This window comes from Sarcophilus harrisii, chromosome X (assembly GCF_902635505.1).
Source record: "Sarcophilus harrisii chromosome X, mSarHar1.11, whole genome shotgun sequence".
Classification (NCBI taxonomy): Eukaryota; Metazoa; Chordata; class Mammalia; order Dasyuromorphia; family Dasyuridae; genus Sarcophilus; species Sarcophilus harrisii.
Window position 1 is genome coordinate 72,462,018 of NC_045432.1, and position 117,516 is coordinate 72,579,533.

The following is a 117,516-nucleotide window of genomic DNA, read 5'->3' on the forward strand; positions in this document are numbered from 1 at the left end:
CTGAGTTCTACTGAGGTGAGTGCCATTCCATACAGTCTCCATTTACTTGGTTGCAGTCATTGGATATGTTATTTGTTGGATTCTGTAGTTTCACTCAACATCACCTCTTCTATGTCTTTCCAGGTTTATCTGAATTCTTCCCTTTAAGGGGCAGAGGAACCTGGTGGATCTCTTTAAGGTATTCACTCAATATGGAAGATGGCCGATTCAAAGGGAAGGAACAATTTTGTAATGTTCCTGGTACAATGGCAAAGTGTTCTAGAACCACTGCAGAACTTAGCTCTAATGATACATCAGAAGCATCCTTTTGTATTCAGCAACTGCCCCTGAAACACTCCTACTTTGGAAACATCCACTGTTCTTTGGACCCCGTAAAGGACCTCCTGAAGGAGCTTTTGTCCTGAGACAAGCCAGGCCAGCAAACATGCTCCCCCACACTATCGACTCTCCACTCTCCCATACACCCCCGCCCAAGGCTCAATAATTAGAATCTCTAAAAATTCTGTGAGCTAGGAAGCCTGCAGGCTACCCATTAAGGACTGAAGATCACAATATGGGCCCACCTAATACATGACTCAAAGGAATGGATCTCCCTGGGAGGCAGAATGTCTTGTTCCTATTTTATGGGTAGACCCTAGAGATGGACCACATGCTTGGAGACCAGTTATTGATTGGTGTCTGCTCCAAGGAGAAAAGTATTAAGTACATTTTAGGCCAAAAGAGGCTAGGATCATTTTTGCTCTTCCCCCAGAGTCCATCTAGTATGATGTTTTTTACATATAGCCTTAATAAATGATGGTTGAATGAATAAAGTGGGTCTCCTTGCTTATCTTGTTGTAACTAGGAATAATAAGTGGTTTTTGGATAAGAGACTACTTCTTTTTTTTTTTTTTTGCTGCAAAATTTCTGAACTATAATCTTTTTTTTTTTTTAATTTAATAGCCTTTTATTTACAGGATATATGCATGGGTAACTTTAAAGCATTAACAATTGCCAAACCTCTTGTTCCAATTTTTCACCTCTTACCCCACCACCCCCTCCCCTAGATGGCAGGATGACCAGTAGATGTTAAATATATTAAAATATAAATTAGATACACAATAAGTATACATGACCAAAACGTTATTTTGCTGTACAAAAAGAATCAGACTCTGAAATAGTGTACAATTAGCTTGTGAAGGAAATCCAAAATGCAGGTGTGCATAAATATAGGGGTTGGGAATTCAATGTAATGGTTTTTAGTCATCTCCCAGAGTTCTTTTTCTGGGCATAGCTGGTTCAGTTCATTACTGCTCCATTGGAAATGATTGTTGATCTCGTTGCTGAGGATGGCCTGGTCCATCAGAACTGGTCATCATATAGTATTGTTGTTGAAGTATATAATGATCTCCTGGTCCTGCTCATTTCACTCAGCATCAGTTCGTGTAAGTCTCTCCAGGCCTTTCTGAAATCATCCTGTTGGTCATTTCTTACAGAACAGTAATATTCCATAATATTCATATACCACAATTTATTCAGCCATTCTCCAACTGATGGACATCCATTCAGTTTCCAGTTTCTAGCCACTACAAAAAGGGCTGCCACAAACATTCGTGCACATACAGGTCCCTTTCCCTTCTTTATAATCTCTTTGGGATATAATCCCAGTAGTAACACTGCTGGATCAAAGGGTATGCACAGTTTGATAACTTTTTGAGCATAGTTCCAAACTACTCTCCAAAATGGTTGGATTCGTTCACAACTCCACCAACAATGCATCAATGTCCCAGTTTTCCCGCATCCCCTCCAACAATCATCATTATTTTTTCCTGTCATCTTAGCCAATCTGACAGGTGTGTAGTGGTATCTTAGAGTTGTCTTAATTTGCATTTCTCCGATTAGTAATGACTTGGAGCATCTTTTCATATGACTAGAAATAGTTTCAATTTCTTCATCTGAGAATTGTCTGTTCATATCCTTTGACCATTTTTCAATTGGAGAATGGCTTGATTTTTTATAAATTAGAGTTAATTCTCTATATATTTTGGAAATAAGGCCTTTATCAGAACCTTTGACTGTAAAAATATTTTCCAAGTTTATTGCTTCCCTTCTAATCTTGTCTGCATTAGTTTTGTTTGTACAAAAACTTTTCAGTTTGGTATAATCGAAATTTTCTATTTTGTGATCAGTAATGATCTCTAGTTCTTCTTTGGTCATAAAGACCTTCCCCTTCCACAGGTCTGAGAGGTAAATTATCCTGTGTTCCTCTAATTTATTAATAATTTCATTCTTTATGCCTAGGTCATGAACCCATTTTGACCTTATCTTGGTGTACGGTGTTAAGTATGGACTACTTCTTACAAAATGTTTTGAATGGAATAAGTTGGTGACCAAACCTCATCTACATCATGTAACAATCTCTATAGGTCAGGAAGTAGGAGTCTTAACTCAACGTACAAAGGAGAAAATGGGCTTAGAGATGCAATGTAACTTGTTCAAGATTACATAATTGGTAGAGGCAAGTTTGGAACCGGGTTCTTCCAGAATCCAAACCCAGCAAAACATGCTGCCTCTAAGAGAGAGCCATTTCTTTACCTCATAAAGACTCGGGAGCTTCCAGCAGCTCAGTTAAAATGCAAGTATTTCTGGGAAGGAGAATGCCTTTATTTGCTAACAGACTAGTAGAGAAATTAGACATTGGCTATATGGGGAAGGAAGGTAACAAAGATCAGTGGGAGACCAGGAATAGTGAAAAGAATATGGTACTGAAGTCTTAGGACCAAGCTGCTGTCACTTTCTAGCTTGTGACCAAGAGCACCTCAGTTTCCTCATCTGTCAAATGGCAATGGTATTATCTTCCCTATCTCAGGGGGCTTTTGTTAAGATCTGATGAGGGAAGAAAACTCTAATGGCCCCCACAGATGTAAGTTTATGTTACTATCATAAATATGCAATTGTGTCCAGATCTATACGTGGACAACCAAACGATGGGGGGAGAGAAGGTCCTCAAAATTTTAGCAAAGATCCAAAGTTATAATGACCGCTTCTACCTAATTCTCTAGTCCCTGAGATGCTTTTGCAAAACCCTTCTCTAATAATTGGATTATTTTCTGAGCTTTCCAATTGCTCCTTTAGTGACAGAATAGTTACAGCCTGTAATTGAGAACAAGCAAGCTATGTCTGAATTGTAGGATTCATTTCAGGTTGACCTGAACCTGTCATTCAATCCTGTGCCCTGGTTGGCAAGAACACATGCTCAGCTGCTAGATGTCCAGGTAAAAACTGAATTTCCATAAGAAAGAGGCTCAACAGCTCCTTTTCTCTTTCCTTGCTTTTTTTCTTTACAACTTTGATTAAATGATCAGAAAGAGAAGGTTATAAAAGGAATTAATTTTTTCAACTTTCAGAAGATTTTCTAAAAAGAATACCATAAATAAAACACTGAGCAATTCAGCACTGACTTTTGACTTTTTTTTCTTTTTAAGCTTTGAAAGAGTATGGCCTGCCATTGTGCAGTGCGGTGGTCCGGGCTGGTTGCTTCTGTTGGATGGTTACGTATCACAACATGGATGGTCTACACCTAGCAGGGCATTTCACCTGGCAGATTACAGACTGCCTCCCCCACATACTTTTTCTGAATTTAAGAAGTTAGTTTTAGGATTCCAGCCTGCTAGAAAGACTAGCTACTTTGCAAGGTATTTATCTGGTAGAAGGGCAGGGAATTATTTCCATGTCAGCAGATGTCATTTGAAAGACTGGGCTATGGCCAGGGAGATGAAACTAAACAATACTAAGAAGGAGAAGTAGCCTTGGGAAAGCTATGTCCGTGTCCTGTTGGCACATGGATAATCGATAGCAAATTGCTTGCCATCTCGAAGAGTTGGGAGAGGAGGAAGAGAATTTGGAATTCAAACTCTAAAAAACAAATGTGAAAATTTGTTTTTATATGTAATTGAGAAAAAAAGAAATTAAAAAAAATTGAAGTGATCATCTCACACACACAAGAAATATTCATGTCAGGATATTCATTGCAGATACTTAAATGTCAAATCATTATGGGAGTGAAGATAGAGACTGGGGAAAGAGGCTGAAGGTTCAATAAGATTGACAAGGAGAACAAAGGTCAGAAAACTCAGCTCCCCAAGAACCATTGATTAGATTCGCTTCTTCCAATACTTTCTTCCATCCCACCACCTGCTAGAATAGCTTTCAGGCCCATAAACTCCTCAGACATGAAGCCTCTGCTGATATTAATAGGCCCCTCCTCCCTATTTCCCCATCCCTTCTGAATTCCCCTGCTAGATGCCATTTGAGACAGATGCAGCTAGAGATCCATCCCTGACCTTTAGCTGCCAGCCGCTGAACAGCTGAACAGCTGGATAGCCCATCTTTTAAAAATAAAACCTGTCCCCTAGCATGAAATGATGACACCCCCTTCAAATGAAAGGGATGCTCTTCCAGATCCCCTCACCCAGTCGATACACTCTGCAATAGCCTGTCACCCACGACTGGCCCCTACCTCTTCTCACCTGCGCCACCTAATGGGATTTTTCTGGGTTCTTTCTGATGAAAGCACAGCAAGCCTACAAACCCAAGGAAAGACAAGGATTTATTGCAGCCGTTTTATTCTATAATAATGTTTTCAGAAATTTTGCCCAGCAGCTTCAATCCCTTCTTTCAATGGGCACAGACAGATAGCCAGGCATGAAATGCAGAACCCAGGGAGAGCTTGGGACAGAAGATTCCAGTGGCACGAAGGAATCCGGCAGCTTAATGCCTTCGACCTGAACGGTGGCTTAAAAAACTATTTGGTGCATTCTGAATTTCAAGGTATCTCCCTCCCTCCCGCCCTTCCAACCCCATATTAGAGAAGGCCGCCGTTTGAGACAGGCATTTATGTGGAACCAGACAGTACATCTTTCTATAGATCAGTTCTTTCTCTGGAAGTAGATAACATCTTCTTTCCCAAATCCTTTGTAGTAACCCTAACCCTAACCCTAACCCTAAATTCGCACTTAGTCATTCACAATTGCTCTTTGGACAAGACTGTTCTTATTATATACAATGTTCTCTTGGCTCTTTTGGTTTTACTCTGCATTATTTCAGGCAAGTCTTATTCTAAAATCAACCTGCTCATTTCTTAGAGCACAATAGCAGTTCAGCACAATCATATACCACAACCGGCTTAGCCACTCCCCAATTGCCGGGTATCCCTTCCACTTCTGGTTCTTTGCCACCACAAAAGAGCTGCTATAAATCATTTTAGAACATATACGTTATTTTTCCTTTTCCCTGATAACTTTAGGAAACAGACCTAAAGTGGTATTGCTAGCTCAAAGCTTACACACGGTTTTAGAACTCTTTGGGCATATTTCCTGATAGCTCTCCAGTGGATTTTCTTAATGTGAACATCCCTTGATGCTATTATCTGTCCTGTTCAGACCACACAGGGAGTGCTGCTATTGTTCAGTCATTTTTCAATCGTGTCTGACTCTTTGGGACTCCATTTGGGGTTTTCTCGGAAAAGATACTAAAGTGGTTTACCATTTGTTGTCCGGCTCATTTTACAGATAAGGAAACTGAGGCAAACAGGATAAGGTGACTTGCCCAGGATCAACAGCTATTAAGTGTCTGAGGCCAGATTTGAACTCTGAACTGAGGTCTTCCTGACTCTGCGCAGAGCTTTATCCATATAGGTGTACTATGTTCAATTCTGGAGCCAGAGTTTAAGAAGGACATGGATAAGCTGGCCCCATGGAGAGTGGCCCCAGGAGAGCAATCAGGATGGAGAAAGGCCTTTAGTCCATGCCATTGGATGGGGACCATAAAGGAAACAGAGGGGTTAACTCTGAGGAAGAGTCAAGTACGTCCCCAACTCTGTGAGTGTATTCTTTCTTTTTCAACCAGTTCAGGTGAGAGCGATGTTCAGATGTCAGTAACTGCCCCCTCCACCCTTTCTTCCTTGGGAATAAAGGTGATATAAAACTGAAAGATTATCAATAAAAATACATTTAAATAACAAGAGATTTGTGGTTTCTTCTTTCTAAGTAGATGGCCATCTATTGGGGAATGGCTAAGCAAATTATTGTACATTACTGAGATGCAATATTACTGCCTGTGAGAAACAATGAACATGATCAAAACACAAAAGCTACCAAGGCTTGCTGCATTTCTGGAAATGATCACATGTGATGATGTTTGTCAGCTATAAAATAACAAAGACATTAAAAGAATTTTTTAAATTAATGCAAAAAGAAAGGGAACAAGCATTTATATATAGCACCTACCATGTATCAGGCACATTACAAATATTGTCTCATTTGATACAACAACTGTGGGAGATAGTTGTCATAATCCCCATTTTACAATCGAGGAAACTGAGGCAAACAGAGGTTATATGACTTGACGACGGTCACACAGCTTACTAGCTAGGATGAATTTGAACTTACTTACTAGGATGAATTTAAACTCAGGTCTTCCTGACTCTGTGCCATGTACTCTATGCACTATAGTAACTAGTTGCCTCAAAGAACAAGGATAGAAGGGGTGGCCACAGAAAAGGGACTCATCTCTTTTGGAACAGGATTCTAACTGTCTTCCATGATTTCTTCTTATCATCTTGTCCCCACTACGTGTGCACTTCCTTTTTTCTAAATTAAATTTTACTTTACTTTCAGCTCTCCATTCTCTTCCTCCCACTTTCTACCCCCACCACATCACACACCCCCCAAAATAAAACTAACAAAATAAAAAAAAAACCACCATAAACAAGTTTAGTCAAACAAAGCTAATCCTTTTACTGGCCATGTCCAGTTTTTAAAAAATACTCTCAGTCTATACCAGGTAGCCATCACTTCTCTCTCAGAAGTTGGGTCTAAGCATTTACTTGTAGGGCTATCTGGGGTGTCCCTGTCTTGTTGTAAGCTCTCAGCTGATATATATATGATTCTTTAATGTTCTCTGGCCATCCCTGGTCCTCTAGCTTGCATCCTATCCCAATACCTCCTTAAATCAGAAAGATATCTCTGAAAATGCAACGCAAAAGACAGGTGGGTGTAGGTGGGTGTTGTGTGTGCGCGCTTACATAACCAAGAGCTTTCTATAGCTCCCTCTGAAGTAAAAGTATGGGACTGCACAGAATGTTGGTTAATTTGTCTTCACTTCAATTTGGTCGGTGCCACTGTATACCTCAAAGTGTGGCTGAAAGTATGTCTATTAGTTGTATAATTGTCGTCCAGGTGGTCCACCGGCAATGTGAAAAGGAAGCACTATCAAACTCAAATTCTGTAATTGCTGTTTTGAAATAAATATAAATAGATCATAATCAGTACCTGATGATATGACTCATATCTTGCTCATTGGATGCCTCTTTTATTCTGAAATTTAAGCACTCTAATTATTTATCTAATCTATTTAGAAAGCGTCATGGCTTAATGAAAGATTCCTAAGTAACATTCATCCTTTCTCGGATTCTGAAATTTGGGGTGGAAAAGTACTTGTCAACTTGTACCTCAATATTTCCTGCCTATGGCATCATCAGCAAAACACTAAAGGATTTTTTTTTGTTTTTTGTTTTTAATACAAGATTCTCTTTTTATTCTGAGAACAGGCTGTAATTGTGTTCCAAGACCCAGGCTGCCTAATTACATTTGAGGACAAACTTCTTGGTTGTGGTGACCTGGGAAACAAACAATGTGGGGAGTTTATAAGTGAACAACTGATTTTAAACTCTTATGAAAATTTGTCTTTTGGAAGGAAAGGAACTAAATGGATTAAAATGGTCATAGCAGAAACATTTCTAACAGCACAAAATGGGAAAGAGAGGCAGCTAGGTGAGCAGTGGACAGACCCTAAAGTCAGGAAGACCTGAGTTCAAATTAGCTTCAAACACTTACTGTGTGACTCTAAGCAAGTCATTTAATCCTGATTGCCTTTAAAAACAAAAAGAGGGCATAACAAAATGAACAAAAGGCCTAAGCAAAGGGTATTATGTGGCCATAATGGATCGCTGTGTGGCACAGGACAGGTGGTCATCGTGAGTCCTCTCATCCTCAATGCAGATTGCAATTTATGTATGTCTGCTAATCCTGAGAAATCTGCATCACTGTCCTCTCTGAAATCAGGAGTCCTTTAAGACCTGGGGTCTCATGGGTCTATGGATTGATTTCAGAACATCTGGGAGCTTGGATGGAGAAAAATACGTCTTTATTTTCACTCGCCTCTGATTGAGAGTTAACATTTTCAAATACAAATTTTAAAAAATATTCTGAGAAAGGGTCTATTGCTTTCACCAGACTGCCAAAAAAAAGTTCCTAATCCTCACCATAAATCCTCTCCAGGAGGTACTGGAACTTTGAGAACTGGGAATAGAAAAAAAAATTCAAGATATTATGGGAAGACTTGCATGAAATGAGGCAGTGAAGAAAGCAGATCTTGAAGAACAAGACCCACTAAGAACTGTGCCTATGTGGCTGGCAAGGAGCCAGGGGGGACCGGTTTCTGCCCTAGGAATCAGGAAGCTTGGCTTCCCAGCTCTGTGCTCACGGGATAGCCCTCCTCATAGCAGTTACACCTGGAGTGCCTGGCACAGAATAGAAAGGGTGAAGAAATGGTTGATTGATTGAGTCCTGCCTCTGTGTTTCCGGGCAAAAGCCTTCATCTCCCTGAGCCTCAGTTTCCACATCTATAAAATGGAGATCATGATACCAATAGTGGTAGGGTTGTTGGGAAGATCAAAGTTGATAATGTGTGGGTGTTAGGGATTCCCACCCAAAGTATAAGTTATTGGCAAAAACGAGAAGTTTCGGTAGCTAAGAAGGTCTATTGCCTGAAGGCAAGCATCCAACTTGATCTTAGGGCTAGAGGAAGAGTCTGGGGGCAGCGCGGGGATTGTCATCAAGTCCAGAAGTCAGAGTATTTAACTACGAAGACTTCTGTCCCCAGTGGGGTCGGCAGGCAGGCTGGCAGGCAACCAGCAAGAAGCATTTTTTTTAAAGTCATTGCTAGGAGCCAGGCAAGGATACAAAGAAAGGCAAAAGTAGTCCCTTCCTGGGAGGAGCTCACGTTCTAATGGGGGAGGCCACACCCAAGTAACCAGGCACATGGCAAATAGCCACGCGCTAAACTGAGGGAATATCAGAGGAAGGGAAACTGGGAAAACTTTCTTGCAAAAGGTAGGAGTTTAGCTGGGGCTTCTAGGAAGCCGCAAGAGCCAGGAGACAAAGGTGAGGAGTGTGAGCAGCCCAGACCCCCATTGGGATCGGCCAGGGAAAAGGCAAAGCGCATCTCATGGGAGATGGAGGATCATATTCAATGTACAGCAAGGTGGCCGACGCAGCAGAATCATCAAGTCAGTGGGAGAGAATTAGGGGTAAGAAGACTAGAAAGGTAGGAAGGGAGCAGGTCTGAAAGGCTTTTCTATTTCATTCCAAGGTAATAGGGAGCCACTAGAAATGATCGAGTTGAGCCCAGACTGGCTAAGCTTTAGGAACTCACTTTGGGAGCCGAGGGGAGGACGAGTAGAATTGGAAAGCAGCTTGAGGTGAGGAGCCCACCTCCAAGCTCCTGCGGCAGTTTGGGGGTGAGGAGCTGAAGATAAAAGGTCTGCCCCAGGGCGATGGCCCAGGAAGCAGGGAGCCCGTGTAGGAGCAGGAGAAAGGTTGAGAAGGTTGAAATTACCATCACAACGACCTTGACAATAGCCCGGATAATTCGGATGGGTGGAGAGTGAGGAGGTGGAGGTAACCCTGAGGTTGGGAGCCTGGGTTATTAATAGTCTCAGAGTCCCGAAGATGGGAGTTAAAGTTCTACCTCAGACATTTACTAGCTGTCTGACCCCTAGGCCAGTCACTTAAACTCTTGCCAGGAAAGGAAGAATAATAATAGCACTTACCTCAAGGGATCATGGTAAGGATAAAATGAGATAAGGTATGCTTTGCAAATACCCTTTGATCCAGCAACACCCCTACTAGGTCTTTATCCCTGAGAGCATAACAAAGGGAAAAGGACTCACGTGTAAGAAAATGTTTATTGGTGGCAAAGAACTGGGAAACAGAGATGTCCATTGATTGAGGTAGGTGAATGCCATGGAATGCTAATGATGAGTAGGGAGATTTCAGAAAAACCCGGAAAGATTTATGTGAATTGATGCTGAGTAAAATGGGAAGAACCAGGAGAACACTGCACACAGGAACCGATTTGGGAATTCGGATCAGCGGGATGGCCAAGTGCAACGTCAGAGGACTGTTTTCCCATAAAAGGGAATTCAGAGTATGGCATGAGACAGCAATCTGTCCCCCACTTATATTTTGTTCTCTTGCTCTGGGTCATGGAGGAAATTCATTCTGTTTGACTCTGACGGATCTGAAATAAGGATTTTGTTTTGCTTTCATTTCCAGTTAGAGAGGGGAAAGAGAAATGGCAGATTTTTGCTATGGAAAAAAAGTTATTTTTTTTTAAAGTCTGAATGGACATTGAAGTTTATTTTTTTCATTTTATTTTTCTTGCTTTTCTGCAACATGGCTAATATCGAATATCTCGCATGACTTCGTGTGTATAATAGCTAAATCGCTAGCCTTCCCAAAGGGCTAGGGGAGGGGCTCGGGCTCGGGAATTCGGAACTCTCTCCCTATATTAGGCTGGATCTCCTGGGACTTGAATTACTAGTTGTTTAACTTAAAAAAAAAAAAAATAAGAAACAACCCCCAGATCTTATAGACAAGTTAAGATTTTACATATGCTAATAACTGAGTCTCTGTCCTCCATAAATATGACAGGACAACTCATTGAGGCTTTTAAAGGCTTTTGTTTTTCCAATAGTAGGGATGGACGAGGGTCCCATTTTTGCCTTTTGTCCCTCAAACCAAAAGTACGCACGTATGGGCTGGAGCCTTCCAGAGGGCGGGGACTGGGGGCTTTCAATCTTGTTTCTGGACCCTCTCTGTATCCCCCCCACCCAGTCCCCCAGTGCTTAGCACAGTACCCGGCACATAACAAAGGAGTGTTTCCTTTCCTTTCCCTGGCCTTCTCTTCCCTTCCTCTCAATCCCCTTTTTTCCTCCCCTCTCCATCCATTCTCTTCCCCTCCCTTCCCTGACACCGCCCCCCCCACCCCCCACCCCGGGCAGGCCCGCCACCTGCCGCAGCAGCGTCGCTCTCCGCCCCCACCTCCCCCTAATCCAGCTGTCGGATCTCCTGGCCCACGTGGCTCCCCGGACTTGCCGCAGCCGCCGCCGCAGCAGCCACTGCAGCCACCACCGCAGCCCCAGCCGGGGGGAAAGGGGGGGGAAGGCCCCCGGGCGGCGGGGAGGCGGGGGAGAGGGAGGAGTCCCGGGGGAGGTGGGGAGGCCGGCGGGCACGCCGGCGGCCTCTTGGCAGCGGGCCGTCGGCCGGGCCACGAGTGGCCTGGCATCTCTGCCCTCGGCTCCGGGCCTGGGGCACGCGGGAAGGTGGCACTTCCGGGCAGGACCGGCTCCCAAACTCGCCGCCCGGTCCGTGTCGGGCAGCCCGGGGCGGGTGGGGCCCGAGCCGCGAACCGGCCAATCAGAGCAGGAGGCAGAGGCTTGAGGGGGCGGGGCGGATCGCGCTCTCCTCCGCAGCCAGCCGGCTTTGGAGCATCCCCGCCGCGCGCCCAAGTCCTCCCGAGGCTATGCCGGCATCCGGCCCAGTCCGCTCCGCCCCAGCCCCGGGATCTAGACCCATGTGGCCCCAAACCCTTTAAACTGGAAGGACCCTCAGAGGTGGTCCCAGAGACAGCGCACCTCGCTTTCCCCAGGAGGAAAAAGTGCAGGAAGTGCGGCCCCCGGCCCAGAACCCAGCCCCAGCCCCAGCTGCGGGGACCGGCTTTCCAGCCGTGCTCCTTTCTCACCGCCAGCTGCTGCTCTCAGCGAGCTGTGTCCCTTCCGAAGCGACCTGATCGCTTCTTCTCATGCAAGTCCCACTCCGTGTCTGTCCTAGGGATCCACCCTGCCCACGCGTCTGGGAAGGCCTTTCTGTGTAGCAAGCACCAGGAGTAAAACTCCCGCGCCCAAGGAGCTGCCATTCTCATATCTAGGTAACACACAGAGGGGAGTGGGAGCCAGGGAAGGCAGAGGCCGGGAGTTCGCGGTACAGGAGTCAAGAGATCTTGTTACCAAAACAAGAAGGTGGGCCACAGGACCCGAGTCATGGGGGGCAAACAGCAACGCTGGCTGGCTGGCATGTGGGGGCAAAGCGTGGTCTGCTTCGGGAGTGGGCTGAGTGGGCGTTCTCCCAGGCACCCGTCACCTACACAGCCGGGGGGCCGGGGGGGAGGCCCAAATACTATCTGCACGAATGCGATGGCTCGAAGCAATACAGAAAAACATTTATCCAGCACTCACTAGAGCAACCAGGGGCATGGAAGATCAGGCCTAGGGTCGGGAAAACCAGAGTTCAAATGGGTCTTAGACATTACCAGATGTGTGACCCTGGGCAAGTCACATAACCCGTGTTTGCCTCAGTTCCTCATCTGTAAAGTGAACCGAAGGAGGAAATGGCAAACCACTCCAGAATCACTGCCAAGAAAACCCAAATGAGATCATGAAGAGTTGAACGTGACTGAAACAACTGAAAAACAATAAGCACCCATTAGGAAGCTAGATGGCTCAGTGGAGAGAGTGCTGGGCCTGGAGTCGGGAAGACCCGAGTTAAAACCCGACCTCACACTCTTATTAGCTTTGTGACTCTGGGTCGGTAAAGTGAGCTGGAGAAGGAAATAGCAAACCATTCCAGGAAAACCTCACATGGCCAGTACTGATGTGCTAGAGCGCCCAGGGTCACAAAGAGTTGGACGTGCAAGCACCTGTTATAAGTGTCAGGCAATGTGTTAAGAGTTTTGTAAATATTATCTCATTTGATAGACACTATTTCTAGAACGGGGGAAAGAGCCCGTAGATGGTTCTCTGCTCAGAGCTTGCAGCCCACTGGTACCTCAGGAAGAGGATCTATTGTCTGTGGGGAGCCGGGCACAGATACAAGCCGAGCATCAAGGCAACCCACTCACGTGCCTTCCTTGGGGACAAGAACTTTCTAAGTGTTCCCCTGATTTACAACTGGGTCACTGGCTGTGAAGGGAGCTCCGTAGCCTAGGAAGAGAAAGGTTAGCCCTGCCTCTGATGGCTTTTTTTTATTTCGCTCTGAGTTGGTCACACAGGAAAAACTCTTGAGCGGCTCCCTGCTAGCCAGTGAGGTCCTGGCTGGCAGACACCCCCTTCCTCCTCTTTAGGGCCGGCCAAGGATTTGATAACCACACCTGCTTGAATACTTCAAGAGATCTTCATTCAGCCATGTTAGGCTTTGATTCGGATACAAATTCTTCCATCACTTAGTATACAGTTTAGTGAACCACTATAGTAAGAAAACCAAATCATCACCGGGTAGCTAACCCCGTTTGCCCAGTCATTTCAGTGATACTCAAAAGTTCATGACTCCATTTGGGGTTTCCTTAGCAAAGGTGCTAGAACAGTTTCACGTTTCCTTCTCCAGCTCATTTTACAAATGAGGAAACGGAGGCAAACTGGGGAAAATGACTCATCCAGAGTCATACATGGAAGAAGTATCTGAGACTGGGTTTGAACTCAAGAATATGAGTCTTTCTGACTTCAGGCCCAACCCTCTAGCCACTGTGCCACTTGATGGAACATTTTACCAAGTGCTTACTATGTGCCAAGTGTAAATGACAGACAAGTTGTAATCTCTACTTTTCCAGACCTGTTTGCACTTTATCTATCGTTAATTCTATAATAGCTTTTTCAGCACCTAATATGTGCAAAGTATTATGCTCATCATCACAGTGATGAGAAGTAGAAGAATCAGTTCCCGCCCTCAGACAATTTAGGGTTTAAGAGAAGAGAGGAAAACCTGCAAATAGATATGAGTATCTTTGTTATATAAGTAATTGAAACAGCTCCAATAAAAGATGGGGGGTGGGGGGGGGAGAAGGAAATCACTTCAGCCAGGGTGCTCATGCTAGTTTAGAAAGATAGCATTCGAAGTGAAGGTACTACAGGATATGGGCACATGGTGACCAAAGGCAGGGAAACCGGAAAGCATAAGGCACAAGGCGGGGAAGACGTGGGTAATCCTGTCTAGTTACAGGACAGGGTAATCCTAGTTACAGCAGAGGATTCTCAGGAGTGAAGGGAAATAAGGTCAGTAAGGCAGATGATGCCAGATTATGGAGAGCCTAGACGTCTGGGCTAAAGGGTTTGGACTTTATCCTGCAGATAATGAGAAGGCCCAGAAGGATTTTGAACTGGAAAATAACAAGGAAAAAAGCTCTGTCTGGCAGAAGTCAGTGATCTCTTTAGCCCCGAGTGTCACCATTAAGCTAAGAAATGTTTGTCAGGCCTAATGTGTGCATAAAGGAAAAAGAAATAAAGGAGGGATAAAGGAGAAATGAAGGGAAAAACAAAGAGCAGAAGATACCTCGGAAAGGAGAGGATGGGGACGGGCTAGGCAACAATTTGGTTGAAAAAGGCCGGTCGGGGGTAGCAGACTCTAAGTTCAGCATGAGTCAACATGGTACCCTGGAAATCCCTAAAAGCCAGGTGGATCATGGGAGTCTGGTGGCTGGACTCTATCTGGCCCCTTCCAGACGAGATCATGAGAAGACTCCATGATGATGGTTGAAGGGACTGGGAAGGTCTAGCCTGGAGTAAAGAAGGTATGTGTCGGGGAGACGGGATAGAGAAGTGGGGAGGAAGGAGGCGGGCTAAAGCAGTCTCCGAATATTGGAAAATCTGCCACGTTCCTGTGGGAAAGGCTTTCCTTCTGTTTGGCCCCAGAGGCCCAAGCCGAGGCCAGTCCCCGGAGGTCCCGGGGAGGCAGATTTCAACTCCTTTCCAAGAAGGATGGTCTAGTTATTAAAACTGTCAGAAAGGGGACTCGGCTGTGCCACAAGGGAATGAGCTCGACGACTTTTGCCCCTGGAGGTGGGCAGGGTGGCAGAGGGGCAGATTTCTCGAGTCCCATCCATCCCCGAAATCCTAGAGATCGATAACCCCAAAGGAATGCCTTGAAAATGGCAGCGGGAGGGAGGTCAGCCCTGGGCTCGGGTGTGCTGGGCAGCTCCCCCCTCGCCCACGCCACCCATCGTCCTCGGAGAAAACGGTCCAGAGCAGGGCTGGCGTTCTGTCCTGCCTCCCGTGCTGGGTGGGGCATTAGGACCCAGCACCCGAGGTAGTGGAATCTCCAGCTCTCGTGTTTCTCCCTGGCTCCCTCCTCTCTTTGTCATCCTCCCAGCAGCCTAGCAGACTGCTGCTGCTGCTTGTGCTGGCTGGGCAGCTTCCCTCCTGCCTCCACCCCTCCGCTGGTTACTGCCTGGCTCGGGGCCAGCCGGGGAGCCCAAAGAGAAAGGATCCGGGAGGATCTGCCCCTCCTGTCCCAGATGGCCTCCCCCAGGACCGTGACCATCGTGGCCCTCTCCGTGGCTCTGGGACTCTTCTTTGTCTTCATGGGGACCATCAAGTTGACCCCCAGACTCAGCAAGGATGCCTACAGTGAGATGGTAAATGCGGGCGCTGGGGGGCTGAGGGGCACGCTGCTGGCGGCGGGCGGCGGGGGCACCCTATCCCTCCCGTCTCCCCGACCCATCCCCGAAATGTCACCTTCTTCCCTTCTCCCCAACAACTTTGCAGCAGCAAAAGCCGTGCAAGGGGAATGGCATTTGGGAGCTCCTCGGGAGGGCTTGGATGCTGCAGGGGGGAGGGGCCACCAACCCCTGCTCCTCCGTTCGCCGAGACTGGGATGCTCCGCTCTGGGAAGCACCTGAGCCGGGAGTCCCGGCCGGGGCCAAACAGCCCCTCTTTCCCCGAGCGGAGAGCTCCGGGAACCGCTGAGGAAACCCGGTTCCTGAGGGATGGAGCCCGAGAGTTCATCTGTGAGGGGAAGAGCCCGGCGGCAGCAGGTCCGCTCCTTCGGGGTCAGGACGGGGCCAGACGCCGGCCGGCCGGCGGAGCAAATGGGGTCAGTGGGCTCTGGCGGCCGGGGCCGGGCCCCCGGGGCCGCTTCGGGGGCTGGCGGGGCCTGTGGGAGCGCTCACCGAGCCAGCTCCCGGGGCTGGAGGCTAATTGGCAGAGCCTGCTTCTGTCTGCGCTCTGACGGCCGCCGCTGACTTTCTTTCCCCGGTGCCAGAGGCCAGGGCTCCTGCGGGCTCCGCACGGGGACCGGGCACGGGGACCGGGCACGGGGACCGGGCACGGGGGCCGGGCACGGGGGCCGGGCACGGGGGCAGGCTGGCCAGCGGCTGCCGCTCCCGGGGCTGGCGGGCTCTTCCTAAGGGAGCGCGGGGGGGGGGGGGGGGGACCCGCTAGGATTCCTGGGTGCCCCCGGGAAATGCCATGGAAGTTTCTAGGCTTTTCTGGCTTCTTCTCCCAGCACCTGCCTCTCAGTCCCCCTCTCATCCCAACTTGGGCTGACCGGCCCCCGCACGCACCTGACTGCTCCGATCGGAGCCCCAGCTCCCAGAGGGTGGGGTTGGGGGGGGGGCTGCAGCTTAGGCTAGGAACGGGGAAAGGGAGAAAAAAAGACAGAAGCAGAGATTTTTGTTTTCACCTGGGGCAAAAACAGTTGGGGGGGGGGCCGGAGCGGCAGCATCCACATTAAAGATGGCCAACTGTGGGTACGGTCCATCCCCCCTCCATCCTCCACAGCTCACAGCCCCCACTCCCTTCCCCTCTCCTGGGGCCCAGCTTCTCCAGCCAATAGGGAAGGGACAGCAGTCTCTAGACTACCAGAAGTAGGAAGCGCACCCCACCCCCAATATTAGTGCCTGAGCAAAGCCCTGGCTGCTGCCCTGCCCTAGTTCCGCCTCTGGCTGGGGGGGGCCGAAAAGAATTTCTCCCCGTCTCAGGGAGGGAAGCGGCTCTGGGGGAGCCTAGCACACGCTCCCCGGAGGACGCCCTCTCAGCCCCTGCAGACCAACGCCACTAATGAATCTGAGGGCATCCAATGACATTTTGGTCGCTGATGCCGAATCAAAGCACATCACACCTGAGCCCATCCTATCGGAGGGTCGCGCCCCAGAGCTGCCTCTGTCGTGGGGGCGAAGCAAGCGCGGGGCGGGCTAGAGAGCGGGCTCCCGGTCATCTCTAACGGTGTCTGGGGTTCGAGGCCACGGCTGGCAGGTAAAGAACTGGGGAAATTACAGGGACTTTCCTCTCTCCCAAGCCCAGTCTCTATACAAGGGACTGGCCAATAGCAAGAAGCAAAGAGGCTCATCTGGGAGGGATCTGGACGACCCTGTGCCAAAGCATTACAAACACCACCCCCCCACCCCCACCCCCTGGCCTCAGTAGTGGAGAACACAGGTATCCCCATGCCCACCACGGAGACGAGGCCGAGGATCGCCGGCCGTCGGAAGACTTGGCCACGTTATATAACTAGTAAGTGCCAGGACAGCCAGTCAGGCTGGAGACATGGCTACGATTTCATCCGCCTGGCCCCGGGGCCCTGGCCTTGCTGCCACCTCCCCTCTGGCTCTTTTGTAAATGGAAACTGCTTGTGTGAGGGCCTTGCCCACCGCCACCCAGCTCATCACTGGGACCCCGGCTTCCCCTTATGTCTCTAGAATTTCCTCTCCCTCTCAGCCCCTGAAGCACTTTGGTCCATGGGATGCCACCTAGCTTCCCTCTGAACCCTTTGAAATCTGCCTTCCCCTAAATCCAGGCGTCCCCCTGGCAGATTCTCTCTAGATTTCCTTCCCTTCTTGATCCCTAGGAGATTCATAGCTAGCACTGCCACTTGCTGCTCGTGTGGCTGAGCCACCTGGGTGCCTTAGTTTCCTCCTTTCTGCCTTATCTCAGAAGGGTCTCGTAGGGATCAACTTAGAGAGGGGACAACGAAAGCGCTTTGAAAACCGTCGGGCGCCAGACAAACAGAAGGCATCATCGTTAGGAACGTGGCCGGAAACCCTCTCCCGTTCGCTGGCTTTCCCAGGCAGGACCCTCTAGAAAATCTCAGCAGCTCAGAGCCAGAAAGGGACTTAGGGGGCCACCTAGTGCAACATGCCTTTCATTAGACAACCTTACTGGAGACCAGGACACTGGGAAGGAGGGGGAAAGTGAAATGATCTATTACTGGAAAAGGCACGCAGGCTCATTATTTCCAAATACAAACAGTAACAAGAAATAGGCTAATCAAAGCGTTGCCTAGAAGACGCTATCAGACATTTACTTCACAGGAGATAGGCACACTTTGCAGATGGCGTTTCTTGGTGATTTCAACTAAATTTCTAAAGGATCGAACGAGCTAAGACGCAGCAGCCTTTGTAACCTTTAAAGCACTCTAGAAATGCGCGCTATTAGTAATGAGAAAAACGACAGCGATGATATGTTGGTAGATGCTCGGAAAGCTTACTCTCAGGAGCAGTTTAAACACTTCCCAGGCAAACTCCTTGACGCCATTCGTTTGGCAAACAATTTCAATCTTTACGGACACCACAAAGGCAAAGCGCAACCAAAAAGCCCTCGTCTGAACTATGCCAAGTTCCTCGTCAGGTAATTCCCGATGATACTGTTGTCATTACGTACTATGACACCTTTATTGTTCTCTTTTAATTTCCAGGAGAATAAGGGTTGTGAGGAAAATCAATGTTGTGTGAATCTGGCAGCTGGCACACTAACACATTTTGGAGACTAAGTACAACTTTTAAGGGTCACGGGAAAGTAGATTTCCAAATGAAAGGGCCTCAGAAGCCACCGGATGCTTGTTTTGAAATTGAGGAAACTGAGGCCCAGAGAGAGATGAAATCGCTGCCTAAGGTCATACCTTAAGGTTCTAAGTGGCAGAGAGTGCATTGGAACTCAGGACCTTGGATTAATTTGCTTCCTCCCTGAAAATGGTTTACAAGGATCAGTTTAATGAATGGTAATCAGGTATCCTGTACCCTAGTGCCATATTCTCTACTTTGCCTACTCCTGTGTCAGAAAGGATTTCAGAATGCTTAGCCAGTACACACACACACACACACACACACACACACACACACACACACACTCTCCTCTCTCACATGCATATACATTCTCTCACAAACTCTTACTTTCTCACATACTCATATTTTCACACAACCACTCTACTCTCATCCCTCTCTCTTTCTCACCTAATTCATCTCACATCACACTCTATTCTCTCCACTTTCCACACATACTCATACTCTCCACTTTTTCATGCCCCTACACCTCATACTTTCTCAATCATTCTCTTTTTAACCATCATCTTTCTCACATACATTCATACTCTTACTTTAAAACTCATCTTTCTCAACATTCATCTCTTACATACACAGATCATCTTTCTCCACTTCATACTTTACATACACAGCCATCTTTCCACAACATTCATCCCATAACACACACTCTTTTCTCCATCATTCCTTTCCTTACACACACATTCATACTTTTTTTACATACATTCATACTCTAACACACACACTCATACTCTCACATACATTCATACTTTTTAACAAAACACTTTTCTCACAACATTCATCTTTTATATACACCTCCTTTTCCACCATTCATCTCTTACACACACACTCTCTTTTCTCACATCATTCCTCTTACATACCCCTTCATTTTCTCCCACTTTCTTTTTTTGCTTATACTCTCCATCATTCATCTTTTTTTATAACACACCCTTCTTTCTCCTTCTCTTTAAACACTCATTCCCAACTTCATCTTTCATACAACTCATTTTCACATCTCTTACATATTGCTTTCTCCAACATTCTTTTTATAACACACTCCTTCTCTAACATTCTTTTTTCTCCCATCTTTTCACATACTTTACTCTTCAACCACTCATACTTTCTCACATACATTCATACTCTTACACATATAATTTATACTTTCTCGCACACATTCATACTATTACACACACACACTCATACTTTCTCACACATTCATACTCTTACACACAATCTTTTTTAACATTCATACCTTACACACCAATTCTTTTCTCACAACTTCCTTTTCTTACACACAATTAACTCTCTCCCCTTCATTCATCTTTTATACCATTCAACCCACATTCATACTCTTTACACAACTCTTTCCCCTTCATCCCTTTACACACATATTCTTTCTCACATCTTTCACCCTTACACACATTCATATCACACCCCCATTCTACTCTTAACAACTCATACCTCAACATTTACTTTTTACACACCCATCTTTCTCCTCATTCTTCTTAATACACGCTTCTTTCTTACATTCATCTCTTAACAAAATTTCTTTTCCCTTTTTCATGCCTTACACCAACCTCCCATCTTTTCCAACATTCACTTTTTCCCACACCTCTCTTTCTCACAACATTCATCTCTTCACCTAATTCATCTTTCTCCTTCTCTCTTCACCAATTTTCCCCCATTCATCTTTATCACACCATTCATCTTTCTCCTTCAATTTCTCACAATTCATCTTTCTCCCTCATTCATCTTACACACCACCCATTCTCTTTACACACCCCTTTTTCCCCCATTCTTTTTTTTAACACCAACTCCTTTTTTTTTCCAACATTCATACTTTACACCTAATTCATCTCTCCCACATTCAACTCTTACAAACACAACCTTTATTTCTCACACATTCATACTTTTAAAAACACTCATCTTTCTCACATTTCATACTCTTACAACAATTTCTTTCCCAACATTCTCTTAACACACAACTTTATTTCTCACATACATTCATACTTTTATACACACACATTCATACTTTCTCACATTCATACTCTTACATACACAATTCATACTTTCACACATACATTCATACCCTTATACACACACACTCATACTTTCTCACATACATTCTCCACACAACTTCATCTTTTTACAACATTCATACTCTTAAACACCCTTTATACTCTCCACATTCCCTTTTAACACACTCATACTTTCTCACATACATTCATACTCTTACACACATAATTCATACTTTCTCACACACATTCATACTCTTACACACACATTCATACTTTCTCAACATTCCTTTCTTACCACAACTATACTTTCCTCCATACATTCATCCCTTTTAACACCAATTTTTACTTTCTAATTCATACTCACATACACACTTTCCATTCTTTCCCACTAATTATACCCTTTACACACCACAATTTATCTTTCCCCAACATTCTTTACCCCTTCCCCATACTTTTTTTTTATCACACACTCATACTCTCACATCATACTCTTACACACTCCTTCTTTCCACAACACATTCTTCCCTTTCTCTTTTCCAAACAACTAAAACTTTTTACTCTCCCCATTAAATTTTCAACTTTTAAATTTACACAAAATTTAATTTTCCATAATTTTAAACCTAATTTTTCCAAATTTATTAAATTTACCCTCAACCTTTTTTTCACATCATCATACCTTACACATTCCAATTTCTTTCTCACACAAATTATTTTTCCTCCCCAACAACTTAAACCCACATCCCCCCCTTTAATTATAATTTTTTATTTACAAATTTTGGGGTTTGCAAATTTAAATTTATAACCTTGGGTGAGACTTCTTAACTTTTCTAAGAAATATTTATGGGTACACAAGTATGTAAAACAGATATTCAAATCAAACATTTCCTGATAAGAGATCCTAATTGTGTATCCCCGTGGCATCATAACACCCAGTTTCAGAAACCTTCTTCACTGCGGTCACACAGCCAGCGTGTGTCAAAAGTAGGACTCTGACAGCAGATATTCCCAGGTATTCCTGACTGCAAGGCTGATCTTCATAATCCATCATGCCGCCCTCTCTTCTAGTCAGTCTACTGGCAACTTTATTTTAGTTACAATCCTTTTATTTGGAAGGCAGGGTGGGGAGATGGGAAATCAGAGCTAAGCTTGTGTGGCAGTGGATTCGTATTTGGATGGCACTTTTCTCCATTCCTGTGTCATAGTCCAGGTTTGCTACAATGGCTGCCTTCTGATTTTCCCATTCCAGAAACGTGCCTACAAGAGTTATGTCCGGGCCCTGCCGCTACTGAAGAAAATGGGTGTGACTTCCATCGCTCTGCGAAAAAGCATTGGAACCCTTGAAGTGATCTGTGGCATCATCATGACCGTGGTCCCCGGCCGTCCCAAAGATGTTGCCAATTTCTTTCTCCTCTTGTTGGTCTTGGTTGTGCTCTTCTTCCACCAGCTGGTCGGTGATCCCCTCAAGCGATACGCTCACGCCCTGGTCTTCGGGATCTTGCTCACCTGCCGCCTGCTGATTGCCCGCCAGCCTGAGGAACAGCTTATTGAGCGGAAGGCCTCCTCCAGGGCCGGTGAGGGGCAGGGTGCCCCCCACAAGAAGGTCAAGGTCAAAGTGTCATAAGGAAGCTGCCTTACATGGTGGACCTTCCAGGCAGCTCCCTCTGAGTAGCCCAGGAAGATCTCAGTGCATTCTGTTCCTTTTTGTTTCTTAATTAATTGCTTTTGTGGAAAAGGGGGACCTAAAATGCCACATAATGGTCCTCATGTTTGTGTTTCCCTATTCCCCACATTTAGCTCCTGACCTGACCATAGACCCCATCTTTTATCATTCCTCCATCTGGTTGCATGGACATGTGTGTGAGATTACTTCTCAGGTGTTTGTGTGGCAAAGATTCCAGCGAGTACCGTTTGTGGGGGAACAGTGTACATGTGGAGATGCGTGCCTGATTTACATGTGTATAGATGGGAGTGCGTGAGGACAAGGCTTTGGTCTCAGCCGAATCCTCTACAGATAATCCTCACTTTATGCGCCGGGTGCATTCTAGCAAAGGTTGAGACACGGCAAGATGGCCGCCCCCCACGTGGTGTCGGACATCATACAGCACTTTCCCCATTTGGCTGACTCTGGATTCTTTCTTCTGCCACCCGTCCTCATTCCCTAACTCCCCGATCTCCCCACGGTCCAGGAATGACTTCTCTAGCTAGAAATCCCCTGGTATTACAATTGGACCTCAGATGATTTGGTTCTTCCCTTTGGGCTTTAACATCACATTTTCCCAGCAGGGGCTTTTAAGTGATCTTGTCCCCAAATGTAATTCTGTCAGTCGGAAGTGTTGGACAATGTAAAATGAGTCGGCTTCCTCCCTCGTCCACGGTGTAAATCGGAAAGCCTAAATAGCGAGTGACTTTAGAACAAGGGGGCCTTGAGATCAACAGAAAATCTGATCCTGACATAATGGACAAATGAGAGATTTGTAGACTGAGAGCCGGAATGGATGGATGGATGTTAGCGATTCTCCATTCTAAGCCCCTTATTTGACAGATGAGGAAACTGTAAGTTCAAATGATCTGTCTAAACTCACACCACTCTCAATTAAGTGACAGAGCTGGGATCTGGCCCTGGTCCTTTGGATCCAAATTCCATTTTTCTGTTGTATCACTCTGCCCCCGTTCAGACCCTCTGAGCCCAAATGATTCCAGAGTCGCCAACGCACCCGAGCGGTCAACTTTTCTCCAGACACTATTGTCTGATCTTCCTAATCCCAAAGCTGCCTTGCTTCAAGCTTCCTCAGCCACCAATCAGGACTTTGCTTCTGCTCTGCTCTGCTCTTGTAGCTGAGCGGGCAAGAGGTGAGCCTGTTAGATGTCTGTGCACCTCAAGCCCCAGCTGTGCTATTTCCCAGCTCATCCCCAAAGTGCCCAAGCGAAGCTATAACTTCTTGCCAAACAGAAGCTCCCTTCTTACTGATTTTGCACTGAGGTTAAACTGGGTCCAGGTTTGTGACTAGGAGCGGTGTCCTGACCCATCCCTACATCTGTATCTCTCTTCACTAGAAAGGGGGAGTGTTTGAAAAAATGATGATTGAGCTGAGCAGTCCAAGGAATTGCTTCCTTTGATAGAAACTGCTGCTCTGCTGGATGTTGGCAAACCAGTTTTGTTTTCGATGGTTTGGGGGTTGTTGTGCCAGGCAAGGGGAAGAATGGGATTGTCATTTTGGAAAAAGCATCACCATTCTTGGTAAATGGCTCCTTTCCCTCTCCCCTTTTTGTCTCATTCTTTCCAAATAAACTTTTAGACATTTGAAGGAGACTGTCTGGGCTAATATTTAATTTCTGAAAGACATGGCCATCTTCAAGGATCCCAGCTCTTCTGTGACACACCTCTAAGGAGGAAGGAGAATCATTTCATATCATATGAGGTTATATAATTCCCCTTCGATTAGCTCTTCGTGCCAACTGAAAATTTCAGTCTGCCACCTTGAGGAAGTTCAACCATTACAAAAGTATTCATATCATCTAGAGATAATACCTGAAGGGCAGAACAACAACATCTAGGGGGCAGGAGTTTGTCCAGTCGGGCAGAAGGCAAAAAACCCACAAAGTACCTGCTCTTAAGGAGCTTGCATTCTAGCAGGAGAGATGACAGGTACAGATGCACACAACTACAACATATATACAAAATACTAAGAGTCAGGTGGGCCACTTCTCCCCCTCAGGGTTTTATGGGTATCCTGAGGGGCTGGGGAAACTTCTCTCCATCCATCTTGGATGAGTCCCCATATGCAACACAGTCCTGTGGTCTAACTCTCTGGAGCAAGGCCAGCTGTATCTACCCCTCGGTATTCTAGGGAGACCCTGAAAGGTTTGGGGATATCTTTGCTGCCACCGGCTCGAGCTTCCACCGGTTGTTCCCTCTCCCACACTCTCTTTGGTACCAGTGAATAGTGCTCTAGTTCCATTTACTAAAGGATATTTCATTTGAAGACACGTAATAATAAAAGTACAAACGTTTCCCTTTGTCCTTGTCTTCCAAAGAGAACGGGTTCAAACTTCGTTCAGTTCCTATTGAACGGTACCACCAAATTCATGTCCACATAGAATATGAGTTTGGGACAAGTCCTCGTTCCACATAGCACTGAGCTAGGTTCTAAAGGTCCCACTTCTCATCCAAAGTCCCTTCTTGTTCCTTGTCGGGCCACACAAAAATGGAAAGGCAGCAAAGGGCTGTGTTATGAAGAACTTTGGATGCCAAACAGAGGATTTTGTATTTGACTGCAGAAATAATGCTGAGACACTGGAGTTTGCTGAATAGAGGATCATACAGTCACTTCTGTTTGATCAAAACCACTTTGGTAGGCAAGGGGAAAAAGGACTGAAGTGGGGCAAGGATTGAGGTAGGAAGATAAATCGGGAGACAACTGCAGGAGAGGGCTTGAACTGTGGGGGCAACTGGGTGAATAGAAAGAAGGGAATAAATGAGACACGTTGTAAAAAGAGAGATGACAAGAACTGGTAATGACTGGCTACATGGAGTGAGAATGAAGAAGAAAGGGAGACACCAACATTGTAAGCTTAGACAGAGAGGGACTTCTTTTTGTTTGCTTATTTTATTTTATTTTTATTATAGCTTTTTATTTACAAGATATATGCATGAATAATTTTTTAGCATTGACAATTGCAAAACCTTTTGTTCCAACTTTTCCCCTCCTTCCCCCACCCCCTCTCCCAGATGGCAGGTTGACCAATATATGTTAGATATGTTAAAGTATAAATTAAATACAATATATGTATACATGTCCCAACAGTTATTTTGCTGTACAAAAAGAATCGGACTTTGAAATAGTGTACAATTAACCTGTGAAGGAAATCAAAAATGCAGGTGGACAAAAATAGAGGGATTGACAATTCTATGTAGTGGCTCACACACATTTCCCAGAGTTCTTTCACTGGGTGCAGCTGGTTCAGTTCATTACTGCTCTATTGGAACTGATGTGGTTCATCTCATTGTTGAAGAGGGCCACGTCCATCAGAATTGATCCTCATATAGTGTTGTTGTTGAAGTATAGAATGATCTCCTGGCCCTGCTCGTTTCACTCAGCATCAGTTCACGTAGGTCTCTCCAGGCCTTTCTGGAATCCTCCTGCTGATCATTTCTTACAGAACAATAATATTCCACAATATTCATATACCACAATTTATTCAGCCATTCTCCAGTTGATGGGCATCCACTCAGTTTCCAGTTTCTGGCCACTACAAAGAGGGCTGCTACAAACATTTTGGCACATACAGGTCCCTTTCCCTTCTTTAGTATCTCTTTGGGGTATAAGCCCAGTAGTAGCACTGCTGGATCAAAGGGTATGCACAGTTTGATAACTTTTTGAGCATAGTTCCAAATTGCAGAGGACTTCTTTAGTTTTTTCCACTCACAACCCCTTTTCATGCAAGAAATTTTTACGTGACCCCAGGTAAATAGGTATAGAAAATAGGCATACAAGACAACATTTACTGATAATAAATCAGAATTCTGTGACCCCCCACATTCAGTTACAAAATCCCCCATAGGGTTGGAAACCACAGTTTATGAAACTGGGGCTTAGATGACCAGGAGAATGGTGGTGCTCCTGGTGATAACAGAGAAGCTGGAAAAAGGGAGTGTTTGGGAGGAAATATGAGTTCTAGGAAATATGAGTTCTAGTTAGCCAACTGTGAGTCTTAGATGCTTAAGAGTTGTCCAAAAAGCAGTTGGTGACAGGGGGATGGGAACTCAGGAAAGAGATGAAGGTTGGATGCATAAATATGAGACTTGCCTCTAAAGAGATGATCAGGAAACTCATGGAAGCTGATGCCACTCAGTGAGGTAGTACAGACCAAGGGTTCTTAATTTGGGGTTTATATTGACTTAAGGAAATAAGCAATATGCATTTTCTAAGTGTTTACTATGTGCCAGGCACTGTGGGTAAATACTGGAGATACAAATATGAACAAATGCAAAGGTGGTCCCTTGCTCTCAAGTAATTTAAATTCTAGTGGGAGAAGATAATGCATAAAAGAGAGCTGAAAAGCAGGTTTGAGTGAGGGGGGAGACACCTATGTGGAGCTCTAGCGGCAAAGTTCTGCTAAAAGCACAGCCAGAGGAGAGTTAAAGCATGTCCAACCTGGGCCTCTTCCCAAAACACAGGTCCCTTGAAGGAACTCACTTTTAAGAAGGAGTGCCACCATGATAGAGAGAATGTTCCAAGTTGAGATGGTCCCTCTCAGGTACCGAGGGAAGTGCCAAGGTGGGAAGGGAAGTGAATTACAGTGGCAGAGTCCAGAGAGTTAGAAGCACTGCTAGGAGAGAAAAATGATTTGAAGAGCTAATGACCTAGCTGCTTTATGGCCCCGAGAAGCCTGCTCGTGAAGAGACTCAATGCAACTCTTTCTTCCCTGATTCCTAATCTAAATAAAGACTAAATTGGAGGCTGAGGTTCAAATTGTGCCCCCTCAGAGTTGGAAATCTGTTGAAGAGGCTGATGCCCATTCTGACACACCACCTCCTCCAGGGTTATTTCCATAACTCCCGCTCACATTAGCAGACCGGGTCCTCTACCTCTCTGTTCCTCACAAGGCCTTACTGGTGGGCTTCCCACTTATTATCAGCCAGTAGCCATAAGTAGTTTTGAGGGAAAAGGTAATTAACTGAGCTGGTAGAGCAAGAGTAGTTAGTACAAAGATCAGACCACTAAAAGTTTGGGGCCTATTCTCCCATAAACATCCACAGGATCCATGGGGAGAGTATGAATGGGCTTAGGAATCCAATAGCGATAAGGTACACACCGGAGAGAACAAATCTGGACATGGGGCGATTCGAGAGCCCTACATTTCTCCCCCTATAAAGTTCTCACGTGAACAAACTCTTAGACCTCAGAGGTGTTCCCGTGGAGTTCTCTGGCCAACTTTCCTCAGTGTCTCCTTTGCTCTTGGCATGGCTTGCAGTTCCTGATATGGCTGTTGCCATCAGCCAATGTTGCAAAGAGACACTGCTGAGATCACTCACTCTTTGGAGGTTAATAACTTCCCAAGACTGTCATTTGGTCATGGAGTCCAGGTGGGTGGGGCACAGCGAGAGGAGGGAGGGAATAGGCTCCTCCTCCTTTGCTAGGCTGTCCCCTGGTACAGATGTGAGGGGCGGCCTCCTTGGCCATTCCTGAAGCTTGCCTGGTTGGAGGGCTCTAGGCTAAATAGCAACCCCCCCCCCCAGTTCTGTCTGATTCTTTCAGCTTGTCCCAAAATATTTCCTGTGTGGCAGCAGCTGCACTGGTCCAATGATCTAAATACTTCATACTTCTTAGACTTATCAAGGTTCTGAGATTTTAAGACCTCAGAGACCATCTAATGCAGGGGTCCTCAAACTTTTAAAATAGGAGGCCAGTTCACTGTCCCTCAGATTGTTAGAGGGCCGGACTATAGCAAAAACAAAAACTTTGTTTTGTGGACCTTTAAATAAAGAAACTTCATAGCCCTGGGTGAGGGGGATTAACGTCCTCAGCTGCCGCATCTGGCCATGGGCCATAGTTTGAGGACCCCTGATTCTAATGTAACTACTGCAAAGGAGGAAACCAAGTCCCACAGCGAATTAACTCATTTAAGGTCTGAGAGGTAAGATGAGGCAGAGCCAGCATTCAAAACCAGTGCCTGATTTCAAAATGCGTCACTTTCACCCCTCCTCAGGACACTTTTTCTCTTTCTGCCAACAACTGGTCTGTATCCAAGCTCACTTTCTGATTCAGATACATCACTTTCCTATCCCCGCCCAGCCCACTCTTCCCATGTCACAAAGCTGTATTTACTGAGAGCCAGTTACTTGCAAGCTGCTGATAGAACAGATGTTTCCACATCTTAGCTCCGGCTTAGTGGATTCTCGTGCCCAGAAAGCTGAACCCCCTCTCTAATGAGGAGGCAGACTCAGCCTCCACTTCCTTTGATTTGGCTCAGTAATTATTTACACAGCACCTACTAGTATCTTCCAGGTAGGTGCTGTATTAGGCTCTGGGAATAAAAAGGCAAATACCAAATAGCCCTTAACCTAAAGGGGCTTATATTGGAATGGAGGCAAACAACCTGTACAGGGACGAATAAATACAAAATATAGAAAAATAAATATAGCACATTCGGAGGGAAGGGGCCGCAGCTGTAGCTGACAGGGGGGTGGGGAATCAAGAAAGGCTTCACATAAAGGTGATCTAGTGGCCACAAGGACCGTCTGTACATAAAGACGCAGGGGCCACACGAATATAGATGAGGTGAGCTTTAACCTAGCTCTTAGAAGAGGAAGAACCCCAAGGACAACATCTGCCCTGCCAGGATGCTTCCTAGGGGTTGGAAGGCAGTCCCCTGGAACATCTACCTTCAATTTCTGAGAGATACTGAGCTAGAATGATCTCTCTTCCTCTTTCAAATATTGGAAATGTAGGGGAGATAAGAAGTTCAGAATAAAATGATATATATTTAAGTTTCTTCCCATCAAACAACGGTTCCACAACAGACTGTTACAAATGGCGAATATGAGTAAACTAGTTTATCTAAGCAAACGAACAAATGGAAAGCGGAGAAATTCTACAGATTAGAATACAAGATTTAATGAGTTCTTTAGCTGGGAATAAGACAAAATCTCAGCTCAAATCAAGAGAATCCATCATATCCTAGAGAAGGGCCCACGTTTGGCAAGTTCTAGAATATCAAGCAAGTACAGTGACAGGATTGGGGAGGGGTCAGTTTACTGAGTCTCTCTGCCACTCTAAAGTTGGATACTATCTCCACTGTTCTCCACCAAGAACATCTCTAGAGTCAATTCACTAAGTCTCTCAAACAGATCTGCAGCACAAAAGTGGGCTTGGAGCTTTGGCCGAAGTCAGATTTCATAAAGATGACATTTAAAGAAAAATTCCATTTCATTTTATTTTCACTTCCAGACTCTCTCCCTCAACTGACCCCTTCCCCACCTCCTGAGCAAGCAAGAAATATAAAACCCATTACAAATATGTAATCATGTAAAACAAATTTCCACATTAGCCATGTTTCAAAAAGAAAAAGAAAAAAAATATGCTTCAGCTTGTACTTGGAGTCCATGTTTCATCATGAATCCTTTGGAATTGTGGACAGTCACTGTGTTGATCAGAGTAAGTCTTTTCACCACTGACAATTTTTATAATATTGCTATCCTTGTGTACGCTGTTTTCCTGATTCTGTCCAATTCTCAATAAAGGTGATATTTGGGACAGCTAGGTAGTGCAGTGGATAGAGAGCATCAGCCCTATCTGACCTCAGACACTTAACATTTCCTAGCTGTGTGACTCTGGGCAAGTCATTTAACCCCAATTACCTCAACAACAAAAAATAAAATAAAATAAATAAATAAAATAAAGGTGACATTTGAACTGAACCTTGAAGGGAATTAAGCATTTAAGGAAGAAGCCCCAGTGAGAAAGGAGTATATTCTAGGTGTGGGAGACAATGTGTACAAAGGCTGGGAAAGGGAGTTCTGTCTGTGAGGAACAGAAAAGTTAGGTTGTAGTGTGAGAAGGGGATTAATGGGTAACAAGCCTGGAGATAGGCCAAATGGAGGAGCAAATAGATTTGTTCCAGGATGTAATAGTTTATTGAGAAGAATGATAAATTTAAGGAAAATCATTTTGGCTCCCATGCAGAAGATGGATTAGAGGCAGAAGAAAGGAAGCATGGAGACTAACTGGAAAGTGATAGGAAGAGTTGTAGTATAAAGATGATATTAATTAGCATATATCCCACTTTAAGGTTGACAAAATACTATACACGTTAATTCATTCAATCTTCAGGATGACCCTGAGAATGAGGTGCTCATATTGTCCCCATTTGACTGATAGGAAAATGGGTATAAAAAAGTTAAATGACTTGTCCAGTGCCACACAACTAAGTTCCTGAAGCAGAATTTGAACTCGGACATTCCTGAGGCTCTAACTAGCAATAATCTATAGATTACTGTGTTACCTGTATGTGATAAACATTGTTTACAGAGGCCTTTGGATTTTAGTCAATCAAAAAATATTTAAGCAACTACTTTCCACCAGGCACTGTGTTGGGCACAATTACAAAGGCTGAGACGAGTTCTAGCTTCAAGAATCTCATATTTTCAAATTTTTAATTTTGACTTTCATTTCCAAATTCCTTCCCTCCTCTATTCTTTCCCCTCGCCATTGAGAAGGCAAGGATCACAATACACATTTGAAGTAATGAAGAGTTTATTTCTGCACTAGTGCTATTCCAAAAGGAAAACTAAAACCCCAGGAATATATACTTATTTCAATCTCCACTAAGTCTTTCAAGTTCTCTATGTAGAGGTGGGTGACACTTTTTCATTAGGAGTCCTTAAAACTGTGAGGATCATTGTATTGATCAGAATGACCAAATCTTTCACTGTTGATTTTTGTGGTTTTTAGTCATGTCTGATTCTGCGGCCCCATTTGGAGTTTTCTTGGCAAAGCCACTGAGTGGGTTGCCATTTCCTTCACCAGCTGATTTTCATTATGAGGAAACCGAGGCACACAGGGGTCAGTGACTTGGCTAATGCCACACAGCTAGTGTCTGAGGCCAGATCTGAACTCGGGTAGAGGAGTCTTTCTGACTCACGCCTGACATTTTATCTGCTGTGCCACTTAGCTGCCTGAACCAGGTTGTGAAATATGTTAAAAACTATACAGAGGTGTCTGTATTTTTATCTTGGAGATAACAGGAGCAGGTGACAAGAAAACCTGCGCTTAGGGGAGATGTGTGCAGTGTGCAGGACTGACTGGTATATCAAGAGTTGAGGCAGGCCACTGATTAGGATTCATGATCTGGGCAAGAGGCAAAAGAGGGTTTGAACTAAGGTAGTGGCTCTGGGAATGGAGACAAGGGGATGGATGTTAGTCGTGTTGGAAGTTTGAAATGGCACGATTTGGCAATTTATCAGATATGGGCGAGGGAGGGAGAGGAGTCCAGGCGAATACTGAGATCATCAGCCTGGGAGGCTGGCAGGATGGTGATGCCCTGAACAGAAACAGAATCTTGGAAGAGGGTGGATTTGGGTGAGTTGGTGGAGATGATGAGTTGTGCTTTAGATATTCTGACTTTGAGGTGTTTCCCCAAGATCCAGTCTGAGGTATCCAACAGCCAATTTGTGCTGGATTTGCAGATCTATGTAGAAAGGATTGAACCCACGAGAACTCAATGGGGTTACAGAGAGTTGGTAATGCTCAGGGGAGAAGCTTAGGGGAATAGCACAATTAGGGAGCAAAGAAGCCTGAGAAGGGGAGCCATAGGAGAAACAGAGGGTGATGAATGACGTCAAAGGCTGCAGAGGGGTCTGGAAGGATGAAGATTGAAAAACCCCCACTAGACTTGACAGTTAAGAGATCATTGTTAACTTGGAAGGAGCAGTTTCAGTTGAGTGATGACGTCGGAAGACTGACTGCAGAGGGCTTAGCACCCGAGTACGGATAGTCTTTTCGAGGAGGAATACAGCTTGAAAGGATGGCAGGGGCTAGGGGCGGTGCGTATTATTATCTTTATTGTTGTTGTTGTTATAGAGCTGTGGGGACATGGGCTTTGTATTTGTAGGCAGTAGGGAAGACCGGGGATGAAAGAGATAACTACTGGAAAACAAACCCGGGACGGAATCATGGCAAATCCGGCTACTAAACTGCCAAATGAACTGGGGGGGGGGGAGTTTGCGCCAGGCCTATATTTTCAGAGCATTCGAAAAACCTCAGTCGGGAGGGCCGCAACCAATCAGAATTAAGCTAGTTGAGCCCCAACCAATCAGAGACCAGAAACCGACCCATTCGGTGCCTTCTACGCAATGGCTCTCCAGCTTAGGCTCGACTTGTACGCCTGCGTATGAGTCTACATTACCTAGGGAGCGCGCTCGCCGCTCGCTCCGCCCCTCGGAGGTCTCTGCTTGGACGTCCGGCCTTGCGCAGGGCGGGATTCACTTTCGAAAAGGAGAGTCGGCGCGGGAAGAGTTCTTGGGGCGGCCGGGGCCAGCACTTGGCCCTCAGGTGAGCTAGCCCTGGCTTCCCATTACCTGTTGCAGGAGAAGGTGGGGAGGGGATAACTGAGGAAGGGACCGGGACCGGGACCGGGACCGGGGGCGGGGGCGGACGCGAACGCGGACGCGACAACGGCTGCGACCGTGGCGTCTAGGAGTGGAGCGGACTGGGATTCGGTTCCTCTCCCCGCGGCAACACCCCCTCCCCCCCTTCATCCCCTGCGCTAGGACGTGCCTACGAGTCATGTGACTCTGACGCTCGCCTCCGCCCAGCGTTCGCCCCGCCCTCGCACTTGCTCCTCGAATCGGGTTGCTCTCTCCCGTGTGGCGCGCTTGAGCCGGTCTCCCAGCGCCCCCTGCTTCCCAGGCTGTTCAAGTCAGCCGAAGGGCCGCGAGACTTAAAGTTACCCTGCAGCCAGGCGCCCGGGAGAGTTTGGGCTTTGGAGACAAGGGAGCTCAGGCACCAAACCGCCCTCCATCCAACTGGTGCTCACACATGACTCTATCCTCTGTGTGTTTGCTGTGTCCCTCCTGTGGTCAGCCAGATAATGCAGTAGATGGAGGACCGGAACGGAAGCCAGGAAGACTCCTCTTTATCATCGTGTTCGTGTTCTTGTTCCTGTTCATCCTCGTCGTCCTCGTCCTCATCTTCATGCTCATCTTCGTCTTCATCTTCGTAAGTTCAAATCTACGTCCGGACACATGTTGGCCCTAGTCCAATCACTTCACCCCATTTCTCTGTTTCCTTTTCTGTCCGATGAACTGGAGAAGGAAATGACAAACTACTCCGGTTTCTCTGCCAAGAAAACCTGAAATGCTGTCATGGAAACTCAGACATGACTGTTCTCTCACACTCCGTCTCTTTCTGAATCTTTGCCTCTCCCTCTTCCTCTCTTCTGGCTCTCCTATTCTCTCTCCCTCCCTCTTTCGTTTTCCATCTCTCTCACTTGCATACACCAACACACCCACTCCTCTTATCATCCTGGTTGTCGTTCCCCCACAACCTTCTGTTGAAGGTCCCTTTATCAATTATGTCATAGGGCTTGTGAGGAAAAAAAATGTGTTAACTCAATGGTATAGCTGTTATTTCTCCTCTAGAATGTGGCTGCTTGAGAGAAAGGGTTGCTTTCTTTTTCTGTCATTTCATCTGTAGAACCTATCACAGAGTAGGTGCTTTTTTTTTTTTTTTAAACAAACACTTGTAGGGTCTTTCTTAAAAAAGCACCTCTGTCTCTGACCCTAGTACAGAGTAAGTGCTTTCTTAAGCAAGCACTTGTAGGTGCCTTTTTTCTTTTTCTTTTTCTTTTTTTTTTTTTTGCTGAGGTAATTGGAGTTAAGTGACTTGCCCAAGATCACACAGCTAGGAAGTGTTTAAGTGTCTGAGGCCAGATTTGAACTCAGGTCTTCCTGACTTCAGAGCTGGTGCTCTATCCACTGTGTCACCTAGCTGCTCCTGAGTAGGTACTTTTTTAAACAAGCACCTGTGTCTCTGATCCTACCACAGAATAGATGCTTTTTTAAACAAGCTTTCTGATTTAAGATCCAAGGCTTCTTCTACCAACTCAGTAAAAATCTTATTTCCCCCTAGCCAAATATTGTACCCACAAAGTCCTTTTCACTCTTAATTTTTTTCTTCTTCCATTTCTTCCAGTAGGTACTTTCTCAAACAAGCACCTGTATTTCCGACCCCAGTACAGAGTAGGTGCTTTTTAAAGCAAGCAGCTGTGTCTTTGACCCCAACACAGAGTAGGTGCTTTTTTAAGCAAGCACCTGTGTCTGACCCCAGTACAGACTAGGTGCTTTTTTATTTTATTATTTTGGGTTTTTTTCTTAACACAGTTAAGAAAATCCATTTTGTTTAATCAAGATGTGAAAGGGCCACATCCATGACACTACTTATATTTTTTAATAAAAAGGAATTAAATATTTTTTCCAATGACCTTTTATAGAACAAACATGGTTTACTTAATCTACTTCAGAATATTAAACTTAGTTGATATCTTATCCACTGCACCCCATCCACTCAATTAGCAACTTAATTGTTTTCCCTCTGGACCTTATTTACTTATATTTCAGGAAAGGATCTTGTCGAAATCTTTTCAATAAGGGGTGATAAAAAGTTAAGATGATCATAGTAGGAATCTGAAGCTTTAAGAGCTTTATTGGCATACCCAACATCATATGGCTAAAAAGTAGCAGAATTAGGATTCAAATCCATGATTTCTGGTTTAAAATCCATGGTTCTACCAACTCAGGAAAAAATCTTATTACCTCCTAGCTAAATAATGTACCCACAAAGTCCTTTTCACTCTCAATTTTTTTCTCCTTTCATTTCTTCCAGTAGGTACTTTCTTAAACAAACACCTGTGCCTCTGAATCCAGCACAGAGTAGGTGCTTTTTTTAAACAAGCCCCCATGTCTCTGACTCCAGCACAGAGTAGATATTTTTTAAACAAGCACCTATGAGCACCTGTGTCTCTGATCCTAGCACAGAGAAGGTGCTTTTTCTTTCTTTCTTTCTTTTTTTTTTTTTTTTTAAATAATTATAACTTTTTATTAACAGAACATATGCCTGGGTAATTTTTTACATTATCCCTTGCACTCACTTCTGTTCCGATTTTTCCCTTCTCTCCCTCCACCCCCTCCCCCAGATGGCAGGCAGTCTTATACATATCAAATATGTCACAGTGTATCCTAGATACAATATATGTGTGCAGAACCCAACAGTTCTCTTGTTGCACTGGAAGAATTGGATTCAGCAGGTAAAAATAACCCGGGGAGAAAAACAAAAATGCAAACAGTTTACACTCATTTCCCAGTATTCTTTCTTTGGGTGTAGTTGCTTCTGTCCATCATTGATCAATTGAAACTGAATTAGTTCTTCTCTTTGTCGAAGATATCCACTTCCATCAGGATACATCCTCATACAGTATTGTTGTTGGAGTGTATAGTGATCTCCTGGTTCTGCTCATTTCACTCAGCATCAGTTCATGTAAGTCTCCCCAAGCCTCTCGGTATTCATCCTGCTGCTCATTTCTTACAGAACAATAATATTCCATAACATTCATATGCCACAATTTATTCAGCCATCCCCCAACTGATGGGCATCCATTCATTTTCCAGTTTCTAGCCACTACAGAAAGGGCTGCCACAAACATTTTAGCACATACAGGTCCCTTTCGAAAAGGTGCTTTTTAAAACAAGCACCTGACTCTAGCACAGAGTAGGTGCTTTTTAACAAAAGCTCGTTGAGTTGAATTGAATTAAATTGGCATCTTTGTGGCCCCAAACAAATCACTAGATATCATTTTGCCCAACTCTGAAAGGCAGTTAGACTAGATGACCCAAGGTCTTTTCCAACTCTGATAATAGGTAGCATTTACATAGCTGTTTGATGTGCTTTAAGGAAGCTACCTCATTTAATTCTCACAACAGTCCCATAAGATAGGTGCTGTCTCCAATTTGCAGATGAAGAAACTGAGGTTTAGGGAGATTAAGTGACTCTGTGTTGCAAGCTAAGGAAGTATCAGAGGCAGAATTTGAACACAGGTCTTCTGGACAAGTCCCACTCTCTCTGCACTGAGCCTTCTGGTTGCCTCTAACTCTTTACGTATCTATAAAATGGAGGTCATAATCCTCATATTGCCTTTCTCATCCTTAAAACACAATTTAAATCTGAGGTGATGTCTATTCTAAGGTCATGCAATTGTGCTAGTTGCCTATTGAGAAAACTAAGGATGTGACTGTGTGAGACCACTCAGCCTGCTAATTTGGCTTTTTAATCAAGAAGTTTTACCTAAGTGGGTTGTGAGGGATTGTAGGCAAAAGGACGTCTTTTAGAGTAAGTTCAGTTCAGAACTGCATCATTGTAGTTGTGCCTGGCCTTCTGAGGTCACCTGCACCGTTAACCAACAGAAGGGCACTTCGGCTGATGAATAGGAATTCAATAGACTGACTTCTTTCCCAAGTCTCTTGTAGACCATAAGCTTTTTGACATAGTTAACCTGTATTCTTTATTGGTGGAGGATATCTTGTGATAATGAAAAGACCATTCCACTTTAACGGGTCACTGCATACTTGTTTCCCTATAGAACTTCTGTGGCAATGTCTACTCGGGAGGCTAAATTATCACCAGTTATTCCTGTTATAAAACATTCTTCCTTGGTATGTAGAATGAGACACAGTGACAGTGACTTAGAGCCTTTAATCCTGAGCAGTGATGATGATTTAGAAACTGATGACTACCAGGAGGGATATCTTCTTCATCGAGCATTTGGTAAGTATCTATGAGCCATATCTCCCTCCCCAACTGTCTCGCTTTTTTTTTTGTTGTTGTCTTTTCTTTTTTGATGGCCTTAAGGCACTATCTGGAAAACACCTTTAAATGAAGTCATTTCTAGTCTTCTGAAGTCATTGCTGTTTTTTCCAATAGATTATATAGATACACAATCGCTGGATTTGCAATACAAGGCCCAAGGCCATAACTCTGGTCCTACTACATTATTATGTGTGTGATCTTCTCTTTTGGGGACTTGAGTTTCTTCATCAGCAGAGTAAAAGGTTGGACTGGATAATTTCTAAGAAACTTTTCAGCCCAATGATATAACTACCTCTTTCCATGTTGGTTTCAAATCGGAATTAAATTATTTCGTCATGATTGAAGACTTAAGACTTCTAGAAATTTGTAGGAGATTTTTATGGTCAACTATTCTTGTCCTAGCGGTCAGTGCTGTCCTTGTTTCAGATATCACATAGCTGATAACTCCTTTTGTTATCTTTTAAGATGCTTTACTATCCATTTTCCAAATTCTGTTGTAGTGAAAGTTAGATTTAGAATTCCTGAGCTTACAGGTATGACAAAGTTATAGTTTGTGAGAATAGAATTTTTCAAACAGTCAGGAAATCAAATGGATAAGGCTAAAGCCACCAACATTCTTAACTTTCCAGGGACAGACTATTTTCCCAGTTTAAAAGTATGGTTGCTATAAAATAATACTAGAAACATAAGGAAGGAAAAAAAATTGTCATTATGAGGCTAGCCTTATTAAGTGTTCCAGATTGTAATTTTGTTAAGAATGACTATTCAGAGTGATCTATGGTCTTCAGAGTTTCCCTTTCAATTTTTCTAGAGTACTTCCAGAATGTGCACAAAAAAGGAGAAGTCATGGAGAAACACTTGCAGAATGTGGAAGATATCGCTTGGAAGTCTGGGTTAGCACCTGAAAGCATTGACATGCTGTTAGATGTGGCACTGAATGGCCCGTTTGGTATGTAGGGGTGAAGTCAACTCTTGGATCAGTTTCCTGAAGTTGGTGCTTCCTCAACTTTGTAATATTGTGTTACTTCTATTGTATTTCAGCATTTTCTAATTTGTGATAAGCTAGGCATCTCTAGTGTTGAACCTATAAAGTGAACATCAGTGTGTGTACCTATCTACCCTACCTTAGCCACACATAAAGGTAGTTACACCTTTGATCTTTTTTTTTTTTTTTTTTTTTAATTTTTAAAGCTTTTTATTTTCAAACATATGCCCGGATAATTTGACAGCATAGCTCCTTGCATAGCCTTGTGTTTCAAATTTTCTCCTCCTTCCCCCCACCCCTCCCCTAGATGGCAAGCAATCCAATATATTATATTTTTGATCTTGCCATCACCCACAAATGTACGACTTTCACATTCTAGAATTCAGAAATCTATTTATCTGACCATAATCTATGGACTTTTCTCCTCTTCCCCCTGCCCCCCCCCCCCTTTTTTTTTTAAACAAAACTTCATTCTTCACCTGTGGCATGACCTCTAGTCATTTTTCCCTCACTTTCTCTCCCACACCATCTCCTTTGCACCAGTCACTCTTTTTTTCACCATCTTGGTTCTCCTTGGTGAACTAATTCATTTCTCCAGTATCCTCTCTTGAGTCCCTTGTATGGCTTATTGTACCATGTCAGGCCTCAGCCTTGCATCACTCTCACTATTTACTGCCTTCACTCCAAAACATATGCTGCTGAATAAAGGTAGAGAAAACCATGTAGCCATTCTGATTTGATCCACTATAAATTTATGATACGCAACTTCAACTGGGCCCTTGCTGCTGCTAGGTAATCCTGTGATACCTCCCTAATCAACTTTTCCTGTCCTCCACAGTAGCTCTTCCAAACCTCTTCATTTCTCTTCAAGCCTACCATGGTTCCTCCTATCCCCACTCTCTCAGCTGAGAATCTTGCTTTTTTGCAAAAAAATGGAGGCCATTTGATGAACGCTCTCTTTTTCATCTCATTACTTTAGTGTGTTCTACCACAGTCTCTTTCTGTCACTCCTGTCTCATCTGATGAGGTGGTCTTATTTCTTACCAAGGCTAACTCCTCTATGTGTTCAAGTGATCCCATCCCACCAGATTGCCCTCTCTTTCTTCCCCACTCTCATTTATTTTTAATCTTTCTCTGTCTAGTGGAACATTGCCAACTGCTTACAAAGATGCTCTTGTTTCCTCCATCCCGAAAAAAATCCTCACTTGATCTTTCCATCCTTGCTATTGCCCTGTATTTCTTCTACCCTTTGTAGCTACACTCCTTGAAAAGGCCATCTACAATAGCTGTGTCCACTTTCTCAGACCTCTTCCGGTTCACTCTCTTAGTTGCCAAATCCACTGGCCCTTTCTCCATCCTCATTCTCGACCTTTCTGCAGTCTTTAGCACTGTTGATCCCTCTTTCCTCCTTGATATTCTCCTCTCTCTAGGTTTTGGAGACATGACTCTTTCCAAGTTCCACCTCTCTGACTACTCCTTTTCAGTCTCCTTTGTTGGACCATCTTTCCAGTTCATACCCTCCTAAATAGAGATGCCTGCAGGGGTCTGTGCTACGCCCTCTTCTCTTCTTCTGATTTGTTTTATTTGGTGATCTCCTCCGTTCCCGTGGATTTAATTATCCTCTCTATGCTGATGATTCTCAAATCTACCTATCCTGCTCCAATCTCCCATCCCAGCTGCCTTTGGCCCAGTTCAATGTTCGGCTGATGGACCAACTCACGGGGCCACCAGTCCCACTGAAGATCACTGCAGAGCAACAGCTCCTCCGTCTCCAGTTGAATGTTTTTCTGTGTGGATTTCTGGGAGTTTTGATTTGTGTGTGTGTGTGTGTGTGTGTGTGTGGATCTGACTGAGGAGTTCCTATAACAATCTGGAGCTTAATGTAATCAGTGACATATGATTGAAAGCCAAAGTATTTCTTCCATTTGAATGGCTTCCCTAACTGTGTGCCTCAGGCTTTTGAGATCGTGTCACCTCCGATACAGCTTTGTATATTTGGTCCAGTTCAGCTGCTCTTTCTGACTTCATCTTCTTAAGTGTCAATTTATCATAGCACATTGGGATCCAAGTTGTTAAGAGAGCAAAGGAGGTGATTCCTCTGTCATCAGTGATGAAAATAGATGATTATAGAAATATGGGCAGATCTCTCAGGCTTTTTCCATCTGTCACCCTTCCAGTTTTCCTTTATAAATATTCTTCAGATGATCTGGCGGAGTTGGATCACATTCCCTTTTGTCTCCACCTTTCTTTTCACGGACCTAATCTCATATCCTCACGCCCCCATAGCTCCCCAGTGAGACTTTACCAATCTGTTAATATTCTGAAGCAGCAGCTTAAATAGGTTGATTGAGCTGTCTGATTTGCACACAGCGTCTTCTCCTCTTTATCTTACAGTTTCCTATTAACTTGTCTTTTGTTCCACTTGCTTGTTCTGGCTGGAGCACAGCTGATTATAAAATGACTCTCCTGTGCATAATCAACTGTATCCTGTCAGATTATAGTCGGTTTCATATTTTGGTAGTGATGATCGTGACTTCTATCCAAGCCTTTCTAGGCTTTCATGAGTCTCATAAATGAAGACTTCTTTATTAAGCATTGTGTGTCAGGCCCTCTGCCAAGAGTGTGAATTCAAAATCAAAAGTTAAGACAGCTCCTTCCTCAAGGAGCTCACAGCCTAGTAGGAACAGATAACACATTTGTGGCATGATGGCCAGGGAAATGGCCAGAACGGCTCGTAAAGTTACTGGGATTATGAGTAGAGACATGGGGTACAAGTTTGAGACAGTAGCAGTGACCATATTGTTTTAATTCGGCTTCCAGATGAAAGTATTGCTCCTGCATAAGCATGAGGCTTCTGAGTTATCTATAAACCTTGTGATCTGAACTCTGTTTTCCACCATGTTTTTTGCTATCCTTCCTGGCCACCTCTGATTTGAAGTCACCGAGCATCTATTGTATTTATTAATTTAGTTGTAATCACCAAATCCATCAGAGAAATATTGAAGGTCGTCCTTCCCAGCAGATGTTGATAGCTTGATGATGGCCTTTTTTCTTCTTCTGAACTCTGCTGCTCAATGTGACAAGTGTGCCTGTGACATTATTTCTTGTTGCTTTTGGGTACATGATAAAACCATCTCCTTTATTTTTTTCTTGAAAAAGAACTGTGAGCCTTCCTTCCATTTAACTCCAACTTCATCTACATATTTTGGTTTCATTTATAATGAGAATGTCAGTATTTTAAAAATGACTGTTTTTTAATTCTGATCTCAAGTATCAAAACGAATATTTCCATATACATAGTAGAATAGAAAAAGCAGATTGTACATAAAACTGTATATCTATTTTCAGAATGTCAATATTGATACTGTTGCTATGGCCAAAGAATTCTTCCCTTTCTTAGCTGAGCTGACGCTCAGACAGTCGACAAGGTCTGTCACTGAGAGTGTGTTCCAAGTTTTGCTATCTTGCTCTTGTGGAGGCGGCCCAACTTATATCAAGGTCATTTTTAAAATGTCATGCTCAGAATTGCACAGGGCACTTGAGATCCGGCCCGCCCAGGGCTGAACATAGCAGGATTACTCCCTCCTACGCCTTCTAATGCAGCCTGAGATCATGGTAACTTTTGGTACCTTGGGCCCCTTTGGTGGTCGATCTGCTGAAGCTTATAGATAGAGCTCCGCCCAGATTATGCCCTATTATGCATTCATATTGGAAGCCAATGCTTCATTCTACCTATGCATTAATTAACATAAAAACATAATCTTTTCCTATCAAGTTCAAGGATTCCTCCTGAAATCTATCCATGGATCCCTTGTGGGTCTGCACCTTAGGTTCAGAACCCCTAAATTCACATCTTTGACTGTCACATCAACCCCTTGACTCACTGGATTTGCTGTCGATGAATAACCCCAAAGCTTTTTCAGATCATTTGTTTAGTCATCTTGTATTTGTGAAGATTTTTTTTTAACCCAAATATAAATCCATTTTATTAGATCCAAGACATCACGCTAACCTGTTAATTCTATAATTCCACATCTTGTCATCTGCGCCTTTTATTTATATGTCATCTATTTTGATATCTGTCAGACTTGTCATTTTCTTTATGTGCCATTCCGTTTCTTGTTTCTGTACCTTTTCAGAGGCTAACCCCTGGGCCTGGAATTCTCTCCCTTCTCACATTTTGACTTTTAATCCCTGGCTTCTTTCAAGGGCTCAGTTCAAGGGCTCCCCCATACAAAAAGCTTTTTCTGATTTCCCTACATTCCAGTAGATAATGTTCTTCCCTCTTGCCTTGAATTTACTTTGTATTTACTTTCTGAATATTTTGTATTTACTTAACTGTGCACATAATGTATTCTTCCCAGCAGAATGTCAGCTCTCTGGGGGTGAGAACTGTTTGGTTTTATTGCTGCATTCCTAGCACTTGGAAGATAGGTTCCAAGCGCTTTTTGAATAGATTTGCCTTTATCTGGCCCTGGGCCACCTACAGATGCTTGAAGCATTCAACTAGCAAAGTCTTTCCCGTTGACTTTCGACCACTAACATCTACTCTTTGCCTCTAGCCATATTGTGAATTCTAAATTTATGTAACTGTTATGGTCTGGCTCATATCTTTCCATCTTTTCTACATTAACAATAAGAGATTTTTGTCAGATGTTTCTCTGAAGTCTGCATCATTATCCCTTAGAAGGGAAGTGATCATTTTGTCTTCAGAGTATCTAGCTCCTTTCACTCCTGAAGACCTTCCCATCTCACGTCTTACTTGTTTCCAGGGATTCTTTGGCTCTCCTGTCTTTTTTGATCTTCTGCTTTTCTCTTAACCAAGTACCCTAGCCTTGAGAGATCCTTTATTTTCTTTGTGATGTTTTGTATCCTTTCTCTTTATTGGGAACAGGCTGGGGTGCTGGCAGAAGTCAGGAGGAGGAGGAAGGAGTATAACTTAGTTCTTTCTGATAAGCTGGCTCAGAATTACTAGGTCCATCCTTTGTTTTCTAGGTTTAAAAATGGGCACGTCATTTGTCCTTTAAAAAAAAAAAAAAAAAAACAACCTGTAGGTGCATCTTGCCTGCATAGTTTTGTTTTATTTTTTAATTAATTTATTTTTTAATTTAACACATTGCTTTATGAATCATGTTGGGATAGAAAAATCAGAGCAAAAGGGGAAAAAATTAGGGGAGAGAAAATAAAAACAAAAAAGGTGAACATAGCTTATATTGATTTACATTCAGTTTCCTTAGTTCTTTTTCTGGATGCAGATGGCATTTTCTGTCCAAAGTGTATTGGGATTGCTTTGGATCACTGAACCACTGAGGAGAACCAAGTCTTTTACAGTTGATCATGGCACAGTCTTGCTGTTATTGTGTACGATGTATTTCTGGTTCTGCTTGTTTCTCAGCATCAATTCATGTAAATTTTTCCAGGCCTTTCTATAGTCAGCTTGTTTATCATTTTTATAGAATAATAATATTCCATTATCTTCACGTACCACAGCTTGTTTAGCCGTTCTCCAGTTGATGGGCATCCTCTCCTTTTCCAATTCTTTGTTACCACAAAAAGAACTGCTGCAAACATTTTTGCATATGTGGGGTTCTTTCACCTTATTTTATGATCTCTTTGGGTTACAGACCCTGTAGAGACACTGCTGGATCAAAGGGTATTTTGATGGCCCTTTGGGCATATACATGATTTCTTAAAAATAAAGCTCAGTGACTTCAATAATGTATGCCAATTCATTAAGTATCTTGTGATGCCTTTTATTCAGTTAACCTTGGCATCTAGCTCTATGAATGCAGTCAGTGTATTTAGCTTACCTTTTAAATTGTTTATCTCTATGAACTAGTCTGGGTATCACATTGGAAGTCTAGGCTAGTTAATTGTTCTTGAAAAAGGGAGTGTCTAACTTTCATACTTTTCAGTTATTAGCGTTCCCCTTTCTCTGATTCTTTTTTGTCTAAATCAAAAATAATGCACTGAGTCGGGAATATATCCAAAAGAGATGAGTGGTGAAAAGAAAAGGTTTCATTTATCCCAGAATATTTACAGCAACCCTTCTGGTTATCTAGAAACCCAGGAAAGATCATTGATTGGGAAACAGCTATGCAGATTATGATGCTTGAATGTAATAGAATTATAGTATTATGAAAAATGACAACTGTGAATTCAGAAAAATTTGGGAGGACTTATATGAACTGATATAAAGCGAAACGAGCAGAACCCAGAAAACAGTATACACAATGACTGGGACAATGTAAATGGAAAGAGCAAAACTGAAATTTGAAATTAGAGTGACCAAGCTTAGTCCCACAGAAAAGATGGTATACCAAGTCCTCTTCCATCTTTGCAGAGATGGGGGGGGGGGGGTTATTAGTGTGAAACATTGCAAATATTGTCAGAATTTTTATGTTGATTAGTTTTATTGGACTTTTTTTTTTTTTTTTTTTTTTTTTTTGCCTTTTTTGTATTGTCATGAGAGGTTGCTCCCTAAAGCATATACATATGAGGAAATATAGGTGTTATAAAAACAAAGACAACAATAAAAACTTATTTTAAAAAACAATTCAGTTGATAAAACGTCTATAACTCTTTAATTTCCTCAAAACACTATTGAAAGCTAAATTTCATATCTTAATACAAACTACTGTTGACCCAGCCTCTAATTCTTCTGTATAAGGAATCAAAGGGAAAACAGAGTCTGGCCTTGCTGGCAGTCTTATTCCAATGAATTTCTGGTAGCCACGCTCCAATGGAGTCTTGGCTCTTAAGGCCAACGGCATTAGAGAGAGGCCTTCCTGTCCCTAGATGATGACCTCTTTGGCCAGGGGAACGTTTGCATAATATAATTTGAAAAAAAATTTTTTTGTTTTTATTTTGTCTTATTTTGTTTTTACTTTGTCTCATGCTAGTTAAATCTTTTGGTGATAATGTTTCTAATCTTGCTCCTTATAATCGTACTATTGCTTTATCTTTCTTCCTTAGAAACTTAACTTCCTTTCATTTAAAAAAAAAATTCATTTTTTGATTTCTCACAAGTCTGTTGTAGTTTTGAGGACTTAGCCAACTTATTAAAGGTTCAGGTAAACTGCAGTTTGCATTAAGACCTAACTGAGGATTCCGGGGATAGCGACCATTGTGTTTGGTGTTATTTTTTATATTTAGGCATAAGAGAAAACTCCTGGATCCGATTGGTCCTGAGTATATTAGATTATTTTGTTGACTAATCACCAGGCTATTTTAGATCTCTTGTTTCTTAGACATACTTAAAACTTCATTTTCTTTTGTTTTATTGAAGAACTTCTTTCTCATATCTTAAGATATTGAATATTGTATCAGTCATCTTCTGGAGAAATCTTTATCTAGCTTGTAGAGAAGTCATGTCTTCCAGTATTATTGGAAACTTGAGAGGGTTCCTTGCCCACAAGCACCTTCTCAGAACAGTCTAAAAAAGCATGTTTGATGATGTGTACTTGGTGGAGTCCCCTCTCGTTTTGAGGTCATCACAGTGACTAACCTGGGCTAGAACTTGAGCTGACCAGAGATCTTCACATCTGTAGGGATAGGTATAGAGTTCTAAGTATATCCCGAACTCTGGAAATAATTCCCTGAAGTAAATACTCAGGGATAACTGACCATATAATATCTGACTAAATGATGCAGAAATAAGGATGGGATAGAGTGTGAAATCTTCACAGAATTCTTTAGAGTTGGAAAGGATGTTAGTGACCAGCTAGTCCAATGCAGACCCGGGAACAATCCTGCCTACAATTGTCATGGTAAGTGGAGGTTCATTCTCTGCTAGAAGATCTCCGAAGAAAGGGCAGTTCACAAGCTTCTGAGGTAGCCCCTTTCATTTGAGACATCTCTGGGTATTTGGAAGTTTCCCCTTGAAATAACATCTGCATTTGTCTTTTTTCCAACTTCTACCTTTTGTTCCTAGTTTTTGTCCTTTGCGACAAGCAGAGAAAGTCTAATCTGTTCTATATGGTAGCTCTTCAGGTACAGGATACCTTTCAGTGCCCCCCTTTAGTCTTTTGTTCTCTAAAATAGCCTCACTTCCTTCAGCTGATTCTTAAATGGCATCACTTCAGGATTGTTCCTGGGTCTGCATTGGACTAGTTGGTCATTAACACTAATTGATATATGGGGGCAGCTAGGTAGCAACAGTGAATAGAGCACCAGCCCTGAAGTCAGGAGGACCTGAGTTCAAATCTGGCCTCACTTAATACTTCCTAGCTATGTGACCCTGGGCAAGTCACAACCCCAATTGCCTCAGCCAAAAAAAAAAAAAAAAATTGATATATGGATAAATTAAATTATATAATTCCACATATATGTCTATATCAAATGTTAGCCTTCTCTAATGTAGGGTTGGGAAATAGGGATGGAAACAACTTGGAGCTCAAAATTTAACAGACAATAAATAAAAAAAAAAAAAAATAGGCTATATAGCCTATGTTGACACCATTGTTCTGATAGTACTAGATTAGTAGTCTTCTATCCCCTCCCCCCCCCAAAAAAAAAAAAAAAAGAGGAGAGGAAAGAAAGATGGAAAAAAGGAAGTTAACTTTTAGTCTAGCATGATTTGTTCTTGAGGAGGCCCTGGTGATACTTTATGAAAAGTGCTCCCTTTCCACTAAACACTCCAATAAAAATCTATTCCCAAATTTACTGGGGCTAAGTCAAACTTCCTGGTCTGTGGTTTGCAGGTTCCATTCTCTTCTTTTTGAAAAACTGGAACCTTTACTCTTTCCCAGGCCTTCAGAGATCACTAGTTTTGGCTCAGTCATTACTTCCTTTAGTTCTTTCTCTACATTTAGTTGGAGCTGAACAGGTCTAAGTGACTTGACCTTCAGGACAGCAAGCTACTTCCTTTCTATCTCCTTACTTATCTTGGGCTTCTCGGAGAAAAAAATAACAATCTTGTACTCTACCTTCTTTCTGTCATCATGGCTAACCAGAGTAGCAGTTTTGATCCTTCGCTGATCCTCTATTCCGGTAGAATTTTTTTTTTATTATTAAAACCTTAAACCTTTTTCTGATTTCCTTGTAAGCCACAGCCCATTTTGAACATTCACATGGCTAATACACCTTCTCTTGAGTTTGTGGTGTGTGGCAAAAAACCACACCTGTAAGTATGGATTGGAAGCACTAGGCTAGGTTGGGATAGGTAAGAATTTTGATTGAAACCATCTGCTAACCCTAATGGATTTTATAGTCCGGTTCACACACGTACATGCGTGCGCGTGCACACACACACACACACACACACACACACATTCTCTCTTTCTCTCTCTCTCTCTCTCTCTCTCATACAGGCTGTATGCATTTGTGCATTTAAGACATGGGAAACAAAGTGCTTTTAAATTGGACAAGTTGTTACCCGTGGAGGATAGAGGACAAAGAAGGTGATATCTAAGTCAGCCTTTAAAGGATTGGTAGCAGCTGAACAAGTAAAAGTATAGGAAAGAAGACTTTTCAAGGCATAGGAAACATCATGAAACCTCAGAGAGTCAGGAGCCCTTGAATTTTGTGTTCCAGAAACAGAATAGTTCAGCTATTTAAAATGTATATTATAGGTGTAGAGGAACAATATGAGATAAGACAAAAAAGGTAGGTTAGTGCCAGATTGTAGCAAAGGAGATCAAAATTGAGTAGCTGAGTAATAAGGAGCCTCTTGTTTTCTGAGAAAAAGAAGGACTAAATTCTTGGATAAATCATGAGCTCATCAAGGTGTGAATTTCCTCTATCAGTGTAGGTCACGATCTCTGTTGCTTTTTTACTGACTTGTCCACCTTATTCCCGAGATCCTCTCCAGAGGATAGGGCTTTCTCTTATGGCGGAGAGTTTTTTGAGCATGGCAATCCCTCGGTGCTCACTTCCTTTTGACTCCTCAATTACCTTTGAATTTTCACACTCTGTATCACTTCTTTCATGGTTTGCCATGTCAAAGTTTACAAAGACATTTCAATTCATGTCCGATGATATCATCAGTCACCGTCTTCCTTTTTCAATTCAGTAACCATCTGATAGTTGCAAGTCCTTACAGCTTTCTTTCTTCTAGTTTGAGGAATTGAAGTTCAGTGGTAAAATGGAAATTACTGTGATTGGACTATTTTAATTCTTATAACCTTACTGTATCAAAGGGAAAGCGTGCCGCATACAAAGCTGTGCTTAAGGCTACATCACTTTTACTACCAGAAGGAATGGTCAGATACTAATGTGGGGGGAGGTGATGCAGGAGTGTGTGCATGCCTTGTTACCTGCTGCTTCCAAGGATACCCATATTTAGTTTTGTTTTTTCCCATTCTTTATTAAAAAAAAACAAACTAGGGGCTGGGCAGACCATTGTTTTGACCTTCCTTTTAACTTTGAATCCAATGTTATTTTTCTAGTGAAGTCAGGAGTAGGGATTGCCCACTGGGTTTTTTTTTTTTTTTTTTTTCATCCTTTGTGTGAGAGGTGTGTTAAGGGGTTTTTTGGGTCCAGATGAAAGGTATAGGCTCTAGAAAAGAGTGATTGGGGAAGAGAGTGTAATTGGAGATGGGCTTTCATCTGAGACTCTTCTGTTTTCTAGCTGACGCGGTAAAAGCTCGGATGTTGAAGTGCCTCATTCCAACAACTATCATACATGAAAGTGCTGTGGTTAAAGCTTTCTCCAAGCTTTGTGCTACCAGTTGTTCTAATAACACAAAGGTAATTGTTTCAATGTTTTTGATGATGATACCTTGAGAAACAGTGTGCAAAGGGCCTCAGTCTGGGAACGACTCAGTCTGACACAAGGACTTGGCTGAAAGAATTTGGAATTAGAAATGAAATTGTTTCTTTGCATGCTAGAATATTATAGAAATTCAAGTGATAAAACAGTTTCTGGGAAGGGAGCTAAGTTTCTGTGCTTTAGCCATGTTTACCTAAGGGGCAATATTCCGTCTCTTTGATAGGTTGTCTTTATTCGATGGTTGATCGCAATGTTTGACTTCATTGATCATAAGGAAGAAATGAATGCTCTCTATGGCTTCATTTTTTCCTTCCTCCAAGACGAAAGTATGGTAAGTAAAAATAAGGTAAAAGAATTGGTGTACTATACTTGGAACATTCACATAATACTGCCCAGTAATGGGGGGGGGGGGGTCAGGAGGAGTTTGTTGCTTTTCTAGGTTTTTTTATTTACTTGACCAATGCATTGGTTTGTTACTTATTTCCTTTTTTTTTTTTTTTTTTTAATGAAATCTTTTAGAAGATACACTTTTAAAAAATTATTACAGATTGCTTTGGCTGCATTCTTGTAGTTAATCCCATATATTGTCTGACCATTCTTATTGTCTCTGATGAAATTTTGGTTTTTTTTTTTTTTTTTTTTTTTTTTTGTGACTTGTTCCTTAAGTCACCATTTCTTTTAAGATTTTGCTATTTAGATTCCAATTAATTTTAAAGTTTTTCGAGGCCATTTATTAAATGTAATATCTATTGTCATCAATAAAGGATGTTTTTAATATTTTTCATTTTTTGTATTTTTGTGAGGTTTTGTGTTTCAATAAATGGTCAGTCTTTTTATGCTGGGGTGGCTAAGAAATTTCTGAAATCCTTTCTATTCTCATTCAGTAATTCCTAGAGTTATCTTTAATCTAAAATTCAACTCAAATCTAACTTTTTTCTTATTTTTATTTTTGTTAGATTTTTTTTTACTTTGATTAAATTTTCTTATGCTGTTTAGTGTACCTATTGTATGGATTGACATTGGTTTATTATCTATGACACCTTTATTCATTATATGGTTTTCCTAAATATCTCTTTTTATTATATCTGTTTTTACTCTGGTCTTGATATAAAATCTCACTTGCTATAATCTGGTTTTTTGAGTCTCTTGAAACATTCTATATGCTACTCCATTCCTTTTTACCTCCATGTGAGTCATGATGTTTTAAGGGTATTTCCTGTAAAAAGCATATGATTGGATTCTATTTGTTCTGATGCAACTTGTGTTTTAGATGTATCTATACCATTCACATTCATAGTTTTGATTGTTAATTGTGTGTTTCTTTTTATCCAGCCCAGAAAATGATGGTGCTGGTGAACATGAAGTTTGCCTAACACATGTATGACTTAGAAATGATCATCTATTTCTGCTCAGTTGTCCTTCTCAAATCATAAATTTTTACTGTTTTTTTTTTTTCTTTTCTGTCCTCCACATTCTGTCCTATGCTATCAAAGACAATTGAAATTTTAAGCTGAGAATATGTTGGAGACCAATGATCCTGTTGATGAAAATGTGGAACCCAGGAGAGGGAAACTGATTTGTTTTAGAATTATGATGAGATTTTGTTTGAGGTGGCTGGGGTATAATCATATCCCATTGGGATCTTCTTCTGTTTTTGTCTAGCTATTGCTGCACATCTTCTCTCTTAACGGGAGCTTTGATCCTATGTGTAGACCACTCAGCTCGGAATTGTGGGGCATGTCCTTTGACCATTTGCCACTTGGGGAATGACTGGCAGTGTTTTTCTGCAGTCCTGTATTGGCTGGAGGAATTTACAGCTGATTGATTCTCTAATTTTCTTTATCATCATTTTTTCTAGTGAATTTTTAGAGTTTTAACTGGTGTGTCTGCTAGGAATCTAGGCTCTTTTTGGTCTTAACATGCTGCTGGTGCTATTGTGCAATTTCTGTGTGTCATTACCACCTACGGCTGTGTTTTAAGACACCATGCGTTCCTAGTACATACAGTCGTCCACATTAAAATTAGTTTCAGTACACATGATTGTATAATGGAGAGAGAGTGACTTTGGAGGCAGGAAGACCCAAGTTCCAAGCTGGCTTCAACACTTATTAGCTGTGTGACTCCACCAAATCTCTTAATTTCTCTGTGCCTCAGTTTCCTCGTCTGTAAAATAATATAGTACCTACCTCCCAAGGTGGTGGTTCTGCTTTGCTCATTGAACACCTTCATTGATGGGTACACCATGCTTAGAGGGCATGTATCAGTGTCTCCCATTTTGCAGTAACAAACTTATTTAAAGAGCATATTTATTATGTCAGCCCTACCCAGGTACATATGGAGCACCCACCTGCCTTAAAAGGATCTGCGTGTCTGTAAAAAGTGGAAGAAGAGAAATGCTGGTGTTTTAGGCAGTTCTAGAAAAGCTACTATTGGAATGAGATGAAGGTTGCCTGAAGAGATTTGCAGACCTCAAAGGACCTCCCTCTCCCCTCTTCCACCATATAGGAGTTCATGATATGAAACCTTGAACTGACCTCTCAAATGGTGGAATGTAATTATCTACTTTACCCTCTACCAATCATCCATCTTTTTCTGCTTTGTCTGTAGCCATTTAAAATGGATCTCAAATGAATAGGATCAAATTGTACCCACTTAAGAAGTATTTGTGAACACAGGCTAGTATGGGATAGAAAATTACCTCTAATGCTCATCATTTACTAGGACAGTTGTTAAAAAGGTTTTTTTTTTTTTTTTTTTTTTAAACAAGTGCTAATGTACCAATTCTCAGAAAATCATTTTTTATAATTTCTATGTCTCCATTAGACAAAGAGCATGCCCTGCCTATTCACAGTCCGACCTGCTAGCAGGCTTTGTTTATCTTTTGTCTCTTGCTGCGTTTCAAATCCATGCTTCTTTGTCCTGGGTTTGACCTGGGCTGCCTGGGAGAATGCTGGCCCAGTCTTCTCTTGATGGGCCCAAAGTCCTGGGGTGCTCTGATCCTCTCTCCACCAGTATTGATCACAGCTCTTCTAAAAATTTAATTAGATAAGTTTCTGAGAACTTTTTTTTCTCATTTTTTATTATTATTAAAGCTTTTTTATTTTCAAAACATATGCACAGATAATTTTTCAACATTGGCCCTTACAAAACCTTGTGTTCCAATTTTCCCTCCTCTAACTTCCAACCCTCTCCCCTAGATGGCAAGTAATGCAATGTATGTTAAACATGTTAAACCCAATATATATATATATATTTATGCAATTATCTTGCTACACAAGAAAAATCAGATCAAAAAGGAAAAAATGAGAAAGAAAACAAAATGCAATCCAACAACAAAAAGAGTGGAAATGCTGTGTTGTGATTCACACTCAGTTCCCATAGTCCTCTCTCTGGGTTAGATGGCTCTCTTCATCACAAGATCTTTGGCACTGGCCTCAATCATCTTACTGAAAAGATGCATGTCCACCAGAATTGATCATATAATCTTGTTGTTGCCGTGTATAATGATCTCCTGGTTCTGCTCATTTCACTTAGTGTCACTTCATGCAAGTCTCTTCAGGTCTCTCTAAAATCGTCCTTCTGATTGTTTCTTATAGAATAATAATATTCCATATTTCATATAATAATATAATAATTATGATATATTTCATGTACCATAACTTATTCAGCCATTCTCCAACTGAGGGGTATCTTCTCAGTTTCCAGTTCCTTGCCACTACAGAAAGAGCTGCCATAAACATTTTTGTACATGTGGGTTCCTTTCCCTCCTTTAAGGTCTCTTTGGGATACAGGCTGTAGTGTTCTTTTTCTAAAACACAGCCAGGTGATAAAAGAGTTCAGATCTTTTATTGTGTCCTTCAATATAGCCCGGTTAGCTCAGGCCTATCTCTCTGCCTGGTTCTAAGAGCTCTTGTCCTTGGCTTCTGCCTCTGCTTTCTTTTTTTTTTTTTTTTTTTTAATTTAATAGCCTTTTATTTACAGGTTATATGCATGGGTAACTTTACAGCTTTAACAATTGCCAAACCTCTTGTTCCAATTTTTCACCTCTTACCCCCACCCCCTCCCCTAGATGGCAGGATGACCAGTAGATGTTAAATACATTAAAATATAAATTAGATACACAATAAGTATACATGACCAAAACATTATTTTGCTGTATAAAAAGAATCAGACTCTGAAATATTGTACAATTAGCTTGTGAAGGAAATCCAAAATGCAGGTGTGCATAAATATAGGGATTGGGAATTCAATGTAATGGTTTTTAGTCATCTCCCAGAGTTGTTTCTCTGGACGTAGCTGGTTCAGTTCATTACTGCTCCATTGGAACTGATCTCGTTGCTGAGGATGGCCAGGTCCATCAGAACTGGTCATCATATAGTATTGTTGTTGAAGTATATAATGATCTCCTGGTCCTACTCATTTCACTCAGCAGCAGTTCGTGTAAGTCTCTCCAGGCCTTTCTGAAAACATCCTGTTGGTCATTTCTTACTGAACAGTAATATTCCATAATATTCATATACCACAATTTATTCAGCCATTCTCCAACTGATGGACATCCATTCAGTTTCCAGTTTCTAGCCACTACAAAAAGTTGCCTCTGCTTTCTTCAGCCTCCAGTCAGCACCAAGGTAGAAGATGCAATGCAATCTCTCTTGCCTCCAAGATAGGGCTTATGGGCTTCCTCCCAGAGTGCTCCTCTCCGACTCCAGTCAATGTTCGCAAGAAAACTCTCTCAAGCTCTAAGAGCTTCCTGTATATATATGATCTCCCAAAGGTTAACTCTTCCTTCTGGAGACAGAGGGATTCTGGGTTATCTCCCAGAGTGCTCTCTGGCCCTAAGGGAGGTGTGAATTTGGGTATCTCTTTCTAAACCCTGAACTCTCCCAAACGTGTGAACTCCATTGAGTACTTAGATACTTATGAGATCTCTAAAGGTGTGAACACAAGCATCGTTTCTATCAGTTGTACTTAGTACCTTGTTTCAAGTTCTGGCCCAAAATATCTCCTTCTAAGAACAAATCAATCATATTGAACCATGCCAAATTAGATAATTATTGTCTCTATCAACTCCAATGGCTTAACAGTTTGTAAAGATTCCAACAACAGGCCCAGTAGAAACACTGCTGGATCAAAGGGTGCACAGTTTGATAACTCTTTGGGCATAGTTCCAAATTCCTCTCCACAATAGTTGGATCCATTTACAACTTTACCAACCAATATATCAGTGTCCCAGTTTTCCCACATCCCCTCCAGCATTCACCATTATCTTTCCCTGTCATAGCCAATCTGAGGAGTATAGGGTTACCTTAGAGTTGTCTTAATTTGCAGTTGTCTGATTAGTAGTGATTTAGAGCACCTTTTCATATGGATAGAAATGGTTTCAGTTCTTCATCTGAAAATTGTTCATATTCTTTGACCATTTGTCAATTGGAGAACGGCTTGAATTCTTATAAATTTGAGTCAATTCTCTCTATATTTTAGAAATGAGGCCTTTATCGGAACCCTTGAATCTAAACTTTTTTCCCCCATGTATTGCTTTGCTTCTAATCTTGTCTGCATTAGTTTTGTTTGTACAAAAAACTTTTTAACTTAATATAATCAAAATTAACTATTTTGTGTTCACTAATGAACTCCAATTCTTCCTTCACACATTTGAGAGGTAAGCTATCTTATGTTCTTCTGATTTGCTTATAATATCACTCTTTATGTCAAAATTATGAACCCACTTCAACCTTATCTTGGTATACAGTGTTAGGTATGGGTCAGTGCCTAGTTTCTGCCATACTAGTTTTCAATTTTCCCAGCAGTTTTTGTCAGATAGTGAGTTCTTATCCCAAAAGCTGGGGTCTTGTGTTTGTCAAACACTAGATTATTATACTCATTGACTATTTTGTCTGGTGAACCTAATCTATTCCATGTTTCTTAGCCAGTACCAAATGGTTTTGCTGACTGCTGCTTTATAATATAGTTTTAAGTCTGGCACAGCTAGGCCACCTTCATTTGCAATTTTTAAAAATTAATTCCCTTGAGATACTTGACCTTTTGTTCTTCCATATGAACATTGTTATTTTTTTCTAGCTCTGTAAAATAATATCTTGGGAGTTTGATTGGTATGGCACTGAAGAAGTAGATTAATTTTGGCGGTATTGTCATTTTTATTATATTCTCTCGGCCTACCCAAGAGCACTTGATATTTTTCCAGTTGATTAGATCTGATTTTATTTGTGTGGAAAGTGTTTTGTAGTTGTGTTCATATAGTTCCTGACTTTGCCTTGGCAGGTAGACTCCCACGTATTTTATCTTATCTTCTGAGAACTTTAGAGATCGAAAAATTGATCTCTGGCTGCTCTGGTGATCACTTTTCTTGTACTTAGTCATGTTGGACCTCAGACCGTAGTCTGACTTAAAAGTCTTTCACCAGGTCTTTCCCATCTGCTTGGTCTACTCTAGGTGAGCTTCATTGAAAGAGGTTTTCAGAACCTAAGGTGGCTTTTATACCAGTGATGTGCTGTAGGACTTGCATAGTGCTTTGATGAAATATTCTTTAAACAGTGAGACCTGGTTGCTGTCCACTGGGGAGAATCTCAGAGACCTGGCTGTTGACAGAAGTAGGAAAGTGGAAATTGAAAGATTTTGTCATGACTTTGAGACATGGAGTTTGCTCTTCAATCCTCTTTCTCTAGTGCTTTGATGATTTATTATTACTTAATAATATCATTCTTAACATTTATTATTAGTATTTCTGGCCATTCATGCCTGATTTCTGCTTTGACCTGAGCATGGTTCAACTGTTGTGCTTTTCTAGGAACCTGAGGAGAGTGACAAGTTGGTACTCCTCGTTGTACAGCTTAATGTGAAAATCTTAAGGGGTTCTTAATTGGTTTAGAGTTGCTTGGGTTTCTTGGGTGGGATGGATGACTACTTAAAAATTATTTTTAATTGACTCAATGGGAAAATTAATTTCAGATAAAATTGAAGTTCATAGGATGCCTGTTATCCCCACCTCTTTCTCCATGTTTTTGTATACTTTTCATCTCAAAACACCCCTATCATAGAAGGGTGAGTTTCCTCTTCCTTTCCTCTCTAGTGTAGCCCTCTTGCCTTTCCTCTGAGAATATTAAAAAAAAAAAAATCCACTCCCAGGCTCCCTGCTTAGCTTATCTTTTTAAATTAAATTACATTTTAATTTCTTTTTCAATTAACAAATTTTTTTCCTGCCTCTCTTCTTTTCAGCTACTTTTTATGTTAATACATGTTAATAAGATATAATAACATGTTAATATATGTCAGTACATATCTTCTTCCACTGGAATGTAAACTCCTTGAAGATTGAGACTTTTGTATTTTTTTGTATTTCTATTCCTAGCACTTAGCACAGAACCTGGCACATAGTAAGTGCATAACAAATGCTCTCCCTCTCTCTTTTCTGTACAAGTTTTACTCTTTTCCATTTCAGAGTAGCTGCTCACTTCTGCCTTTTCATCAGAAATTTTTGGACATCTTCAAGGCCAAATTACCCCCATATAATCTCATACTATATTATATAGTCTTCTACTCAACTTGGCCAGATAGGTTATTCTTAGTTGCAAACCTTTTATCCTTTGCTTTTTGGAATATCATCTTCCAAAGGTTCTTTTTTATGGTGACAGCATCTAAATCTTGTGGGATCCTGACTGTTACTCCTTGGTGCTTTAATTTTTGACTGCTAGAACTTAAAAACTTTGGGTTTTGATTATGATTTGATATTCCTGGGAATTTTCATTCCAAAGTCTTTTTTCCCTTTTTACTTTTCCCTTTAGTTCTGAGAGATCCAAGGCTATTTTCATTTCTGATTTCTTCAAATGTGAAATTTGTATATATGTGTACGTGTTGGTCATGCTTTTGTAGGTAATCTGATGATTCTTAGATTATCTCTTCTTGATTTATTTTTCACGTCAGTGCTCTTTAATAATATGTACCCTACATTTTCTTTTGTTCAATCTTTTGATTCTGTTTTAACATTTTTTTCTTGCCTCATATTTATTTTGGCCTGTTTTCCTTTTCAGGTAAGTTCTGTTGTAAAGTAATAATTCTCCTTGCCCCCTTTTTTTTCCTCCTCTCTAGCTGTTCCATTTTGTATCTGTTGTTTGATTTCTTATGGTCCTTCTGGTCAAGATATTTTTACCAAAGCACTACTTAGAATTTTGATAAAGTTATTACTCTCTTGTTGTAGGCATATCCTTTGGGTTTTTCTCAGTCCAAGTTTTTTGTTCATTATGTTTGGTGACTTCTTCTGTTTACTCATATCTCCAGCCTCGGGTTCTGGAGTAGAGATTAGTGCTTGAGTTTAACTCAGACTCTCATGTTCACGGATGGTGATCCCGAGTTCCAAGGTACCACCACACCAGGAATGGTCTGACCTCATCTACTGATGTGGGTCAGGAAGAACCGTTTGACATGAAAATCTTAAAGGCTTCTTTTTGGCTTCTTTGCAGCAAGTCATGTGCTTCATGGACTAGATTTTTTTTTTTTAAACAATCCTTTTTCCAACCTCCCTGGAATATCCATTGCATGTAATTTAAATTGCAGTCCAGCTTTTCAGTGCTTCAGCTGTGGTAGTTAACAGTTCCACACATGGGCAAATATTTAGTTCTTGAATTCGTATCCTGTTAAGAAAGGCATTTCAGTCTTTTACAGATGAGATACTGAGACAATGTTTGGCAATACCCCCCAAAGCCCTCACATATTTCTAAATGAGAGCTTAATTATATACTTTCAATTGTATCAGAAGCATATAATGGGTAGAAGCTGTTTAGGAAGTGGCAAGCTTTCACACAAAGACTTGTATTTCATATAAAATTTGTTTGGTTTGGTTAAAAATGAACGATTATGGAGGAGATGATGGAATTGAAGCATCTCACTAAATTTAGGCCGTTTAAAATTATGTCTGAAGTCTCAGAATTGATTTGCAGGTTCGGAGGTTGCAGTGAAGAGGAAATAGTAAGTACTTGCTAGCTTAGTTATTGGCCAAGCATTTAATCAGAGTCTGCTGTGTGCTAGGCACTGTGCAAGATCCTGATGATTCAAAGCAGAGCCTCTGCCCCTAGGAAGCTTACATTCTGAAGGAAGAAGCTACAGACACAGGTTAGTCTTGGAAAGGAAGGTATGGGGAGCAGGCAGAGCGGGGCAGGACCAGAGAAGGCTTCATTCCAAAAGGTAAGAATGAGGAGAGGGAGTTTTGCAGACGTGGAAGAATGGTGGCAGATGAAGTGTTGTGTGTGGAGGAGTGCAAGTGTGTCTTGGCAGGTTGGAGGGGAATTGCGAGTAAGAAGTGGTTTGCTAACCCAAGGAGACTGTTGTGCCCAGGAAGAAGGTGGTCAGCAGTGTTAAATGCTATGAGGAGATCACAGAGGATTAGGACTGAGAAAAGGCCATACTCTTTGACAGTTAAGTACTTGTTAAGTCACTTGAGAGAAAGCAGGCTCACTTGAATGATGATGGCACTGTGAGAGGTTGAGAAGAGACTGAAGAAAAGGAGGGAGGCAATGGATATGAACAGCTTTCTCAAAGAGGTTGTCAGAGAAAAGAGAACCATAAGACAGGAGCTAGTGGGGGTTGGTTGGAACAATTGGGGTATTCTAAAAGTGGGAGAGACTTGGCAGCAGGAAAGAGCCAGTGGATAGGCTGAGATGGAAGATTAGAAAGACCCAGAATGATTGGAAGACCATCTGCTGGAGAAGATAGGATGGGAGGTGGTCAAGGGGCCAGGCCGAGGGATTGATCTTAGAGAGAACGGCTCTCTCATCAGCAGAGACAGGAGATAACTGGAGAGGTAAAGAAGAGAGACTTCCTGCCTAATGGCCTAGATTCATAGTAAAGTATTTGGTGAGGTCTTCAGCTGGGAGGAGAGAAGACTTGAAAGAAGAGATTTATAAACTCTCTAACAGTTACATTGCTAAACTTTAGTTGGGCAAAACACAATCAAGTCATTTGTTGTTGCTCTGCTTGTTTCTTGGCCCCCTTGCTGCCAGTTTGTGGCCTTTATATGGTGAGTCTTCACCCTGTGAACGTTGTAATTGAAGTGCTGAAAATGGAGGTCTTCTTTTGCCCATTGGATTATACAATGGGTTACGGTGCAGCCCTTGGCTTGGCCAACTACCATCCCTAATCCTTGTTCTCTGACTGCCCACGAAAAATTTGTCTCTGGCCCTCCTCACTTCTGGTGGGCAGGTTATTGTTGGTGACGTGCTGCCACCTGCTCACTCCCACCATGCATTTCTCCCTTTTCTTTGAGGAAATGTATTTGGGGAAGCTCAGATACAACACGTGACTGTGGAGTTCACTCGCCTTTTATCCCTGCTCTTTCTTCACAGGGTACTTACATCAGTAACTTATTGTATCTGCTGACCAGGAAGGAGAACGGTGAGCATTCTTACTTCACATCTTCGCTGTCAATTCTGCAAAATTTGAGAGTGACATGGGAATGATAGTCTTGCTTCATTGCAAGAACTTCTGGTGAGCAGGGTCTCAGGGCCATAACTGACCATTATAGCTTCTCCCCATCCTGATTTGCAAGATGAGGTGGAGTGAACTGAGTCTTGTAGAGAGCCGAGTAAATTCTTGCTTATATTTTGATTTTATTTGTATCCCACGATGCCTGGCATCTTTATGCTAATTTTGCTTTTTTTAATTAGTCAAACCCTTTCGTGTGAGGAAATTACTTGAACTCCAGTCCAGGATGGTGAGTAGACTCATGGATGACCATTGAGACATTGGGTAAGGACATGGGCTACCTTAGTCGTTGTGGGAGATCACACTTTAACAAAAAATTAAATGAGCAGATGGTTCCTGGGGACCAGTTCCAGACAGTATTACTGGTCTATGTACTGCTAAATTCTTACTCCATTAAAACTGCTTTAGCACAAGAGGCAGTACCATTTGCACATTCAAATTTTTCTTTGTTAATGATGCTGCTTGCATTATCAAGGTTCTGGGGGTAGAGGTCGTGAGCCATTTTCAGGTCTGTGCATGAGGACTTCAACAGCAAATACAGGTGTCCCCAAGTCTCAGTATAATATCTTCAAACTGAACTTAGTAACTAACTGCCATGTGCCAGATATGATGCTGGGTCCTGAAGAGAGAGACAGAATCAAAAACCCTCCCTGACCTCCAGGAACTGGTATTCTCTTGGTGGATACAACGCATGCACAGAGAAGTGCACACAAGGCCTTTTGGGGAAAGAGAGCTGCAATAACTGGGAGATGAGGGAAGGCTTCTGGAAGCCTGTAGATGGCTTTTGAGCTGGATCTGGAAGAAAAAGGAGGACAGAATGCTCAGACACCACCTGGTGGAGACGATAATGATAATTATTATTATTATTCCACTTCCGAATGCTGTGAGTGTTATTCTCATTTATAGAAGATTAAGCAGTAGTTCAAGAAGGCGAAAGCTTGGTCCCTAGGCTCACAGCATGCTTATGTGCAGACCCATCAAGAGGTCATGATCCCAATGCTGATGGTGCTGCTCCTCACTGCCAGGGCTTACTGGCTTGTCCTCTATTATTAATATCACCGTTCAAGACTCTGGCTCAAGGCTTAACAGTGTTTTCATTGAATGAGTATTTTCATAACAAGATTTCTAAGTCCCAACAGCAGCAGGCCCCCATATTTTAAGAATATTTAGTCAGTAACGTTGCCCTCTATAGTAAAGCAATTTGAATACTTTTCCAATTTACTCCAATGGGGTATGATAGTTCTGAATAATCAAATAGACCAAAGGCACAGTTGTCAAGCAGTAATAACTTATCATCCTCTGATCATATGTTGATTTAGCGAAAACCCAAATCTCCACTAGATGTATGTCACTTGGCCTTGTACTATTGAGATATTTGCCAGTGAATCTTTCTGTAATTGTAACTCTAGGATGTGGCTATTTCCCCCATCCTACTCCCTACTTTGGTTTCTCCTTTGGCATCTAAATCAGAAGCGGGTAAGGTCTCTCCCCTGCATGTGCCACCAGTGGACATTGGGAAATAGTGGGCAGAGACCTGAACGTGGCAACGGGAAGACGTGCTGGAGAACTGGGCCCATTACCAACCCTCTTAATGTCTCAAAGGCTTTTAGTGGTCACGTGTTGCTGCTGCACATTGGCACGAGCTATTGCCATACTAAGAGTTCCCACCAATAGAATCACAGATCTGGACCAAAATAGGGATGAGGTGGTTTGGTCGACTGGAAAGAGCCCTCAGTCAGAAGCAGGACTTCTGGGTCAGAACCCCAGGTTTGGCTATCAAGCAACTCTGGGACTTGGAGCAGGTCATGCTGCTTTCCTGAGCCTCTGTGCTTTCCTCTGTGATGTGGAGATCCTTGAACTGCCATCTCCCTGGGCTGCTAGGAGGGAAGGTTTTTTGAAATTGAAAAGTACTTTATCAGTCTGTTTCTGCCCTGTGCACTCTTTACTTCTCCCTCTGTCCTACTTCATTCCATGATCCAGCTCCCAAGGATTTAATGAGCATCTTTGTGCTTCCCCACCTCCCAGCCAACTTCTAACCTTGCATCTCCAACTGCCTTTCAGGCAACCTGAGTGGCTGAACTGAAACTCATTGTGGCCAAAACCGTATTCATTATCTTTCCTTCCTGAACTCTGGTCCCCTCCTACCTTCCTTATTACTGTAGAGAGCACCACCTTCCTCCCAATCCCTCAGACTCATGAACTCTTCTCCCTTCCCTCCCTCCCCATATCTAAGCTGCTGTCAGAGCCTGTCAAATTCACCTTTGCTGCATTTCCTCCAATACGTCCCCTTTGCTCTTCTGACCCTATTGTCACCCTGGAGCAGGCCTCATCACCTTACCATTAGACCATTAACAATAGCTGCTGGGGGCTGGGGCTGCTTGCCTCAAGTTTCTCTCTGCTCCAGTCCATCCTTCATTCAGCCAGAGAAGTGATTTTCCTAATACAGGTTCAGCCACGTCACACACATGCACACACATAGACACACACACACACACACACACACAGACTCTCAATAAACTACTGTGGCTTCCTTTTGCCTCCAGGAGCAAAACCAGAATTCTCTGCTTGACCTTCAGAGCCCTTTGTAACTTTTTGCCTGTCTTCCCCCACCTGCCTTCAATCTGACATGTTACTCTTCCATCTAGTGATGCTGACCCACTTGCTGCTATATAAATAAGACCCCCTGTCCCTGAACTCTGGCCGTCCCCTGAGCCGAAATGTGCTCCTTCCTCATGTGTATTTCCTCAGCTTCAAGTCCCAGCTAAAATCCCATGTTCTAATAGAAAACTTACCCGATCCTCTTAATTCTAGTGCTTTCCCTCTGTTAGATGGCTCCTATTTATCGTGGAAGCAACTTCTTTGTACATATCTGCTGGTTGTCTCCCCCGTTATTCCATGAGTTCCTTGAGGAGCTTTTTGTAGGTTTTTTTGCCCTCTTTTCCATCCTCAACTCTTGTCACAGTGCCCGGCACATAGTTGGTACTTAATGTTTGTTGACTGACTGACTAGCAGGTGGTGGTGCCAGTGCCGGTCACAGCGATGGTTCCTAAATTGTTCAGCCAAAAGCATGGGATGGGGAGAATGGACAGAAAAAGGGAGCAGACACGGAGGAAAAGATGTAGTAACGTAGGAGGTCTATGCACTAGACGTGGTTGAAGCGCCATTAAGACTTGGCTCAGTACCACAAGTTGCATGCTCTGGGCTTACTGGGAGTTTTGTCTAAACCTCCTGTTTCTTTGCTTTCTACCATCCCCTTTGTCTGGGTAGCAGTTAGCACTTGCTTGCAACGGCTGTGCCATCTCTTGGCCATTTTATGGCAGAGTTCTCTCCTATCTCTCCTATTTTTGACATCCTTTTCATCTTCTCTTATTACATTGCAGGGGATGCAGCCTTATCTCCAGGCCCTGTTGTCCTTGTATAAATCCTATTGTCCCAACTTGATTACCATTACTTTGCCTCCAAGAAGGAAGGTAAGGAAGTGAGGGTATGCTCTATGTCTGTGCTGAGATGGAAATCTGTGTCCTTTGGATTCAAGAATGGTCAGAATGTAACATTAATCGTGTTGCAATTCCGTATTTTTTTCCTTTTTTTTTTTTTTTTTTTTTTTAATTAAACCTTTTAATTTTCAAAATAGATGCATGGATAATTTTCATGTAATTCTGTGTTTAAAAAAAAAAAAAAAATGTAAGGGCAGCTAAGTGGCACAGTGGATAGAGCACCAGCCCTGACGTCAGGAGGACCTGAGTTCAAATCTGGCCTCAGACTTCCAAGCTGTGTGACCCTGGGCCAATCACTTAACCCCAATTACCTCAACCAAAAAAAAAAAAAAAAAATGTTTGGAGAATGACAAATTTGCAAGATGCGGGTAAGAATTACTAAGTGGGGAAGATAAATACGTTATAGAAAATCGGGACAGGAAAAATCTTCTTCAGTAGACGAATGGGAGCTTAGAAGTTTTGTAATTCTTAAATTGCACTTCGGGGAGAGTTTTAGAATCTGTGCTACCCCTGGGTTTGTTGCCACAAATGTAATGGACTTTTCAATTTACAGTTTTACTATAAGTCCTCAGATAATATCTGGCAGGCAGCCGTCTTTATTGTGAAGCAAAGACATCAGTCATCCCCATTATTGTCTGTGAAACCAAGTATTGACGTTGCTGATCACCAGCCTCAAAGAAAGGTAAGCCTCTATGACCCAAGGGATACGGGGCTTTCTTTCCAAGTCACTTTCAACTTTTCAGACGATGAGACTTATTGAAGTGGTTTTTCTAGTATTGTTTATGTGATATTTCATCAGAGCCACCTAAGAGACCATGACCTGAGCCACTTTCATCCTGGTTTTTTGTGTTGAAAGTTTGGGGCCGACCAGACTCGCTGAAAGCATTATGGGTTGTTGTCTTTCTGCTCAGAAATGGAATTCTGGCTGCTTTATACCAAAGCCCACCAGCAGACCGCTCTTTGATGAAGAGCAGGATGAGGAAGCCGGCCTGGGAATGATGCGCAGTGCTCAGAATTGCATCCCCATAGAGCAGCTCCACACGTTCTCACAGCTCTTGGAGAATATCCAGTACATACAGGTGAGTGACCAGGCCCTGGCTGGCCCAGCACTTTGGCTGCCTTCCTCCCTGTGCTCCTCTCATTCACAGACTAAACTGGACTTCCTTTGCAGCTTCCATCCCAGATGTGCTCAGTGCTCAGAAGCACTCCGCTGTTACACTATCTGAACTGCCTCCAAGATGAGACTGTCTGGGTGCGGCTTTATTACTGGATGATTCAAGAGTTAAAAGAAGGTAAGAAAGAGATTAAAAATCTTGAGCACTGGAAGAGAGGGAACTAAGCAGGATATGTTCCCCAGATAGCTCCTCTTTCCTGATACCCGACCATCCACTGGAGTTTTTGCTCTAAAGAGAAGTCTAAACCTAGTACCAGCTGAGCCTGTGCCAGACTAGCCCGTGCTCAGTGGACCAGCCACCTCAGACTTGGCGTGCTGGGGCCCTGAGCGTTTGCAGTTGAGCTTTGCCTTTGGTGAGTTTTCCTTCTGTAACCAGATGCCTCATTTGTGATTTCCTGATCTAGGATGCGCATGGTACAAAGTCAGTCATTGCACATCTGAAGAAGAGTTCAAGAACTTTCTGGACATTATCATCAGCGCACAGTGTTTCTTACAGGTGAGAACTGGCTTCTTTCTGGAGTCCTGTAGTTTTTCTAGGTGTTTGTGGGGTTTCCATGACGCCCTCTGAGTTCTGTGGCAACTTTTTATACACAGTAAAGGTTAGATTCACGTGTAATTTGTTAAAGGCAGATGGCGTGTTCTCGAAACAATCTAATGATACGTGTGCACACATGGATGATGTGTGTATGTGTTTTAATTTCATATTTTCAATATTTTGAATTAAAGTAATGATCAGTGCTGTGCAAATAAACACTAAAAATTGTCTGTGTAACTAAGAGACGTGTTTGTGAGGAGAGAAATCACATGTCCCTAGCATCAGAATGGCATTTTCTCTTTTTAAAGCATTGTTTAGTTTTTTAATAATAAAAAAGGAACTAACTGTTCAATTTTAAAAAAATAGGTAATTTGTTGTCATTGCATCTGGACTGAGTCTAATTAGAAGATTTTTTTTCCAGAGTTGGCCTTTTTAAAAAAAACTATATTATATCGTAGGGATTTGGTAGGGCAGCCAGGTGGCGTGGCAGTGGATAGAATGCCAGGTCTGGAGCTGGGAAGAATCACTTTCCCGAGTTCAAAACCAGCCTCAGATACTGACGAGTTGTATAACCCTGGGTGAGGCACTTTGTCCTTTTTGCCTCGCTTTGCTCATCTGTTAGATGAGCTGGAGAAGGAAATAGCAAAGCCCTTTAGTATCTCTGCCAAGAAAATCCCAAATGGGTTCACAAAGAGACAAGGTTGAAAATGATTAGATGATGACAGAAAGGATTTGGTAAGGGGATTGTGAAAGCGAGATCATCCACTCAGTCAGCAAACCCTTGAATGTTTGGTTTTTGAAGTGTTTTGGGGCCAAGTGGCCTTGGAGATAGAGACCTTGAAGCCAGGAAGGCATAGGTTTGGGGCCTGCCTCTGAGGAAGTCACATCCAGGCAACTCCGCAGGGCTTGGTGTTGCAGAGGAAGTGAGGCCTTGCCCTGAGAAGAGGAACTTTCTTCACTAGGGTGTGCTCTAGATCCAAGAAATGCTCTTTGCAATCCTGATCTTTTTCTGCCTGGAGCCTCAGGGACACAGATAGGAAAACTACTTTATCCCTGAGCAGCTTATTAGCTTTGTGACCTTGGGCAAGTCACATCACTGCTTTCTACTTCAGTTTCCTCAGCCGTAAAACGGGGATCATAAAAGCACCTACTTCCCAGGGTGGTTATGAGGATCGAACAAGATGCTGCTTGTAATGCACTTAGCACAGTGCCTAGAGAGCACTAATGAGAGCTCTATGAACACTCACTCCCTTCCCTACCCTCAAGGAGCTTCCATCCTCTTGGAAGGGGAGGCAGCAATGTCCATATCTAAACAAAGCGAATAGAAAGTGGAGGGGCACCACAAGTTGGGGTTTGGAGACGTCTGCCTTACTTGTGATCACCTATTTTAGGCACAGAGAGCTGCCGGAAACATTTCATTTGCAGAGAAGTTACTATATAGGATCTGAAAAGTACTAAATTTACATTTATTTGGAAAATGTTCTCTAATTGAGGCTTTTCTCTAGAGATAATTTAGACTGGCCCCTTCCACTTCTTTCCTTCCACTTGAATTAGGGAAGTGTCATGTTCTGTGGCTTTCTAGGGACTACCCCAAACAAAGCCCACGGGTCAGTAACGCTGAACAGAGGAGCTCTTTTGTAACAGGATCACAAAAGGGACCTAGCAACCATCTGGACTAAGCCGTCTATGAGAGGATAGATGCCCTAGGCACAGAGGAAGATGGCGGACCACCGGGATTCACTGTCTGGGAGGCATGGAAGTAGGCCAGGGAACAAGCTGCTCCTTGGGCTCACCACAAAGGCAAGGCAGGATTTTTTTGCCCCCCAAAAGTTTTCTCCTAAAGTTAACCATAAACAAGGACAAACATACAAAATGAGGAGTTAAATCCTAAATCAATCTCTTAGCATTAACCAAATACGATTAAACAAACGAGCGAAGATGTTTCTCCCGGCCTTGTCCAGGTCCAGCTGAAAGTCTGCCTCCTTGGGCCTTTTTTCTTTGTCTCCTTTGGGCTGAGCCCATCTTGCTGTGCCTTACTCCCTCCAGCTCTTTGCAGCTTTTCCTTTTTAAACTGCTGCCTCATTACCGTTTGTGGTCAAAGAGGTTCTGACCTTTGATTGTGTTCCAGGAGGGCTTTCCTTCCAGCGAAATGTTCCTGTATAAGAGCCTTCCTTTGTGGGATGGCATCTCTTGCCGGACAGAATACCTGCAGCTTCTCAGTTGGATTCCCCTGGGGAAATTCTCTGGTAAGTAACAAGAAAATAGGGAGCTCCTCTGTAAAAATGTCCAGTGATACTTATGGAAAGGTGACTAACCCTTTGAATGCTTTTTCTTTAGAAATCAAGCCACTTCTCTATAAATCCTTGGCTCCGATCTTCTTTACGTCATCCCTTTATCATAAGGTAAAATGATCTGCTTTTTGATTTTGTCTTATTGCCAGTCATGTGGAGTTCCAAACTAAGTCTACCTTACAGTGTAGATGATGCCTCTTTTCAGAGCATTGGGTACATATGTGTGGAGACTTGACTCCTTCCTCTTTTATCTTCTTATTAGCAACACAGAGGAAAAAACAAAGGTGCTGGCTTAGCATTGTATAGGGAATGAGATTCTCTTTGTATCTGTCACTCTAACTTAGATTTGGGCTTTCCTCAAAAATACTTCTATTGTGTGTTTCTCTGGAATTCTGGTCTAATCCACATGGTGTCTTCTTTATTCCTTATCTGACTCCCTTTGCGTTTCTTCCGATTGCCTCGGTTTCCCCATTGCATTCTTTGTCTTCTTAGGGCTCACTCCTTTTTTGTTTATTTACTTAATATCTTTCCCTGGTTACATTCAAAACAAAATTTTTTACTTTTGTTTTTTTTAAATTTTTGAGTTCTAGATTTTCTCCTTTCTCCCCACCCACAATTAAGAATCCACATGTGAAGTTTTGCAAAACATTCCTATAAAAGGCAAGTTGTGAAAGAAAACAATGAAAATAAAAACCCTCAAAAAAAATTACATTAAAAAGAGAGAATGCTACAATCTGTATTCAGACACAGTCAGTTCCTTATCTAGGTATGGATAGGATTTTTCAGAAGTCTTTCTGAGTAGTCGTGGATAATTGTACTAATGAAAGTAACAAAGTCATTTAGAACTGGTCATCCCAGAACATTGCTATTACTTTGTATATGGTACATTTCACTTTTGAATTTTCCCCAATTGATGGGCATCCCCTCAATTTCTAGTTTTTTTACCCTTTGCAGTTGCTATGATTATTTTTTGAACATATAGATCATTTTCCTTTTTTTATCCCCCTCCAAAATCTCTTTTGGCATTAGTGTCCAGTAGTAGTGTTGTTAGGTGAAAGGATATGCATGAATTTATAGCCTTTTGGGCACAAATCATCTCTTTTGATCCTTTCTCAATTGGGGCATGGCTCTTTTTTTTTTTTTTTTTAAATAAATTTGACTCAGTTCCCTCTGTTTGAGAAATCAGAGAAATTTGCTTCCAAAATTGTTTTACAATTACTCTTGCTAATTGTATTTTCTTCCATTTATTCTCTCCTTTCACCCTGTCCCTCCTCAAAAGTGTTTTGGTACTGACTACTCCCTCCCCCAATATGCCCTCTCTTTTGTCAACCTCCTCCCTTCCTATATCCCATTCCCCTCCTATTTTTTTCTGTAGGATAAGATATATTTCTTTACCTCTATTGAGTATGTATGTTATTTTCTCTTTGGGGTTTCATTCTTTTTTTTTTTTAATAATAACTTTTTATTGTCAAAATACATGCAAAGATAATTTTTAACATTCACCCTTACAAAACATTGTGTTCCAGATTTTTCTCCCTCCCTTCCCTTCATCCCCCTGCCCTAGGTAGCAAGAAATCCAATATAGGTTAAACATGTGCAACTCTTCTGAACATAGTTCCACATTTATCACGCTGCACATGAAAAATCAGATCAGAAAGGGGAAAAAAGTGAGAATAAAAAAAGCAAGCAAACAACAAAAAAGATGAAAATGCTCTGCTTTATTCAGCATTCAGTCTCCATAATTCTCTCTCTGGATGTGGATGACATTTTCTATCATAAGTCTATTGGAATTGGCCTGAATCACCTCATTGTTAAAAAGAGCCACGTCCATCAGAGTTGATCATCACATAATTTTGCTGTTGCCAAGTACAGTGATTTCCTGGTCCTGCTCATTTCACTCAGCATCAGTTCGTGTAAGTCTCTCCAGGCCTTTCTGAAATCCTCCTGCTGGTCTTTTCTTACAGAACAACAATATTCCATCACATTCATATACCACAATTTATTCAGCCATTCTCCAATTGATGGGCATCCACTCAGTTTCCAGTTCCTGGCCACTATAACAAGGGCTGTTACCACATGTTGCCCATATGGGTCTTTTTTCCTTTTTTATGATCTTTTTGGGATACAGGCCCATTAGAGTGATCCCACTGCTGGATCGAAGGGTCTTTAATGGGCTTCATTCTTAAGATTGTACTTTTTCACATGACCACTTCAGTTCTGAATATTCTTCTCAGTGACTAATTCAGTGACAGTGAAAAACATTCCCGTGCCAAATTTTGTAAAACCTTCCTTTTGTATAGCACACACAGTACTTGGATTTTTGGTACTCCATGTGCCCCAGAACTAGATTCTCTTGGAGAAGGTGTGTGTGTGTGTGTGTGTGTGTATCAAATAAAACTGCATAGCCATTAGCAAGCAGTGCTTGAGCACCTTGTCTCTGCTGGGCCTTTTGCTGGGTGCTAGGACCCATAGAGGAAAAGGTCTTCAGCTAATTCAGAATGCTCATGGTAAGTAACTACACAAGCAGTAAAGAGTGCAGGTGGAAGGAGGGGGGATGTGACACTTGAATAAAGACTGATAATTAAATGAGAATACCCATTAAAGAATATAATCTTTTTTGTTTTGTTTTGTTTTTAATTTTAATAGCTTTTTATTTACAAGTTATATATGCATGGGTAATTTTTCAGCATTGACAATTGCCAAACCTCTTGTTCCAATTTTTCCCCTCTTTCCCCTACCCCCTCCCCCAGATGGCAAGATGACCAGTAGATGTTAAATATATTAAAATATAAATTAGATACACAATAAGTATACATGACCAAACCGTTATTTTGCTGTACAAAAAGAATCAGATTCTGAAATATTGTACACTTAGCCTGTGAAGGAAATCAAAAATGCAGGTGGGCAAAAATATGGGGATTGGGAATTCATTGTAATGGTTCTTAGTCATCTCCCAGAGTTCTTTCCCTGGGTGTATGGCGCTGGTTCAGTTCATTCCTGCTCCATTGGAACTGATTTGGTTCATCTCATTGCTGAAGATGGCCACGTCCATCAGAATTGGTCATCATATAGTATTGTTGTCGAAGTATATAATGATCTCCTGGTCCTGCTCATTTCAGTCACCATCAGTTCGTGTAAGTCTCTCCGGGCCTTTCTGAAATCATCCTGTTGGTCATTTCTTACCGAACAATAATATTCCATAATATTCATGTACCACAATTTATTCTCCAACTGATGGACATCCATTCTGTTTCCAGTTTCTGGCCACTACCAAGAGGGCTGCCACAAACATTTTCACCCATACAGGTCTCTTTCCTTTCTTTAAGATCTCTGGGATATAAGCCCAGTAGAAGCACTGCTGGATCAAAGGGTATGCACAGTTTGATAACTTTTTGAGCATAGTTCCAAAGTGCTCTCCAGAATGGTTGGATGTATTCACAATTCCACCAACAATATTATCAGTGTCCCAGTTTTCCCACATCCCCTCCAATATTCCACATTATCTTTGCCTGTCATTCTAGCCAGTCTGACAGGTGTGTAGTGGCATCGCAGAGTTGTCTTAATTTGCATTTCTCTGATTAATAATGACTTGGAGCATTAAAGAATATAATCTTAAGTTAAAAACCTTTATCACCGAGCATACCCGAGGTGAAAAAATTAACAGAAATAAATGAAAAATTCGTTGGTCATTGCCCTCTCATAAGTCTCTTTGAGGTTAGGTCCCCTTTAGCTTTTTCTTTTTAAAAACAACCCTTCCCAAACAGCCCTATCCCCCACCCCTGCACCAATATCCCCAACAACAACTTTAATGAAAATTCATTGGCTCTTACTTTTCTAGGTGTTATTCAACAACATGTGGCAGTACTTTCCCAAAGCAGTTATGATCTGATTGTGTCTGAGAGGGATCTGTGCCATCTCTGTATCCCCTGTCCTGTGTGATGCTATGCTAGCCACATAGATGTAGCATTCATTCATTATATTTATCAGGTAGCCTTTGCCAGGGTTTGCACAATCTTGGAAAGCCCAAGAGCGGCTTCATGCTGTAAAAAAAGCATTGGAGAATTCCCGGGGAGGTATGCAAATTGTCTTTATCATATAATCAATCAAAGGTGAAGTCATTGACACACAGCTATAAACCGAGGCGCTCCTACTCCCTTCAGTGTTCTTTGGACAACACTATAGTGCTTTCTCATGAACTCGGAAAGCAGTCATGGAGTGGGAATTTCAGGGTTGGATTTCTACATTATAGTTCCAGTCATAACAATGAGAGAAAAATACATATTTAGACATTTCTAGATTGTTAAGTAATCACTTCACCTGGGAGTCCATGCTATTTTCTCACTTAAAAAATAAACCTTAGGAGTGCAGTGAAATTTAACAACTCTCACATACAATTACACTCTTACCATTTTTTGTACTCATGAATGGGTTTTGGGAGAGGCAGCTGGCGGAGAGGCTTGGAGTCGGGAAAACTGGGGGTCACACCCTGCCTCTGAAAATTACAAGTTGTGGGATCAATCATTTAATCTCTCTGACAACTCCCTCAAACCTATTAAGGCAGAGAGAGGTTGTGGTCTGCTTTGAAAGAAGAGATTCCCACAATGTCAAAAATGACAACAACAATGCTACCGCTGATCCTTCTTATATCCATCATCCATACACTGGGGAGAAGTGTCCTTCTTAAGAATTGTACCCACTTCATACATTCCCTTTTGCCAGAATCTTCATCTAAAATTGAGGCTGCATTCATCATAAGGACAACCCTGGAATAGGGACCCAGGGATGTATGGGATATCTCTGGTTCAGTGGCCAACCCAACTCTGTGCAGAGAGACTTCCCACCAGGCTTGTTACAGAGTTAGAAATTGTTTAGCTCCAGCAGACTGGTAATACTGACTTGAAACCACTCAGAGGCTCTACTTCATGGGATGCTCGTGGGGACAGCACCTAGTAAAATCATAAAGGGCTGTCCAAATGATCGTGAATAGCTCAGCACTGTCCAGGCTCACAAGCATAAAACTGCCTTCAAGGGCAGAGAAGTAATTTGTTCAAGGTGGAAAAGAAACAAAAACTAACCCTCTGAAACAAGTGAAGAGAAAGTAAAAAGTGTTCCTAGGGTGGGACTGCCCATTGCAGTGAGAGCACAGAAGGCTTGATCAAAATTTGATCTTCTAACAAAGGGAAAGGAGGGTGGATGTTACTCGTCTGAATAAGGGAGAGCTAAGACCACTGGCTCAGGGTTACAGGGAGACCAATTTCTGTCAGCCAGAGCTCTTGAATGAACAGGATTCTCCTTAGAAGTTTTGAACATTCCCCATAAACTAGAAAGATTTGAACAGCGGCTGATAGCCCTTAGTTTGTTCAATGAGCATATTGTCAGGGAGATGTCGTAGGAAGAATTGTCTTGGGAGAGGGGTTTTCCTGGGTGTTCAGATGGTTGATCGTTGTGCTCAGCCTGCCCAGGTGAGGTGGCACGGTGGAGCAGAGCATTGTGGGTAACAGGTTCTTTTCTTTTTGTCCTTCAGTGCAGTGTTCTTTATAGCCTGAAAAAACTGGTGCAGAACTGGCTGTTATGGCATACTTCAGAGGTCAACAAGAATCCCACACACGGCACTTGTCTGTAAGTCTTTCCCCGACCCACCAGAAGGGATGCTGGAGATTGAGGGAGGGAGGTCTGACTGTCCCCAGCCAGGATTGGTGCCCAAGGCTTCGAGTTGCTTAGTGATACATTGTAAATATGTTTTCCCAGCAGTTTCCCGTCTTGCCCTACAGTCTTTTGGCATAAGTTACTTTTGTTGTTCCTATTACATAAAGAAACAGTGCTTCTTTTAGTCTTAAATGATGTTAAAGTTCTGTGACAATCAAGTTAAAAGCCTAGGATCACACTGACTTGCACTGGTTCTTCATTTCCATTGGGTTAGGCCAGTGTGAATAAACTCAATTCTGGTTATAGAAGACCCTCCAGGCCATTCTGGCTGTTGTTCTGCCTTATTTTGGTCATAGCCTCTTTAATTTGCTCACTGAGAATAGCAAGTATTACCTGGGATATGCTTAATTCTCCAGGTAATAGAAAGAGATTTTTGAGATTTTGTTACGTGAAATAGGTTTGTCCTTTTAGCTAAAGTCTTCTGGGATCCTGTGAGCATCCTTCCCATTCCCCGCAGAGGGAATGCCACTTATGGACTAATGGCCTTGGAATTGGGATTGTTGAGGTCTCTCTTCTGTCAGGGAGATGGCACTCGAGTAGAACTTCCCGGAGGGACCTGGTGGAGCCTCTTGTAGGGCTTTGCCAAAAGTCTTCTATCTGGAGCTCATTTGGGCACTACTTAGCACCTGCACGGACACCTTTGGCACTGTGGTGTTTTGTACAGGCTCACCTTCCTGTGTTAACTGCACTTTGCCATGCCGTTTCCATCTTCCACTTTAATCTCAACCAATTTGGTCTAAATAGAAGACTAGCCATGCTTTGTTTTCAAAACCGAAATTGGTCGGCTTGAGAAGAATGCAGAACATTCTAGTTTCTGATCCTCAGCAGGAAGAGAGAAGCCAAAGACCAGACTAAATCACTTTTGAAGTACCTGCCACATCCAGGTCAGTTTGAGTGAAGGTCTTGACAGCTTCGTAACTTAGGAAGTGAAGCGAAAAGGTTGCAGTAACCTTCTTTTTGTTGTCGTTGAAATTTGTTGTCGTTGCTTTGGACTTTATATAACGTTGATGTAGGATGCGTGAGGGTGGATGGTGATGGTGGCCCGCTGGAGCTGCCTCGGATTTCCTTGATGTTGAGAAGCTTACTAGTGCAACTTGGCATCTTTGGGGATCACTTGGACTACTGCAGTGAGCTAGGTGACTTGTTTAGGGCCAGACAGGCAGTCTGTATCCAAGGTGGCAGAGACCCGAGCCCCAAGCCTTTCCGACTCTGAGATAAATCATCTCCCACTGTATGCTGCCTGCCGCTGTGGCCAAAAGTAATTCTCCATTCGTTTGAATCTTTGTTAAATTAAACTGTTCATAGTTTACTTTCTGTATCCTTCAGTTCCATTCCTTGTTTTAGTGCATCATAGCATATATTTATGCTCTCTTCTCCCATTTCCTGGTTTGGGATCCAGAGCTACTTTCTTGGGTATTTAGTTTCCAGCCTCTTACGGCCATAGTCTGCATGATTGTTGCATGTTGGTGATGAGTGCTTAGCAAGTATTACCAATGTGCTCAGGGGCTATCCAGATCGCAGGTTGACTCAACAGAGTCGATAGCTTGGGATGATGGGAACTTCTCGTCCCCTCTTTGTCATCCTGAGTTAAGAACACTCAGTTCCCAGGGTGTGTCCTAAAGACTTATTGGAAGGTCTTTCATGGAGTGTGCTCCTTATGTTTGCCCTATATAGGAGTACCAAACTCTGGAGTACCAACAAGAAAGTTTTGTAAACTGGCACATACCGACTTTTGTCCCATTCTCTACAGAACAGCTTGGGAGTTAGAGTTTGGGGAACGCCTGTGTGTGAATTGCTTGCTTTTCTGATTATAGGGACATTACCATTATTGCCCTGAACTCTGTGTCTGAGCTGATCTACTATGTGGGATGGCTGTCCACGATTGCCCTGCGCTTGGAGGATTACAATAGTTTCTTGTTACACTTTATTTTGGATTTCTTTGAGACAGTAAGCATCCTGTTCCCTGTGATTATTTCTCATCGTGTCTGTGTGTTTCGATGGTCTGTTATTTAAGTGTTTCTCTGCAATCGCTTGTTCCGGGTGGTGATGGCTCATACGAACATGATTTAAACCAGTTGAAATTTTTAATGGAATATACTTCTGAAGAATTATTTATTTCATGGAAATTAAAAGGGAAATGGATATCTTTTCTTGCCACAGGATTGATCCTTAGCAAATATGGGATATATTTGCCAACGGCCATTTTTCCTTATTCAGATTCTAAGTTCTCTTAGTTTTAAGTATTCTTGTTTTAGAGCCTTCCCACTCAATGACATCTCGCCCCTTGCAGTCATAACGTGTCTTCCCCACAGGCAGCATTGGCATGTTTCCAGTCTTTTCTGGAATCCGTTTCTTCAGGAGAAGTAATCTCGTCTTTGGTCTCATTTGTTTTCTAATGCATCAGACTAGCTAGTTGTTAACATGTACTAGAATGGATTACTTACTATGTGTCACTCTTCTGTTATCACTAGCCTCTCAGGTAACTTGTTATTTAGCCTTCTGAGAACAGTTCCTTAGCCTAACTATTGACCAGTCAAATAGAAATTTATTAGAATATAATAGAAAATTATTAGGTGAGAGAGAAGGTTTATAGATTCCTATTTTGCCTATGAAGATTGTTGACTTCTGACCTATTGGAATAATTACTTGTAATATTGTAATAAACAGGGGCAGCTCGGTGGCACAGTGGATAGAGCACTAGCCCTGAAGTCAGGAGGACCTGAGTTCAAATCTGGCCTCAGACACTTAACACTTCCTAGCTGTGTGACCCTGGGCAAGACACTTAATCCCAATTGCCTCAGGAATATACATACATACATATATATGTAGTAATAAACAATGAGTAAACACTTTTATGCAGATGCTCTTTTTGTTATACTCGATTAAGAACTAGAGAGTATCATCTGATTGTATCTTTGTTCCCTAAAGGTATCTGACATGTATCTCAATTACGGCCTTCCATTAGTGGTGATGTTTCCACCTGGGGTCTTCTATCCAGCACTAATCACCTCAGATACCATCACCCTGAACCATCTCTGTTATATCATGTACAGGTATGTGGCCTTTTCCAAACTCTAAAGGCAATTCCATCTTGATGTATCTGATAATCTATTCATGATTTCTGTTTGCTTTCTGCTGGGGTCTTTTTAATCAGGGAAAAAGAATGCTATTCTCTGGGATATGGTTGTCCAGCATGGGATGCTGCTGCCACTGATATCTTATAGCGTCGGTGCTGGCTTTGGGATGGATAAATGCGCTCTGAAAGCCTTGGCAAGTTGTGTATTTTTTTGCTGAGCAGCAGTACTTGAACTTTTTTTTTAATATATTTTTATTGATATCTTTTTGTTTTTATATCACCTTTGTTTCTGAATAGTAGCTTCTTCCTGCCCTACCTAGAGAACCATCCATTATCACAAATAATAAAAAAGAAAAAGGGAGAAAATGCACTTGAGAAACCCATCGCACCCCAACCCACAGTTCTCTATTTCAGCCAAGAACAGATGGGAGTACATTTCCTCAAGTCTTTGAGGATGAGTTTGGACATTATTGGGTTTTTGCTTGCTTGCTTGCTTGCTTTATTTCATTATTTCACGGTATATACTGTTTTCTTGGATCTGATTTAGTTTGCTCAGCATCAGAACTTAGTATTCCCATGCTGTTCTGAATTCTTTGGTTTTTTTCTTTTCCTGACGGCACACTACTGTGCCATTACCACATGTAATTCTCATATGTCACATTCTGTTTAGCCATTCCTCAGTCAGTAGGCCTCTACTTTGTTTGCACTTTTTTTGCTACCACAAAAAAAAATACTGTTTTGACTATTTGGGGAGAGATGGGGAAGGGAAAGGTCAGCATCATGTAGAGTGGCTTCCTGTTCTTTCATTTAAACTTAAATTTTTCTTTTAGAAAATCAAATACTAGATAGCTCATTATTTGAAACGGGGAGCTCCACAAGAGTCCCAGTACTCCCCATCTGATGGCAGTGTTGTTCCCTTCCCTAAAGAAGGCCACACTTTTTCTTCTCCTAATAAAGTAGATAAAGAATGTGTCAGGACCAGCCGTCAGATTGCCTTTGAACTTAAGCTCATGTCTGATCCTCCCGAGGAGTGTAGCAGTCTCAGACCAGGAAGGGAAAAAATGTTAACCAACCGGGTGCCTGTGTGCCATTACCAGCATTCATCCATGTTACCATCAGCATTTTGGTTTTCCAATTCCGTTGCATTTTGTTGTTTCTGTTAGGTATCGTGTCAACTTGACTGCTGCCAAGGAAAATGAATTGCTGCACCAGGAAGCGAAGGTAGATTGGTGCCATCAAATCTCTTATCGTGACTGAGGTGACAAGTGTGACCTTATTAAGTGTCCTAGATGTATAGGGTGACAGGTGTGTTTGGAAGGGAGGGTGAAAGCTGATTCTCACAACCTGGTTGATGAGCTTTTTTCCCCTGTCCCCTTAGGAAAGACTGAAGTTCAACAAAGCATACCAAGAGTTTAATGATTATGTGACCTCCTTGGTGGACTGCCTCTGGACATCCACATCCTTGGACAAAGGCCACTATCTTTACATAGAGCCTGAGATCCTAGAAAAAACGAAAATAAAGGAAATTAAGAAGAGTTTAAATCTAATTAATCATCCAGCCTTACAGCCTTATTCCGTCTACTTTCTGCTTCAGGTAAAAGCACATCCTGGATTACTTGCTTTGTGGTGTCTTGAAAACATTTTCTCGCTCCTCACTATCTCATACTCTATTGCTTCGTCAACAATATCCTTTATTAAAATGGGATACCTTTGAGAGATTGGGACCCCCATGGCGGTAAGAACCCTCAGGGGTCTAGGTTTAGAATAGAGAATAATGTGAGGGATTTGTTCCTTTCAGGTATAGCACGAAGCCCATTTTGGAAGTGGCTGCAGAAATGTTTCACTCTTATGTTTGTCTGCCTTGAAATGTCCCCCATCTCACTGTCTTCTTTGCCACTCTGCCTCCATGCAGCTTTCCTTGATCATTCCTGATGATTTTATTCTCCTTTGAATTCCTCTAATCTAGCTGTCTAGACTCTAGTCTAGCTCAAGGGAAGTCACCAGATTGTAGGTCTTAGGCTACAAAGACCCCACTTCCAAGCAAACCTAGACCCAGAGGCTGAAGTGAGTGCGCAGTTTTCCCCTTCTCTTTGATCTCCCCCAGTATTCTTTTGCTTTGGTATTCTCCACAGTTCTTAGTCATTGAAATACACACAGAATTAAATGTAAAAAAGCCAGGGACTTTCAGGGGTCAGCACAACAGAGTAAGAGGCCCAGGCCACCGATTTGAGGGCCCTGTTGCTGATAGCCTGCCCGAGACTGGGAAATGAGGGCTTCTCAAGAGTTCAAAGGGGCTGAGAGATTTTTTTAGCTCAGCCCTCTCACTTAAGAAATGAGCCACCAGCCCCAGGTTGGAGAGAGCCTCTTTGCAGGATCTTTGCTGTGAATCCTGGTTCTGCTACTTCCCTTAGAATTTTGAGCAAGTCATTTGACTTCTTGGGCCTAATTTTCCTTGTCAGTAAAACAAAAGGTTTAAGTAGATGACCAACAACTCCGCGCCCCCCCCCCCCCCCCCCCCCCCCCCCCCCCCCCCGACCCTTTCTGGTTATAAATCCTGTGATTCTATTGCTTTGCCCAGGTACACCCAACCACTTAGTTAGTGGCCACATTGAGTCTAGAACCCAGATCTCTGAAATACCAGTGCTCTTTCTCCTAAACCATGGTAGCTCTGCCTTCCTCACAGGCCCTTAGGTAAATAAGAGTACTTACATAAGGCCCTTCCATGATTTCTCCAGGACAGTAATGACCTGGCCAATTCTGCCCACTTTTCCTCTTGGTTCCCTCTAGCTTAGTTCCCGATGTCACCTGTCAGGCACCATCTAAAGTAGCAGGGATGTGCTTTGTGCTCACAAAACACTGACGATAAATGGTATATACCAAGTAACTCATAGATGGCTAAATGCATTGGAAATGAATGAAATGAAATGCCGGCGTGTCGTAAGGCCTGACAGTTATGAAGAATTCAGAGAAATATGGGCAAACTTGGGTCCCACAGTACCAGGTGTAGAAATGCAAATCAAAGAATGACATATACAGTGATGAAAACGGTCACTTGTAAAGCAAACACCACGGTAAAAAGGAGCCCATTTGAGGACTCATACAGGTCAGTGCTGGTGCCGTAGTAGCCAGGCTGAAAGAAGCGAGTCTTTACTTTCTGTTAACAAAAGTGGAAAGGAACGTACATGTACCTGTCACAATTATACCCCTGGGTTTTACAGAGCTGTGATTGGGAATATATCTGGGGAGAGGGGAAAACGTAATTTGAAGAGTTAGAAACGATCTGACAGAATAAAATAGATCAGTAAAAAAAGTACCATTTTGAGTTGTAGGCAAACAGACTTTTGGTTTGGTGGGTTTTTTTTTTTTTTCCTGGAAAATCAAGTTGAAGTTTAATATGTTTAAGGAAGCAGTGTTAGGTGGTTACAGTGGCTAATGCTTTTTTCCAGCACCAGAGGGCACTGTTCTGTAACAAATGGGAAACCTACTTTTTGCAGTAGTCAACAGATGCTTTTGTATGGGCTAAGAAAATATTAGGCCTTAATACTAATCAGTCTTTTAAGAGAGTTGCCTTTGAATTTCAGTCACCCAGAACTTAGCATCTAAATGTCTTAATTCTAGGGGCGGTATAAAAGGTGTGCGGCTTTATTAATAGGGGCTCCTGTTAATTTAATTTTGGTACTTTTTAATCAGCCTTGAATAATCCCTGGAGATGGACCAAGTTAACTAGCTTTTCTGTACAAAACTTAGTGGAACAGCTTGGTTAATTAATTTTTCAAAGCTTCCAAAAATTAGTCACCTCACCAGCAAGCAGTGGGACTTGTTCAAATTTGGGAGGGATCTATGTTTCTGAAGACTTTGTTGTTCCAGGCCCCCTATTTAATGATCTACAATCATTTAATAAGCTCTTACTGTGTGCCAAGCATTATGCTAGGTGCTAGGGATACAGCAACAAAAGCGCTAGCAGTCTCTACCTTTAAGGTACTGAATGTCAAGGAAGACTTCTGTGCCTCTGTATGTGGGAGAGAAAAAATGAAGTATATACCATATAAATACATAGTAATTCAGTGGAAATGGGACATTAGCAGCTGGGAGGGAGTAGAGGAAGAAAGGAGAGGGACGCAACTATGAAAGGTCTCATGCTTTAAGTAGGTGGTACTTAAATTGAGCACTAAAGGGAACCAGAGAGTTGAAGAGATGACCATGAGGATGGAGGGCAGGGCAGAGGCAACAAAGGTTAGGAGATAGAGTGTTCTAGGTGAGGAAAGAGCAAAGCAGCCCACTTTGGCTAGACTGGTAAATGCAGAAAGGTGAGGGATGGAAAGTGATTCTAGAAAGGTGTCTTGGCAAGTACTTTACGTGCCAAAACAAAATTTCTCTTTGTTCTGGCAGCTGGGAATTACTGCGATTTGAGTTTCACAGGCTGACATGATTAGATCTTTGCTTTAGGAACACGACTGACAACCATGTAGACAGTGGATTGAAGAGAGGGCCTGTTTGGGAGGCCAGTTAGGGGACTCCTGTAATAGCTCCAGGTGAGAGATGGGGAAGAGCTGTGTTAGCAGAGAGAACAAGATACTCAAAAGGACAAGACTTGGCAATTGATGGAGACAAAGAAGTTCAGAAATAGAGCTGGTTTTTGTAAAAATCTAAGGAGTTCTCTTCTATGACATCCATTTGAAATATTCAAGAGTCATTTGGGGAGGTGGGGCAAGAAATCATGGCGCAGACTAGAGCTTGATCTGAGAAACATCTGTGTAGAGATAATAAGCCAGTGGGTGCTGATTAGTTCATCAAGAGAGAGCAGGTCCAGGACAGAGCCCTGGGGTCCCCCCGCAGTTAAGGAATGGGATATAAATGATAAAAAGATACAGGGGGAGAATCTGGAGAGAGTGAAGGCCCCCAAACACTGAGACTATCCAAGAGACAGAGACCCGAGACAATCTATAAGAGAGAGAGAGACAGAGAGTGGGAATGAGTGCTAGAGTTCAATCAAGAATGATGAGAGTTAAGAAAAAGCCATTAGATTTGGCAGTTAGTAGGTTATTGATGACCTTGGAGAGAACAGTTTCATGTCAAGTGGTACAAATGGAAAGAAAATTGCAGAGGGTTGAGGAGTAAGGAAAGGAAGTAGGGGCAATATAGATAATTTTTTTTTTCTAAGACTTCAGCTCTGAAAGAGAAAAGAGGTATATAGAAATAAAGTAAGAGAAGATGGAAGGGATAAAAGGGTCGAGTGAAGGTTTTTTAAAGATTAAAGTGATGTAGGCTTTTTTGTATGGATCAGAAAATAAACCTAGGAAAGATAGAAAATTAAAGAGAGGGAGTTATAATGGCAGCAGGCATGGAAAGGTAATAGGATCGAGTGTGCAGGTCAAAGGGTTGGCCTTGACAACAAGTGCTGCCTTTTCATCAGACTAATGGAGGAGAAAATAGAGGATGATGTTAAGGGGGGGAGAGGGGGATTAAGATGTAGAAAAGTGGCCATTTGTAGTGGACTGGCTTCTTCTCAGTAAAGTTTGGGTGAAGGAGAGCAGGAAGGGATGGCATGAAAGGCTTGAGAAAAGAAGTTGGAAAGGCTGTTTTAGGAATTTCAATAGAAAATCAGTCAGGAAGGAGGAAAAGAATACCCTGGCTGCTGTGATAGAAATCTGTGCTGAACCTAATTGGGCAGCCTGAGTAGCTTCACTGTCCCGGAGCTTTGTCACCAAATACTCATCTGATACCTGCTCAGCTCCCGCCCGGCTCGTGCCGACCTCTGCTTTCACACAGTCACAATAAAGGTGGTAGCGGCCATTTTTTGTCTAGCATATCTCTCCGTCAGCTTGTCTTCAGAATGTGGAGGGGATGTAAAACTACAAAAAGCTGCAGTTAATGTCCGAGCAGCTAAAACAAACGATAGCTTGAGAAGCAATTTTCTTTTTTTTTTAAATGCTATAGTGATCTCTTTTAGATCTTGTAATGTGGATGTCACATTGAATTCGTCATCTTAATAAAGGAAAGCATGAGCATAAACTTTTGATAGTGTAGCAGAATCTGAAAACAGATGCTATTTTCATCCCTTTTTCAATTTCTTTACTCTAGATCTTTGGTGGTTTTTAAGTTGTTCAAAATTTGGAGAAGCCTCAATTGATTTTCCTGTGATTTAACTAACAAGGCTTGTTTTTTCTTTAAGGGATGGCCATCAGAAAATGAATTTTCTTTGAATTTCATTCAGGTAAATACTGAAGAAAATTTTAAATTATAATCATATTAGCTCTTTCAGAGATCTCTTAAAAATGTTTTGCTGATTTTTTCTAAAGGTTGCTGTTGCTTCTCAATTATCCGCCCAGTATCTCCCTCTCCCTCATATCTCATACCCTGCTTCTTCACCCACAAGGAGATTGTCGTGTAATAATAAATCGAGTTATAAGTACAGTTAAGCAAAACACCCACACCATGTCTGACACCGTATGGTTTTCCTCATACCTCTAACTCACCGCCTTTCTGCCAACAATCAAAAGGCATGCTTTAGTATCAGTCGGTTAAAGGAAAAATTATCTACTCAATTGATTAATTTTAAGAGGTCTTTGAAAAAATATCAGTCCGTTAAAGGAAAAGTTATCCACTCAATTGATTAATTTTAAGAGGTCTTTGAAAAATCTGCTTTTCGTGGCCAGTGCACACACATTTTTCTTTCTTTTTTTCCTGAGACAATTGGGGTTAAGTGACTTGCCTGGGGTCACACCCCAGATTTGAACTCAGGTCCTCCTGACTTCAGGGCTGGTGCTCTATCCACTGCACCACCTAGCTGCCCCAACTACTTGTCATTCTTTTGGGTACTTTATAGTTTACAAAACTTTCTCCTTGGTAATCTAATGCGTTTTTTGGCATTTGTATATACAAATTGTGCAGCTATGCAGTAGTTTGACTTTTGTTACTGGTATCTTCCATTTCTCACCTTGTGCACCTTTGTGTAAGATTACAGAAACTGCCCAGGTCTCGGTGCTTTATGGTCATCTCCTGCTTGTACAGGTGTCTGCATCTGGATGGGCTGTTTTAGCCCCTAAGTTCTTAGAGATTGGGGAACATATCTAACATGCATCTCACTCTGCTGTATTTGGCTGGCCGCTTCATAGTAACTTTGTTCCAGTGAATCCGGCCCATCTGTGACTTGATTTTATTATGCATACATATCTTAAGGACTGGTAAAAATACCTAGCACCAAGTGAGGGGAAAATGGAGAATAATTCATACAATGCCAATGATGTTGTTAAAAAACAAAAAACCTAAGAAAGACTTGAGAACTGCTGAGTGTAGCCAACGCCCCTGACTGGAGAGGAGCAATGAGGTGGTGGGCCCCCCCACCTCCTGCCGAGAACGTAGAGTGAGCCAAACGCTTTGGGATGTGGCTACGAAGGGCATTTGCTTTGCTGGGCTCTGCAGCAGGTTTTTTTCCTTCTAATTTGGTGAGGCGGTGAGAGGGCACCAAAAAGGAGTCAGGGGGTGGAAGGGAAAGAAAAAGAGACCATTGAATCATTAAAAAATTCCCAGAAGAAAATGGAAGGAAGGGGAATAGACAGCAGAAGCAAAGCTGCCAGCTTGGAAAATAGCACATGAAGTTTAGTCTATATCTGGAAGGCCCCTCTGCTCTTCTGATGGGCAGCTACATGTGCAAATCTCATTTCCTCCTCAACTTAGTATCTAAACATGTTCAGCTTATTTGGAATTAGGTTCAGGATATTTTAAAATAATAGTATTCAAAAGTATAAAAGGAAAAAAATAAAGTTTATACACCTTAAAAAAAGAGCATTTAGTTACTGTGTTTTTTCTCTGCCTACAGAAAAAGAAATGGAACTGGTATTTGGACTATCTCCTTTTGGAAAATCTGCACGGCCTTCACCTTTTCATGCAGAGCAGCCTCAATGTTGCTGACAATCCCCCAGCACCCATCACCCAGCCTGATGACAAGCTGTCAGAGACTAGCATTTCAGAATCATTTTGAGCTTAGGACAAGTGAAGCTTACCAAGTAGCCTTCCTTGATGGCAAAACATTGCCATGCCTCAATTCGATTTTCTCTTATTGGATTTCTAACAGATTACCGTCGACAAGAATAGGAAAAGAGTGCTTAAGAGAGCCTTCAGTGACTGAGAAAGGATTTGGGATAGATGACTTTTTTTTAATCAAGAGTTTATTCTTCACTTCCTTAGTGAAACTATTTTAATGACTAGTAGGCATTTAATTCTCCCCCTCCCCCAAGTCTCTGTCTCTGTCCCCCTCCCCCCCAGCCAGTCGCTCCCATTTGCTTCCCTCCAGACTATATATAGTGAGGTTTCTGTTATGTGGTGGACTTTTAAAGATGTTTTTGTATAATGAATTACGTATAAGTTGCATTTCTGAAGGAGAGCTTAGTACAGATAATGGGAAGCATCATTGAATCGGCTAACATTGACACGTAACTCGGCCACAGTGAGACATGGCCGAGAGTGAGCCTCGTCCCTGATACGAGGCTCCAGCACGCTGCTGAATATAAGAGGCAGTGGTGGCAGCGGCAGTAGCCACTTGGACCCTCGATATGGAGCAGGGAGGAGGCCATGTGGATAACCCGATCAAGATTATCCATCAGGGACTTTCTGCTTCAAGCTGTCTGACTTCCTAGAAGTCTCAAGAACCAGCATACTGTGCACAGTGCCAGGATTTAAGTGCAGAGGCAATTAGACTAACCATTTACTTTTCAGACTGATTCTCTTGAAGGTTTTCTTTTTTTCGCACTGATCTGTTCAAAACAGCTTCAGTATTATACAAAAAGAACGTGTTTATCAGATTTTGCTGAGTAGTGTTCCCCTTTTACTACCATTCAAATCTTGGGGGGGAAAACTCGTTGAGTTTGTTTTTGTGCCTTTGCGGGTACATGGTCTCTTGGTATCTTAAAAAAAAGGAAACAAAGTTTTCCTAGTCATTTTTAAAGATTGTGTGTATATATGAGAAGTATGATAGCTCTAGCTCCAATCCAGAATCTTTCTCACTTGTTTTTTACTTTACTTTTTAAACAGAACTTACTGGCTTTTCAGAGCCTGATGCCTCTCTCCCCAAGATCTCCATGCCAGTCCCTCATTTGTAAGAAGGGATTTGATGATCCCTCAAATGGGAACAACTTCCGATTTGGGCCATACGACATTTATCAGTGGTTGATTTCAGTGCAGATTACTTATCAAGCCTTGCCATTAAAGAAACCTTTCCTTCTCCAAAAGGAATATTCGAGGACTTTCCTCCTGAGGGTCAGCATTGTGTTGACTGGACCATTCTCTGAGCACCGAGTTCTCCACCCACAGTCCCCTTGACCAGAGGTAGATTTGGACAACTTACATAAAAGTCTGACATCTTGAAATAATGGATTGGGCTGTGCATGATGAGCCAGATCTGGCTGCTTGAATATGCTCTTATTGAAAAACTTACTATAAAAGAAAGCAGACTTAGAGTGACGTGTGTGGAATTGGCTAGACCAAGATTGAGGTAGTACTTAGTTGAGTGGCATGTCCTTCACTTCTCACACTAGAAGGAACATCACCAAAAATGATTCCTACACCTCAGGAAGAGAAGTTGGCTTGTGAGTGTTTTCGCTCTACTGTGCTGTGAAGAACAAAAGCTAGACAGCGCAGTTAGATGCCTGCCACCTTTTCAAAGTGCTTGAAGAAATGCTTTTAGAACTGTGCCAAGGGAATAGAGCTCAGAATTTGATGAAATGACAACAGCTGACAAGATAAAGAACAACAGAAAGAGGAAGCACTCTGTACCATCTCAAAAAAATAGCAAAAGGCAAGCTCTGATCTCTGCAAAAAGCCACATTTTGCTTCTATACAGAACAAGAAATTTCTTCCAGCTTAACGATTTCCAAACCTTGACAGACTTGTGGGCATCATGGTAAAAACAACTTTGCCCTTGGTAAAATGTGGAGATACCCAAGTGCTAAAGTAATCGTCCAGTGGTGAGAGCAAAGCTGAAGCAGAGGTGTTCAAAGGGCCAACTAGAGCAGCCCAGAAAGTGATAGAGGAAAAACAATGAAGATGAAGATAATGGCAAGTAAAACTACTATGTGGTCTATCCACGTAGAGACAGGAAGGGTCACACCGCAAATGAAGCACTTCCTCTTTAAGATAAGTGTCCAGATGCCTTCATTGTTAACCATAAATTGGATTATTGATCACACGTGGCCTTTAGAAGTATTCTCAAAATTATATTTTTTAATAGCTTTTTATATACAAAACATATGTATGGGCAATTTTTCAACATTGACCCTTGCAAAAACTTGTTTCAACTTTTCCCCTCCTTCCCTTCCCCCCCTCCCCTAAATGGCAGGTAGTCCCATACATGTTAAATATGTATAACTGATTCTTAAGAAAGAATCTGGAAACTGCCTTACCTTTATTTCCAAACCTTTAAAGTGAAAAGACATCAAGTTTTTACTTTGTGCACTTTGGGTTTTTTAGCATAAACAATATTTTATCATATTTGGGCAATTTGTAAAATTGTATAAACTCTTTGGTTCATGGCTAGAAATCCTGGGTATTCATTTTTATAAACTCATTACTCAAATGGATCGGTGATTGTGTCATTTGGGGCATGTTCTTGACTGATGCAGATGGAGGACCATCCAGGGTGATTCTTGTCCATTTCTTCCCCAGATGTGCCACGTGAGAGCTGCCTAATGTTGGAGGCCTGCCTCCCTTCCCTTTGGCATCGATTGGGTGGGTATCAGTGGAGCTCTCTGTTTTGGCCATCGACTTCATACAGATCTTTAGTTTGTGTAAAACAAATTCCTGTGGTGTATGGCTCACTGGGCTGAGAATCAAAAAGACATCTTCCTGAGTTTCAGCCTCAGAGACTTCCTTAGCTGTGTGACCCTGCCTAGACAAGTCACTTAACTCTGCCTCAGTTTCCTCATAAAATAGAGAAGGGAATGGCAAACCACTCCAAGGTCTTTGCCTAGAACACCCCAAAAGGAATCCCAAAGAGTCAGACGTGACTGAAATGGCTCACCATGCTTAGAGCATGTAAAATGTTACTGTCTCTTTGAGGTATGATTTGGACTAGATCGACCCTGAGGGGTTTTCCAGCTGTGATGTTCTGTCAGTCTATGATTTTCATGGGCTGCACAATCCAAAGCACACATTATAAAGGGAGATGTTTTGAGAAAGCAACGGGCAATCATTTGGCTTTAAATTGACCTCTCGAATATAATGAAAATTGCATTTCCCTGCTGTTCTTAGGGTTGAAAAGGAGGTCAGCCAGCAGAAATACAGATCCTGAAAGTTTGTGGTAATTTTTCAATTGACACTTCCCATACTGGCCAACCTGAGAGCCATTGCAGCCTGGAAAACAGTTTTCTGGGTGGTATTCATTCATTTGTGTATATTTTGGAAAATGATGACACGTTTTTGTACGTTAACCTAATGTGAAAAGTTAATTTTCTATTTTTTTTTTAATTTTTTGTGTGTAAAATTGTGTGGGAGGCAGCATGGCAGAGTTTGTTACAAAATTTATATATAAATGCTAAAGGAAAACATTAATTTGTAAACTTTAGAGAATTAGTTGGAGATTTTGTACCCAATTCTGAGTCAAATGTAGCTTCTGTAACTAGCAAACTGGATGATGTACGGCACATTATTTAATCTCTTTGTCCTTTGCTTTGTGTGTGTGTGTATGTATGTCTGTGTGTGTGTGTGTGTGTGTGTGTGTGTGTGTGTGTATACCATATATTTATGATGATAATATATCCATCCTTCAAAGTGTTAGGAATAAAATGAAACAGTAGATGAAAAATCACTGGGGGAATAAAAAAAACAATTGCTCTTTTTCTTTCCCTTTATACGTGTTTCCCCCTTGAAATATTAAGTACATATCTAATAATTGACAAATAGAATTTTGCACTGTTTTAGAAGGCAATGGCTTTTGAAATATGTTTTTAACTTTTCTTTTGGGTGAAAGTTAGGGAGAAAAGAGTAGATAGAAGTTGTTCAAGCTTCTGGAATCATCTTCTGTAGATGGAATAGCTTCCTGGGGATTTGTATATCATACAGTTCTGAATATATTGAGGTATGAGAAAATCCCTTTGATAAGTATAAATTGCCATTTTGTTAAATTGTTTATTTGTGTTTTATATTCTCTACTGGCTACACCTGAGCTTTGATTTGAATGAAACTAGGGATGGATTCTTAGAAAAGTGAGAAGTGTGTCTAAATATTGGGTGCCTCAATACCTGACCTTAAACACTTCTTAGTTGGGGGCAAGTCATACCTTCTGTTTGACTCAGTTTCCTCAGCTGGAAAGTGAGGACAATAGCACCTACATCGAAAGGTTGTGAGAATCAAATGAGATCATATTTGTAAAGCACATAGTACAACACCTGGTACATTGGTGCTATTCAAATGCTTTTAGCCCTTCACCTCCTCTTCTCCTTTTTCTCTAATTTGGTGTTAATTTTTTATTGAGCCATTTCAGACTCTTTGTAACCCTGTTTAGGGTTTTCTTGGCAAAGATGTTGGAGTAGTTTACCACTTCCTTCTCCAGCTCATTTGACAGGTGAGGAAACGGAGGCAAGTAGGGTTAAGTGACTTATCCAGGGTCACACAACTAGGGAGTATCTGGGGCCAGATTTGAACTCATGAAAGTGAGTCTTCCTGATTGCAAGCCCAGAGTTCTATCCACTGCATCACCTAACTGACCCTGCTGTTGATTTTGCTTTTGCTTTAACTAATGGATTGTCAGACAGTCGACTAATTATCATAAAAAGCAAAGAAATCACAGTAAAAAGAAATTCACAGATATGTCAAAAGCACTCATTTCAACCAATAAATTAACCTTTATGATAATTGAAAATAGTAAGTTGATTTTGATTTTGTTTTTCAGTAAGTCCCTCTAGGTGGCCCAGATAGGTAGAAATAAAGGCCTGGTGTAAATTTAGAAATCAGTGGTTATTGAATAATCTGTTTAGTAAAAGAGCACTTCCTATCTTGCTGTAGAAATTTGCAAGGGGAGTAACCACTTTTAGGACATTTTGGTGCAAATACATTGCTTAGTGATAATCATGTTGGATAACTGCTGGGATGCCGTGTAAATCCAGAACATTAGATTGTGCAGTTGCAGAAATGTCATTTGCCTCCCACCTCCTTCACCTTACCCTCTCCTGGCTGTCTTGGGAAATTAGAAATGTGAAAGTAATATTTTATGCTGTAATTGTAGAGCTAGAGAACATTTATGGAAGGTCAGAAATGCTAACCCGCTTTTCTCAGTTGGTAAATATCAAGCTTGAATATTTATCCAAAGGCTTTTAGTGCCACCGAGAAAAGTAGGTTACACTGTAAGGAGTTTCTAAATTATAGGATGGATTAGTAGAGAAAGATTCTAATATCAAATATACGTGTATCGCTGAAGCTGTATATATTGTATGTAAGCTCAGTGCATTTGCTCTTAAATGGTTTTTCATTCAGTTTAGATTTCTGTTTGCTTATTTGGTCTTTGAGTAATAATATAAGTGATAAAAGAATAATGATCACCCATTGCGTGACTTACAGTAGGTTCAGCAAAAAACAACAACCATCCAAACCACACACGTGCCATAGACACACTTTTTTTGAAATATGCAGATAAAGCTAAACCAGTTTCTGCCTTTTCTTTAGTGATATTGCCTCAATTTTCCACTTTGGTCTACGTGTGTGTGGATCTATCACTATAATAATATGATATAATAATCTAGTCCAACCTTTCTAGAAATGATTCATATTTGTCATGTTTGCAATGCAAAGAACATTTAAATGTAACCCTGTATTTTTGCTGGAACAGCAACAGAGCTTATTTTAATTGTTAGGGGATTTTTTATGGGGGAGGTGTTGAAGATTACATGAGTTATATCCATTTCAGAACCTTAAGTCCAAGCATATATTTCTTTTTGTTTTGTTTTTTGTTTTTTTGTTGTTGTTTTTTTTATTTTGAAAAAATTTTCTTTTCAGCATTATCCCTTGCACTCACTTCTGTTCCAACTTTTTCCCTCCCTCCCTCCACTCCCTCCCCCAGATGGCAAGCAGTCCTATACATGTTAAATAGGTCACCGTATATTCTAGATACAATCTATGTGTGCAGAACCGAACAGTTCTCTTGTTGCACAGGGAGAATTGGATTCAGAAGGTCAAAATAACCTGGGAAGAAAAACCAAAATGCAAACAATTTACATTCATTTCCCAGTGTTCTTTCTTTGGGTTGTAGCTGCTTCTGTCCATCCTTGATCAGTTGGAACTGAGTTAGATCTTCTCTTTGTCAAAGAAATCCACTTCCATCAGAATACATCCTCATACAATATCATTGTTGAAGTATATAATGATCTCCTGGTTCTGCTCATTTCACTTAGCATCAGTTCACGTAAGTCTCTCTAAGCCTCTCTATATTCATCCCCAAGCATATATTTATTTCTTTTTTTTTTTTAATAGCCTTTTATTTACAGGTTATATGTATGGGTAACTTTACAGCATTAACAATTGCCAAACCTCTTGTTCCAATTTTTCACCTCTTACCTCCCCCCCCTCCCCTAGATGGCAGGATGACCAGTAGCTGTTAAATATATTAAAATATAAATTAGATACACAATAAGTATACATGACCAAACCGTTATTTTGCTGTACAAAAAGAATCAGACTCTGAAATATTGTACAATTAGCTTGTGAAGGAAATCCAAAATGCAGGTGGGCCTAAATATAGGGGTTGGGAATTCAATGTAATGGTTTTTAGTCATCTCCCAGAGTTCTTTCTCTGGGCGTAGCTGGTTCAGTTCATTACTGCTCCATTGGAGATGATTTGGTTGATCTCGTTGCTGAGGATGGCCAGGTCCATCAGAACTGGTCATCATATAATATTGTTGTTGAAGTACACAATGATCTCCTGGCCCTGCTCGTTTCACTCAGCATCAGTTCGTGTAAGTCTCTCCAGGCTTCTCTGAAATCATCCTGTTGGTCATTTCTTACAGAACAATAATATTCCATAATATTCATATACCATAATTTATTCAGCCATTCTCCAACTGATGGGCATCCACTCAGTTTCCAGTTTCTAGCCACTACCAAGAGGGCTGCCACAAACATTCGTGCACATACAAGTCCCTTTCCTTTCTTTATGATCTCTTTGGGATATAAGCCCAGTAGTAACACTTCTGGATCAAAGGGTATGCACAGTTTGATAACTTTTTGAGCATAGTTCCAGACTACTCTCCAGAATGGTTGGATTCATTCACAACTCCACCAACAATCCCAAGCATATATTTCAATAAGAAATCTCATCCCACTCATAAAAGGCTCTTGACCTTGAACAATTTAAAGAAAATCAACTTAATATCCAATATTCCTTGTTATCATTTCTAGGGTGACAAAGTATCATTTCTTTGCTGAATGCTCCTGGTCCACAAGGAAGAAAGGAAGGATTCAGACACTAAAAGACAGTTTCCCCTTATGTGGAGATGATAAGAGAGGGAGAGAAAAAACATAAGACTAGGAGTATGCTGCCTCCATTCCAATATGCCCAAGTACCACAAGCAGAGCTTTATGTCATAGCTAAGAGCTTAAGAGCTCAGTGCCTGGGAAGATCTGGAAGAGAACCTCCTCCCAGAAGCTTCTTGAAGAAACTCTAAATCCAAATTGCTGACATCTCCCACCCCAAAATGAAATTCAGGCGTGCTAGGGCCAGTTCTTCAAGGCTCCCCTCAGAACCTAGTTCCATTGATCTTTTTTAGCCTTTTGGCTGACTCTTATCATTTATTTATCATCTTCAGTACCTTGAAGAATTTTATCTCATTGCTATGTTTTGGATATTTTTAGATTGCTTTTTAAGACTATTAAGTCATATTGGTTTTAGTATGTTTCCTCCTTGTTTTGCATTTTTATCCATGATATTTTGAGGTTCTCTTCTCGTAGGGGAGGGGCCTCCACGTTCCAGTCAGTAGAGACACTGGAAATTGTAGTGAATTTGGACTCGGAGAATGTGATTTCAAATCTTACCCTGGACTTAATGCCAGTGTAATTTTTGGCAAGTCATGTGCAGTTTCCTCATTTGTAAATGGAGGGAATTGGGCTAGAAGACATAATATTCCTTCCAGTTCTAAATCTGGTTTCCTGTCATCTTGTGTTATTGAGTATTTTCAGTCATGTCCAACACTTCATGACCCCATTGGGGGTTTTCTTGGCAAAGCTACAGGAGCGGTTGGCCATTTCCTTCTCCAGATGAGGAAACTGAGGCAGACAGGGTAAAGTGACTTGTTCAGGGTCACACAAATAGGAAGTATCTGAGACTGGATTTGAACTGAGGTAAATGAGCTTTCCAGATTTAAGGTCCGGTGTTCTATCCACTGAGTCACCTACCTGTCTCTGTGGTCTTATGATCTACCTGTGTATCATCACCCCGACATGCTGCCTGTTTTTTCTTTAGCCAGCCCCTTTCTCCCCCCTCCCCCCCCAATAGATTTCTGTCATCTTTTTAAGCTAGGTGTACTGGAAGCTGTTTAGCTGGTACATTAGTTTCTGAGGGTTGATGTAGTTCCAAAAGTCAACGTGGATCCAGGCCTATACAGTTAAAATACTAGTTGTAAGCATTCTTTGAAGGTTGCGTTTAGTGGTTTTTAGCTATTGAACTTGTTTTGGGTGTTTAGCTATGATAGTAATGTTATGCCCTTGATACAGCGATGGCAAAAGAGTCCTTGATGAATGTCTGGGAAGAGACTAGGCAGGATTTCACAAATGATATTCTACAGTAAATTACGCCTTGTCATTTCATTGATGTAGGGAATCTGAAGGAGTAAATTCCCATTCGTCCCTGCAGATCTGGCAGCTCAGGGTCACAGGCCAGACTTGAGCCTCTCTTCCTGATTCTGAGGGCAGTTCTCTATTCAGTATATCAGGTTGCCTTACTGAGTAATTTTTTTTCAATGACATCTATGATATGTAGAAAATTAGATATGTGTAAAATCAAAAGCCATTCCCCCAATAGATAAGTGGTCAAAGGATATGAAGAAAATTCATTAAAAAGACAAAAGAATTACAAATTATCAATAGCTATTTGAAAGAAAACACCAAATCACTAATAATGAGTAATATAAATTAAACCAACTCAAAGGTTTCACCTCAAACTCAAAAAGTTGACCAAGATGACCCCCAAAATGACTAATCAAATGTTAGAGAGATTGGGCATAGGTAGGCACTCTGATACATCTTTGGTGGATCTGTGAATCAGTACAACCATTTTGAAAAGCAGTTTGGAATGATGAAAATAAAATCACCTAAATATCCATACACTTTGACAACACATTTCACTAGTGGGACATATACCCCAAGGAGCTCATTGATGGGAAGAAAGCTTCTATAGACACAAAAATATTTATAGCAGTATTTTTTGTGGTATCAAAGGACAGGAGATGAAGTTACATGCCCATAGATTGAGGAATAACTAAACAAATTGTGGTCACAATAGCTAGCAAATATGTTAAATGAATGTGAAAGAATATTGTGTAGTGAGAAACATCAAATGGGAGGAATAGAGAGCAGTAGAGTGAGGCAAAACAGATGGAAAGCTCATATGTAAAACGCCTTATCTACTCAGCCAAATTATATAACCTTGTCTCAGGCTCTTCTGTCAGGATCCACGCTTCTGAAAACTGAGGTGAACAGCCAAGGTGTCCCTGAAGTCCTCTCCCTTCTCCTGATACTCCTGATCTCACTAAAACTGACTCAACTTCCTATTGTGAATGGAGCTCTCACGTCTTTAAGTTAAAAAAACAAAAACTCATTCAGTGATCCTTTGGGATCTATTGGTCCAAAATGAGAATTCGCCCAGCTGCAGCTGTTTGTACATTTTGAACAATTCACCAAAAGTGGAGAGAATTTTGCCATGACAAAAGGACGTTTCCCAGCATATTGGATGTGAACCACAGTCGTTTAGGATGAGAAGGGGTAAGTGGATCATCTATCACTGGAGGGAGCACCAGTGGTTGCATGAGCTTTGGGGACTAGGAGGCAGAAAGGTGGTTTGTAGTGAAATGTGTATTAACTTGGCTAATAATATGCTAAGTCCAATGGTATGCATATAAATGTTTAACAACGGCCTCTCTGGGAAAAAAAAACAACAACAACAAACAACATAGGATATAAGTTTAATCTGCATTTTAACATTTTCTTCATTGCTTTCTGAAGTCTAGAAAACAAACCAAATCAAATCCTAATTTGTAACATTTGTTGATTTCTGAGATCTCAATGCTCACACTGATTTAGTAATTAAATAATTACATTAAATTTAATAATTGGCTCTTGTGCGCCACTTCATGCTGGCTCCAACTCACTGTTGACTGAATACAAGTTCAAGAGGTGCTAACCCTAGAGATTAAAAATAGTTGTTGAACCTCAGAGACTAAAACTGTGTTGAATTTTAGGATGACTTATACTATGCATAAAAAAAGGTAGTGTTCTTAATTGGGAAACTAAGTCACTTGAACATCTGTACAAAGGAGGGACCTGAAGAAAAAGGTTACTGAACAGACAAGGAACCTGGATCTCTACCCTAGACAGCAACAAGAAGGAAATAGACTACCATTTCCACCGTGGCTGAACTTGCACTAGAGCTATCACCTTGGGAAAAGAGAACAATCAAAAACTGAGCCTGGACAGGGTCATATGAATCGTGATAACCCTTATTCTGTAGACCTCTTCAGCCATGCCATCTTCATTTTACCACCTCCCACTCCCCAAGAATGGAACTCTGCCCCTGGAACCATCCTGTGTCCATTTCCTATTTACTTCTAGCCATGTCACCACATATGCCTTCCTACCCTTTGTGTTGTCTTCCTCCATTAGAGGTCAGGGACTATCTTACTTGCTTGTCTTTTTCTTTTCCTCTTCCATCCATCATCATGGAGATAAGATCTCCAGGAGGCTAGTATGAATGATATTTGGGGAGGAATGAGAAAAGGGTGATTGATGACTCCGAGCTTCACGGGAGATGTAGGGAAGAAGAAAAAGTTTGAAAGCATATAGAAAGGATTTACCTTGGGCCATGGGGAAATAGAATTCAGGCTAAACTGTGCGGCATATATAATTCTCCGAAAGCTCATGTTATAACTAGGTATCTTTAATAGAGTTCAGAGATGGGATGCAGGTTTCCGTGTTACATTTTGTGATTCCTGCCATGAATGGTTTCACAGTTTTGCTGTATTTTGGGGTATGCTAAGTGATCTTCACCTAGTGGCTAGCCTATGGTGATAAACGTTCGCTAGCTGGGCTGGCTCTCAGAAAGCAGACCCTTTCTGTTGCTGGGATTATTCTCAAAGCTATTTTTGATTGGAAGAACCTGCCAAAGCTTGTGTCCAATGGGTTAGAATCACCACCACACACCACACAATGAGGCTTCCACAAACACTGGAAAAATAAGACATGTGACTCAGACTGTTATTCAGGCTATCTTCATGCAAATGGATTCATGCTCCTCTTGCAAAGGCCACAGGTTGGAAGACATTGCTTACACTGCTGAAATAGAAGTTCTACAAATTGGGCAAGTTTGGACAAAACAATCCCACCAAGTCCGTGTGCTACCTAAACATAGCCCTACTATCTAATATACTATACCATCTAATAGCCCTATTAGGAAATCATATTGCTCCTCATTATTACATGTAGATCCCAACTAAAGTAAAGTTGGTACATGAAGATGACTCACTTGGAGGACAAGAATCATGGAAATTTACAGCCTTCTCTAATACATATGTTACTAATTATAACAAGAAAGCTGTCTCCCTTCCATTTGATGTCTTATCCCTAGCAAACTGCTCTGATTTTCTTCTCAATTAATTACCATTTCCCCTCGAATAAATGCTATATATTATTGATATATAATATATATTGATTAATTATATATACATATATATCATACTACTGAACCATGACCTTGGACCAGTGAACCTGAAAACAAGGCTTCCTTCAAACAAAAATATGATGGGTAATTCTTGCCCAAACCACCGTTCCACATTAGTCAGGGGAGATAGGAATAAAGGTTACCTGTTTGTAAAAATAACTGGTTCCTTCAAGTAAGAAATGAGGCAGAAAACAATAAGAAAGGAAAAATAATGGTTAGGATTTAGATCATGATTTAATTAACTATCAATACAACTACTTAATATTGACAGGGTTTTTTCTATCCATTTACATCCATATATATATATATATATATATATATATATATATATATATATATATATCAGTTTGTCAGTTCATGTTTCTTCTGATATTTCTCTGAATTCTTCACACTGATGAGCCTTCATAGAATAATAATACTCCATTATGCTTGTCCCACAAGAGCTTTTATGAAAGAATATTGACTTCTCAAAGTGTTATTCCAAATATAGAAATTTACTGCCTCAATATGAAAAGCATGATCCCCCCCTTATCTCTTCAGTCCCTGGGAAGGAGAAGATCAGGTTCATTTCCTATAGTGTGTAGTCTAGTCCCAGTTCTGAATCCAAAGCCCCCCTTTGACTTGAGTATCAGGCTTTCTCAGGGCTTCTCTTCTAAGCTGGCTGGCTGGCTGCACCATCCTGCCTGCATATTCTAACTTCAAGGTGCAGTGGCTCAAACTGGTCCTTTGAATTTTTTAGTTTATGTGGGACCTTTCTTTTTACCCATGACCTCTTTGAGGGTGAATAACAACTTGCATTTATATGGTGCTTTAATGTTTGCAAAGCACTTAACAAATATCTCATTTGATCCTCATAACCCCGGGAAGTAGATACTATTATTATTCCCGTTTCACAGAAAAGAAAACTGAGGGGCAATGTGAAGTGACTTGCCTTGAGTTACATACCTTTTAAGCTACTGAGGCTAGATTTGAACTTCCTGACTTTAGGTCCAGTACTCTATCCATAGTGTCATTTAGCTGCTTCTATGTACTTAGGAATGGATTCTCTGGGTTAAAGGATAAGGATGTTTTAGTCACTTTTTTTTTTTTTAGCATAATTCCAAATTGCTTTCCAGAATAGCTGGACAAATTCCCAGCTCCGCCATGAAGCATGCCTGTATTTCTGCAGTCTCTCCAACATTCACTATTTCCCTTTTTTGTCTTCTCTGCCAATTTGCTGGGCATAAAGTGAAACCTCGGAGTTGTTTTGATTTGCATTTCTATTATTATTTGTACATTTCTCATTAGTTGGACAGTACTCGGTGTGGGTAATAGTCTGCAGTGCTGCTTATGAGAACTGTTAAAATCCTTTGTCTCCTCCTTCCAAGGGGTATGGTTCTTCCTCTTAAATATTTGTGTCCAATTCCCCATGCATCTTCACCATCAGACCCTTAGAGATAACTTGATGCAAGAATATTTCTCCCAGTGATGTCTTCCCTTCTTACTCTAACTGCACTGATTATGTTCACACAAAATCTTTTCAATTTCGTGTAATTTAAATTATCTGCTTTATCTTTTATGATCTCAAATTTTCCCCTTAGGGAGTAAAAAGGGAATAAGAGAAAATCAAAGAACCAGAAGCTGAGGGGATGCCATAGATTTCCTGTTAGATTTCCTATTCTATGAAAGCTCATCAGATTTCAATTGGAGAATGGCTGAACAAATTGTGGTATAAGAGTGTAACAGAATATTGTCACACAGTAGGAAATGACAGATTTCAGAAAATCGCAAAAAATATAAACGCTGTAGAGTGAAAGGAGCAAAAGCAAAATGGCTTCTGCAAGGGCAACAACACTGTAAGAAAAAGAACTTTGAAAACCTTCAGAATTGATCAGAGTAGTGACCACCCATGTCTCTGGAAGACCCCTGATGAAACAGGTTTAACTACCTTCTGACAAAGAAAGAAGAAAGAAAATAAGCATTTATAAAGTGCCTACTGAGCATCAGGCATGAAGCTAAATGTGTTTTGTTTTTTAAAAAACATCTCATTTGATCTTTAAAACAACCCTGGGAGATAAGTGCTATTATCATTTCTATTTTTACAATTGAGAAAATTGAATCAAACAGGGACTAAATGACTTGTCCAGGGTCACATGGCTAGTAAGTGTCTGAGGCAGGATTTAAAATTCATCTTTCTGAATCCAGGTCCAGAGCTCTACTGTATCACCTAGCTGCCAGAGAAATGATGGACATGAGGTACAGAAAGAGACACATTTTTTAACATGGCCATTGTGTGGATTAGTTTTACTTGACTATACTTATATGGCATAAGGATTTTCTTCTCTTTCTTTCAGTTGTTAATTGGGGAAGGGGCAGTAATTAAGGGGAAGGAAGTTCGCAGTAGTAATGCCAAAAATACAGGAACTACTGACTTTTTTAATGCACAGAAGGAAGTTCAGAAGGAAGCACAGATAGGCAAGTTAGTTTTGAAAGTAGTAGGTAGAACTTAATAAGTATCTCCCCCGTTTTTTTTTTTTAAAGCAAGCAGATTGAAAATAAGAGATCCATGGTTTCATTGTTCTACTAGAAATCCTCTTTTTGTGTTCTGTTGTATATAGAAATACTCTTTTTTTCAATGTTTAAGTTCAAATTTTTTTAAAAAGTTCCTCTCTAATCATAGCTGTGAAAAGTACCTGACACTTTCATAATTAAAAACATTTTTCCTCCTTTAAATTAATAAGCATTTATTTATCTTTTCTCTTTCCCACCATCTTCCTTATTGAAAGAACATGTGTTGTCAAACAAAAAGAATTTCCATATTAGTCATACCTAGAAACGTATGTCTTGAGTCTGCCACCTTTCTGGTGAGTAGGAAGCTTATCGTGGGTTCTCTGGAATTACAGCTAGTCATCATATCGATCAGAATTCTAAAATCTTCCAAAGTTGTTTGTATTTGCAATGTTGTTAATGTATACATTTTCCCATTCACTTTCCTGGAAATTTTGTGTATGGGAATGTGTATAAGGAAAGTACCTTGGAGAGACTGGGAAGCATATGTAGACATCCTGTAACTGATTCCCATCCGCTAAACCTGGAACGAATGGGAGGTTCGTTGGCTGCAGAGGTGTTCAGAAGAGTAAGATGGATTCCACCAACTTTCCGGACTGTCTTCTTGGTTGTACTGTTCATTGTAGGACTGTCTGTTGAGAGACTGCTATAAGAGGAGAGGCTGTGGCCCCAAGAGGTCCTTGGCCTTTGTATTTGTTCTAGGTGAAGGGAATGAAGTCTGTGACCTTGCAGGTTTTGAAAGGTCTGGAGGGTACCTCCTATCCCAGTGTTCTAAAGTCTGGGTTCCAGAGTCATTGTGGCATCAATAACCTAAGGAGCAAGCAATGATCCTTGGAGTCCCAGCCTAGTAGTAGCTGAGACAAGGACTCATCCAGCAGAGTTGATACATTTGGAAGGGAACTTGGTGGGACAGATGCTATGTAGGAATTGTGGTAAGTTGAGCCCATCCCGCTTTCTACCACCCCATTGGAGTGCTAATAACTAGTCCCTAATAGTGGGAAAAGCACAACTGGCAAGGGTTCTTCCCAGTGACAATAGAGGAAACAAACTATCCCAGTTCCTCAGGGTACCCTAAAACCCTGAAGGAGATGTACCCAGCCTGGCCCTGAGAGAAAGAGCTTATGATCACTCTGAAACCATCCTTTTCATTATTAATCACAGCACAATAATATTCCATTATATCCATATACCATAATTTATTCAGTCATTTTCCAGTTGATGGGGCACCCTCTTAATTTCTAGTTCTTTGTCTTACAAAAAGCTGTTGTAAATAATTTTGTAATTATGAATCCTTTCCATCTTTCTTTAATCTCCTTGGGCATAGAGGCTTAACGGTGATGTTATAGAGTAAAAGGGTATGTACAGTTAAGTAACTTGGAGCAGAATTACAAATTGATTTTTATTTTGTTGTTTTTCTTTTTTTAATTATTTTTTCCAGTTATCAAGCATTTATTTTTCTCTCTCCTTCCTACTTACTTTCCACTGGGGAAAAATAAGAAAAACAAATACTTTGTAACAAATATGCTTAGTTAAGCACGACAGATTCCCATATTGGCCATGTCAAAAAAACGTCTCAGTTCAGATCTTGAATCTGTTGTTGCTCTGTCAAGTTGTCCTGTGACAATCATGGCAGCTGAGGGGGGAAGGGGGACCAGTTTCCTATCTTAGTCATTCCTGGTAAGATTCTTCTCAGAATCTCCCTTAATAGGTTGATCCTTCACCTGGAAAATGGTCATCTACCCAAGAGCGTGTGGCTTCAGAAAGGGCTAAGGGTGTTTGTTACCTGGCAACTCCAGGAGAAATGGCCAGGACAGAACAGAGGTGCCCAGCATCTGTAGATTTTACCAAGGTCTTTGATACTGTCAGTCATGAGGGTTTATGAAAGATCATGGCAAAATTTGGTTGCCTGGAGCAGTTTATCAGTATTATACACCAGACCTGTGATCACACACTTAGCCAGATTCTAGATAATGAACGATTTCCCTTAGGCTTTCCCAATCCCCATTGGAGTAAAGCAGGGCTGTATTCAACATGATGTTTTCAGCAGTGTTGTTAAACAGCAACGGCGTCAAGGTCAGTTACTGCACTGATGGGAAATTATTTAACTTGAAAAGGCTAGAAGCCAAGACTAAAGCGGAGGGAGAGTTGTGCAGTTTTTTGTTCACAGATGGTTATGCGCTCAGCGCAGCCTCTGAGGCTGAGATGCAACAGAGCGTGCATCTATTCTTGGCTGCTTATGCAAATTTTGGCCTGACAATACCAAATAAACTCAGAAGTTCTCCGCCAGCCAGAACTGCACCATCCATATGTGTAACCATGAGTTGCAGCAAATGGAGAGATTTTGAATGCTATGGATAAGCTCACTTACTTTAGAAGTAGACTTTCTGGGAATGGACACATAAATAATGAGATTGATGCATGTGTTGCCCTAGCCAGCTTAGTGTTTAGGAGGCTCCGAAGAAAAGTGTGGAAGAGAAGAGGTATTAGACTGCCTATCATACCGAAGATCTACACAACTGTCTTGCTGATCTCATTGTTATAGGCCTGTGAAAGCAGGACAGTATACCAGCATTGTGCCACAACACTGAATCACTTCCATTTGAATTGTCCTAGGAAGATTCTGAAGATCCCTTGCCTTCCTAAGACAATCTGTCAGGCATTCAAACTCTACTGCAGAAAACGCAGCTCTGATGGGCTGGCCATATTGTTCAAGTGCCAAATGTATGTTTGCCTAAAAGTTGACAGAGAACTCACACAGCAAATGCTCATGCGGAGGTCAGAAGAAACCATTCAAGGACATTCCATGAAGAACTCTGGAGTCGATTGAGACATAGGAGACACTGACACATAACCAGCCAGCTATCAAAGAAGGAAGGTGCTATACTCTATGAACAAAGCAGAATGGTAGTAGTTTAAAAAGAAGTGTGAGATGTACAAATTTGGAATTTCCACTCCAGATGTTCCCGTGGACTCTTTGTACCTGACCCAAATTAGAGCCTTCTGAACTTGTATTGGTCTAATCAGCCACAGCTGGATACCCTGTATCTCAACCCTGACACGGTAATGGTCACTTTGGTCCTCTTTTAGCATGAAGGACAACAACCATCACTGTCTGGAGCTTTGTGGCCCACTTTATCACTGGTCCTGTGAAACCATGGTTAATTATTGCATTGATCAGGGTTTCCAACTCTTTTAAAATTGTTCATTTTTACAGTGTTGTTGGCTATAAATAGATTGTTCTCCCAGTTCTGCTCACTTTACTCTGTATCAGTTCATATGAGTTTTTCCACGACTCTTTGAAATTGCCTCTTCCTTTATTAATAGTGTCTTATGGTATGCCATAATTCACCCATTCTTCAGTTTATGAGCATCCCCTTAGTTTCTAGTTCTTTGCCATTACCAAAGTGTGCTACTAAAATATTTTTGTACATGGTGGGACCTTTTCCTCTTTTTTTTATTTCTTTGAATTATATGCCTAATAGCAGTATCATTGAGTGAGAGGGTTTGTGTGCACAGTCTAATAACTTTTTTGGGCATAATTTCAAATTATTTCCCAGAATTACTAGATCAGTTCAGAGATCCACCAATAGTGCTTTAACATTATTGTTTTCCCTTAGCCCCTTTAATATTTGTCTTTTTTGTTTTTGTTACTTTCCTAATCTAATGGGTATGAGGTGAAACCCGAGAGTTGCATATTTTACATTTCTCTATTAGTGATTTGGAGCATTTTATCAGCTATACATAGTTTAAATGTATTCTTTTAGAAACTACTTGTTCATAGTCTTTGACCATATGTCAGTTGGGGAATGGTTTTTGTTCTTTGAAACTTAAATCAGTTACTTTTATATCTTGAAAATGAGACCTTCATTGGAGAAATTTATTCTCCTCCTCCCCAGTTAACTGTTTCCCTTCACTCTTAATTTATAGAATCAAAACTTTCTGTTTTTTCTTTTGTGGTTCTCTCTACCTCTCTTTTGGTCATGAACCCTATATATTCATAGTTCCATAAGATAATTTATTCCTTGCTCCTCTTATTTATTATGATTTTTTCCTCTACCTTTTTAAAAAATAGTTGTTAAGTTTCAAAATACATACAAAGATAGTTTTCAATATTCACCCTTGCAAAATCCTGTGTTCCAAGTTTTTCTCCCTCTCTTCCCCCAACCCCCTCCCCCAGACAGCAAGTAATCCAATATGTTAAATGTGCAATTCTTCTATCCATATTTCCACATTTATCATGCTGCACAAGAAAAATCAGAAAAAAGGGAAAAAATGAGAAAGAAAGAAAAGCAAACAAACAACAAAAAAAGTGGAAATCCTATATTTTCATCCACATTCACTGGTCACGGTCTTCTTTCTGGATGCAGATGGCTGTCTCCATTACAAGTCCATTGGAATTGGCTTGAATCACCTCATTGTTGAAAAGAGCCAAATCCATATGATGTGATTTTTAAAAATATCTAAATCTGAGCTGTCAAACTCTGCACACTTTTTGATCCAGCAGTGTCTCTACTGGGTCTGTATCCCAAAAAAAATCATAAAAAAGGGAAAAGGACCCATAGGTACAAAAATATTCATAACAGGTCTTTTTGTGGTGACAAAGAATTGGAAATTGAAGGGATACCCATCAATTGGGGAATGGCCGAATAAGTTAAGGTATCTGAATGTAATGGAATACTATTGTGCCATGAGAAATTCTGAACAGGTGGATTTCAGGAAAAAAAATTGGACTTACATGAACTGATGCTGAGTGAAGTGAGCAGAACTAGGAAAACATTGTACACAGTACCAGCAACACTGTGAGATGATCAGGTTTGATACACTTTGCTCTTCTTGGCAATACAGTGATTCAAGACAGTTCAAAAAGACTCTCTATGGAAAATGCTATCCACATAGAGAGAAGGAACTATGGTGTTTGAATAAATATCAAAGCATACTATTTACTCTTTGTTTTTCATTTCTCATAGTTTTTTCCTTTTGTTCTGATTCTCCTTTCTTAGCATAACTAATGTGGGAATATGTCTAATATGTTTGTACATATAATAACCCATATCAGATTGTTTGCTGTCTTGGGGTAGGGGACACAGGGAAGGAGAAAAAATTTGGAACTCAAAATCCTATAGAAGTGAATGTTGAAAACTATCTTTACATGTAATTGGAAAAAATAAAATATTGTCAAGTAGGGATCATGTCTAAATCATGTATCCATTTAGAGCTTCTCTGGGTATATGCTATGTAGTCTATACCAAAGTTTCTTAAACTGTGGGTTATGACCCCAAATGGGGTCATGTAACTGAATGTGAGAGTCATGAAAGTATGATTTATTCTCATTAAATGTGATCCGTATACCTATTTTATATACTCATATATCTGGGGTCACATAAAAATTTTGCAGGTAAAAAGGGATTGTGAGTGGGGAAAGTTTAAGAACCCCTGGTCTGTGCCAGTTTCTGCCAATTTTTCCAGTGGGTTTTATTGAATAGTGAGTTCCTACCCCAATAGGTGGCACCTTTGGGTTTATCAAACACTACTGTGCTTTTTACTTCTGAATGTTGTGTACCTGATCTGTTCCATTAATAGACCTCTCTTTCTCTTTTTTTTGTTAATTAGTACCAAATGTTTATGATGATTATTGCTTTGTAATCTAGTCTTTTTTTGGCCCTCTTCCATGTCACTTTTTGAGATTCTTGACCTTTTATTTCTCAAATGAATTTCATTATTATTTTCCCTAGCTCTATAAAGTAATCTTTTGTTAGTTTATTACGGAGCTAAGTAAGTTAATTTAGGAGTATTGTCCTCCGTATTATATTGGATTCTTCTGTCCCTGAACAATTAATATTCTAGTTATTTTTCATTTGCATAGGGTGTTTTGTTGGTGTATTCATATAGTTCCTGCATGGATCTTGGTTGGTAGACTTCCAAATATTTTATATATTCTGTAGTTGCTTTAAAAGGATTTCTTTTCCTGGTTTTTTTTTTTGGGCAGTATACAGATATGCTAGTGATTTATGTGCATTTGTTTTATGTCCCGCTACTCTGTTGACTCCAGATATTTTTTTCTTAACACTTAGTAGCTGTATGACCATGGACAAATCACTTAACCCTAATTGCCTTGCCAAAAAACCCTCTAAAATATTTAAAATTCCTTAATATTATTTTATCTTCTTCTTGAAGGTGGCCTAGCTGTACCAGATCTAAATATTATTTTAAATATGTATTTTATAGTATGACTTTTATATGCCTCAAAGGCAGTTGGTGATTTTCATATCACCCGATTCAGAGATTTCTGTTCAAATCCTACAAACTGACTCTTGAGCAATTGATCTATCTCATGTTCTTCCATGGCAGATTGACAATTGAAGTCGACCTAAAATGTGGGAGGTCCTATCTGCCACACTTTGGGTTTTGGAAAATCCATTATCCACAGGTCATTCTTTAAAGTCAGAATTAGAATTGGTTCATTAGGACCCACAAAGGAAACTTGAAGAGAAGTGGCAAGGTATTCCATTTTAGATAGAGGAAAGAAGACAGCTCACTCAAATGTTGATTTCTTTCTTCTCTCTGAGCTGTGATTGTCATGTAATTGGAAAAAAAAAAAAAAAAAGAAAAAATTCAACTGAGTAACTTCATTGTCCCAAAGGAAGCATCCGGCATTTTGTGGGAGCAATCCGGTCTTGGAGACTATATCATAGATGGATGATATAATAATGAGAGTGGGAGTAAAAGTCTTGCCTTTCATCTGTCAGCCTCTCCTACCACTTTCACTAAGGGAACCAAAGCAAAGGAGTCTTATGAATGAGTAAAACAAAGGGATAATGATCTGTTTAGGAAAGGATTTAATGGACAATAAAAATCTCTCCCATAATGATCAATCTCAGGGAGAAAAGTAATTATTTCACTTATTAAATTCTATTGTACTGACAAAAAAAAGATAAAAGAATATGCTATCTTTCCATTTTAACTAGGCTAAAGAGAATAGATCATATCAACTTGACTTTTCTATTAACAGCTGAGAATTTTTCTTAAATGGTGCCCATGCATTTCCTCCATCCCACATCTTTCCACAAATCAGTAAACTGAGGTGTGATACCCAGATTACACAGAAAAATTGAGGGTGAAATGGGCTTAATTAACCCATTACACTCATGTTCATCCAAATGAGAGATACTGGAAGAGGTCTATTATCTTTCTAAATGTGATTAACATAAAGTTCTTCTACCCTCTCTCATCTTGTCACTCAGTTCCGAATCATAGGATTTAGAGTTGGAAGAAGTTATTTAGTCCAAGAGAAGCAGATTGAGTTGGATTCATCAGAGCATGTCTGGCATTATTTGCAGGATACCCCCAACCCCCATTTCCACTTTGTTTTTTTTTCTCCCAAAGCTCTAGTAACTGTTCTCTTTCTGTTTGCTAGTGGGTATGACCATCCCGCCTCGGCATTCTTTGGGTATAAGGAGTGTCCGAGTGGCTCCAAACTTTGTGTCTTTTAAGGGTGTCACAGACCTGTACCCTCAGTGCCCATGAGTCTGACAAATTTCAAAATGCTCAGATGGCTGACCACTTCGAGAAGTCTCACTTGACTACACTGTGCCTGGATCTTGGCATTTGTTTGCTGGAAACAAGGCTTCTGAACTACTCTCTATTTGCAAATCGGGGTCAAGGAAGAAGGGAGATATTCTCAGCAGGGTCTGTTTCACGGGTCTTCTCAGCAAGGTCACGTATGCCGACACTCCAGAAGGAGGTAGCCTCCCCTAACAGGCCCACATCCTGTAGGCTCTGGACTGCTTTGATCATCCCTCCTTTCACCAGGGAGCCAGTTTAACATGCACAGAGTTCTTATCTTGTTGTTTAGTAGTTTTTCAGCCACATCTGATCACCTGTGTGCCCCTTCTGGGATTTTTTGGGCAAAGACATTGGAGTGCTTTACCATTTCCTTCTCCATTGGATCCTTTTTTTTCAGGATTGGAGGTTAAATGAGTTGCTCAGAGTCACATAGCTAGGAAGTGCCTGAGGTTGGACTTGAACTCAGGTCTTCCTAACTCCAGTCCCAGTACTCTATCTACTAAAGCCACTAACTGCCTCTATTTTTCTCATTGACAGTCTTTCCCTCATCCATGTTCTGTGAAACCACCCAGAGAAGAGCATTGCCGTCCCACTTCCCAGGCGGCCTACCCTGTCCCATCTTGGCTTTCCATACCCTCTGAGGAAGGAAGGTGTGGGATGCCGACAGCAGCACTCCATCTCCTCTTCTCGGCTTTGGGTTTTTATTGCCACTGTTCTCTCTGAGTCACTGTTTTTCACTCAGGCTACAGCACTTGACTGTCGGTTTCCCCGACTGTCCTGTGAGCACAGGCATCATTTCTTGCTCATAAAGAACTTTGTTATTTGAGGCCTTCCAGTTCATCTTCCACCAATCCGTCAGTCTGGTGTTTCCCCAATTTTATATCCAGACTTCAAAATGAACCCTGTCGGGCCCCTGGAGACTCTCTAGACTGACTCTGAGCCATCTGTGATTTCAGCCATGTGGGTCTTGCCCCACCGACCCTAATTGCAGGAGTACTGGTTTTGGTGTCAAAGGACTCTGTCTCCATTCCTGGCTCTTCCATTTACTAGCTGTATGACTCTGGGCAGAATCCTTCCCATGTGTAGGCAGAGCTGGACCTCGAAAATCCTTCCCAGTTCTGTGAACCCAAGGCCAAGGAACTTGGGAATTCTTCTGTACCTCAGTAGAAGGTCTCCGAGAGTGCTGTGGTCACAGAAGTCATTGACTTGCCCACAGACCAGCATGGAGTCTCTCCACATTCAACTAGCTTGGTCCTTAGATGACATAGTTTGTTTCCGACCTTGGACTGGGAAGTCTGATACAGACCCTGATAGAGCTTGGATTCTGTCAGTGTAGCCTTTTCCATTTTGCCCAAACGAGGCACAGGAAGAAGGCCTTCTCTTCTCCCGCTTGACTGTTGCATGTAACTTAGAAGCCAAACACCAAATTTAGAAGCAGAGGAATTTTCATGAAGATTATATGACTGGATGATTGCTGAGTGTGACTTGGGGCTTCCAAGTTGTACCTATTTTTGCACACTCAGCCTGCAGATTTCACAGACTGGAGGAGCTCGGTTGCCGCCTCCCTTGTCCTGGACCCCTAAAGGTATACCATTCCCTCCACTTCCAAATACTGCTAATCCTATAAATGTTTATTTCAAGACAACTTGAGGCAAATGAGAGAGAGGCAGGGACCCATTATCTCTGGGCCACCAAGACACCTTTCTGCCTCAGTTTCCTCAGCTGTAAAATGGATATAATGCTCCCCATCTCCCAAGGTTGTAAGGATCAAATTACATAGTCGTATTGCACTTAGCACAGTGCTGGCATATAGTGGGTACTTAATAAATGCTTGTTTCCTTTCTTCCTCTCCAGGACAGAGTAGATCTGTTTTAGAACAGACAGAGTGGGCAGTTTTCCTATGCCAATGAAGAGGCCAGTCAGTGGTTAGAGGATCAGATCTCTGTCTGGAGACAGCAAAATCAGTCCATCTTGCTCTCTGGAGATACAGGATTGGTCAGCATTCAGGTAAGACCTATTATGAATTAGGCACCTTCACGTCCACACTTTGACCACTCAGCTTTAGAGATGTCAGGGATTATCCTTGTCAGAAGGCCTGCTTGCAGGGTCATGGGCTGGGACATTGCTCCGATCTCAGACAATGAACTTTTCTTGGGGAAAAAAATTTAGGCACCTGTTGCTTTCTAGGCGTAAGGAAAGCCCAGTATGGGAATTTCCTCTACCCAGGCAGGCTGATGAGTTTTCTGTGCCTTATTTTTAGAAGTAGCTTAATTGGAATAAATGTAAAGCCTGGACTAGATGTGGGATATCTTAGGAAGAGTGAACACCCGATGAGGAAACACCTATCAATGCATATCAGTCCGTGCTCTTGCAACTTAGAGAAATACCTGTAAAGTCTAGTGGGTTTCAAAAAGGCAACTTCAAAAATGGAAGCTAGCGGAGTTTGTCTGAAAAACATATGTAACTCTTAGTGGATCACACACCGTGAGGGTGGTATGATATGGCATCCAGAAAAATTAATGGTATTACCCTGATTCCTTTCCAATACATCCACAACAATCTATTCTAGTTACATTCATTTAGTTCCTGGGTATGTCTCCATAGTCTCTATGTTTTATATATTCTGCAGTTTCTTTAAATGGAATTTCTCCTCTCTCTACCTACTAGATTTTGTTGGTAATATATAGAAATGTTGATGATTTATGTGGGTTTATGTTAGATCCTGCAACACTTTATTGTTTCAATTGTTTTTAGCCTTCTGTAGGATTCTTTAGAAGCTATCATGCCATCTTCAGAAAGTGTTTGTTTTGTTCCCTTTTTGCATATGTTTATCTCACTGATTTCTTTTTTTATTGGTACAGCTAGCATTTATAGAATTATGTATCAGTGATAACAGCTATCCTTGTTTTATCACTGATCTCATAGCAAAGGCCTCCAACCTTTTCCCCCCTACATATATAATATTTGTTCCTGATTTTAGAGAGATTCTGCTTTCTGTGAAGGAAAAGTCCATTTATTCTTATGCTTTCTAGTGGGTTTTTTTTAAACAGAAATCAGTGGTATATTTTGTCAGAAGTGTTTTCAGCATATATTGAGACATTTATATGGTTCTACTATTTATTATTATTAATAGAACCTGTTTTCTTATATTGAATGAACCTTGCATTCCTTGTCTAAATCCAACCTGTTCATGCTGTATGATCTTTTAAATATGTTGTTGTGGTCTATTTGCTATTATTTTATTTATTATTTTTATGTCAATGTTCATCAGGGATGATGGTTGATGATTTTCTTGCTCTGCTTTGTCTCGCCCTGATTTAGCTATTAAAACCAAAGCAAAATCAATAACATCCTAAATCCTTTGGGAGCTCATTTCCAATTAGTTCAAATTTATTTTTATTTAATAATCTATGGGGTTTTTTGGTTAATCTGGATATTTTGTATTTTTTAAAGTAGTCACTATTTCATCTGATTTATCTATTTTGTTATCAGCTAATTGTGCAAAATAGTTTCTTATGTTTCCCTTTATTTCCTTTTCAACCGTTACAGATTTTTCTTTTTCACTTTTGATATGAAAACGTTTGGTTTTTCTCTCTGAAGACTGTTTATTTTGTTTATTTTTTCCCAAAACCCAAAATAAAACTCAAATTCTTTTTTTTTATCAATTCAATCTTTTTTTTTTTGCTTTCAATTTTATTAATTTCTTTCGTTTTTAGAATTCCTACTTTGGTGTTTAGTTGGAGGTTTTTGATTTGTTATTTTCCTGGGGTTTTTCTTTTCCTTGTATACCCAGTATATTGATTTGTTCTTTCTTTTGTTGATGAAAGCATTTAGACATATAAATTTTCCTCTAAGAACTTATTTAATTGCCTTCCATAAATTTTGATATATTATCTCATCGTTGTGATTTTCTTGGATGAAATTTTCTTTTGTTTCTATGTTTTTTTTCTTTGACCTGCCATTTTTAAAGGACTTCTTTGACTCATTAGGAACCCCAAATATTTTCTCTTTATTGTGGCCTCAAGTTACTATAAATTGGGAAAGGAGAACTATATAAGTCCCTAGGGGAGGAGTGGCTTACCAGAGAGGGAAAGAAAAGAGTCTTGATTTTTTGTGTGCTCAGATGCAAATCCTTTGCATTTTCTGCTGGGTGAAATAAATTTTTCCTACACTTAATGCCTTGTTAGCCTGAGTGCTTCCTTGGACACTGAAGGCTCTCTACTATTTCTGTAGGTACATGGGCATAATCCCAAATCTCTTGTTCTTGAGGGAAACCTAGGTAGGGACACAAGCCAAAAAAAGAGAGAGAGAGAGAGATTTTAATGAGATGTCCCTGAAATATGGTTAAAGTAAACCCAATGCTGTGGTTCTGGGAAGTAGCTTCTTATTTCAAAATGCAAGGAGAGAGAGGAGAGAATTGTTCCTGTAGGTCAAGTGGAGAATTTGTGGCTTTGGAGAGCCTAGAATAAACAAGAGAAATGCTTTAGGGTAGAGACTCTAGGGATGTGATGAACTACCCAGCCTCCCTAAAATTTCTTGACATTCATCTTATCCCCAGCCCAGCAGGACGGAACTGTGGGCAGCAGGAGTATTCCTAAAATCAACATGCTAACAGCATAATTTAAACCTCCAAAGAAAGTCTCAGAGCAAAGGCCTGCTTCCTAAGTGAGGACAGTTGAATGCTTGAGTTTTCTCTTAAAGAAAGGGGCTCCCAAGTCTCTGAATAGGAACCTGGGAGGAAGAGTGGATCGCAGATTGGAGAATGGTGAAATTGATCCACCCCATTCAGTCAAAGCTAGCCATTGGGCCTTCCTCAACTTCTTTGAAATCCATGGGCCTATATGGGAGGGACCCGGCAGCACAAAATTGCTAGCAAAAGAGGTAGCGGGGAATGAACAAGGCTGATGAGCTGACACTGGTTCAGGGCAAGAATAAGCCTCTAGATAAAGCCCGAGGAGCCAAGTGGTAATGAGGATGCAGATGGCTGAGATGCAGACTTCCTTAACCAACTGGAGACCATTTGCATTGGACCCCACTTCATCTGTCAATCCATTAATCGACCATGTAGCATCTGTTTATTAATAATAATAACTTTTTATTTTCCAAATACATGAAAAGATAGTTTGCAACATTCACCCTTGCAAAACCTTGTCTTCCCAATTTTTCTCCTTCCCTTCTTCACCCCACCCCCGTTAGATAGCAAGTATGTGCCATTCTTCTAAACATATTTCCATTTATCATTCAGCATCCACTTATTAAGGGCCTATTCTGTGCAATCTGTGTGTATCTGTGTATACAAGTCCAAGGAATGAAACACTTGATTTTGGTTATTTCTGTGAGCCTAGCCGTCTCACAGGGCCCCACTCTCTCTACCAAGGAGAAAGAGATCTTGGGCTACCTAACCCTCAGCTACTCTGTACAAGCTAGTCTGCTGAGGCCTGGAAGCCTTGGGAGGACCACTTCCTCTGGCTTTAGAGGTCCCACTGTATTCAGGAAGTGGGATTGGCCCGGCTAAAGCTCGGCTCCTCAGTCAGAAGAAGTCTACCCTCCCCTCTTTCCCCTTTCACAAGATTCTGAGGTGGACGAGAAGTACCATCAAGGGGTCCCTGAGTTCAGGCGAAATCCGTGTGAAAGTAGAAAGCAATCTGAGCAGTTGCCTAAGAAGCCTGCTGACGTTTCAGGCCATGGGGGCTGTGATTGAGACACACAAACCTCTCTGTACCATAAATGTGACCATGCCCAAGGACACCTTCCTGATTGATTGGGTTTCAGAGACCAAGGCGCTCTCTGGTAATTGGCTGCCTGGGAATCTGTGCTTTACTTCTTTTTTTTTTTTTATAGTAACTTTTTATTGACAGAATCCATGCCAGGGTAATTTTTTTTTACAACATTATCCCTTGCCCTCACTTCTGTTCCGATTTTTCCCTCCCACCCTCCACCCCCTCCCCTAGATGGCAAGCAGTCCTATATATGTTGAATATGTCCTAGTATATCCTAGATACAATGTATGTGTGCAGATCCAAACAGTTTTTTTGTTGCACAGGGATAATTGTATTCAGAAGGTAAAATTAACCCGGGAAGAAAAACAAAAATGCAAACAGTTTACATTTATTTCCCAGTGTTTTTTCTTTGGGTGTAGCTGCTTCTGTCCATCATTGATCAATTGAAACTGAATTAGGTCTCTTTGTCAAAGAAATCCACTTCCATCAGAGTACATCTTCATACAGTATCGTTGTTGACGTATATAATGATCTCTTGTTCTGCTCATTTCATTCAGCATCAGTTCATGTAAGTCTCTCCAAGCCTCTCTGTATTCATCTTGCTAGTCATTTCTTACAGAACAATAATATTCCATAACATTCATATACCACAATTTACCCAACCATTCTCCAATTGATGGGCATCCATTCATTTTCCAGCTTCTAGCCACTACAAACAGGGCTGCCACAAACATTTTGGCACATACAGGTCCCTTTCCCTTCTTTAGTATCTCCTTGGGGTATAAGCCCAGTAGAAACACTGCTGGGTCAAAGGGTATGCACAGTTTGATAACTTTTTGGGCATAATTCCAGATTGCTCTCCAGAATGGTTGGATTCATTCACAGCTCCACCAACAATGTATCAGTGTCCCAGTTTTCCCGCATCCCCTCCAACAATCATTATTTTTTCCTGTCATCTTAGCCAATCTTACAGGTGTGTAGTGGTATCTCAGAGTTGTCTTAATTTGCATTTCTCTGATTAATAGTGATTTGGAACACTCTTTCATATGAGTGGTAATGATTTCAATTTCATCATCTGAAAATTGTCTGTGCAAATCCTTTGACCATTTATCAATTGGAGAATGGTGTGCTTTACTTCTAAAGGTGAGCTGAATGGTGTGTCTGGAAGGTTCTCACTTTGCTCTTTCTCTTTGGGCTTTCTGTATCCCGTACCCTTCCAAGGAGGCTGAGAGAAGGGCTGCTGAGCAAGAACATTGCTCTAAGTAGCTCTAAGCATCTGCGTATCCATTGGGCTCTAGGTGATTAAAGCAAGTTAGGTAGACAGGGCCTCCCAGGATCTAAGAGTCAAATTCCTTCTCCATTGTGAATCTGGAGAAAGTTCAGGTTGGCCACCATACTACACGGGAAAAACAAATTCAGACAATGACTCGGCCGGCAAAGGCCTTGGAGAAAGAAGATTGCTTGTCTAGCAGTCCACCAAGAATGTTTGCTTTGGTCCGGAGGTAGAGCGTAAACCATAGGATGGCGCTATGATCTCAGTCCTCCTGGGGCTTATTTTCTGGATCTTGCTTCTCTTTCTGCCACTGCCCTTTCTTCCAAGGCTGAAAGAGCTAGAAAGAGCTGGAGCTCAGTTTAGGTTCTCCCCTTAACATCTCTGAGTTTCCCCTAGCCACCATGTATATCATTTTGTTTCCCTCTGTATCACTTCATCCAATCTTTCCCACTTCTCTGAATTCCTCATACTTGTTCCTCACTTGATAGTAATAATCTATTATAGTCATATTTAGCCTCGGGTCACCCTAAGGGACAAAGTGGAGGCCTCATGTGCCAGGCAAATCAGACTGGTCATCACTCCCTGGACCTCAATTCCATCCCTGACCCAAGGGTCCTTCAAGCTGCCAGACCTGTTTCCAATCCAGCCCCTGCAGCCATCATTGAGGGGAGAAATCATTATAGAGAAGGGTCCCACCTTCCTCATCCTTCCTCATCCACCAACAGCTACCACCAATAGGCCCATAGGCAGAGGAACGCTGGGAAGGCCAACCTCTCTCAGACTGGAAGTCCTGCCTCCAGCCCAGCCTTCAGTCATCATCCATAAAGAAGGGACCAGTCTTCCCCACCGACCACCAACCAAGTGCCACATTTGGGACACCCTGAGAGCTAGGAGGTAGGACATGCTAGGCAAGTCATACCACTGCACCCATTAGACCATCATCTTCTTTCACATGCCGATGGAGAAGGTCCATGACCTTGATCCCAAGAGCCTTGGGAATGGCGGTTCTTTCAGCCGTTCTCCGGGGAGCCTGGCCACTGCTCCTGTGGGTGCCATAGCCACAACTACTGAAGATCCAGAAAGGAAGTCTTTGGAGCTCGGACTAGGTAAGTTTGAAGTTGTCTGTCCCATTGAGACAAGGCTGAGTGATCGCTTCTGATAACTTCAGAATTGACAGCGGGGCATACGATACCCCATTTTCTTTCTGGCCTCCTGGAGGCTGAGGGAATGAGAGAGCTAATGCTAGCCCACAAAGTGCCAGGTGGATGAAAGTTTGATTACAGTGGAACAGGAATCTTCCAGTGAAAAGATTGATTACGGGGCTTAGAGCAGAGTAGGACAGAGCAGGGTGTGGGGAACATGGGAGCAGGGCATGGGGAACATGAGAACAGGGCAGTGTTAGGAAGAAAGCACAGGAGGCCTGAGCGAGAGGGGAAGTTTCTGTCTAGGACAGCAATTTGTGTAAAGAAGCAGGAAATATCATTGGCCTAACAGGTTTCTGGGATCCTTTCCAACCCAAGACACTGAGATTTCGGACTGTTTGGATGTGGTTCAGAAGACCTAAAAGCAAAGGCCAAAAAAGACTTCCTTAGGTAGGTTGTGGGATAGTTCAAAGTGCCGGGAGGCGAGGAGGCAGGCCTGCTGCGGCAGCCTTGCCCTACCTGGCTCTTTCTTCTGTTGAGGAGCATCTCAGATGTGGAGCTCATCTTCCACAGTTGGTTACCTCCCACCCACTTCTGGTAAATTGGGCCCAGCAGCAGGGGGGTTATGTAACCAAATGAGGTGTTCTATTTAGACCAAAGCTAGGCTGCAGTCAAAGTGAGGGAGTAGAAGGAGGTCTCGACTAGACAGCAGAAATTTCCGATTCTGGGCCTGGCTCTGTGACCCCAGGCATATTATCACTTGACCTTTTGAAGCATCATTTGGAAAAAGGAAGTAATGTGTTGCATTTACCTGTGTCCCATCCTTTCTCTCAGGACTATTGAGGATGAACTCTAATAGAGCCATAGTCTAAAATACACCTCTGAGATCATTGGGTCTGACCCTTTAACTCCTTTTACACATGAGGAAACTGAGACCCAAAGGGTCTTAAGTGACTTACCCAAGTCAGCAAAGGCAAGTCAGTAGCAGAGGTAGGATTTGAACCCAGTTTTTATGTCATTCAAAGTGTGCTAAAGACTAAAGGCATCTGACAACAGGCAGGCAGATGACTTAATCCTAGGTGGAGCCAGCGCCTTCTTCCTGAGCACATGGGCCACCTTTGTCTCTCAGGTCTGTGCTTTGTGTCACTACTCAGGAATGACCTAGCGGAAAGAAAACCAGATTGTGGAATCAGAAGACTTGGGGTCAAATGGCAGCTGTACCACTTGTGACCTCTCTGAGCCTATCAGTCACTTCCCCTTGAGATATAACCAGGAATTCTCTGGCCTAGGAAGGTGCCTGTAGCCCAGAGAACAAGTTATGTCCCAGGTCTGGGTTCTGCCAGGAGAATGGACTAAAATGGAGTAAAATAGTTCTCAGAAGGGTTAATCTTTTCCCTTTCAGGGCCTAGAGAAAGGAGGGACAAAGAACAGAATTACTATGATGATGGAGTACTCACATGTTAGCACCTCAACTATAGCCACCTCAGATACAGAAGGAATAACTATCCCCACCCCACTGTCCTGGCACCTGGGTGAAGTTGACGTCACCCCATGCTGATTCGAACTCTGACTTCCCTTCCCTGAACCTCAGTTTCCTCTTCTGTCAAATGAGGCTGTCGACCAAACATTTTCCAAGCTCATGTCTGGCTCTCCCTCTCTGATATACGAGCATCATCTTGAGCAGGTAAGCCACCAACTTCCAAAGACAGACCTCCTTGAGAACTTGGGATAATCTTTGGCTCAAGAAAAGGCGATCCCGAATGGTTCTCCTGCCTAGGACAAGCGGCCCGAGCTCTGTCACCGCCACTGCCATGAGTCTGTTCTTGCTTGGAATGTATCTGACTCAGAACTTGGCCTAACAACTCGAAGATATTAAAAGAGATGCAGATGCCAAAAAGAAATCCCCTAGCTCTTACTGCCAGCCTCGGAACATCTGCTAGGCGTGCTAATCAAAACCTTGAGGATCCCACTTCTTCCCGTTCTTCCATCCATAACACCTTTTCTTTTCTGGCCTGGGCAACTCTTCACCTTTCGGGCCACTGAGCTGCCTTGGAAGTCAAAGGCCAACACCACATCCACATCGCTCTTTGTTCTAATCTTTGCTACTTTCCCTGGATCCCTCTGTCCACATGGGAGAGTGACACCTGAATCAAGGCATTTAAGCAAGAAGCACTGGTTTGGAAAAGTGCTCTCTCCCCTTCCCTCTTTAACTGTGGATTCCTCAAGACATCACACAAATGTCTTGCTCCCCAAGTAGGACAGGGCCCCAAGGTCAAGATGGCGTGAGTTCAAATCCAGCCTCAGGAACTTATTAGCTGTGTGTCCCTAGACACATCACTTAACCTCTGTCTATCTCAGGAAATAGGAATAATAATTGCACCTATCTCCCAGGATTGTTATGAGGATCAAATGAGATAATATTTGTACAGTACTCGGCACATAGCAGACGCTTAATAGATGCTTGTTTCCTTTCTTCCTTCTTCAATTTTCCCTTGGATTCTAATAAATCTGGGTAGTTCTCATTTAAGATGTTTTTGAAATAGAATGTCTGGGCTTTTAAAAAATTAGATAGTTTTCGACAAATGCAATGATGTTTAAATTCTTCCTGTTTTCCAGGTCACTTCTTTTATATTTTACCTTCCATTTTTTAAACTTGGGATTTTATTCTAATATTTCTTACTGTCTCATGGGGTCATTAATTTATGTTTGATCTTTTCTAGTGGGGGTGGGGTTCCATTTCTTGGTTTACCACTTTCTCTAAGATCTACTCCTGATTTTTTTCATTTTTTATTACTTCATTTCTTTTAGGCATTCTTGTAGTCCTTGTGGAAAGGCTGTTTTTGCTTTTGAGTCTTTGCAGTTGTTTGCAATCTTTTTTTTTATATTGGCTTATATTTTCTTTGATTTTCTCATCCATCTAATTTTAGTTTCTGAATTGGGGCTTTGCACACCCTAACCCTAACCCTAAATTCACCTTTTCCCCTTACTGTACTTTGGGATGGGGTGATTGCACTTGCTTGGTCTTGTGCTGGGTCCTCTGGATTCTTGGGATGAGCCCTGCTTACTGAAGTTAGGTCCTCCTGGAGCTTTTAAGTTGAGAGCACTGGGTCTTCAGGACATACAAAGCTCACCCATTTAAACTTCAACCACAGTGGAGAACACATGGTGGTGTGAGGGCATTAGCCCCATTCTGAAAATGACCAGATTGGGTCTCCCAGAACGAGGACTTGGAAGTCAGCACATCGTGCTAATACGTCTAAACCCACAGTGAATTTGGCAGTTTAGACCTAGAGAAAGTGGATCCCGGCTCGTCACACAATAATGCTCTTCCAGAAACCACTTAGGTGGTTGATTCCTCATTATTTGGACCCAAGCATTTGGGGAGAGAAAGTCCCCTCGTGCCTTCAGATGTGTCTCTTCAACTCAAGCCATTTGGAAGTCACATTTATAGGATTTATGAACAAAGAAAATTTCACAAGATGACAAAAGATAATTATACAACTCTAGGTGAAGTACAAGTTAATAATTTGCTTCATCAATCTAGAACAAATGATTTAATCTTGAAGTTTTCCTAAAACCACCTAATCCCTCTAGGATGCCCCCCAGAATCCTTCAACAAAGCCCAACTGGTGCCTGAAGTGATCAAGAAATGGATTTCCTCTGGTATGACCCCTTCACGGACGAAGAAGGCAGAGAACCTTGTTCTGAGTCTAGTGACCACTCTTAATGCATTTTGCAGAGCCTTAGCTTGCTTTCTTGTTGACTTTTTATGCTCTTTCTTCAAGAAAGGGATTAGGCCTAAGAGCAAAAGGGAGAAAAAGATTTTAGTGGAAACC

At 41.7% G+C, this 117,516-nt stretch overlaps 2 protein-coding genes and 1 long non-coding RNA gene across 3 annotated transcripts; all 3 read left to right on the forward strand.

Moving 5' to 3' along the window:
* Positions 1-15,213: 15,213 nt before the first annotated feature.
* Positions 15,214-24,009, forward strand: TMEM35A (transmembrane protein 35A). The gene is made up of 2 exons (XM_003775028.4): positions 15,214-15,504; positions 21,946-24,009. Exons 1-2 carry the CDS (start codon positions 15,385-15,387, stop codon positions 22,318-22,320), a joined length of 495 nt encoding a protein of 164 aa, XP_003775076.1. The 5' UTR covers positions 15,214-15,384; the 3' UTR covers positions 22,321-24,009.
* An 11,696-nt stretch (positions 24,010-35,705) lies between these two features.
* CENPI (centromere protein I) lies at positions 35,706-85,283 on the forward strand. Its single transcript, XM_031944948.1, has 21 exons — positions 35,706-35,734; positions 36,834-37,018; positions 37,872-38,009; positions 48,616-48,734; positions 48,980-49,087; positions 59,109-59,157; positions 59,430-59,476; positions 62,628-62,717; positions 63,298-63,426; positions 63,656-63,823; positions 63,916-64,036; positions 64,323-64,414; positions 66,582-66,699; positions 66,791-66,855; positions 72,269-72,363; positions 74,265-74,397; positions 75,379-75,503; positions 76,690-76,747; positions 76,905-77,120; positions 81,699-81,740; positions 83,346-85,283. Exons 2-21 carry the CDS (start codon positions 36,847-36,849, stop codon positions 83,505-83,507), a joined length of 2,247 nt encoding a protein of 748 aa, XP_031800808.1. The 5' UTR covers positions 35,706-35,734; positions 36,834-36,846; the 3' UTR covers positions 83,508-85,283.
* Positions 85,284-85,813: 530 nt separating this feature from the next.
* Positions 85,814-108,217, forward strand: LOC116420335. The gene is made up of 3 exons (XR_004230630.1): positions 85,814-86,248; positions 106,083-107,130; positions 107,400-108,217. It is a non-coding gene; the product is annotated as an uncharacterized LOC116420335 (long non-coding RNA).
* Positions 108,218-117,516: the final 9,299 nt, after the last annotated feature.

Bases quoted from the DNA above. Each gene is read 5' to 3' on its own strand.
- TMEM35A (XM_003775028.4), top strand. From the start codon at position 15,385: ATGGCCTCCCCCAGGACCGTGACCATCGTGGCCCTCTCCGTGGCTCTG. The intron at 15,505-21,945 runs GTAAATGCGGGC...TTCCCATTCCAG, and splicing joins AGGATGCCTACAGTGAGATG to AAACGTGCCTACAAGAGTTA.
- CENPI (XM_031944948.1), top strand. From the start codon at position 36,847: ATGTCTACTCGGGAGGCTAAATTATCACCAGTTATTCCTGTTATAAAA. The intron at 63,824-63,915 runs GTGAGTGACCAG...CTTCCTTTGCAG, and splicing joins AGAATATCCAGTACATACAG to CTTCCATCCCAGATGTGCTC. The intron at 72,364-74,264 runs GTAAGTCTTTCC...TTCTGATTATAG, and splicing joins CCCACACACGGCACTTGTCT to GGACATTACCATTATTGCCC.